General features: G+C 24.1%; 3 protein-coding genes across 8 annotated transcripts; 1 reads left to right on the top strand and 2 right to left on the bottom strand.

Moving 5' to 3' along the window:
* Positions 1 to 9,684: 9,684 nt before the first annotated feature.
* LOC129613974 (DNA-binding protein D-ETS-4) lies at positions 9,685 to 72,354 on the top strand. Of its 5 annotated transcripts, none has more exons than XM_055528329.1 (5): positions 9,685 to 9,724; positions 64,868 to 66,140; positions 67,930 to 68,090; positions 71,192 to 71,354; positions 71,451 to 72,353. In XM_055528329.1, the coding sequence occupies exons 1-5, from the start codon at positions 9,701 to 9,703 to the stop codon at positions 72,044 to 72,046; spliced, it is 2,217 nt and encodes a 738-aa protein (XP_055384304.1). In that variant the 5' UTR covers positions 9,685 to 9,700; the 3' UTR covers positions 72,047 to 72,353. The 5 variants fall into 5 exon arrangements, with proteins under 5 accessions (XP_055384304.1, XP_055384305.1, XP_055384307.1 ...); XM_055528330.1 differs by lacking the exon at positions 9,685 to 9,724 and adding an exon at positions 42,327 to 42,375 and having other exon boundaries at positions 71,451 to 72,354; XM_055528332.1 differs by lacking the exon at positions 9,685 to 9,724 and adding an exon at positions 62,200 to 62,298.
* A 5,746-nt stretch (positions 72,355 to 78,100) lies between these two features.
* On the bottom strand, positions 78,101 to 111,500 carry LOC129613930 (1-acylglycerol-3-phosphate O-acyltransferase Pnpla3). 2 transcript variants are annotated; one of them, XM_055528274.1, is made up of 8 exons: positions 110,641 to 111,500; positions 81,028 to 81,135; positions 79,787 to 80,469; positions 79,543 to 79,709; positions 79,370 to 79,478; positions 79,193 to 79,278; positions 78,843 to 79,096; positions 78,101 to 78,681 (listed from the first exon to the last, which is right to left on the bottom strand). In XM_055528274.1, the coding sequence occupies exons 1-8, from the start codon at positions 110,798 to 110,800 to the stop codon at positions 78,344 to 78,346; spliced, it is 1,905 nt and encodes a 634-aa protein (XP_055384249.1). In that variant the 5' UTR covers positions 110,801 to 111,500; the 3' UTR covers positions 78,101 to 78,343. The 2 variants fall into 2 exon arrangements, with proteins under 2 accessions (XP_055384249.1, XP_055384251.1); XM_055528276.1 differs by lacking the exon at positions 81,028 to 81,135 and having other exon boundaries at positions 78,103 to 78,681.
* A 1,566-nt stretch (positions 111,501 to 113,066) lies between these two features.
* Positions 113,067 to 117,837, bottom strand: LOC129613922 (tudor domain-containing protein 3). The gene is made up of 6 exons (XM_055528258.1): positions 117,708 to 117,837; positions 117,556 to 117,640; positions 116,871 to 117,470; positions 116,426 to 116,794; positions 114,522 to 116,366; positions 113,067 to 114,462 (listed from the first exon to the last, which is right to left on the bottom strand). The coding sequence occupies exons 1-6, from the start codon at positions 117,740 to 117,742 to the stop codon at positions 114,184 to 114,186; spliced, it is 3,213 nt and encodes a 1,070-aa protein (XP_055384233.1). The 5' UTR covers positions 117,743 to 117,837; the 3' UTR covers positions 113,067 to 114,183.
* Positions 117,838 to 120,907: the final 3,070 nt, after the last annotated feature.

The raw sequence follows: 120,907 nt of genomic DNA, 5'->3' as shown, positions 1-120,907 counted from the left end.
AGAAGGAATTTTAAAGAAATAATCATACTTTGTATTGCATTTGAGTCTTTGAACAACCAATATTTTTTGAATAGCTTTTAGATTCTCTACAAAAGGTTATAACTTTGAATAAAAATTTTAAAAATTTACAAAAACAAATTGTTAAACTATTAAATTTTTTTAATATAAAATTATTATAGCACTCTATGGCAAAAAATTGTTTGCTTCAATATCTACCATATTTAGAATTAAAGAAACTGAATCCCATTAATTAAAATTTTTGTTCTTACTTTATTATAAAATTTGTCTCATATTACAGAAATTACAATTTCGCTTTAATTTTTATAATTTTCGTTTATATTCTTGATCTCCTAAACATATGCAATTTATAGTTGCAAAAAATGTACCAGATAAATTCTTTTGTTATAAAATTACATTAACCTAAGACGCGAACCAATCGCGTAAATATAAACTTTTTTTTTAATTTTTTAACAATCTACAATAGTTTAAACATTTTGTATTTGAATTTGTGAACGTGTGATAAAAAGTTTTTATTTTTTATAGTGGCAGAATTCTCATTATGTTTTTTCCCATTTTAAAGAATCAGGTATATGAGACCTGTAGTCGTAACTTAATAAGTACCTGTGAAAAGTCTGTCATACGTTTTAATACCTCGAAATGTGAAAAAAATTGATTTTCAAAGGCATTTTGGGCAAAATGTATATACAGCTCTCCTTTTCAGTGGAAGGTCAAAGAGCGTATTATTGTGTTAGATAAATTGGCCCTGCAATTGATTGATCATATTAGGCTTAATAAGAGCTAATTAGAATTAAAATGAGCTTCTAAAGTTTTAAATTTCGATTTCATAATATAATATTCACATACATTTTATAAGATACTTTAAGCGAATTTTTTCATCCTTTACAAACACAGGGCATAGTGATTTAAAAAATTTTAATAAGCAAATTTTTAAAGCTTTATTTATTTGTCTTTATATTTTTTATGTTTTTTCCTTTCTTCATTACTATAAAATTATAAATTCTAAAAGGCAACATTTTTATTTTTATTTTAACTAGCTGGATAGCTAGTACAACTTGTTTTTATTTACATTTTCTTAAAGCTATCAAAGTATAATATGGTATTTTTGATGAGTCATTCAAAATTTTAAGTAACTATTTGTATGAGTAAAATACTAAAATTAAATTATTAATTTAGAATTTTGGCTATGTATTTCAGTATTTGGATTTATAAATTTTTTCAAGACCACATGCATGTAACCATTTTTTAGAGGAAATTCTCTGTGAGCGTTATACAGCAATACTAATTGTAATTAGAGTAATACATGAAATTTTGTGAGCAATTCAATAAGAATATGGTTGGAGTTCAGCTTAATTATTTTCGAAGTGGTTTTAAATTTAGATGATGTTAAAACTCATTCCATATTATTTTTAAAATAAAAAAATTTTCGCAAAACAAAAAGTGTAAAAAAAAAAAATTGTTATGAAAAAATATTCACCCTCAAACTAAGTTACGCACGTAAACTTTTGAGCTATTATAAACCTCACTCGTAGATATTATGAATCTGCAATGGCAACATTATTTTTCGGAGTGCTAAAATCGATATTTTATTACAGCTATCAAGTGTCAACATTACGAATTTCGGAATACAATTCCGCTATTTCGGAATTCACAATATGAAATTCGTAATTTCTCCGAATTTCAGTGCTAATCAGCAAATTTGAATGACTTTAATATACATATTCTTGTTTGAGCAGTATTAAGCTTCATATAAATGTGATCAATGCCCAATGTTTTATAATCTATAAAATCCATTTTAAAATTCTAGCATTTTAATTTTAATTTAATTTCATATATTTTCTTTCCAATCTTTATTTTTATTTTAATGTACAAATATTCACACCCATTATGTATATTTATCTACTATATTCTTGATTCGTTTTAAAATTTATAAATTAATTTGTAATTAATTTTGAAAGTACGTGTCAAATATCATAATTCAGTAATTTGTTATACTATCAAGTTATTCAAAATAAACAAAATCGAAAAAAAACCAAACAATTTTTAAAAACATTTTAACAAAAATAAAATAAAAATATTCGATATTAAGTGGTGTGAAGTTGTTCCCTGCACTAAAGAGAATGAATGAATTTTAACAAAATATACTTTGTATGCTTTTATTGTCGTTCTTTCTAATTTAAAATGCGACTTAAGGATCCGAAATATTGAGCTCATAATCTAAATATTGAGCTCGTGATCGAAATATTGAGCTAGTGTCCGAAATTTTAAAATATTTCGGTATAAATACACTTACTATTGATATGAAAGTATTGTGATTTATCATGAAATAGAATTAAAATCTAGAAGCATGGTGTAACAGAATTAAAATCTGGATAATTACTGAATTTCGAATTTATGTTCATATAAATTTAATAATTCCTGTTTATTAAAAGTTCCATATATGAAGGCGTTAAATACAGTATTTTCAAAAACATAATTCATATCATGTAAGAACGATTATTTTATGTAAAAAAAATTTCTGTTACTATCTGAGATTTTTAGAAAAGACAACGAAATTTTCAAGCTTCTCTGCAAAACTTAAATTCCTACAAACATCAAATTTAAGCTTTTTGCAGAAGATTGCTTTTGCTATTAACGTTACTAAAATTCTAAATTGAAATCACAAATGCAAACTACATTTTATGAAAAACACCTATAATGTTCACATAATCGTAATGAAAAGGTTAACAATACTTTCTATTTTATAAATAGAAGGGGTAAAATTGTCTCTATACTCCAATAAGAAAAAATGTAAGCTTAAATAACGTAATAAAAAGCTTTTTGCATGTTTCAAAAATTTCCAAAATAAAAAAAAATGAAAGCAATACAAAAACATAAAATATTTTTTTTTTTTAAATAAAACTAAAGAAAGAAAAAAAACAAAACGTTTTTATAAAGATCAATTAAAGCCCACAAACAAGTTTTTAGTCGACATGTTTATTAAATACGAATAAAGAGTATAGGACTGTATGTATGTATATGTATAGTGAGTTGAATATGCTTGCATATTCAAAATACGAGTAAATTGCCATGAGAGGAAATTCTTTTAATCGACACAATAAAACAGATTGATTTGGAAATTTTTTTGCTATCATTTCAAAATTTATTCATATAAGACTAAAGAAATTAAAGAAATTGTACTCACAAACTTAAGTTTTGTATATATTTAACATTAAATCAAGAATATATTGCATTTACAGCGAATTTTTTTTAGAAGAGGACTAATTTAGAAAGAAATGTTCCAAATACATTCATATGGAGTGTCGATGAAAAGGGAATGAATTGTTCTTTTCTTCGATAAAAAATTTGCAGAAATTGCTCAAAGGGCATGTCACAAAAATCTGAATTAAAGTATATAACCATCGAAAAACTATTATTAGATTCTATACAACTTCTGTTTGGTAAACCTTTCAGGAAATGATAATATTTCGTTTTATAAGTCGTTTCATAATTTTTCTGTAAGCTTTTTCGCAACCCGTCGCAAAAGTACTAGAAAAAGCAAGGTCACAAAAAAATATCAGGCAGAAGTCATCTAACTTAGTCATGTGGAATATAAATTTTTTTTTTGTATTTTCAAAATACAAAAAAAAAATTTATTAACTTATTTTGCACCAATTCAACTTGCTAATTGCTCACGACATCTTTGCTCAATAAAGCCTCATATTGCGTTCGAATAACAAAGTTAAACTTGTTCCCCCGTCCTTATAATCGTCGATTTAAAAATTATTTTAAAACTACGCTATCAGAAACTTTTGTATTTGCCTAAAATTTAAGGGTCCCCAACGCTCAAAAACTTGAGCGAAATTTTCATACGTTTTCATTCAAATATATTAAAATCACCTTGTATTTACAAATTTTTTCTTTTTGTTTTCATCAATATTTTTCTTACCTGACCATTGCTTATTAATTTTTTTTTTAATTATTACATTTTTTTTTGATTTTACTGATTAAAATAGCAAAAGAAAAAACAAACAAAAAACAAAAACAGAAAAAAGTGGCTACAACAAAACAAAAATAAATCTAAAGAAAAAAAAAACAAAAAAAAAAGTCGAATAATCATTTCAAAAGTTGCGCGAGCCGTTCGCATAACCAACTTTATTTTTGTTGTTTTTTTTGTTTTTTCTACCTTATTCAAATTATAAGCTACTTATAAAAACATTTATCGAAATTTTATTATCTTACAAGAATGTAGGTATGTTTCTATGTGTGCTGTGTACACAAAGATCTTTTATTTTGTTGTTACACTTTTAGTTTGCATAAGCGTAACAAATAAAGGACTTGGATATAACGCCTAGCTGAGATAGTGGGATTAAGGCTTTTGTAAAGCTTTTCAATAACTAGTTTTTTAAGGTTCCATACTACAGTAAGTAAGGTATTTTTAAAAGGCACTTGTGTATGTATTTGCGTTACAATTTTCTTGCTAAATTAAGTTCAATTTGAAAAATTTTTTGATTGAAGTGGAAATTTTTTGTTGGTTGACTTATATATATATATATATATATGTATATATATGAGTACATATACATATGTACTCAAAATAAATACGTGATAGCTTAAGATAAGGATTTTATACTTGAATTAAGATTTATACATGAATATGGATTTTAGATTTAACACACAGAATTTCCTTAGCAAATTTTTTGATGATAATACGAGTATAATTGGGATTATATTAGTTCACATTTCATAACTCTCGCCAAAGTTAAAAAAATGACCTTTTTGACAAAGTGAAAAAATTTGCATTCAATATACTTCAGCATTATTTTATGTAATCTGGTAACATTAGAAAAATGGAATTATAAAAAAGAAAGAAAAACAACTAATAATATTTGCAATATTTTTGGCCGAGCAAAGGGGGAGGAGTAGCTTTCAAAGTTTTCCAATATATTTAGTGATGGAACTTCGATTATATTTTTACAATGAAAAATGTGTTTTCTCTTTTCACATATTCACTTTTATTTTGTCGTATGGTTACGACAAAATTTACATGTTAATGATAACTAATTAGATGATCTATATAGAAATATAGAAATTTTAAATTTTTACAAGAATTAGATAAATTTTTTGGACTGGTATACCTCGAATACCTTGAATTTGTTTAGGGCTCAGCCAGACATGATTGTAAAATCGTTGCTCGAACACCTAGGCAACTACACTGTTACGTCAATTGAAATTTATTACGTTAACTAAAAATTGTAAAAAATTACAAACTCTTTAATTGCTTAATTGCATGCTATCATGCAGTTGCGCTTGAATATAAGGCTATGGAATACAAATAAGTAATTAAACAATTTCAAGATTAAAAATTAGATGTCTGCCTGAGTTTTAAACAAATTCAAGGTTTTTATTAGTTGAGTATCTTTTAAAAGTTACGCGCTGTTCTTTTTTTGAATGACTATTGCATTTTTTCAAAACGTTCCATCACTGTTTGTATTTCATTTTTTTCTGTAGATTTGTAAAAGAAAAATAATTTCTTACTAATTTTGATCGTATTTTCCTTTGTTTTTATTCGTATGATCGAAATTCATTTATTTCTTTTCTTCTTTTTTCATTTTTAGTGACTGGCACTGCTTTGTGTACAGTATTTGTTCGTAGTGTGTATATGTATATATAAAACTATAAAGAAACGAGAAAAAAAAATAGAGTTGACCTTGTCAACTCTGTGATACCCGTACGAATTTGTTATCGTATGTGCGAATAACTAATGTGCCATAAGTAACTATGGGGCAGACTATGACTTTAAGTTGCCGTATTACCATATTAATTTATGCAAAATTTCAGTACTATGTGTTATTCAAAATACTGGTTGTGCCAAACTACTATTGATGTTGTATGGCAGCTACCAGAAAGAGCCAAGAAATTTTAGCGAATTTTATCAAGCACATCGGCCCTACTAATATATTCACTTGTGTGAAATCTCAATATCACAGCTTTTATAGTTTCTGAGATATAGTCAAATAACTTTTGAAGTTGTATGGCAGGTACCAGAAGGAGCCAAGTAATTTCAACACCTTTTATGAGACACATTGGTCCTACTAATATTTTCGTTTGTGTGAAATGTCAATACCATAGCTTTAATAGTTTCTCAAATATAGTCAAATAACTTTTGAAGTTGTATGGCAGGTACCAGAAGGAGCCAAGTAATTTCAACGACTTTTACGAGACACATCGGCCCTACTAATATATTCACTTGTGTGAAATCTCAATATCACAGCTTTTATAGTTTCTGAGATATAGCCAAATAACTTTTGAAGTTGTATGGCAGGTACCAGAAGGAGCCAAGTAATTTCAACGACTTTTATGTGACATATTGGCCCTACTAATATATTCGTTTGTGTGAAATTTCAATACCATAACTTTAATAGTTTCTGAAATATAGCCAAATAATTTTGCAAGTTGTATGGCAGGTACCAGAAGGAGCCAAGTAAATTCAACGACTTTTATGTGAGACATTGGTCCTACTAATATATTCGTTTGTGTGAAATTTCAATACCATAACCTTTATAGTTTCTGAGATATAGCCAAATAAATTTTGAAGTTGTATGGCAACTACCCGAACCGGTACCCCGATCATGTCCAATTTAAATAGGGTTCTGGCACTTACTACAATAAATCATTTGTGAAAATTTGGTGAACTTAGCTCAATTAGTTTTTGAGTTATCGTTCGGACGGACGGACGGACGGACAGACAAAGCTAAATCAACTCAGAATTTGACGCTGATCAAAAACATACACTTGAGTCTATATCTAACACCGTTATTTCTTAGCGTTACAAACGGTAAGGCAAATTTAGTATACCCTTCGAACATACGTTCGTACGGGTATAAAAAAACTCTTTCGTTTATGCTTCTATTGGGCAAAAAAGAAAAAAACATAAAATTTTTATGTTAAAAATGCAATTTAAATGCTAGTTAAATTTATCTGGTGATAGCTAGATAATATGAATAGATAAAATATTTGTGAAACACGCTATCTTTATTTACCATTTCAGTTAAGGATAATAGTCTCTTATTAGTAGGCTAGGTGTGGTTAACGCAAAAGGTACGCTTAAGCCGTTTAGACCCGATTTATTCCTTTTCCCTCCATTGAACCAAACCGAGCTCTCCAGGAACCGGCAAAGTCCCCAAGTATTTACATTAAACAACTAAGTCTGCTTCCCACTGAAAGAAGTAAGACCCAACAAACCTTCGCCTGGAGCTCACCAGCGCTGGATATGAGAACAGCAGAAGAGTTCCCTTTTCGTCCCTCGTGCTTCATTCCGCAGCAACCCGTACTAAGATCATTTGCTCCTGGCATGTTCGCAAAACAGACAGTCGCTCGTATTAAAATCCTTATTGCCACGTCGTTTTTCTCTTTTTGAAGAGATGTCACATCGCTTTTGTGACTTAAATCTAGCTTTGGCCACAACATCCTTGTCAGGTTTCATGTCGTTCCATTTGCCAATCTGGGGTTTGCTCGCTCCACTGATGCGTTGGACAGTAGCAGCATGTGAGTTCCTAGAGACATGCCCAGATTCTCTTTATGAAGAAGAATACTACCAAGGGTTGTACAATGTCTCGCAGGCTTATCCGCCTTACAGTTTCCCAGAATTCCACTTTGTTCGGAGACTTAAACCAACTTTAATTCGAACTGACCCGTCATCTCGTTAAGAGACGAGATTTTTAAAGTTTTTATTGAAATTTTTAACTATTCCAATTATTAAAGGTAAAGCGCTTAATAACGTTCAATTTAAGTAACTATAGCTGACCAAATCATTATTTCACTAGAACATTTTATAGAGCCAATCATTGCTATAATATTAACCTTCATGGAAACATGACAATTATTTTTTTTTCCAATGGTAATTTTTCTATTTAACTACTGACGACGTACTGTCAAAGCATTTTTTTAATAAAATTTTATTAAGCATTTACCATTTAAATTTATTTGACATACTATTATTAAACTACATACATAATATTATATATGAACACATTTACAATAAATACAACAAAAATCTCTGCACAATTTTTAATAAAAATAAAACACTAAAAGAAGGAAAAATAAAAGAAAAAATGTTTTTGTTTTTTTTTTTTTTGTTTTATTTCTTTTACAGTTTGGAAGAGAAGAGATAGAGACTACATATACTTATTAATTATATTAAATTTTTTCACTCACACACACAAATCAACTGTGTAACACACCTTTACATTACTTCACTACTTACTACTTGTTTGTTTCTTGTAAAGTTTAAAATTAAATCTAAACAGGCTTGCTTGCTTACCAAAACTAAATAGTTAACCAACAAGAAAAAAAAATAAAAAAAAAAAATAAACAAGTATAACTGAATAGTAATCAAGACAAGAAAAAAATAAAATTAAAATGAAAAAAAAAATCAAAATACACAAACTAACCGACCAACCAAACAACAAAACTACCAAAGAAAACCAACCACGCCAAACTCAACAATCTCAACATTTTTGCGCGATTAATCTCGAGTAGAAAGCTGAAGTGATCGGACGAATAACGTTATTTATTAATATAGAAAATAATATACAACAAAAAATAAATAAACAAAAAAAAAAAAGAGATAGAAAAAAAATCTTTAAAAAGTGTGGAGACAAAACATAAAAAAAAATTGTTTTTTTGCACTTTTTGTTTTTTTTTTTTTTTGGTCGAAAACATAATTGTAATACAAAAAATACAAGTATTTTTTGAATAACAAAAAAAAAATAACAATAAAATAAAAAAAAAATCAACAAGTTTTCAAAAGAAAAAGAAACAAACTAACAAACGTACACTTTTTTAAATGCGAATTTTAAAATATATTTGACAAACATACTCACATAATTGTATTGTTATATGTAGAAAAGATATCTTGGGACCGTAATAAAATAAAAAAAAAAAAAAAACATTAAAAGTAATGATTTTGAAAAATTAATTTTTCGTTTTTAATTTCATAATAATTATTAAAAAAATATCCAAATAAAAAATATTTTTAATAAAAGAAAATTTTTTTATTAAAAAAAAAAAAACAACAACAAGAAAACGAAAGTTAAAAATATTTTTGCATTCGTATTTGTAAATAACTTGTAAATTTATAATTAATATTCAATATTTAAATTTTATAATATTTGTATGTGATGCGCAATAATCTAACTGTTATACATTATAATACATAAGTATATATAAATAATCATAAGTGTTATATTTATTTTGAAAGTATCAATATTCATATTTAATCATAAAATTTTGTATAAATTTAAAAATTATTGTAAAAAAAACAATTAATTTTTATTAAATTTTGAAAATAAGTGCTTCTAAAACAAAGTACCCCACATTTTGTATAATTTGTACACATTTCATAAACACTAGCTAAAAAATATTAAGTGAAATCAAATTAAAAAATATGTAGAAAAAAATATTTGATCAAAAAAAAAGTAATAATTAATTGAAAAGAAAATTTTGAAATAAATTTCCCAGTGAATTTAAATAATTTGAATTAAAAAAAATAATTTAATTAATTTGAGGGGAAAAGAAAAAACTAAAAAAACTAAACATTTCTAATAAAACAAAAAATAATTATTTTTTTATAATATTTTGCAATTTTGCAATCAATAAATTTATTTTAATTTTTTATAATAAATTTTTTAAAAGCAATATAATGGATTATTTTCCAAAAACAGAGGTAATTAGTAAATTTGTATAATTTATTTTTAAATTTTATTTTTTTTAGAACAATTTCAAAATAATTTTTTTGTCCGGCCGTCTGTCCGTATATCTGCCTTCTACTGTCTTGGAAAAACTTCTACACCCTTGAACATAGAGAGCTGAAATTTAATATATATGTATATAAATTGACCTTTACGAGAAATCTTCTGTAATGAATCTATAGAAGAAAATTTTTACTCATCTTCCCCCCTCTAAAAATTATAGTCCCACAAAACCCTAGAAATGATATTTTTTTATTATTTATTGTAACGAAATCACAAACATTTCTTAAATTTTAACGCAAAAAAGTAATTGTTAGCTTTTTCTATCGCGCCATAGATTTGTTGAATTTTAAAAAAGCAAAATGGTCATTAAAATTAACCGTTACCTAAAATACGTTTTTTCAAAATTTTTGATATCGTTCTCCTTTTAAACATCAGGTTGTAGAAATCCGAATTTTCATCAGCTTTTAGCGGTTAGTAGCACAATAATTAGTTCATTTCGTTAGAAGAAAATTTTTTTCCACCTCACCCCACGCACAAGCTCTTGAAATTTGCAAAAATTGAATTTTTGGCACCTTATATTTTCAGAACCGCAAAATTTTCAAAATTTTTATAAATGTACAAAGTTAACGGTAAATGTTGTGCGATCGAAAAATAACATTTTTTTCTTAAATCACATGTTTAACTGCTCAATTCAAACATTATGCTAACGCCTTTTTCAATATTTTTTTTGCTCATCCTAAATGTATGCAATAGTTCTATATATGTACTATAATTTTATAAAATATGTATTTGATAAATAAATGAAATTAATTTAGTAGCTATATCGCTTTTCGAAGCAGTATTTTCATTTGTTTGAGGTAAAATGTTTCTTGACCTATCACTTAAATATTTGAACCTTAATAATAGTACAGCGGTAAGTTTTAAATATTTAGGAAGCAACTATATTTTTATCAAATAATAATTATGTATTGTACGAGTATATATCGATTTTATTTCGGATGACGCAAGTTACTAATAAACGATTCTTCCGGGTCACTTAAGGTGCTCGAGTTTACAGGAGGGGAGGAGAGGACACAATAGATCCTTATACGTGGTCGCGGTGTATTATTACCCCGGTCGCGGTGCATTGTTACCCCGGCTCTACAAATCTTTCTAAAACTTTGTTAACATGTAAAACATGTGTATACTTATGTAAATATATTAGAAAAATAAACAAAGTTTTGACGCAATATTTATAAACACAAAGTAGGAATCAGTTGCCAACATAAAACTTTGTTCATTAGCAAAACCTATTTGAAAACGGCAAAAATAAAAAATTCTTCAGACACACTTCTGTTTTTCTAAACGCTAGATTATTTTAAATTCAAATCAATTACAGTGGAGAAAGCATTTGAATGAATCACGGTAGAACGCGAATTTCATATTTCTTGAAATAACGCGAATTCAAGTTATCTAGTTACTTTCATTGTCGAACTGAGCACACTTTGTGGTGCTAAAATAAGATTTCAGATCTGAATATGTGTTCTGTCACAAACATCAATAAGAAATAAAGTTGGGTCAAACCAATGGTTTGTATTGTAGCACTTTTCCCTTCAACAAGTGAAAATTTATGCAGTCTTTGAAATAAAGCAAAAATTAGTATAAACTGGGGTTAACATAATGCTCGATTTTAAGGGTTAGTTGTGTTAGTTAAGAAAAATAATTATATTTTTTAATGTCATTGAATTTACCGTTAGTTTTTTGCGTTTATAGATTTTTGAAAAAGCTTGCGGTTTTGGAAATATAAGGTGTCAAAAATTCAAATATTACAAATTTCAAGAGGCGATAACTTGAGAGGGGGTGGAGATGGATTTTCTTTTAACAAAATCAACTATTTGTTAATGTCTAAAAGCTCCTAAAATTTCAAGCTTCTACAGGCTGGGGTCTAGAAGAAAAACGAAATCAAAAATTTGGAAAAAAAGGACGGTAAATTTGAACGGCCATTTTTTTTTTCTAAAGTTTAACTATAGTATACCGCGCTAGGGGAAGCAAGCCACTGCCTTTCTGCGTTTGCAAAATTTCAGAAATGGTTATGGTTTCATTGCAACAAATAGTTAAAAAAGGCCATTCTTAGGGTTTTAGGGGGGTATAACTTCTAGAGGGGGGGAGATAGGTAAAAATTTTGTTCTACGGAAATAAGTTTCTAGTAAAGATCTATGTATGTATTAAATTTCAGCTTTCTATCTTCAAGTATGTAAAAGTTTTGTAAACAAAAAAAGTGTCCACGGACGGACAGAGTGAAACTAATACGCACTTTTTTTCAAAAAATTTTTGGAAAAGTGCTAAAAAAGGGATACGTAGATTTTTTCTCTAAAATGCAAGTTATTCATCTTCCTAGATGTAATATATTTTGGCGTAGTTATTTTGTAATATTTAACGTGCTTATTTTTACGGCATTGTTTAATATTTTCAGTTTTTTAATTCAAAGTGTTTGAGCAGTTATTACTTGAAAATAGAAATGGTCTGACACATATAATCGGTTTATAAGGCGCACATGAAGCGTACAAAATTCAAGGATTTTTATATTTTGAGATAAACAATTCAAGATCATTTCAAATCAACTTCAATGACATTAAATTAATTATTTATGTATAGGTATGCGTCACATTCGTGTCTTAATTTTGTTTCGAAATTTTCAAACATATTTGAATTTAGCGCTTTAGCGAATTTATATTATATTCGCGCTAGGGGCTTCTAGTACACAATACGTTTCGAAACAAATTTAATATAAAAATTGTTATTGTTTGTAAAATACTACATAAGTATGCATTTTTGCGAAAATTTGAAAATAATTTTTGGAAATTTCAAATTATTTTGCCTAAAAACAAATCTGCTAAAAATTATTGTTATACAATATCTACATACGAGTATATAATTGATGAAATATGCAAACCAACATCTCTAGAAACCATGATGATAATAAAAGCCTAGTAATATTAATTTAAACATTAATGTCCCTTTTCATGAAAAGTCACTTCGGAAGGCTTATTGCAAATTTTAAAAAAATATAACAAGCGAATAAAAAAAAAATTAAGAATAAGCAAACAACATCTTTTACGTATTTTGAATGTGTCAAAAATTTAATTACTGTCGAGTACCAATTAATTAAATATTTATTTGTTTTTTGTTTTTGTTGAATGAGAATGTTTTATATTTGTGATGATGAATTAATTCGAATTTTTATGAATTAAAAGAAAATTGGCCATATGAATATTAAAAGGCAATTTCTCTTTGTATTTAAAATAAAAAAAAGTGGCCATTGCAAAATATTGACTCTGGTATTTTACAGAAGGTTGTTAATAAGAAGTGTTGTTGCGTATTTAATTGTTTACAATTATTGCATATTTTAAAAAAGTGAGTATTCGCATATCTATTTCTTCATCTTATTTAAAAATAAAAATTTTACTATGTTCAAATATTAATTCAGTAAAGCCGTCATCTTAGATCTGTAAATATAGCGATCAACGTAAGCGATAACTAACAATTTAAAGTAACGTTGACCAATTTAAAAGTATATAAGGTAAAAATATTTCAATTTCAATTCAAAAACAAAACTCAACCGTTTTAATAAACATCTATAGAATTTGTTCTTAATAAAACCTTCAGATGAAGCTTAGTATTGTTTTAGGTTTAGCCCTTTGTTTTGGTAAAAATAAGAAATGGTATTTACGTTTAGTGGAAATTAATTAATTATTCTATGATTAACAGCATTTACAGTTGCAAGGCCTTGCGGTGAAGATTGCGCATGTATGCCAGTTCTTCCACCACCACCAGAATCAAGTTGTCATGAAAATTGTGACGATGGATGCTTAATAGGAAGTTGCTGCGAAACAAAAGAGAGTGGAGGCAGTAAAGGTGGAAGCGGCAGTGGAAGTCATGAAAGTGGAGGTAGTGGTGGTAGTGAACCACCACCACCGCCTCAATCGGGCAGTCACGAAAGCGGAGGTACCCATGAAAGTGAAGGTTGCGGTAGTAGTGAACCTCCTCCGCCACCACCTCAATCAGGCAGTGGAAGTCATGAAAGTGGGGGTAGTGGAACTGAAGGCAGTGGTAGTAGTGAACCACTACCACCACCACCTCAATCGGGCAGTCACGAAAGCGGAGGTACCCATGAAAGTGTCGGTTGCGTTAGTAGTGAACCTCCTCCGCCACCACCTCAATCAGGCAGCCATGAAAGTGGAAGTATCATAGTAAGCGGCAGTGGAAGTCACGAAAGTGGAGGCAGCGACAGTGGAGGTAGTGGTAGTAGTGAACCACCACCACCACCTCAATCGGGCAGTCACGAAAGCGGAGGTACCCATGAAAGTGGAGGCAGCGGCAGTGGAGGTAGTGGTGGTAGTGAACCACCACCACCGCCTCAATCGGGCAGTCACGAAAGCGGAGGTACCCATGAAAGTGTCGGTTGCGTTAGTAGTGAACCTCCTCCGCCACCACCTCAATCAGGCAGCCATGAAAGTGGAAGTATCATAGTAAGCGGCAGTGGAAGTCACGAAAGTGGAGGCAGCGACAGTGGAGGTAGTGGTAGTAGTGAACCACCACCACCACCTCAATCGGGCAGTCACGAAAGCGGAGGTACCCATGAAAGTGGAGGCAGCGGCAGTGGAGGTAGTGGTGGTAGTGAACCACCACCACCGCCTCAATCGGGCAGTCACGAAAGCGGAGGTACCCATGAAAGTGAAGGTTGCGGTAGTAGTGAACCTCCTCCGCCACCACCTCAATCAGGCAGTCATGAAAGTGGAGGCAGTGGCAGTGGAAGTCATGAAAGTGGAGGCAGCGGCAGTGGAGGTAGTGGTGGTAGTGAACCGCCACCACCGCCTCAATCGGGCAGTCACGAAAGCGGAGGTACCCATGAAAGTGGAGGCAGCGGCAGTGGAGGTAGTGGTGGTAGTGAACCACCACCACCGCCTCAATCGGGCAGTCACGAAAGCGGAGGTACCCATGAAAGTGAAGGTTGCGGTAGTAGTGAACCTCCTCCGCCACCACCTCAATCAGGCAGTCATGAAAGTGGAGGCAGTGGCAGTGGAAGTCATGAAAGTGGAGGCAGCGGCAGTGGAGGTAGTGGTGGTAGTGAACCACCACCACCGCCTCAATCGGGCAGTCACGAAAATGAAGGTACCCATGAAAGTGAAGGTTGCGGTAGTAGTGAACCTCCTCCGCCACCACCTCAATCAGGCAGTCATGAAAGTGGAGGCAGTGGCAGTGGAAGTCATGAAAGTGGAGGCAGCGGCAGTGGAGGTAGTGGTGGTAGTGAACCACCACCACCGCCTCAATCGGGCAGTCACGAAAGCGGAGGTACCCATGAAAGTGGAGGCAGCGGCAGTGGAGGTAGTGGTGGTAGTGAACCACCACCACCGCCTCAATCGGGCAGTCACGAAAGCGGAGGTACCCATGAAAGTGAAGGTTACGGTAGTAGTGAACCTCCTCCGCCACCACCTCAATCAGGCAGTCATGAAAGTGGAGGCATTGGCAGTGGAAGTCATGAAAGTGGAGGCAGCGGCAGTGGAGGTAGTGGTGGTAGTGAACCACCACCACCGCCTCAATCGGGCAGTCACGAAAGCGAAGGTACCCATGAAAGTGAAGGTTGCGGTAGTAGTGAACCTCCTCCGCCACCACCTCAATCAGGCAGTCATGAAAGTGGAGGCAGTGGCAGTGGAAGTCATGAAGGTGGAGGCAGCGGCAGTGGAGGTAGTGGTGGTAGTGAACCACCACCACCGCCTCAATCGGGCAGTCACGAAAGCGAAGGTACCCATGAAAGTGAAGGTTGCGGTAGTAGTGAACCTCCTCCGCCACCACCTCAATCAGGCAGTCATGAAAGTGGAGGCAGTGGCAGTGGAAGTCATGAAAGTGGAGGCAGCGGCAGTGGAGGTAGTGGTGGTAGTGAACCACCACCACCGCCTCAATCGGGCAGTCACGAAAGCGGAGGTACCCATGAAAGTGAAGGTTGCGGCAGTAGTGAACCTCCTCCACCACCACCTCAATCGGGCAGTCACGAAAGCGGAGTTACGCATGAAAGTGGAGGCAGCGGCAGTAGGAGTCATGAAAGTCTAGGTAGTGGAAGTATCATAGGAAGCGGCAGTGGAAGCCATGGAAGTATTTTAGGAAGCGGCAGTGGAAGTCACGAAAGTGCGGGCAGCGGAGGTAAAAGCGGTAGTGGAAGTCATGAAAGTGGAAGTAGTGGCAGTAGAGAACCTCCTCCTCCTACTTGTTACGAACCGCCTCCTCCTCCCCCGACATGCTGATGCTAAAGTAAGAAAGTGACTATATACGAAAAATGTTTTGACCACATTCAGTGAAAAACTAAGAAATAAACACTTATGTGAATAAATTCAGTTAATCAGTTATTTGTAATTTATTTACAGCGATATTACGCATTCTTTCTAAATTCAACAAAAATTCTATTTTGCTACGAAAGTAAAATTGTAAAAGTTTGAATGTAAGGTTTAAAGCGAATGTTATGTGAATTTAATAGTAAGTTAGAAGGTATAGTAAGTTAGACACCTTACATTTAGGTTTACACAAAACTAAAAACTAAAACATACAAGCAATGATGATCTTTGAAACAACAACAATGAACCAAGTTTATGCATAAATCTATGCATCTTATTTCGTTCCAAAAATTTTTAAGTTTTCTGCACGCACACCAGTTATGTACTTCATTTAATGGACCTTTTTTCAATATATTGCAAACTGTATACAACTAATTAAATATTTCTATTGCAAACTAAATATGTATTGTTCTTTATTATACAAAATATTATTATACAAAATCTTTGAGTTCTCTTTAGTTTGCTTAAAATTTTTAAAAAACTATAACTAAAATATCTTGGGTTCAGTTTTTCTTTTGCAGAATTCTAAAAACTATGAAATTGCACAAATTTCAATTTCTTTCACCAGTTTACAAGTCATTCTTAAAATAGTGTAAATAAAATTAAGAGCTAGCACAAGGTGTACGAGCTCTCATTAGAAAAAAAATAAATACAAGTAAAACAATAACACCCAATTGAATTTTTTTTTTGTCTAAATTTTGTGATTTTCAGTTTTTCATTTTCAAATTTTTGGTAAGCAGTTTGCTTGATTTCATGTAATAATCTTGATATACGTTGGCATATTTATTACCTCTTTGTCTTTCGGCCTTCATAGTCTGGGGAAAACATAAACATATAAAAATACTCTTCGACACTTGTTAATATGAAATTACAAAAAGAAAATGGCTAAAACATGAAATTCTGTGATTCATGACGCATATTAAATTAATTTTGGCTTTATAGATAAATTCTAAAATATGTTTTTTAATAATCTTAATAATTAACAAAAATTAGCTAAATTAATTTACTAAATACCGCACTGTAGTTTTTTCTATATTCTTTCCACAATTGATTTATTATCACTCAGCATAAGTTTAAAAAAGCTATTAAAGATGTGTTAAAAAATGTATTCGTTATCAGGTATTGCGCTTTGCTGTCAATTTTCATATTGGTCAAATAATTAAATTATACTTGTTTAAATAAAGACTTTTTTTTATTCTTCTTGTTTAATGAGTATGTTTTGTGTTTGTAATATAGAATTGACTAGACTTTTTATATAATGCAATAACCATAAACCATATGGATTCTACACACGACGAAAATTCCACTGGATTCTAAATAGCTATATGAAACTATTTTTGCGTATATTTTTAAAAATTGCCAATATTCTTAATAATTATGTTGCCGTTTTAATTAAAAATTGAAATTTTTTCAGATGTTCAAATATTAATTCTGTAAAATGTTATGTATATCTTAGATTTGCATAGGGTAATGAACATTAATGATTACCAACAATAATAATTAATGTTGATCAACTTGTAAGTATAAAAGGTAAAAATATTTCAATCTCAATTCAAAAACGATACTAAAGTAATTTAATAAGCATCCATATAGTTTGCTCTTAAAAATAAGTCTCTATATGAAACTAATTATTCTTTTGGGCTTAGCCCTTTGTTGTGGTAACTGTTATTAATGTTATTTGTGTTAACTAAAAAAATAAAAGTTTAATATATCTTTAATAGTACTGGTTGCTGGGGCACCGTACGGTATGCCCTGCGGAACGGACTGTCACTGTGAGCATCCGCCACCTACACCGCCGACAACCACTCCAGCACCAACACCAGAAGATTCCGATTCCGGAAGTCATGGGAAAGGCAGTAAAGGTAGTCACGAAGGCAGTCATGAAAGCGGGGGCAGTCATGGAAATGGTAGCAAAGGTAGCGGAAGTCATGAAGGTAGCCATAGCAAAGGCAAGAGTCATGAAAAGAGCGGTAGCAAAGAAAGTGGAAGTCACGAGAAAGGTGGAAGTAAAAGCCATGAAAAGGGCGGTAATCATGGAAGTGGAGGAAGTCATGAAAGTGGGGGCAGTCATGGAAATGATAGCAAAGGTAGCGGAAGTCATGAAAGCAGAGGTAGCAAAGGTAGTCACGAAGGTGGGCATAGTAAAGACAAAAGTCATGAGGGTGGCCATAGTGAGAGTCATGAAGGTGGCGGCAGTGGCAGTAGTGAACCCCCTTCCCCTCCGTCACCAGCACCACCACCACCACCGGGCAGTCATGAAAGCGGGAGCAGTCAAGAAGGAGGGGGAAGTCATGGAAGTGGCGGCAAAAGTAGTGGAAGTCACGAAGGTGGGCATAGCAAAAGTAAAAGTCATGAAAGTGGTGGCAGTCACGAAAGTAGCGGTAATCATGGAAGCGGTGGGAGTCATGAAGGCGGGGGCAGTCATGGAAGCGGGGGCAGTCATGAAGGAGGCGGCAGTAGCGAGCCCCCTCCACCTTCACCATCACCACCACCCCAATCCCATGAATGTGGGCATAGTCCACCACCTCCTCCTCCTTCTCCGCCTTCTCCTCCACCGCCACCTGGCAGTCATGAAAGCGGCAGCAGCCACGAAAGCGGAGGCAGTCATGGAAGTGGGGGCAGTCATGGAAGTGGGGGAAGCCATGGAAGTGGGGCCAGTCACGAAAGCAGTGGCACTCATGAAGGCGGAGGCAGTCATGAAAGTGGCGGCAAAAGTAGTGGAAGTCACGAAGGTGGGCATAGTAAAAGTAATAGTCATGAAAGTCACGGAAGTCATGAAAGCGGAGGTAGTCATGGAAGCGGTGGTAGTCATGAAAGCAAGGGTAGTCATGAAGGCGGAGGAAGCCATGGAAGTGGGGGCAGTCACGAAAGTGCCGGCAGTAGTGAACCACCTCCACCGCCTCCGCCACCACCACCACCGCCTCCACCGCCTCCGCCACCACCACCGCCTCCACCGCCTCCGCCACCACCACCGCCTCCGCCACCACCACCACCACCACCACCGCCACCACCACCACCACCACCACCACCACCGCCACCACCACCACCGCCTCCGCCACCACCACCACCACCACCGCCTCCACCACCACCGCCTCCGCCACCACCGCCTCCTCCACCACCGCCGCCCCAATCCGGAAGCCATGAATGTGGATATGGTCCACCACCACCACCACCTCCTCCTCCCCCTCCTCCTCCTTCTCCTCCACCACCACCACCTCCTCCAACAACATCAGGATCAGACAGTCATGAAACTGAAAGCCTAGGAAATAGCGATGAAAGCCATGGAAATGGCAGCAAAGATAGTCACAGTCATGAACATGGAGGAAGTAAAAGTAAGAGTCATGAGAAGAGCGGCAGTAAAGAAAGTGGAAGCCACGACAAAGGAGGCAGTAAAAGCAAAAGTCATGAAAAGAGCGGCAGCAAAGAAAGTGGAAGCCACGAGAAAGGAGGCAGCAAAAGTAAAAGCCATGAGAAAAGCGGCAGCAAAGAAAGTAGAAGCCACGAGAAAGGAGGCAGTAAAAGTAAGAGTCAGGAGAAAAGTAAAGGAAGTCATGAAAAAAGTGGAAGTAAAGAGAAGCCACCACCACATCAGCCTCCTCCACACCCACCTCCTCCTCCACACACTCCTCCACCGAAACCACCTTGTAGTAAATGAAGCGATAAAAATTATATGCAGAATTCTTTAGTATTTTTAATGAAAATTTGAGAAATAAACTTTTACATGGATGAATTTAATTTTTAAGGTTCTTGATTTTCGGAAAACGACTATCTACGCACTTTCAATACATCAATATTATTTTTACTTTACAGTTTATGAATGAACAAGAGTGTTAGAAAAAGTGAAATGTCTGTTGTATATATTAAGTTCAAATTTCTAGAAATATAAGTAAAATTCTAGATGATATTTCTTCTACATCTACCTCCAAAAACGTTAATATTTTTTTTTTTTGAAACACACTTTTTCTAATTTTGCTAACAAACAAGGGTAAAACATAAGATTTGGGAAGTCTCAGGTGTAAAAACAGTATTTTTCAAAATTTCAATAACACTAGAGCAATACCCGCATTTATCTGTTAAAACACTTAACATTAATTTACTTTCAATTTTGTTGCAATCAACAAAAATTTTTTTCGTTTTTTTAATAGCTTTCAAAATATTTTCCAAATGCATAGTTCTTTCATTACTTTTTTGCAATATTTGGCAACAAACTATGCACAAGTAGTACAAAATTTAAAGGACATAAAAATTGATTGTACTATGCAAGTAAATTTTGACTATGACGCACCTAAAAATAAATAGATTTCTATTATTTATGCTCCGTTCGATACGGCAGATAAATACATATATCTATTTTCTATATAGGTACATACGTACACTGTTAAAAATTTACTAATAACATTTTAACAATTGAAATAGTTTATTGTATTTTTGAGAGAAATGTACTTCTCCTTATCTCATTCGTGAAAACTTTTTCGAAAATTAATTGTTTGAGAGGTGCATTCAGGTGAAACTTAATTTCATCACAGTATTTTTAAATGCAGGGCTGTAAAAATATGTACAGTACAGAATAATAACATAATTTACTTTTACGATAATAACATAATTTTAGTGTGAAATTCTTATATACCAAAATTGTATGACTTTAATAGACTCTTGTTTTAAAAATTAACAACTTGAGCTATGTACTTTAGCTCACTTAGTATATTCCATGTATACGTGTTAGAATTTTTCAAAATTATCATGAAATTAACGTATGAAATTACGCATGTTGACGTAAGATATTATAAAAAATTGTGTTGAATTTACAATTAAATTTTTAATTGTGTAAGATAAATTTTTATTGTTCACAATTAGTTTTGATTTTTTTTTGTTTACTTTTGCAAACTAAGGCAAATGCACATGGAATAGACAAATGTACTTGTACATACCTTGTTCTTGTCTGATAAATTGTTCTATATTTTTTATTTAAGAAACGTAGAAAGTACAAAGATAAATTGATATAAAAAAAATTGAATTTTTCTTTTTTTGTGAGATTACTTGACTTTATTCGTTTTTCAATTTAAACAATTTAAATCATTTTAAAAATGTGTACGATCTTCAAATATTTTTTTTTTTTGTGATATTGTTCAAAATTTACTATTTCTTTTATAATATTTTTTATATGAAACATAGACAAGCAAAGTATTTGTTCGAAAATCAAATAATTTTACGCGAAATAAGAATCAAAGACGGCCGTTTGCTTCCGTAATTAGAAGAATTTTTTTCTGTACTCGAATTAACAATTTTTGAAAATTTTTCATGAAAAATTTTCGAATTTTAAAAGTTATAATAAAGTAGAGGTGATTTTTTCTTTACCCTAAAACCTATTTAAAAAAAATTTGCTGAAAATGCCAATGCATGTAATTTTTATTGAAATCGAATAGCCATTTCATGTTTTAAGTATGGTTCAATCAAAGGGTTCTAATCTTATGTCACTCTTACAATGTTTCGACTACAATATAACATTCAATATTGTATTACAAAGTTACATTTCATATTATAACAAATATGTCAAGTAAAATAAATTAATGCTGTCAAATCGAATAATTACGGTAATCAATTTTCAAGAGCTCAAAATGTCAAACAAAATTTCTCTCCGTATTTCTAATCAATAAACTGAGTCGAATTTAAATTGACAAATGCAACGAAATCACGCGTAAAGCGTTAATAATAAAAATACGAAAAACAAATTTGTAAAAATAAATCACCCTATTTTAATATTTTACAAATAATTAAAATAATAATATTAAAAAAAAAAAAATAAAACTCATAATAAAAACCGAAAACAATTCGAATGTTTTTGTTTTTCTCTTCTCTTCTAAAAAAACGATCAAGACATAAAGTCGGCATATTCTAAATCTATATTGATATTGTATGATGTAGAAACTAAAAAATAATTCAATATGAACATTTGCTTCTTATAATTTTATTTTCATAATAAGCTATATAATACATACATACATATATATATATATATATATATATATATATATATATATATATATATGTATGTCTACATTACTATATATTTTTTTTCTACCTCACTTGCACTATGTAGCCATCTTACCCTTTACCTTTCTTTTCTTTATTCATATTACTTCCACTATTTCTTCTTCTATATCTTAGCAATAAATCTTGTATAATATTAAATTCCTAGCTTTGGGGATGAAAAAGTGGGTCAAATTGTCTTAAAAGATAATTTTACTATTTACAATTCTTATATATACGAGTACATATGTATATGTTGTCTGCATATATAGAAGTCCCCCATAAAGTAATATTGTTTGTACTATTCTCTTGTTTTATTTTGATGCAAAATGATGTTGAAGATTTTCTTTTATATTGCAATGCAATAACAAAACAAGAATTGAAAATAGAAAAAAATTATTCGTATGTGCAATGTGCTTTTATTAATTACATACATATATACATACAGACATTTCTACCTATAAACATGTATAAAAATATTTTATAAAAAATTTTCAAGATTTCGCTTCTATATTGCAAAAACTTCTGTACTTGTATAATATGCACACTTTAAAAGATCTTGTATGAATTTCCACTAACTATAATATTATAAATAAGAAAAATAAGAAAAATAAGAAAAAATAGGAATGCCATAAATTTCCACTAATGAATTTTATTAGAAGAAAAGCCGTATATTTTTTTACAGCTGCTGCTGCAGAAAACAAGAACTGTAGCGCAAACTAAGAAGTGTTGTTTTTTTTAATTTTCTTTTAAAATCAATGATTAAAATAGGTAAAAGAAAAATATTTTCAGATTCATTTGAAAATATTTTTGTTTTTATCAATCGCATTCTATTGAAAATTGAATTGCATTTAATTTTTCTCTGAGTAAATATTTATAGGGAGAGAGAGAGAGAGAGAGAGAGAGGCAAAATAAAATATGTAATTCCTATAAAGAATTAAAATAGATTAAATTATTAAGTGAGGAAGACAGAAAAACAAAAAGATGAAATAATATTAATCATAGTCAACATTGCAATAATAACTGATATTTTTTATATATACACACATACATACATACATTCATTCAATATAAGTTATTTCTTCATAATATTTTTTTTTTGTATAATAAAAATTAAATGAATTGAAAAATTGTCATGTAATATTAGACATAATAAGGCTTTTGAAAGAAAGTTAAATTGTGTAAAAATTAAAAATAAAAAAAATTTTAATTTTAGTTATTATGTCTTTATTATATAAAATAAATAAATTGTGAAAATTATTAAGTATATTAATTAATTTTGTATTTTTTTATTATATACACATACGTAGTTATTAGAAATAGTTCATATCCTGGCAAGAAATAATTTAGTGTCAAAGAGTTAATTGACATTCTGACATATATTTATTTATTTTAATTCAACAATTTCAACTAAACTGGGGGAAGAAAAAGATTATTAGTTTGCGCGCACGCACTTTTCTCTTGGTTTGTCCTTACGTTTGAGATCAAAAGATTTTTCTGAAAAATTAACTTCTCTAAGCTAAAAATTCAGACCTAAGAATATCAGAATGTAACTTTTTTGAAAAAACTTAAATTGTTTCGAAACCGCAAATAATATTTATAGATTCTACAAACGCAGAAAAATAAGGATTTACTTGGATAAAATAACTTTTCATTAATTAAAATTCGGTCATACTCCGAAAATATATAGATTTTCAGAAGACCTTATTAAAAATTCAATTGACCGTTATAATAATTAAATTGATAATAATATTAATTCATGTCCGAAACATTTTCGGAAAAAATATCCGAATTTTGCTATTATGAATATGATTCGAAATTGATGTTCGGAAGGAGCTTTATTTCTCAAAAGGAATTCGAAAAAAAAAATTTTTAAATTTCTAAATTTTTGTATTTAAAATAGATTTTGCTCCGAAATTTCTCAGAGCAAAAGTGCTGTTCGGTTTGTTAAAAATTTGTTGTATATATTATGTATATATAAGTGTTGTAATATCAATTTAATTTTAATAAATATTAAAATTTGTAAGTTGTGAATGATGTTGTAAAATTAAAATTAGAATGTGACTGCAAATTAATATTAATGAAAATTTTCCAGAGTTTTTTATTGATGACAGAAGACTCTGTAATTCCCTTATTATTTTACAATTAAATCTTAAGTATTTGAAATATTTGAAAATTGAATCATTTTAGTTTAATTTCTCTCTCATTCTAAGTATATTAAATGTATATGAATGTGTAATTGTCAGGATAAACAGAAAATTTGAAAAACAGAAACAAAAATTTTAATGTCTTCTTATTATTACAATTTAAGATTTTTATCTATATGCATAAAAATTTTCACTCATCTTAAAACTTTCAATTCACCTCATTTCATGTGAATTATTAATAAAATAATCAATATATCAAATGTAAAAAATAATAGCAAGAACAAGAACAGAGAAAAAAAAAAGAAAATGTCTTAGTCTACAGGAGCATAAAAATTATAAACAAAAAAAAACGAGTTCTGTAGTAAGCGAAATGCGCATGCAAGACGAACAAACACAAGATTTTAGAACAACATTTTTCTTTGCATATATACACACATTAAAATTTATATATAACCACATAATATCGAATACATCATTTCAAAAATGTAAAAATTAATTTTTCTTTCTCCTAAACCAATGCCTGCCTTTATTTATAAAAAATAATTTTTTTTTTTTATAAATTAATCTTTTTATTTTTACATTTCTAGTTTTCTTCTGATCTTTTTTTTTTGTGTTTTTAAATGGTTCATTTAAAAAACATTCAAAAAAAAAATGGTAAAACAAGAAGAAGCACGGCACAGCACGGCATGTGTCTATCAGCCACCAAATAGTCATCGTCACCGTATTTGTTGCGATTAGATCCATAAAATACTTGTTTGTCTTATTAGAAAAACTAAAAGAACTAAGAAAAAAAAATATAATAATATTTACACTATAAAACTGGAAAATGAATTTTTCTTAAAAAGAAAATTGAGAAAAAAAGGAAAAATAACAATTTTCAATTTTTATTTGGAAAGAATTTTCTGGGTCAGAAGCACATTTGGTTTTGAACTCTTTATAATATAGTATAAAAGAAGAAAAATTGTATTTATATGTATGTATGTGCATTAATGATGTTTGTTCATAATATAAACATTATAGAATATGAGTGAATGTATATTTAGATAAGAAGAATACAAGAGAAAAACAAAAAAAACAACAGAGGAGCAAAAGAATTTATTAAAGAGAAAATTATATTATTTTTTTTTCTTGTTGTTATTGTTATTGTTTTCTCTTATTTTTCCAGTCTTTTCAAGGGCAAACAGTGAAATTACACATGAGATAAAAAAAAAAAACAAAAAAAAAAAAAAACAAAAATTAAACCCGACTTTTAGTTTGCAACCATATAACAATATTCTATATACTGTTATACTAATATATTCTATACTGTTATATACTAGATAAGGCAGTAAAATAATGTGTTAAAATAATTAAGGTCTATTTTTCTCAAAAATTTATTATTTTTTTTATTTTTCTCTAAGTCATTTTATTTATTTAACCATTTAGTCAAATATTTTGAAGGTTTTTTTTTTTTTTTGTAAATTGAAACTATTTTTTTCATTTCAATACTCATAGCTTTTAATTTAAGGGTATTTGACACTTGAAAACTTGTAATATTTTAAGTGTCTCAAACTGTCATCTAAATCACACCAACAGTTTACATTCATTACTGTACTAAACAACTCCCAATTATTACTTTAGAATATTTTGTAGTGTTATATTTTTTTTTGTAAACGCTGAATGTAAAACACGTTGAACGGCAACGGCGGATGATTTCCGTTGTTACCACAGAACAAAGGGGGGAATCGTCATCAACTGTTTAGTAATTTGCATATAATATCAGAAAGACTTGAAAATAGATGATGTCGAACTAAATCCAGCGGTAAAATTGGATTTTAAGGTTTTTTTTTACCGCCGTCGGTTGAATTCGCAGCACTAATTTTGTTTCATTCTGGGCAGTTCCATTTATAAGCGAGGATTCTATATGAATTTTAATATTTCCGAACAAAAAATCGCTCTTGTTCTGTTTTTGAAAAATGTGAAAATATGCAGTGAGTAAATAGCAAGTCATTATTATTAAAATCCATTCTATATATGAGTACAAATTCTATAACATAATGAAAATAGAATTGCCGTTGTTTTAAAAAATTTTTTACACTAAAGTTCAATATAATTTTTCATTTTACTGTTTAAGAATTGGTAATAGATTTTAAAGCTTTTATACAATTATTATCCAATCGAATAATCTGCTTTCATGGTATTCGTTCTCTCTTCGTAATTAAGTTTAACTATAATATAAATTTTTCTTTCGTATACGAATTTCCTTATGCAGTCGCTTGTAACGGTCACTGTTCTTAGGTATTCCTTTGATAGACAATTAATTATAATTGTCTGGTAACATTCATTTGATTTTTTTTATATGTTATATTTCTACATTTTATTTCAAGTTGAGTTGACAATTTAAAAAGAAAGGAAAAAAAAATTTTCGTAGAAGACAAATAAATTAATTTTGAAATGGATGAAATGATTTAATGTCCTTACGCTATGCAATCAGTGCAAGTGCGTTAAATAACGTGATTAAAATTCTTTTTTCGTTATGTTGCGATTAAAATCTTCTTGCATTAAATTTGTAATTTATATTTGTATGTATATGTATGTAAATATCATAATAATTTAAATATAAAAAAAATAGTATTATAAAAGGAATAAATAAATCTTCTTAATCTTGTTTTTGTTTTTTTGAAAATGTTCTTGATTGATTAATTGAGGAAATCTTTAATTTTATGTCAAAAAAAAAACGAATTTATTAGTTAGGAACAAGAATTTCATGATTCTTACTTTGATATTATTATTCTAGAATTTCTTTGGAATTTTTTATAAAATTTCTGAACTTTTCTGAATTTTTCATGGAATTTTGAATATACGACAGATTGTTATATTGAATTAGTTATTCCCTTATAGCTTCTTAATAACGTATGACAAATGTTATCTAAAACGTTTCACTTGAAATCTTAATTTTTATTATTCACAATATTCTTTACAATATTATTAAAAAATTGTGGATTTTTAAACGAACATTTGACAACTCGAAATCATCATCGTATGCCTTCTATTGTACGGTTATGAAAGTAATCAAATTAAGCTTCATTACACGTGCCAAATTTATTATGTGCCATATATCGTAAATTATTTATCAATATAAATAAAATAATATCATAAATATCAATAAGAATACGTTTATTACACAAAATATGAGTAAGAAGATATTCTTAACTTAAAGTTCAGAATATTTACGTTCATGTCAAAAATTTGTCACGAAGTTTTGCTAACAATATTCATTTTTTATACAATATGAACAGTTGTAGAGGTTACAAAATTTGCAAAATTTGTTAAAAATTTATTTTTTATTAGTATTTCGTTTTCTGATTCATTTTTATTATTGAATATAACAGTTTATTAAACTATTAAAATGCCTTTTTAATTTTTTCAATTCCATTATAATATCAATTATACTCAGTTCAATGTACAATATGAATTGAAAGCCGCCCATAATGCATTTTCACATACAAACATACATACGTAATTTAAAAATTTTCAGAATAAATGATATGCTAAATATTCAATTTTATTAAACCTAACCTTATTTTTTTTTTGTTTTCTTTTGAATTAAAAAATTGCATTGCTAAAAAACAAAAAACGCAAAAAATGAAACCCTTTTAGAATAAATAACACAGAAAAAAAGGTAAACCTTAAAAGAATATTTAATTGAATGGCCTGAAAGAGAAAAAGAAAAATAATATGTGCAAATTACGGTATTATTATTCCTATAATTTGAAATATGTCATATATTTGACAATTCATTTATAATGTTATTAAATCGTTAAAAATGAGCACTGGATATAGCGACTCCTGTATTGTGATGTTGTAATAAAATTTGAAATAATTTTAAATTTATATTTGCAGTAATAATACGAAACAGAAAAGATATTCGTACCAACCAAACAAAATTGGTTATTTTGAAAGATTTTAAAACGAGTTTATAATTAAAACATTCTTGAATTCGTAACTTATTAATAGAACTGTCATTAAAATTGCAAATAAAATTGGGAAAAAAATTCAATTAAAATTTTAATTATTTCGTACAAGATCTCAGAGTTCACAGAGTAAAGTACGCTATTCTTTTTTTCTGCATAAATTTCATAAAATTTTTTCATAAAACAAAAACCAAAAAAAAAATTTCTTTATTTATACACTTTGAATTTCTAAGTGCATTTTTTTGAGAGTGTAAGAGAATTTCGTTTTATACTTATACAAAAAATATACTAAAACTAAAAAAGAGTTACCATGTTATCGATAAGCTGGTGCTACTTGTCTTTACTGAGAAGAAAAAAGGAATAAATTGAAAGAGAAAAATAAATAAAGTGCGTTTTAATGTTGCCGTATGTTTTCGTTTTTTTTCTGTTTAATTGTTTTTTCGTTGTTGTGCTTATTACATAGACCGAGTGAGTGCAAAATTCATTTCGAATTATGGTAAAAAACTAAATTCCATTCACGTAAAGAAATTTTTTATTCGTTTATTTCGTTTTTTTTTCCTCATATTTGTTTTTTTTTTATAATTATTTTAAAACGCGTACAGTGACGCGAACCATTTTTTTTTTTCAAAAGTTTTTCATGTTTTTTTTTTAATAAATAATTCTATTTCAAATTTTATTTTGCGTTATTTTACTTTTCTGATTTTCTTTTTTTTTGCCAGTGTTATCCATTTGAAATTTAAAATAGCTTTTGATTTAGATTTTAAACAACACAATGTAAAAACAAATAATAATAAAAAAAATTTAAAGAAAAGAAAAACTGGTACCGCACCTCAATTTGTACGCACATATGTTGTGTGTATTTATTTTAAAAACAAAAAAAAAGTGACAGAAGATGTTAGAAAATATATTGAAAAACATTAATTTTACTAAATATGTATATTAGATTGCGGTTTGATCGTCTTTCATTAATTCAAAAAATTTTTTAGTGTTTAGAAATAATTTCTATTATTTTAACAATGGGTGTATATATCAAAATACAGACCTAACGTCAACTTATAGTTAATTCGGAACAGTTCGAAATTCGGAACTGACTAATCCGAATTCGGATTAACTCGGAACAATTCGAAATTCGAATACAAATTATTTAATTATTCGGAGATAATTCCGAATGCAAATTATTCGGAAATAAGTCCGAAAAAGAACATCTTTTTTCTTAATTACATCTAAGTATGTAAACTTTGTTGAAATTTGCAAGGTAAAAAAATATTTTTTAATAATTAAATTACTTTCTTTAAATTTTAATCTCATATTGACAAAACCATATTTGGAGATTTCAAATATAATTCCGAAAAATGGACTGAATTCAACTGAGCCAGCTATTCTTGAAACTACAGAATTTTGTGTATACAGAACATAAATTTATGATACAAAAATTCAAACAGCATTTATTTCTTAGGCAATTCAATTGAACAATTCTAATTTAACTTTGAACAATATACAATAAAAAAAAATGAACACACAAACATATTTTCATACCAAATACAAAGTAAGTAAAACATTTCTTAAGATTTCTTCTTTCTTCATTCTAATAAAATATTTTTTTTATTTTAATGTGCAACACAATAATCAAGTCAAAACAATCAACAAACCAATCACATAAAACAATTTTCAATTAAAGAAAACAAAAAATAAATAAATAATTTTTAAGTTTTTATGTTTTATGACAATTAAATAAAAAGTAGCTGCAACTAGAAAAGAAAAATATAATTAAAAATTAACTTCGAAGTTGAAGAGTTTTAGTACTCAAAACATTTGAAAGGTGCGCGAGATTTCTAAGTCAATTTTAGATTAATAGGACATTCTATTTTCTGTTTTTCTGTGTTTTTATTATTTTTAGTAATACAACATTCTTTATAAGAGTCTTATGATTTTTTTTTTTTCATTTAAGTTTTGTCATTTTGAATTCCTTCTAAGATACTAGATCAAATTCAACACAACTTTTCTTTTCTTATATATATTACCTATATACATTATGTTCATATTATAACATACTATATATAACAACAATAAGAAAATATATAAATTTTTGCAGAAGATGCTAAATCAGCAATATAAATAAAAATGTTAGATTGATGTGCTAATATTAATAATAATAAAATTTTATACGAGTTTTTAAAAGAATGCCATTTATGAAATTGAATTAAATTAAAAAACAATTGGAAAGTTTGTAATACTTTTATGATTTAATCTACATTTATTATTTATTTTCTATTTTTTATATAAGTATATATATATATATATATATTTTATATAACAATGATAATTGAATTTAATTGAAATTCTAAATTAAGTAAAATAGTGAGAACGACAAAATGCATATACATAAGTATATGTTATTAAACTAAGATAAAAGAAAATAAGACTAAATAAATATTTAAAATTTTTAAGGTAAAAGTTAAAGTTTTTATTTATTATTATTATAGATTAATTATACTTTAGAATTATAATTAAAATTACATTAATATAAGCATGTATAATATAACTTAATTGAAAAGAAGAAAAAAATTCTTAAAAATGTATCTTCTTCAGTTTCCTCTTTACGGCGATAGGTGGTGTTCTTTTAGTATTTTTCATGTTATAAAATTTGACATTTCACATGTAATTCATTATAGTTTAGCAATGTGACATTGTCATTTATTTTTCAAAAAATTTGAATCCAAACGACGCTTTCATTTTATGAATTTTTAGAAATTAGTTTCATATTTTGAACTTACAAATTTTTCGCCAAAATCATCTAGAGTCAATTGCAGTTTTGAAAAATATAATTAAACTTTTTGTTAGTAATTATTCTACTGAAAATTGCGAAAATGTAGTCGAGGACATAAAGTTGTTCACTAAACATAAAATTACATACTTATGGTAAAAAAGTGGATATCCAATTAAATGGTTGTTTACAAATCAATTAGTTGATTCAATTAAAATTAAATGCAAATTTACAAATTTTCTATGTTTTTCTTTAAATTTAAAAACTGTGTACTTAAAAAATCACTTCCTACATACTTATATATCTAATGAACCATTATAACTACTCTTTTTAAATATTAGTATGAATTTACTTTTACAGTATGATAGCGGCACTAACATAAATGCGGAATTTTTAAAAAATAAATAGTTGGATGAAAAAATATTTTTAACGTAATATTTTTGTCCGTTCTAGATTTTGGTCTGTTTACATTGAATTTTGTTCATTTGATTAGTAATTTTTAAAAGAACGTTTTGAACAGAAATTTTTTGAAAATATTAGCCCTTATTGTCAAAAATAAATTCATATGATTTCATAAAGAAAATATATCTATAAAATTAATTGAATGAAAATTTGAAAATTTTGACAACTTTTTATAAAAATTTTGTTTTCTTAACTATTAGTGTGAACCAAGATCTACCAAAAATTGACTCCACAGTGTCAACTCTAGCAAGAATTGAAATAAGAAAAAGTAAACAATTTTTTTTGTATATTAAAATATATAAAAGATTTAAGCAGGAAACTTTAAAATTATTTTGTATTAAGTAAGCATTTAAAACAATATTCATTAATTTATTTATTTAAATTAAATTTATTGTGATAAAAAATGCAAATAGAAATCAAGATATTAAAAAAGAAGTTTAGCAATTCTCATTAACCAGTCGATATTAAAAACTTAATTTCTTAAAAATGCAAATTATAAATTGTTATAAAATAAATATTTCAATAGAAATGTAAAAATTATTGAATAAAATATTAAAGAATTGAAGAAAAAATTTACAATAAAATTTTGAAACATAATTAAAGTACTTTGTTTTATAAACAGAATGAAATGTCAAATAATAGTTCAAATGAGAGTTAAATTTCATTCCATAATCGTCTTGTCAAAAATGCGTATATTAATGGGACAAAATGTTTATCAACAACTAAGATTATTACAGAAAATATTTTTTTAATAAATAAGTAATTTCGAAATTTCTATATTTTCAGTTCAGTTAATATTCATTGTCGAGCAAGACAATCCATGTAAAGTTTAAACAAATGTCAGTTTTATGGCAATTGAATGACATTTTGCTTTCTCATCTACAAAATTCACAACTTACATTAAATAAATTAAAAATTCATAACCAAAATTTGATACTACAATATAAAATCTGATTAATTTAATAATTTGATTTTAATATATAATACAATAGGTTTAATTAAAATAATACCAAATTTACGGTCACACTTTAATTGTCACTTTATTTTTCAACATTTTTAAGGTTGACATAATAATATTGAGTACTTAATTAATTCAATTTACTCGTATTTCATTCAAATTAGGTAAAATGAAATCATATTTGCATTGGTCCATTACCTATACAAGTTCGTATAGCATACATTGTATTTGTTGAATTAAATTATAATAATATAAAAAAGTATGAATTCATTTCTACCTAAATTTTATTATTCTAATTTTAAAATAATTTAAAATTTATTTTATTTAGTTTTATTTTCGTTTTTTTTTTTGCAATTAAAATGTTTTGCTGTACCTATAATATTAAAATTTTATTTTTAATTGATGACAGGTTTATTAACTAAAACATTATTTTATATATGTACGAGTATAACACATATCTATATATTATATGCTATAATATAAGTGTATAACACTTTTGTTATATAGCATTTTAAAATTTCAACAAAATTTTAATTTTTTAGCTAATGTGCAAAGTAATTCTTAATTAACTCAACAAAAAGTAAAAAGAATTTTTAATGCAGAAAAAAAAAAATAGAAAATTTTTTTAAAAATAAATATTCAAAATGTGTATAACAATAATGTAGACGCTCACAAATACTTATACATACAAATGATATCTTTATTAATTGAAAAATGATTCAAATTTTAAAAATACAATAGAAATTTAAATTTTTTCTTTTTATATTTTATGTCTGCTTTTTTTTTTTTGATTAATTTAAAATTTTCTTACTTTAAGTAGTAGACATTATGTAACAAAAAAAAAAAATTTTTTTACTTGCTAACTTTTGGATTCATTTCAAAAATTTGAAAATTTATTTATTTTTCTTGTAGGACAAAAAAATAAAAAAACAAAATGAAGAAAAAATTCAATTTTATTTTATCAGAAAACGAATTGGAATGAAATTAATTTTAAGAATTAAATTTTTAAATTTTCAATTTATTTTTTTTCTTTGCCTAGGGCCACTTGTTTTCTAGACTTTGTATAATATTTTTATTTTAATTTTAGAAAGTAAAATTAAAATATGTTTTTGCCTTGCTTAAGTATTTTTTCTATTTAGAAGAAAAACAAAAAATTATTTAAGTAGAGCATTACTTAATTTTATTTATTTGCTTTTTTTTTCGAAATAATAATTTTATCAATATTATTTTTAAATAATATTATGACAACATCATTTTTAAAACAAATTTCAAATAATATAAGAGATTTGCTTATAAATTTAAAAATCGTATTTAGTGCATCCCAAATTAAATTTATAATTTATTACAAAAAAAATTTAATTGAAAAAAAAAAAAAATTCGTATTTGGCTCTGATCAAAATTAAATTTAATCATTATTTTAAAAACGGCAGCACTTTTATTATATAGCTTACATAATATTTAAAAATATTAAAATCAATGAAGTTTGAATTTTGCTCTTTTTGCGTGCTTGCTTATAATGGTATTGTACTCTTTCCAATTTTGACATATTTTTATCATGAGTAGCTGAACTGCGTGAAGTTGACATTTTACAGATCAGAATTTACATGATAAAATTCCAATTTTGTATTTTTTCATTCAATTTTATTTTACATTTATTTTTTATTCTATTTTATTTTACATTGCAAAATTTTTTAAATATTTTATTCAAAAGAATTTATTAAATATTTCGAGAAAAGAAAATTTTTTTTTTTTAAACTATTTAATTTGATCTAGTATTTTGGTCAACGTGTAAACATGCATAAATATTGTATTGGCTCATTTGCAAATTAATTTTATTGATTTTTTAAAATTTATTTATTCGTTTGAATTTTAAAATTTTATAATTTTTAATTTTTTGAAAAAAAAAAAATACAAAAAATTATAAAATTTAAAATAATTTTTTATTTTGGTGTTTCCACTATACATGCGAATATAATACGATATAAGATTTTTGTTCTCAGATAATTTTCGAGGTGATTCAACTGATTTTAAATTAAGTGATTGCAATCTTAAAAATAAAAATTTTTATTTAACAATATTTTCATAACAAGTTCTAATAATTTGACCAAATGTTTTTAATTTCTTTCTATTGATTTGATTTTTTTTTTATTTTAGATTTTTATCACTTGATAGATATAATTAAATTAACAACTTACTAATTTTGATTTATTTTATTGAAAAAAAAAAAATGTTTTTCTGTTTTGAAAGAAAAGAAATCACAACTATTATAGTTTCTATCTTGGAAACAAAGAATGTTTATTGTTTTTGAAAACAATAAGTTTTAAGTATAAGACAATGAATCTTTATAGTAACAAAATCTCTAACACAAAAAATTGTTGTTATTAGCGTAAATTACAGTAATAAATTTAGCTTATTTTGGACTCTTATAAATAAAAATTGAAAATTATTGAGAATTTGATTTCAAAAGTCTTCTTAATCATCGAATCACAATACTATAGGAAATTATTTTAAGAATTTGATATTTATATTCCAAAATCAATATCTGATCTAATTTACATAACATATGGTGTTCTTTGTGCTCCCATATATTAATAATAATTTATTGTAATTTATGGTATTGCAATTCATTATGTGATCAGTCGTTGAAGTTAATAAACCTATTGTATAATATTTGAACAATAATATTTAATCGCACAGTAATGTACATTCACAATTTAAAAATTAAAATTTATGATATAATTAAAGCCGACGGAAATTGCTGTTTTCCCAAAATTTTATAATTTTGTGGTTTTAATACTTTTGTCTCTATATTGTGAATAATAGCTTATAAAATTTTAGCGTGTGTATGCTTCTACTATAACCTAATATGATTGTAAAAAAAAATATTATTAATTAATTATCATTTCTTTATTAATTTAAATTATATACTAAATTCATTGTTAATTATAAATCATAATATATACTAATTCTTTCCGATATAGATTCTAATTCTTTGTGATTTTTGGGTTTCAAAAATTTTAAGCTGCAAGCCGTTTTGTTGTTGAAGGAGATGAAAATATAATAAATTAATTAACAGTTTTTTTTGTGTATTAATTGCTAATTTTCTTGTTTTGAGGAATTTTATTGTAAAAACTTATTTAATATGTATGAGTAATTCGACGCGTTGTAGCGATATATTTTTGGCAAACTTCTAATTTTTTAATAAATTTTTTTTTTTTGTTAATTTTAAATACGGAAGGTGGAATCCTTAAAGCAACATTGTGAATGTGATCGATGTAAACTTTTGACGTCTGTCATATAAAAGAGGAAATGTGATAAGCACTCTGTTGTAACATCATAAATTTTTGTTTATAAAAAATATCATTCAAAAAACTGAAAAGAAGTTAAATATGTCAGAAAAGCTCAATATTTTTAATTTTATAATTACAAGAATGTGACTAGAAATGTCGTATCAAACGGGAAAAAATAAAATATCATAAAATTTTTGAATATTTTGTTCGAATAATTTTATGGTCATATTTCATATAAAATGCGTGTGACCATTAAGACTATGTTTACACATAATGTGCCTCAATTAAAATTAATTTTCAAAATCTGGTAATTCTAATTATCCTATCTTTTATAAGAATAAAATAACTAAAACTGTTATTAAATGTTAAGTTTTTATAATTTTCTGTAGCTCTAAATAAAAATATAAGAAAAACAAAAAAAAAAATACTTTCACATTGGTATACGGTCGAAAACTGCAATTGAAAAATTTCAACATTTTTTTAATTTTATATTCATTTATATACTAGTCACACATTACGTATATGGGTATATGCATATGTAATAGTGTAATAGAGTATGTCTTTGCATACTTGAATATTATTACTTGGTATAATAGCAGCTATATCTATTTTCTTGCTATAAAAAATGAAAAATTTTAATATTTTCAAAATTTGTATGGTGTGGTAAGTGGTGACTGACTCGAATTTAACTCTACATATACATCTATTGAAAAGAAAGAGAGAAAAAAAATATTTAATCAGTTTTGTACAAAACTATATAGACTGCGCTTTTTATTTTTTTGTCTATCTCTCTTTTTCTCTCATTTTCTTTTCAATTTGGATCAGGTGAAGAATTCAAAATTAATTTTCATATTAAAGAAATTTTAGTTTCAATTTCACAAAAAATTGAAATTCTTCACTTTTTAGTTCAAAATATAATATGTGCGAAGAAAAATGTGTTATACATATACATACATATACCTAGTTAAAAGAGAATTTCTATTTACAATAATGTTAATGTTGGAAAAATTGTATGCAAATTGCATGTAAATTTTTTATTTTGTATTGCGTGTTTGCAATATTAAGGTAATTATGAAAAAATATGTTTAGGTATACATTTTAAATTAAAAACTAATTATACAGATTATTGTTTTTAAGAGCTTGTTCTATATATTAAATATGCAATTAAATTAGAGCGTCAACTATTGTGAATATCTCTTTACATAATGTGTGGTTTCTTTAATTTTAATACTTTGTCATCGGAGAAATCGTTCTGAAGTTGGACTGCAAATGCAGTTGATGTCGACTACCCGTGACTTCAAAATTACGGCAGTGTTAAAACCGCGTTTAAATTGCATTAAAACTTTTTGTACTGCATTTTTGAAGTCACGCTAAGTTTATATTTTAAGGGCTGAATAAGTTTCAAATTTTCGATTTATATATGTCAAATTTCCGATTACGGACAACGAATTAAGAGAATAAACATTTCTACTGTCATTTTCGAAAAACACACTCATTATAGAATTTTTTACAATTGAAAATTTTAGGTTAGAATTGCAAAATTTGTTATACAATCATATTAAAATCGTATTAAAGGAATTTTTTATTGTGAATGAACCAAAATAGCCAAATTTTTTGACAACAACAATGAAATATTCTGCTAATTCATTGTAATTATAAAAATAGCAATTAAATTGAAAAAAAATATATATATGTATATTTTAAATATATACATACACACATATACATTAATTAATTAAATAAATTTGAATAAAAATTTAAATAAAAAAATTTGAGTTTTTTTTTTTTTATTGAAAAAAATTCCTTTTTTTTTATAATTTGTTAATAAATTACTTGTTTTTATTCTTTTACATTTTATTTTTAATAAAAAAAAAAATAATAAAAAAACAAGTTTTCGATTAAAAAATTTTTTCCATTTTTTTTTTTAATTTAAATTTTATTAATTTTAATATTGAAAGCTGAACAAAAAAAAATGAAACCAAAAAAAAAAGAGAGAATCGTAATCATAAATTGAAAAGAAATTGAAAGAGAGCAGTAACATGAAGCGAACAATATAACATGAGAAAAGAAAAATATGAGAAAAAAAAAAAGAGATGCCATTTTTGTTTTTTTTTTTTTACTCATTACACATAAATTTACCACCATTTAATGAAATAACAAAAATTCGTCCTCAAGGTCGTTAGTAGAAAACGGTGATTTTTTTTTTAATTTTTTTTTCGGACTAATATACACATATTGTGTATTTAGATATACATATGTACATACACATATTATGTATGTGATGCATAAGTACATTTGTACCGTATATTCATTGTTGATTTTTGTTTTGAACTTTTTGTTATATGCCTGCTTTTATAAATTTTTAACTCATATACACATTTACTCTTTTTCACTTCAATGGAAAATTTCTTTTATACTCTTTTGATTTTTTTTTAATTCAGTGGTTAGTTTTTTGTGTTATTATTTTCTCTTGTATAACTTTGAGGTGAACTTGTGGTTTTAATTTGACTTTGTTGTGGATTTTTGTAAAAATTTTTTGATTTCTTAATTGTATATACAGATGTAGGGTAGATATATATATATGATGTACATTCTTAGTTGTTATTATTGGAAATATAAGATAAGAGAAAAAAACAAAATTAATATTAAAAAAAAATAAAATTTCATAATAAAAAAAAATCAAATAAAAAAATCAAGAGTTTTTTTTTTTCTTGGGATTTTGGTTTCTTATACTATACTAACAAAACCATGACATTTTATGTGTTAAGTGTAAATTACAAAATTTGACTCATTTGGAATTTTCAAAAAAAAAAAAAATTTACAAATTTTTTCTTTCAAATGGAAAATTTAAAATAGAATTTTAAATTGAATTGTTGTTGTAATATCACAATACACATACGCACATACAATATACATTTTACGTTATGTTTGAACATCGGAAATGAGTCAACATTTTATTTTGTAAAAAATTTTCAATGAAAATAAAAATAAATTTGTAATGAATAGCTTCTGCTATTAATCAATATGCTTAAAAAATATTTAGATTTAAAAAAATTAAAAATTCGGAAATCATTCCGAATCGGAAGGTCTTTTTAAATGCAATGGATTGTAGATATTTACTTGTATAATATGAATTAATCTTATAAATACAACATGAATCAGTAGAATGGTATTGCATTTTAAATATTTTTTTTTTATTATTAATTTTAATTTGAACTACAATATCTTTAATAATTGTTATACAATTGTAAAATTTGTCAAGATTATTTAAAAAGTCAAATTTTTATATTTCATTATTCTGGAATGAACAGGTAGCCTTATAGAAGCTAATCTCTAGATCGAATGGTGTTTATAAGTCTAAGACGCCAACGTTTTTCCTAATGCGTCTACAGTAAGCAACCAGGCATCTTCCACTACGAAATTTTCCTGTACTTACAAATCTTAAGACACCATTTAGTGTTACATCATAGACTAGATTTTGGGATGCGTTTTGTTTAGCTACTGGTTTCCTACTTCTAAATATTTAATCCAATTTGGCCTGTTTTTCTCTTCAAGAATATACCAAAGAAGTTTAAAAGTGCGTTCTTTCAAAAATCCTAAAAATAAAATAGTTTTTATTAAAATTCAAGCATAGACGTATACATATATAAAAAAACCAAAGGAAATAGATCTCCTATAAAGATAAAATCATGTCATTTAAAGAATAAAAATTCAATTGAACTTTAATTTTTTTTTTACAAAAGAATTTGCTGAATAACAAGCATTAAAATATTTAAATTATATTGAAAGAACCTACTATTTTAAGTACACAGTTTCCGCCTTAGTAACTCTTCTTAATTGTGGCCGTGTATAACAACAAAAATAAATATTTCAAAATTATTGAGTGAATTACAAATATATTTCAAACATGATAAAACAATAATTAATTAATGTCAGACATTTATAATTTAAAAATAGAAAAATAATCCATTTCTTCCGGAATTGTAACAATAAAAATTTTTCCATTTGATTTAAATTTTTTTTTTTTGATTTCAATTCAAATGAAGTCTAAAAATATAAATAATTTTTTTTTGTAAATGAAAAAATAAAAAAAAAAGTGTCATAATCCTTATGGCCTTAAGCGATGATCTCCAAAAATTTATTAAATAAAAAATATTGTTTACGTCAATATTATTTGACGTATATAGATAATTGATTTAAATTATCAATTCAAATTTATCTGACATAAGTTTATCATCTTATTGTCATGTAATTTTTGAGAAGAGAAAAAGTCAATATAAAATATTGAATAACATTAAAATTAAAACAATCATGTACAAATAAGGATTTGACGTTTTTTTTTTGTATTTTTTTGCTAAAGTAGATCACAAATGAAATAAATTTTAAAATATGGAAAAATTTAATAATTTTTCTCTTACAATTGTTGTGGTTTCCATGTTATTTTTATAGTTTGAGAAACAATTTTAAAAAATGAGTAGTTCAAATTGCAAAATCATTTAAAAATTGATTATGAATATTTTAAAATTGTGATGGAGAATAAATATTAGGGTATCATGATTGGCAATAAATTGAATTTCCAGGAAAATCCATGTGAACAGAAAGATTTCTAAGAAATTGAATTTTTTATGGAGAATAAGAAATAAATTATCGATTGGTTCAGTTATTAGTATATTCAAAACAATGTTGAAACCCCTTTTCAAATTATAAATTTCGATTACATTCTAAAGTTAGCTACATTTATTTTGAAATTTTCGTTGAACAGATCTATAGTTATATGGACAAAAATAATAATTACATAATCATACATAAATTCGCCTGTTATTATGCAATTTTTTCATTTTTTAAATTCATTACAAATTTGCAATTCAATTACACTATTGATTAAGACAATGTTCAATCTTCACGATTTATTTTTCATTACGAAATTGAGTTCATTTTGATCGTGATTGATCACACTATATTGATCGATTATATCGAATGTTAATGGATTTAATATCGCAGTATTCAATTAAGTTTTGAAATATAATTAAAATAACATTAAAATATTTTCTTGTTCTCATTGACATGACGATTTTAATCTAATTTTTGACGATTAAAATTTATGACTTAAATTAAGAAAAATATAATTTATGCATACATGCACAAATCAATAAAATATATTAAAATTTTCTATACATATATATTTTATTATATTAATAAATTTTCTTAACTTGTAATATATTGTGAATTTATTAATTGTAGACTGAGTATTTCAATATAAAAATATTTGCATTCATTAATTAACATTATCTGTAAAAATTATATTAGAGTACGATCGATTAGTATATAGAGTGTGATCGATTAAAAAGAACAAGTAACAGGAATATGTACTTTTCCTCTTAATTTTAAAAATAAATAAAATTCACGAGAATAATGACAATGACGTATTTGATCTATCAATTAATTTATCACAAATCAATTCAGAATTTTCGAATATTTTATCTAGTGATGACGAAATAATGTAATTAAATATTGATTTATATCGTAATGATTAAATAACCTTCATGTTTGCTTCTTTATCCTGTTTTTCTACAAAAATCTTTAATGATATATATATTCACAAATCAATACGCTCAGTAATAAGTTAGTATGTAATTATGCATTAAAATTGCAACTTTTCCGCTAAAAACCTTATAATTATTCATATTGTGGTTTTTATCATAATTAACAATAATTGTACTAAATAAATGAAAATAATGCAGAATTAAGCTATAAAATTAAGTTGCGATTAACATTATATAGTTTAAAATACTTATAGAAATAACGATAACCAGCAAAAATATAACAGTTGAATAAGAATAAACTTTAATATTTAATTTAAAGAAAAAACTATGGGAGGCTAGTCATCAGCTTAATGAACAATCTAAAAAGTTAATTCTAAAGAGTCAAGAGGAAGGTCCCAATTTTCCCAAGTAGAAAAAGGAAGAGTTAGATATGCAAAAAACTAAACTGTTCTTTCAAAATTTCCAAATTGATTTTATATTAGAAAAATTTTGAAATTTTAAAAAGAAAAAATTAAAAAAAAAGAATTAAATTTAATTCAAAATTTGAGAGAATAAGAGAGAAAAAAAAATAATAATTTTGAATAAATTCTCTCGTTTTAGAACAGTAAATAATAGAGCGCGCCATTTTTTTTTTGCCATTTTAAAAACATAACTTTGCAGAATTAGGCAACAGACAGCAAAAAAATATTAACTACAAGAGAAATGTCAATAAATTTTTTTATATTAAAGAAACAGAAAAAAAAAAATAAACTATTTTTTATACTCATTTATTTTTGCATAAAATTCAAATTCGCTCATTTTTTTTTGGAAACAAACAAATCTATATTCTTTTTGTCAGCATATTACTGTCAAAATTGTGTCTCTTATGTATGGATGTGTATGTTTTGCACATATTTTTTAATATTGAATAATTTTTTTGTTAATATTATCTTGTTTCGTTTCGTTTTTTTTAATTAATGCAATTAAAAATCATAAAAATCATTAAAAAACCATAAGATATTTCATGTTTTTTTTAATTTAAATTTTATAATTATTTTATTTTTTTATTTTATTTCTAGGTAAGAACACAGGACAATTAATTAATCGTAAAACAATAAAAATGATAAAAAAAATCGTAAGTTTTTAACTTTAATTTTTTTTAACAAGTTATATAACAATATAAACACAAATGTATAAGTGTATATACATATAATATGAATATATAATAATAATTTTTTATAAGAAATTAAGTGAGCAGTTACCGCAAATTTTTGTAACCCTTAACAATATTTTGTATAATAAAAAATATTGTAAATTGTTAAAAAAAAATAATTATATTACATATTCTTCCTTAAATATTAAATAACGTGTTTATAATAATAGGTAATTGTACATTTTTACACAGATTAAATAATTTTATAACATACTATTTGTAAAATTAATTTATTATTACATTATATAAATTATTAACGAACACTTAATATATATTTTTTTTGATTAAAATATTTAATATTTTTATTACATAAACAATTTAATTTGCAGTATGTTCCAGAATTTCAAGTTCTACTTAATTACATACTTTGTTTCATTTATGTTATTAACATTCTCTTACCTATACATACTTTATTTATATTCATATACATAGTCATATATGTGTATATGTATACGTGTGTATGAGCATATTTAACTTATATATAAACAATAATGCAGTTAAGTTCGAATTAATCTATCAATTTTCTAGAATGAAGCTGTACACTGAATAGATAAACACATAAGATTATTATGTTTGGCTTACAATTACTATTTTCTATAAATAATAAATAATTTCAGCAAGAAGAATACTTCTTGGTTTCGAAAATTTTAGGAATATATAATATTTAAAATACAATTCAGCTTATGAGTTATAATTGCTGAATTATGTAATAGTACAGTTTTAATGAAATTTTGATATTATAATGCATATACAATTCAGCTTGTGAGTGATAATTGCTGAATAGTGTAATAATAAAGTATTAATGCAACTTTGATGTTATAATTCAGATATCATTCACCTTATGAGTTTTATTTGCTGAATTGTGTAATAATATAGTATTAATGCAGTTTTGATATTATAATAAACATACAATTCAGCTTATGAGTGATAATTGCTGAATTATGTAATAATACGGTATTAATGCAACTTTGATATTGTAATGCACATACAATTCAGCCTATGAGTGATAATTGCTGAATCAAATAAAAGTAAATTTCATTTCAAAAAAAAAAAAAAAACAAAAATTAAGCCCGTATATTGATTGAAGGGACCCATGTGATAGCTATATAATTATAGCATTCATCGCATTATATTTAAAAAATTAAAATTTATTAAAATATTTAAAATTAACAATTTTTTTTCCTTTTAACAATGAAAAATTTTCAAGTTATGTTTTATTGCTTCGAATTTTTTCAACATTTAGAACAAAAATTTATCAAGGTTTTCAAGTTTAAATGCTTTAAAAATAATTAAAAAAAAAGAGCAAGAAAAAGATAAAAAAAAATTTTTTCATATCAAGTTTTAATTTAAATCAAAAAACAAAAAAAAAATATATAAAAAATCCAATATTTTGCCAATGGCGGCTTTAAACAGAAATCTTGAGTAGCATTTAAACATATAAGATTGCGTTTGCGTTTTAAAAAATTATGTTGATTCCTTTGTTTCATATATGCTACACAACATTATATTGGCGCGGGTATTATTTAGGTAGAGCTTAAAATATACTATTTTTCATATTCATAAACTTATACTCTTGCTACCTATTATATACAGTAGGTATATAAGTATATCAGACATTTAAGCTTTTTAAATCTTGATAACCAGCTTATATTGTAACAAGTAAAATAGGTACTTATTATGTATATATCAGTAAATCAATGAAATTTCAATGTATATCACAATTAGTTTTATATATAAGAGTAATTTTGTTCTGGTTTTAGAACAATTCAAGCTTAATGATTTAGTTTATCTTATATAATAATGTTGTAGTATAGAGGGCAGATAAAAATCATATAAAGCGGTAAATATACGCGCTCAAAACTTATTAATTGTTATACTTACTTGGCGTACATTGTACAACATACGAGTATGCTTGTGGATTGAAAATTCTATTATTTCACGTTCATTTTTTTTTATATTTTGTTAAAGTTATTTACAATTAAATCAAGGTTTTCAAGTTTTTTTTTCTCTTATAGTTTTTCATGTTTTTTTTTTTTATTTTTACAATTTTTCTTGATTATTTTCTTGTTTTATTGCTTTTTCTTATTATTTAGTCGCTTTTAAGTTTAGATTTGACAAGAAAGACAACAATAACTAAAACATTTAATTTTTTAAACAAAGAAATCAACTCACGATTCTTCTTAAATTATTAAGATATCGTAATAATGAAAATATTAAATATTTTTAAAGAACGAAAAAAATAAATGAGGAAAACTTAAAAAGCAAAAAAAAAAGAAAAATAAAATTGAGGTGTGATAATTTTTGCCCGTTTTGCCAATAAAAATTAAATAAAATTTATTATATTTTTTTTTTTTATATTATGGCAACATTTTTTTAACTTTTAATTTAATTTTCGTTTTTTTATTTTATTCTAGTAGAATTTATTAATCGTTTTTTAACACAATAAATTTTATTTATTTATTAATTTTTGTTTTTGTTTGTTTCTTTTAATATTTTGCTCAATTATTGACAGTTGAATATAACGTATAATACAAATTTTGTATAACAGTTTGTGTATATGCAAGTATACGTTATTTACATTTATGTAAATTAATGGCATTTAAAAATTTTTAATTCTTCTATTGTAATTGTTGAAATTTATGAATTTTTTATTTAAATGAAAAAAATGTTTTTTTTTTTAATTTTAAAATTTAATACTCTAATACTTTATCTCTGGAGTTTTGAAAGTCATTATGCAAATGACAAGTAGAACGAAAATTATTATAATTTTTAAATTTTTATAATTCTTTTGATTTTGTATAGTAATACAAGAAAACAGTTTTATATAAAAGAATTTCCGAAAATATTTTACAGTTAAATTTTAAAGTAGAAGTATAACAAATCTTTGTATATAACTTAAAATATTGTAATACAAAAATTTCGTAATATATGGTATATCTTCCAATGTCAAAGAAATTTTTATGCTAAATAAATATGTTTGTTCCACAAAGATTATACTTATAGTTTAGCTCCAGATTTAGCTCCAGGCATTGCTATACTGTACTGCGTTACACAATTACTACAATTTTATAAAATATCATAATACTACAATTTTGAAGTTGACGGTATATGCTATTTTTGCGATGTCATAGGTCATGTTTATGCTTTTTCGAAAAATTAAAATTTCGATATTTCAAATAAAAAAAAAATGGAAATATTTCGGATTACATTGTAAAAATTAAAATTTTTTTTGTTTTCTTATACTAACTGTAAATTTTCACAGCTAGTAAATTTTCTTACTAAGTGTCATTTCATTAAAAAATATAATTATTTATTTTAACTTACCAATTTAATCGTTGAATTCAAACATTACATTAAAACTATTTTTTGATTCCCCTAAAAATATGCAATTTTTTTTTAAATTTTCGTAATTAGTTTTATTTTGACAGCTATTGTAATTATATTTAATAAAAAAAAGTAGATAATAATTCTTAGGGGTTTTCGTTTGTCCATACTTCGTTAAAAGTTCTATATTTGAACTCCAATCGCTATAAAACCACGGCATGAAAGGGTATATAAAAATTTTAGCTTCTAATGGTTACAGTCTTCAAATAATGAAACTTCTAAATAATGAGTCGTTTGAACATGACATTTTCATTATTATAAAAATTAAAATTCCGAAATCTTAAAATTATTAAATTATAAAAAAAAACATCTAATGCGGCAGTGAAAAAAATCAAACTAGATTTTTGCGCTACGTTTCTGACACTTCTTTATTAGAGAATGAATTTCCGAACGCACTTTGTGTTTGAGAGGTGATACGTGAGCGAGGCTTTTTTCTATTATCATATTTTGAAATTTAACGAAAGTAATTTCCGAATGATCTATGTTTTCAATGTGTATAGCGTACAATTCGCGAACATGACTTAACGAAAAAAAACCCTTGATTTTTAAAGAACAATTTTTAAATTTCTTATTATGTTTGCTCAAATAAAAAGTGCTATACATTGAATCAATACATTCATCTGGGAATTTTATTAAATTTAATAATTTTCAATAATTGATTAATTTTTTTTTTGTAATCTTATTACGAGCACGTGTCTACAATAGGCTCATAATTAGTTACACGTGTAAATGATTAAGTTTCTTTAAATTTAATAATTTTAAAATCAAATTGATATTTTCGGCTTAAAATAAATGCAAGTCATTCCAAAAAAAAAAATTTTTTTACATTTAAATTCACAGTATTCACAATATTCAATACAAAAATATGCCATGGCGATGGCAACAAGAAAAAAAAATTTTGTTAAAAATTTTTTTAAACAGGAATGAAATTCAATGAAAATTTATTTTTGTGGTAAAAAAAATTTTCATAAAAATTAAATTTTAATAATAAAATTAATAAATAAACAAAATGATTCAATCTGAGCCATTCTGAATTTTGTCTGAAATATGATTTTGTTTTTTTTTCTCTGATTTTATCAAGTTCATTCGTACCAAATATCATTGTAAGCTTTAATCAAGCTATCCGGTGTACCATTTCAAAATTTTTACGTCATACATAATTATCATTTATATTTATATGTCTTCCATCTTGTATATTTAATTTTTAATCCAAAAGACATTGTTTGGCTATGTTGTTATGTAATAAAATTTGGTTGTTTTAGTAAACCATGAAAGAAATTGCTGATTTCTTAGAAAAAATTTCTTAAATTTTATTGAATGATTTTTATAATTTTATTATTAATTTTCTTTAAATCAAAAATATTCTATTAATAACATATAAAATAAAATGTCATTATTTATTACGCTATTAAATATGCTTGTATGTATGTATATGCATATATATCTATATTTAATTATTAAAAATAAAACAGAAAAAAAAATTAAATCAATTCCTAGAAATTAATTAAAATCTAAAAAATTTAAAAACTTGAAAATTACAGCAGCCAAGAAATTGTATCAAGTTCAGATCAATTATATATGAAAGTGAATTGACTCATATAGGAAGTTAAATTTTGCCGAAACATTTGAAATCTTGCTTAAATATGACATTTTTCAATAATATATTAAATATGTACATGTACTTGAATTGTGTGGTGAGTTTTGTCAATTTTTCAGAAGAAAATTGATTAGTTGTGTTTAGTCTTTTGTTTTTTTGGGAAGCGGAAGTTTTTTTGCTCAAAATTTTGATTGCGTACAATATTTTAATTAAAACTTCAAAAATTTTAATTAGAATTGTATAACAACATAGTTGTTATACACATATGATGAATATGAAAAGTGATTAGCAAATCAAAAAATTCCAAATTGTTTTCTTTAAAAAAAAAAATTCTTCATTTTACTCGAATACCAAAATTATATTAAGTAATAAATAATTGTTGCCTATTTTTAGGATCAGAAAAACAAATAGCACAAAATTAAATTTTTTTGAATTTTGCAATGCGATTACTTTCAAACAGAAGAACGCGAAGAAAATTAATTTTCCGACAAAATTCGCAGACGACGGTCAACAGATTGAAAAAAATAACCTTATTTTTTCAAATTTTATTGGAAATGTGCTGATAAAAATTTAAAAAATTAAATTGCACTTTAAAATAAGGCTTGAAATTAAATAATTAATGCTTGCTAATTGCATTTGGAATTATTAAAAATTCGGGTTCTGTTATAAAACATTATTCATTAAAATGTGATTGCACATACATTAAATACGATTTGTTCAATCGTAAGGTTTATTATTACTCTAAGGTATTAATAGACCTTACAATTAAACAAAACCATCTGCATTTTAGTTCTAAATTTGAACACTTAAATTAAGTCAACTGCACCTTTTTTGTATTTTAGAAAGAGGTTTAAAATTTAAAATTAGATATTTTTCATGTTAAATTTTTATGAAATTTCAAAGTAGTATAACAATTGATAGCAAGTTAATTTTGAAATGCCTTAATAATGTATAACACATTTCGCTCTTCTATAATTTCTATTCTCTTCTTACAATCTACTTATTTCAATTCACAGTTCACAATTTCAATTACAAAAAATTCAATTCAAAATCATAACTCACGTGCATCAAATTGCTCACACGTTATTTTTTATATTAACAATTTTATTTACTGTCCTATAAACACGTAAATAAAATTTGATTAAATGTAAAATAAAAAATTTAATTATACCAACGGAAATTATATTGTTATACAGATCATATATTAGAAAATTTATTTCCCGTATAATTAATGTATATAACGATATTTACTAAAATAAAATTTTTTGATCTATTAATAAACTTGGAATTTCCAATATTTTGTTTGCTTCCTTGGAAAATAATACCTCACAACAATTACGACATTAAAATCATAGTTTTTTTTTTTACTCTGCAAAACTTTATATACACGCATGCACATATTTTGTAATTAATGACTCAGTTGCATCTCAATTATAGAGCCAAACTAGGTATAAGTAAGTAAAATTGAATTTGACATGCAATTTTTTCTCTCTAAATATTTTTTTATTTTGTTAGTACTGAATTAAGTGACTCAGATTATAATGTAGGTTTATGATGTAAATATGGAAAATTTTATTTAATATAACAAAATAAATAGGTGGATTTTTTTTCCACAAAATTAATTTTTTATATTATTATACACATATACATACATATATTATATTTTTGATTTAAAATTGACTTGAATTATTTGATGCTACTGTTTTGAATACAATCACTGTATAATAATTATATGCATATGAAAGTATGTTTGAATATAAGCATGTATAACAATAAATTTTGTAGGGGTGCACAACTTTTTGTTAATTTTCAATTATGAAGGTTATTTTTTGTTTTTTTTTTTTTATTTTTGTTTTTCATTTACATTAAGATGAAGTCATATATGCAACATCTCTCCACATTTCATATTATAACAATAAAAGTTTTAAATTAAAAAATTAATGTTTTAGAAAAAGTGAAATGAGAAAAAAAAAATTTTCTTAATTTTAATTGTTTATATTAATAATTATATATAAATTAACATACAATAGACTTTTAATATTTTCTGAGAAATTCTATACAAAGTATGTATATTCTTATAAAATTTGAATTATTAAAATTTTCCGTGATATTCCAATGATTTTCTGATACATAGAGATGTGAGGTACATATAATATAAATTCAGTTGTATAATAGAATATTATGATATTATTAATAGAAAAATCGGTTTGTATAACAGTTTTACTATTTACCTTTTTTAATGATTTTCTATTTGATTTCTTATAACTATTGCGCTACATTATTCTATATCCGAAGGGGAAAATTTGAATTTTTCTAAAATATTAAGTATTATAATATCATGTATCCAGCTCTCTATTAATTCTTTATGTTTCGTTTGAAGCTCCAATCAAATACTATTAAAATTCCTGTCCAGCTTTCACATAATCACATCCATTACTGAACAAAAGTTGGTAAATTTCTTGTTCTCTAACCTATGATATGCAATGCTATATTTGCACTCACTAATGACTCACCTTGTATATTAAGGTTAGAAACGAAGTCGGGCGTCGCAGTCAAATAAACTTTTTTTTATAAAATATCAAATTATAAAAGTAAAAATCTTTAGAATTATTTTTCTATGTGCCCACATCTCTATTAGAATTAAATAAATTGTGCGTTAAATATACTTATAATTGCCAACTTTTTATATAAATAAAAATTTCAGGTGTTTAAAGTGTTATACAAATTAAATTAAATGTGTAGGCATAAAGTACCACGTCCCACCTGTTAAGATTTCTTTGAAATTTTTTTTTTTGTTGAAATATTAGAAATCATAATTTAATTATTTTTTTGTAATTTTACAATAAAAAAATATTTTTTTTAATAATAAAAAAAAATTATTTTTCTAGTATTCGCGTATATTTCTTAATAAATTTTTAAATATTAAAATTATTTGTTTATTTTGAAAGATTATTATTAGAAAATTAAGTTTATTTTATAATTTTTATAGTTTAGAACATATATACGAGCATTCAAAGAAAAGAACAAGGAAATTCTTGTTGTTTAGTCTACAAAACTAGACTAATTTAAATATGCGAAATAATACAGAAAGATTTATGTGACATCACACATATGACGCGTTCAAGTTTTAGCCATTATCAGATAATCTGTAAATTTTAACGTAAATTAAGAATTTAACTGCTGTAAAATATTATAATAAAATTTTTCATTTCATATTAGAATCATTATTATTCAATAAAAATATCATCTTCTTTTAAACATTTTCATTATTAACATAAAATCAAACAAAACTAATACATTCAGCCATCTTGATCGACCATCTCAACCAAACGCACGTCATAAAGGAAATATTCATTCAAAATAATAATTTTACATTTACAATTTATGAATTAAATAGAAATTTTTTAATAATATTGTTCTATTTTTAATTCATTAATAAATATTTAATAGTTATTTAATAAATTTTCGTCATTGCTTGCATCATTTATCAATAAAGAAATCAATGACATCTTTAACAGAATTTTTATTAAAAACGTAAATGCATAATTATCAATTATAATTAAAAAAAAAAATTATAATTATTTATTTACAACCTGACTATCTGACGTTTTATTCACATATATATTCATACATACATAAGTTAATGGAACACGTTTCATCTGTGATTTTATACCACAATTATAAAGGCACTCTCTATTATAATAGAAATTAAATGTACACTCTAATTTTTATTTAATATGACAATAATTGTCATGTTTTATTGTACACACATATATATAAAAAATTTTAAATATTACCTTTTAATCACATCATATATTAATTAAATTGTTCAAACGCCATAACAACTGCACATTTTCAAATCTAGATTCATGTAATAACAATAGAAAATTGGAATTGAAAAAATTACCAATTATTTAATATTAAATAATAAATTGAGCTTAGACTGTAATGATTTTAATCTGGAAAAACCCAAATAAAATCACAAATCTAAAATAAGAATTAATTTTAATTTCAAAATAAAAACAAAAAGAAAAAAAAATTACATTTGATGTGAACAGCATTATAGTCAATATTGTTATACACAATATTTTTTTTTTGTTGAACTGACATCAGCGAATTTTAATAAATTTAATGAAATGAAACGAAAAATTCAAATAAACCAAGAAAATTATAGAAATGATTGCTAGATTGAAAATTTATTGTTCAATTTCAAGTTTAAAAAAAATTCAAAAAAAAATTTACAATTGTAAAACTGTCAAAGATTTGTCAATTAGTTGCTCTGAGAACATGCTATTTGACGTCTCTCAATTATTTTCTTTTGGGAACTAAGTCAAATATTTTATTTATATTGACAATTAAGCAATGTTAACATAGCTAACATTTGGAAAGAGAACAGCGGAAAAATCACAAATTCTTACCGCTTTCCTTATCTATCAAAATTTGTATGATTAAACCGTTTTACTATATATCTTATGTGTCAAAATTTTAATATGTGTCAAAGTTGTAATCACTGTTTATCGATTTTACCTGTCGAAATTGAAAAATTTTATTGAAATACAATACCTTCCTAATTGATAATAACACAATCACCACTAAAAAGGAACCTAATTACAATTCTATTTATAATTGAATATCATTAATTTTATGGAATTTGTTTGTAAATATTACCTTCAGCCTTCTCTTCCTCTCCTCATTCTTAACTCTATTTTTGTTTTTTAACAGAAGAGAACAACACCTACTACAGAATTAAAAAACTCTTAAAGTTAATCTTTTTTGAATTAGATATGGCGATTGACGTCAAAATTATAAAGTATAGAAACGAAAAAAAAAATTCATTCATATTTTTCGCCCTCATTGACTTCGCTATGGTTTTTTTTTTACTTATTTCTCATTGTAATTTATTTTTAATATTATTTAATTTTCTTCGACTCGATGATTTTTGATTTTAGAATTTGTAATTCAAATCAGATATTCCAGGTAAAACTGTGATTATTATTGAATATAACACTTATATGAATGTATATGAATATATGAATGTAAGAATTATTGAGTATGTGTGTACATATGTGTCTTTTAAAAGACATCAAAATAACAATAAAAAGCTCTATTTTTTTCTTCTTTATTTAATTGTACTTTTAAAAGTACTTAAAAATTCCAAATTTATTACGTTTTTTTAAATTGATGATGAGTTCATATTCATTGGCATCGCATTTTATTCAAGACAAGCAAAAAACGTTCATTTTAAAGAAGTTGAAGAAATAACAGAAAAAACAGAGACGATGTCAATTATAATCAAAAAGTTGAATCATCAAAGAGAAAAAAAAGTTTTGGTCATTTTCAAGGACTTTTCATAACACCACAACATAATTTTGAGTGAGAAAACACGTAAGAAGAACAAAAAAAAATTGGTTTTTCAATGTAGCAAACAGAGTGAAATGAAAGTGAAACATGTTTACTTTCAAAAAAATTATGAATGGTAAGCTAGATCACTTAATATAGAATTCACTCACAATTCATGGACTTTGTCACTAGTTTACGAAAATGACATTTATTAAAAAATTTCAAATTCCATTGTTAATTTACCTTGAATTCCTTTATTGAATTTATATTTGTTATGCTTTCGAAATGCAACATTTAATATTAAAGTAGATAACTTTGCCTAATTGGGTCTGTTCACTTGCTTCCCCAAATAAATTCTCCTACCAACTCATAAAGTAAAGCTCATAAAAAATTTTTTAATTCTCTCGTTTTCTCATATTTACTCGTAATAAAAAAGTTGTGAATGTTTTACTGTAAATATAATTTTAGCTGACAGTTTAATTGACAGATGTTTGATTTGCGCTAAGATTTTATTTGTCATTATTTACTTCATATTATAATTTGAATTTTTTTTTACAACTCTCACTTCATGGATGTTTTTTGGGCGAAACCAACATAATCTTTATAGTTTTTCATAATTGTTTTAATTCGCGGCCAGGTCTATCTTTCTAGTAAATTTTATTAATATACAAAAATTTTTGACACAAAACCTTTATTTTCTCAAGTACCAGAATCAAACTTAATGTATTTTTGTTACAACAATCATACTTATGTTTTGTAATAGAAATTAATGCATATTTATATAATAATTTTAAAATAATAATTTAAATAAGATTTTGAATTATTTTCCAATATGTACACATATAATTATACACTATGTGTAATATATTCATCGAGAATCTATTAAAACTATTAAAATATCAAAATCTGATGATCTCATCAAATATGGACTTGTAATACTGTATTTGTGTGTATGAGTATAAATTGTTTATCTATATAGACAAAATGTATAATTGAAAATATTTTATATCCATACATACAAATACATCATAATTATTCACATTCATATTCAATCTGTACACAAGTACGTTACAAGTACATCATATTATGTCAAACTCAATTCTCATACAATATGTACTTTTAGTTATACAAACTTGGTATGATTGATTTAAAGTTTTATTCATCAAATTAATCAAGTTTTCAGTTTAAAGTGTTATATTTAGACATTTTATATACAAATGTAGGCATCAAGAATATAGTGTTTTTTATTTCAATATTAAGATCTCACTTAATCTGTCTCTAAATTACTTTTCTAATAACAAGAATTACCGACAATTTAATGAATTCATATTTATTTACTATAATAATTAAAGCTTTAAGGGAATTTTTTTAATTTTTTTTAGTTTTCTATTTAAGAGCGCTTCTCTCAATTGCATCATCATCGCGTTTATTCTTTCTATATATTTAATTATTTACAGAATTCCGAAACGTAATAAATAAAAAATTCACATTTTTTATTTGATTTTTTTTTTTGTAATAAAGAAAGAGATGCCTACATACATATACGTTATATATAAAAACATATTTTTTTTTCGTTTTGTTTATTTTTCATCCAGATTTACCTGTCAATTGCGTATATTGTACTGAATTTTGTTATCTCCTAAAATTCTGTCTGACATCATAAGTCTAACTATAACGTAAATTTTCTTATTTCTTATACTTAAATACTGAAATGTTGTTAAAATTTGATGATGGAGGCGCAATTTTCGTTTTGTTTTTTGTTGTGTAAATTTATTTCTCTTTTTTTTTTTTTGACAAGTAATTGTCATCTCTTAGGATTATTATTTTGGTTGTTTATCGTACTTGTTTGCGTTCTTCCTTTGTATTTGTGCTGTTTTTTTTTTTAATTTTACAAATTATACAATAAAAAAACCAAAAATCAATTGTAAATAAGAAAAAAGTTTTTCTTCAGTAAATAATAAACAACAAAACAAAAAAAAACATAATTAAGTGAAGTGTTTCGTCCAGCAATCTAAAGCACGTGCCGAAACTCATCCATTCATTGTTTTTTTAAAAAAGAAATTTACAAAATAAAAAAGATCATGAGCACCAATAACGAAAAGATAATAAAATTATTTTAAAAAAACGAAAGCAATTTTAAATTTTTAAAATGTTGCTTAAACGATCAATCGATCGATGATAAAATACAATTATGATTCACGTTCATTTCATTGTTATTGACATTCACTTTTATTTTAATATTTTATTAAACTCTTTTGTTTACATGCGTAATGATTTTTTAATGAATTAAAAAATACAAAAAAAAAGAAAACCAAATGAACAATAATAATAATGAGAAAATATGAATGAAAAAGTAAATATAAAATTTAATCAATTAAAACATTACAAAGAGGGAGTTAAGATGCCGCCAAAAACATTTAATACACTTACGCTTATTATTTTAAATCAATATGAATTTAAGTACATATATATTATATTCATATACATTAACAATTAATAAATAATGTAAATACTTACGTAACATATAAATAAACTTGTTGAAATCGAAAGAGTTTCGCAATATTTAAATTTTTTGATTTCAATTGTTTAACAGTTCACGCTTTGATTTTATGCTGCTACATTTATTTTCCTGAACGCATTTATACACGCTTAAAAAATCCAAGGTATTTGTAGATTTTGTTGACATTACAGCTCGGCTCACCATTGCAGTATCTTTACTCTATATAAACTAATCTGAGTATCTTATCGGGACCAATTTCTCGTACCGCCTCTGTTACTGATACGAAGCCATCTACAGACCCCCTTCTCTTGTAATTCCAAATTCTGCATTTTAGTGCATTAAACTCTCCCTCTCTTTCCAACAGAATTTTAGCATCCACAACTGGGTTCAATGGTGCAAATATCAGTAGTACAACTCAATTGTCAGCGTCAGGCAGGTTCTCGTCTAAGATTCCTTTCTATGATATTTTGTGTGGACCGCAGCGCCATAATTTATAAGTATATTACCATTATGGTATACACAACATTTATCTAAAACTTTATGTGAAATGTTATCAAAGCTCCTCAATATTTATAAATCTACCTGCCGCAACTTAACTTTATTCTAAAGCACCTTAATCGCCGTTGATTTTCCTGATATGCATCTTAGTCTCAAATAAGTGCTTTTCCCACCAAGACTGTCTTCTTATTGAAATAGTCATTTATCTTTGTCATTATCTTCAGTAGAAACGACGTTAAACCGATCGGCCTGAATGACTTTGAAAGACATTTTCGTTCTATATTATAAAAGTACTTAATAAGAAATGGCAAAAGTTGCTTAATTCCCGCTGCAAGAGTTCTTTAATCCAATCCACTTCCGGCGCCTTAAATTGTTGAAAAGTTTTAATTGTTCCTTTTCTCAGTACATATTAATGCTGTTTTTTTCCAGTCTTTACGATTTGGCCTTCTGTATTTCAACAACTCTGTATATTAAAAATGTAGCATCAGATACCAGTAATATTTTTGGTAAATAATGACTTGCGATCTCCACAATAAATGAATATTTTACAAATTATCATTATTACCACAATTTTATTATTATTTATTTGTAAATATTCTTATACATCCTATTAAAATAAATTAAAAATTAAAATAATTTTTATTTAAATTAGATGCGATCTAAAACAATAAATTAATTTAAAACATAAACCCACAAAAAAAAGCAAAACAAAAAAGTAATTTTTGTATTTCCCACCGGATTTCAAAAATTTCAACATTCTTTTTGTTTGTTCTGTTTTTTCTATTTCAATTAAAATATCCAGGATGTTTTACTCTTCTATATTTGTTCTCATTAACGAAATTCTATTGTTTTTAATCCTGAATTAAATGAAATTCAAATATTTAATTATATAATATACAAAATACACAAATTGAATTTTAATTTTATTTAATAAAAGCATCAAGTATACAATTCAATATTGTGAATAAATATGCAGATTACTTTCTACATAGGTATGTATGTATAAACAAATTTATATTCCTATATTTGTAAGCTTTTGTTATTTAATTAAATAAACTTTTTATATATGTATGATGAAATAATAAAATTATTTTCAAAAATTCCCAAAAAATAATAATGTAAATATTAAGTACTGTAAATAACTGAGTTTAAAAAAATATTCTCATTTAATTTTATTGTGAATGTACACATACCAAATAAAATATTAGAATCTAAATGTTATTATGGCAAAAATGATTCACAATGACTTAAATTGGAATTATATGGTAGTATGCATATATGAAGAAATAAAGTGAATCAAGGTCGAAATTTTTAAAAATAATATTATTAAACTGCATTTGCATTTGAATTCGTCATTTATTCACAATATAATTGCATTAAAAGATTAAAATTATGGTATATGACGTAAAGGTTAATAACCTTTATAATTATGGGTTTTTCTCATTTTTTTTTTTTTTGAATTATAAATAACGAAAGACCGATAAGTCACAATTATTCTTGATTTTGAATTAATAATCTAACTAATGTATAAACAAAAATAATTATGTATGTAGATAATTAAAAAATAATTTGGAAAATATTACAGAACAATCATTTAGCTTAATTTAAGAGTAAACAAATTTTCAAATTAAAGTGAATATTTCATGACGTTTAGTAGATTTTTTTAGTAGATTTTTTAAAATTAATAGGTTTTGCATCTTCACATTTCTCTATCTCTTAAACCAATTGATAATATTGAATTTGTAATATTTCTGAATATTTTCAGCATGCTTTTCTATGCTAAAATTCAAAAATTTTAATTTTAATGACATTGTCATAATACTTAATTCACATTTGTTATAAATTTTTAATAATTTTGAAAAATTTAAGTAAGTATAATAAGAGCAATAATTTCATAGATTTTCACCACAATTAATAATATAATTCACCAAATTATATGTATTTTTAAATTTATAAATTAAAAAATACATATATGGATTATGAATATCTTTTCGAATATTACATAATAAATTGGCGATATTCGAAAAAAACATACAAACAATAATTGCATTCCTTATAATTTTTTCTCTATATAAAACTAAAAATATAATAATGTTGTATTTTTTCTCTCTCCAATTTTCAATTGATTGATTACTGATTTTACCAAATAAATTTTTATAATATTTTTTTTTTTTTCTATATTTAATATTTTATTATTGAACTAAGTTTATTGAATTTAAAATATAATTTATTATTAAATCTAACAAATCCAAATGTATAATATTATACGATTTTAGTATTTTTCTCAGAAATAATTTCTTCATACATACATACATACATATAAAAAAGAAAACAATAATTTTTTGTTTGCACCATAGGAGACTTTTTTCTTAGTTTTCTATTTAAATTTTTTTTTCAAATAAATAATATGATTATACACTGGTTTACATATTTGTGCAAATCCAAATAGGAATATTCATCATCATAACATTTAGCTTAAAATCTTATATAAATATATAATATATACCTACATATATACATATATAATAATAACAAAAAATGTATGCTCAAATGAAACACACAAAACACAAAAACAATATTAGGTATATGTAAAATATTTTCGCATAGAAATTTACGAAAAAAAAAGTAAAATAAAAAAATAAATGAAAAAAATTTACAGGTGGTAAAATTGTGTACAATGTATATATATATATATATATATATATATATACCTTCATATGTGTATACTATTTTTTTCCTAAAATATTTGCTTAAGTTGGAAGAATAAAAAAATAAAATTTCAATCTCTTTTGAATCGAACAAATAACAAATTTTGTTTTTTATTACTTTTTTTTGTTGTTCTTATTATTTCTTCATTTTTACCAATGATCGCCATTAAAAAAGCTTGTCGATGACGTCAATGATTGTCAATATTGAGAATAGCTCAATAATAAAAAAAAAAAAAAAACAGAAGAAGAAAAATAATATAACAAATTCAAAAACTGATCACATCATAATTTTTTTTTTTTCAAAATCTTCATTTTCTAAGTATTTATCTATAAAAATGTGTATATATAGGTATGTAATGATAGTCATAATAAAATTTCTTTAACCATAATTGAAATTTTTATTTTAACATTGTTTTAATATACTTAGTTATTATAATAAATTTTACTTTTTAAAAATTATTATTAAAAATTATTGAAAAGAGAAAAAACTAAATTTTTTAAGGAACTTTTATTGGATGTATTGTGAATAATAAAACAAAAATGAAATAAAGCTGCACATAAAGATATTACTTTAGAGCTCAGGTAGACAGACAATTTGTATGTGAATTTAGGGCTGACACAGTCAATATGCAATTTATAGTTTTTGCAATCATTTCTTGATATTAAAATTGTTACGTTTTTGAATTGATAATAACTAAAATATTGCTTTGATTGCAATCGATTGCGTTAATTGAATTTGTAATCAATTTGTAAAAAAAAAAAATTACAAACTGTTTGATATTTTAGTTGTATGCGATAATAGAGTTTAGTTGTATGAGATCATACATGTAATTAAACAGTTGCAAAACAAAAAAATTGCATGTCCGCCAAAACCCTTAATATTTTCAATAATCAATTGAATTGCGACTAAAAAATATTCAATTTTGCCAAAAATTCAATTGCAATTGAATTTGTACAATTATCAATCAATAATTAAAAATTGCATACATCTGGGGACAAATTTTAATAAATTATTTAACATTGTTGCAATTGCCAGGATTTTGAATATAATTATATTTTTTAATTAATATATAGTATAGGTATTTATTGTATAACAATTATACATTTTTATTTAATATACACAATATAAGATGTAAAATACGAGTATAATTATTTCTTATAATTATAAAGAAAATGGTGACAACTTTTGGATATTTAAATATTATAATATAAAATGTGTGAAACTATAATTAATAGCCATAAAATTGTTTTATTTAATCGAATATTTGAACATTTAATTCAACCTAAAATTATATTTAAATTATTTTGAGTATGTGATAAAAATATTGTAATAAAAAAGTTATTGAGCAAATTTATAATTACTAATCAAACCGTTTACAAATAAAAAAAACAAGTTTTTCTTTTTAAACTATATACGGTCATTGAAATAGTGCGTTAATTATATTAATTAAATTAATAAAAAAAAAAGCAGAACAAAAAACAATTAATTTAAATTTTTGTTTTACATAGCTACTTTAATAGTATTTTAAAATGAATGATTAACGCACTAAATATAATTGCATATTTCTAGGTAACACTTTTTTAATAACTATAATTATTCATTAGATAATTTGTATTACTAACCAATAAAATTAAGAAAAGTGATTACATTTCATTTAAATTACTAGGATGTATAATTGAAATAATTTGTTATACGTTTTATTATTCATACAAAAATGCCTATATATACAAAAATAAACTTAAATATTATCAGATACTTAAAATAATTATAATGCGAATTTATTTAAAATTATTGGTCATTTTATATTTAGTCCAAACTGTATTTTAATATGCAAATTAATATATTTAATGGAAAAACATGAAGGAAAACATGTGCATATGAAAGAATAATTTCGAATTCTATAAAAAACACTTAATTTATAATTGTATACATTTACAATAAAATATAAAAAAACAATACGGTAAAATTTTGCATTTAATAATTTATTGGAAAGAAATATAAATATTAATTTCTGTATAACACTTATTAAATAAATTTTTCATAAAAAATGCATTTTAAACAATATTTATTTTCTCATATTGTTAAGTGTAGTGCAAAAGTTCCGAAAAAAATTTGTATAACAGTTTCAATAATATTGTTTCTGTTAGGCTATTTTGTCAAAAATTTTTTTGATTATTTAATTTAGAAAACAATGTAAGGGAATTTATTACATCAAAATCTATTAAAATTCTGTTCTGTAACTTTTGCAAAATAATTGGATCTAATAAAGAAATTCTTATAACATGACCCAAATTTCTAATATTTTAAATGTGTTATATTACATTATGTAGTATTGGTTCGTTTTCGAAAAAGTATGTAGCTATTCTCATATAAGTTTTAATAAGTCTCAAAACAGAAACTGTACTCATTATAATCTTCACTTTTAAACAGACAAACAAAAATAAAATATCCGAAAAATTCCAATTTACATATAGATTTAAAAATTATCTATACATTAAAAGTAAAAAAACAAAATTATAATCGGCATTTGATTTCTTAAAGAATAAAATCTAAAAAAAAAATTTTTGACTTAATTTCAAAATAAAATCAAGTTAAAAAAATTTTTACGATATTTTCTTTTTTTCTTATTTTAATATTGCCGGTGTTTTAAGGTATTAATAAATTGATTAAACAAAAAAAAAAAATAGCAAGAATTCTCGTCTCTATAGAATTAAAAATTTTAAAAATTATCTAACGTCATATCTGCCGCGATCTTCTAAAAAATTTTAAATACCAAATAAGAAAATAGAAAAAGAAAAATAACATTAAACAAAAACAGTACAAAAATTCCAACATTTGAAATTTACCAAACAATCACATACCACCTATGTGTTGAGTTGAGAAGGAGAAGAGGGGAATTTTTAAAAGCTTTTTTTTTCTTCATCTATTATTTATACACATATAGAGTTGTTAAATACATTATTTTTTTTTTCAACAAAAGTTAAATATCATTGGAAAAAAAAAATGTGAAAATGAAAAATAACAAAATCTATAAACAAGCTTTCAGATTTGATCATTCCATTAGTTGTTAAGGTTCTGATTAGAAGGTCTTTTTCGAAAGCGCTTTCGCATCAACTCGTTTTATTTTTATTTATTTAAAAAAAAATTTATTTTTGTTGCAAAAAAAAAAATTACAAATTAAATATTCTATATTTTAAATATATTAAAAAAATATTCTAATTTATTTATTTATTATACAAAAATATTTCGAAATTATAATAAAAAAAAAATTGTTTTAATTAATTTATTATTTAATAAAAAAAAAAAAGAAAAACAAATGATATAAAAAAATTTTTGTGAAAAAAACATATAAAAGAAGTTCATCGACAAAACCAGAGGAATTTTTACTGTGTAAAAAAAAAAACAAAATAAAAAAAGCAAATAAATTATATGGAAAAAAAATTCATATATGTTATTTTTTGATAATGAATATAACAGTTTTCTACTAAAAACATCAGCAATTTTTATATTAATTACTATAAGTAATTATTAAAAAGTGACTATAAACACATATTGTGCAAAAATAAACTGTTATACATCGAAAAAAAAACTGTTATACACCGAAAAAAAAACTGTTATACAGTGAAAATTTTTCAAATTTAAAAAGAACCTAATTGAAAAATTCAAATTTCTAAGAAAAATAGAAAAAAAATCTGTTATATTTTTTGGATTAATCCTGTATAATACAATCAAATTTCGATTAAAAATCGATATACCTTTTTTGGATACTAATTTCGAATTAGAATTCTTCAAAGAAAAATAAACTTATATATAAAAAGTGGGTATGTTATTTTGTAAGTTCACATAACACTAAAAAACACACAAACATATTACACATGTCAAGAAACTTAAAAACAGTTTCTTTTTTGTCTAGTTTAATAATGGTTATGCCTAAAGTTAGAATTTTAATCTTTTATACTTAAAAAAAAAAAATGTTTTTTTTTTTGTCCATTCTATATCTATTAAATTTCATTTCTTTTTTTTTTATAGTCTCATTTATATTTTAATCATTAATATTGATTTAAAATATATGTAGGTAGCTATATACGTTTTTTGTATGAAGATTTACAAAAATTTCGCAGAATTTTTTTTTAGTCTGAACTAAATGAAAGTTATATATTTGGACATTTTTTTTTTCTGTGTTCTGATTTCTGTCTTAGTTCTTTCTTTAATATTAATATTCTAAATTTTGTGATTTTTTAAGGTTATCGGAATATTGTTGACCTTTTATTATAAAGAGAGGAATTTATAATAATTTTAAACAAATTTTTTTTCTTGATGTGATTTCTTCTATATACATAATATGTTACTACTTTAAATAGGGCTACAAAATCGTTGTCGAGGAATTTTTCTTGGTTTTTAATTGATTTTTTTTTTGCTGCTGCAGCAGATTGGAGTTGAATTTGAAATGTAAAAAAAAAAATATTGGTTGAGGTCGGATTTGAAAAGAACTTTCTTTTTATCGAATAGAATGTTTGTTATTTTTTCTGGGCTACAAAAATTTTTTAATATATATTGCATATTAATGCTTTGTTTTCATAATCACAAAAATTTATATTCAAAATACATAATTTGAATCTTTTAAAATTGTGTTTAGGAAGTATTTAATAAAAAAGATTCTATAGATATGGCAAATGAATTCTATAAAGATTTTCAATAACATTTCTATCAGATTCTTACCAAGCTATATGCAATTACTTTAACATGTTCAAGTCGTTGTATCATAAAACGACTTACATATTTAATTTTTACTTTAACATTTCATATACAAATATATACAAAGAATATTTTGTATAGAATATTATTGAAAAATATATATAAACATATTACATATTATTATTTACAAATATTCTCAATTCAAATGATATAAATCGATATTAGTATAGCGTGTTATAAAATCTAATTTCTAGATATGACAATGCAATTTTGACATTCGAAAGCCGTAAAATGTCAAATTAACGTATTCTCGATTCTCATTGAATTTTCAAATTGAAATTTGATCAACTACATTTTGTTTGTGTAGAAAGAGAAGTATATCGATTGATATAACTGCTGGAAAATATTTGTGATTCCATCATAAATTTAAAATCTTCGTACTATAAGTATATAAATTTTGCATTTAATGTGCAATAACCTAAAATGTATTTGAATTATCAACAATATAAATTTTAGGTTAGTTTTATACAAAACAAAAATATTACAAAATAAAAAAAATAATCTTGTATTTCACTTGTTCCTTTATCAAAATGCTTATACTAAATTCCTAAAATTTTTCAATAATGAAATTTTTGTCGCACCTTTAAATTCTTTCACCTTTTTGTTTTAAATTTCTTAATAAATAAAATATTCTTAAATATGGGCATTTTTGTTTTGCAATTGTATAAAAGACATAGAACATTGTAAGAACATTGTTTTTATATGCAGATACAAAATATATGTGGTAGCGAAAAAGACACCCCCACATAATTAATTTGCATATATATAGACTCTAACAATTAATTACATAGACATGACGATCATTAGGAAAAAAAAATTTCTAAATTTATTCAATTTATTTTTTTTCTTTTTAAAATATTACATTGCATCGTACATATTATATTTTGTCGTCAATGTTAAATAAGAATATTAAATAAGTATTTGTTAAAATACACGAGATACAAATTCTATATATACATACACATTATATATATATATATATATACTTAAATTAATGATTACAAAAGTTCCTAAATATAGATTTAATCACCGCGTAATCAATAAGCTTTTGTAGTAGCATTAAACTACAATTGAATTGTAAAAGGAAATAACTTTATTAATTAGTTATAGAAAATGTATTGTTTTTTTTTTTTCTTCTAATAATTTTAATTTTTAATATAATGAATTACAAATTATGAAAATTAGATTTTATAAACTATAATAATTTCAAATTGATTTTAACAATTATGCATACAAACGCAATAGGTGCACATAAGTTAAGAGAACTTTAAAACTATATAAAGAAAGTATTTCTTATCTGTATAAAATTGAATAGATTAATCGGGTATTGGTTCCGTCTTTTAATAATTTTTAATTAGATCAACTTAATTATTGTGAATTTTTTAATTCTATGTATTGAAATTCTAGAACTTTTTTCTTTTATTCTATATCTTGAAACTGGTTGAATAATACAAGAAATTTCTTTGTGTAAATTAAATAAGTTGGAAATCAAACAATAATTTCTGATTAAAACAAACAATTAAATACTCAACAATATTTAAATTTATTTAAATTTTTAACAAAAATTTATTTAAGTTTTTCTATCGCTACCAATTCTAAATTTTGTTTCCTTATTTTTTTCTTAATTTTAGATGTCACAATTAATGTCGGGAACAACATCTGAAACATTAACAAATTATACACCAGATTTATATTCTACATATGCTGATTCATTTGATTTATCATTATTATCAGCAAATGATAGAGACACATTATCAATATTAACAGGTTCAACAGTATCAGAAACAATTAAGAATCAATCACCGATACCATCACCAATTGATCCAATATCAACAGGTGATGATACACTTGATTTTATTCCAAAAACAATTTTCAATAATAATAATGATCAGTTAATGACCCTTCACAACAACAACAGTAATAATAATAATAATAATAATACAAATCAAAGCAGCAACAATATAAATTCAACATTATCATCAGACAATTTGACACCATCAACAATAATTAAAACAGAAAAATTATGGAATTGTGATACAACAATTCAATTACAAAATAATAAAAATTCATCAACAATTATTGATAATAATAATTATAATATAAATTCTCCAATATCAAATTCTACAACACTACAACAATTTGGACAAGATAATCAAAATTGTAATACATCAGTTGCTGCTGCATCATTACTTTTTCAACAATTACAAAAACAATATCAATTTTATCCATCACCATTACCGAGTCCACCACAATACGAATTCTGTAATTTAAATAGTGTATCATCATCTATTAATTATAGTTTATATAGTCCAGCATCATCAACATTATCACCATCACCTTGTCCATCATTGGATCAACAACAAATCAATACAAATAATATAAATTTTGGTGGTTCAACAAATTCTTTAAATAATCCAATACAAAATTTTATACCACAAGTAAAACAAGAATATTTAATATTACCACCATCACCACCAGAATCTAATGGTTCACCATCACCATCATTAAATCAAGAAATTAAAAGTGAACCTGGTGATAATGAAATTGAAACAAATTTAATTGAAATAAATATTTTGTTAGAGAAAACTTTACAAAATTTAGAAGAGGAAAATCAAAAAAATCAAAAAAAAGAAGAACAAAAATTACAAAATAATCAGATAAATCAAATCCAACAACAACAACAAAATATTATATCATCGGCTCCAGCACAAGATCATCAATTGTTAAGAGAATATCTTCAGGATACATCATTCCAAAAGAAACACAATCTGAAACCGTTGGCACTGGAGTCGTTGATTGGTGGCTTAGGGGTTCGTGGTGATATTGAACCAGTTATCTCATTAGCATTAGAACATGCTAAACGTGATGCACAAGCTACATGTGCTCAATTACAGATATCACCTGGTAAGTTAAACTAAAAATTTAAATTATACTTTTAATAACACTATCAGAATTTCGAATATAAAAAATTATCTTTTGTTATAACATATAATTTACAAATTACGTCATAATATTGAAAATTTATGAAACGTGATTTTCACTTTTCACTAAAATAAATAATACACACATATACATATATGTAATCATAAATCACTTAATTAAACAAATAAATCAAATATCATGTTAAAAAATAATTTTCAATTCTTATGTCAATTTAACATATTATTATGTATGTATAAATTATACAAATATGGCGGGAATAATGAAAATATTTTTTGAAAATATCATAAGATTCTAATCAAATATTCTAATATCTTTGATATTATTTACAATTTAGATTTTATTTCGTCACGTATTTCTATCTTAATTGAACATTAAAAGTAAATAGTTTTAACTGGTTTCAGAATTACTTTGGATTTCATGATTTTTTTACATACATACATAATATGTATAAGTATGTATATGAGCAAGCATATACTATATTATATACATTAATTATGTATTAAGTTCAATTGTTACTTTTGTCTCTAATGAGCTTTTCCATTTTTTCTTAAATAAATTATTCTTAATTATCTCTACAGCTAGCTCGCACCAAGTCAAATCTTTAATTTCATTTTCCATAACATTTGTATACTCTTTTTTATTTTCTATTGTTGATTAATGTTTATACATGAATATTGTGAATTAGCAAAATAATATTTTCATATAGTTTACAATTCGATGTACATACAAAATATTGAAAGTTTTTTAAAAGTAAATAAAATTTATATTGATAATTCTTTAAATAAATAAACAGCAAATTATAATAGAATTTTCTACGTGAACATGATTTTGCAAAAAAAAAAATTTTTTCCTATTTTAAAATTTGCTTTAAATAAACTTTTATTATACAATATTTACAAATAAAGTTTTTTCTAGAATCAGAAAGCATAAGTTTCCAAGTCAATACTTATACGAGAATGTTTAAAATAAAATGTAATATTTCTTGTGAGAGATTTGAGAGATTTTAACTTTAATATGTCAACACTGCTAATTAAAAACTTACTGTAATCGTAACAAAAAATGTTCATATGGAAAATAGTATTGAAAAACGTCAAAATGTCATTAAAAATTGAGAAATCAAAAATTCATATTGAAAACTTCAAAATTTGATTAAGCTTTAAATTTAATTTTTACTATTTGAATTCAAAGTTTATTTTATATTTATTAATTTATTAATTTTTATAAGACATTTTTGCTTAGACCGAGTATTCAGAACTGTACCACAATTACAAATTTCATTAATCGTAAGAAATTATCATCACTTTCTAAGTTCAAACGATTCTAAGTAGAAATGATCGGCGGCGGGTAATAAAAAATTAATAAAATATTAAATATATGAGAGATTATGAAAAGATACTGAAAATAATTTTAATAAGTGTTAATTTATTAGTTTAATGAATTGCTAATATAGAATTTAATTTAAAACTTGCAAATTATAATCAAGCCCGTACTTACGAGTATATATTAATTTGACAATAACAATTTATATCGCATACATGAAATTATCACATTCTTTATAGTTGTATAACACTTACCCATATTGCTGCAAAACTATATAACAATTCAAAAAACATCATTTATACCGCATACATGAAATTATCACATTCTTTATAGTTGTATAACACTTACCCATATTGCTGCAAAACTGTATAACAATTCAAAAAACATCATGTTCTAATTAAATAATTTTTTTTTTTTTTTTAATATACAGATCCGCAACAATGGACCACAACTCAAGTACACGCATGGCTTCGATCCACCATTGAACAATTTAAATTACAACAAATCAATGAATTGGAATTAAAATTTCCCGAAGATGGAATTAATTTATTATGTTTAACTGAAGAAGAATTTATAAGACGTGTACCTGAGGTAAATTTTATACAAAAAAAAAAAAATTATTTATTATAAAAATTATAAATTGTTATTTAATTGCATAAAATTTAAAATATAATTAATTTTAATTGAAATAAATGTACATTGTATATAAGACCTAATTTCAATCTAAATCAAAATAGAAAATATTTTCTTTACATATTAAAAAACAGAAAAAAACAGAAAAAAACACAAAATCAAATTGTGCTCTAAATAAAGACATAAAAAGTTCGAAATAAAGTCAATCACTTTGGAATTTAAATGAAAAAAAAAAAAATTTGTAATAATATTAAAACTTTATTTTTTATTATGCCAAAATCTACATTAATAGTATGTAACGATGTACACACTGATTTATAATTTAATGAAAACAAAAAACAAAACAAAAAAAAATCAAAAAAGTAATCAAAAGAAAGTACGAGTGTAGTTACAATTACGACAAAGAGAGTACATATAAGAAAAAAAGAGAAAAAAAAAACCTCTGAAATGAAAATTACTGTACTGGCGGTGGCACAGTAAAAAAAAATATTTTTTTATTATTTATTTCTTAATTACCACAAAATCTTAATTGTATTGTAATTATTATGAGAAAAAAAAATTAAACAAGATGAAAAGAAAATTTAATATTTTTCAATGCACTTTTAATACACACTCGTTTTATATTTGCTTTGAGCACTCGTTGCATACGTGCAACAAAAAAAATTTTTGCTTTTTTTTTTGCAAATGCAGTAAAAATAACCATTTAACACTATGACTCAGTTGCACCTCGCAAACAACAATAATAAAAATAATAAGAAATGCGTTCCATACAATAATTATGTTATTGGAGCCTTTATATATGTATGTACAACATAATAAAAAAAAAATATTTTTTGTGTTAAAATATGGAAACAACAACAAGAATTCATTCAACTTCAATTTAAATTAAATTTTTTTTTTTTTTGTGAAAATGAAAAGTTCATTTTCGTTTCGTTTGCTTTCGTTTCAAATCCAATTTATCTACATACATATATATGTGTGTGTGTATGCAATTATTTTGTTATATTTTTGCTAAAAAAATTAATGTTAATTTGATATGGAAAATTTATAGTTTACCTTGCCATATTATAAAAATCTTAAATTCAACCTTGATTATAAAAAGTAAATGAAAGGAGAAAGAAAAATATATATATGTACATATATGTATGTATGTATGTATATAAAGCAGCAACAATACTGCATATCTGAAATTTGAAAAATTAAAATCGCTGAAAAATTTACATGTAAAATAATTTATAATACAGTAGAATACACGAAAAACATAGCCATTATGTAAATAATTTGAAGATTTATTTATTTATTTAAGAAAATGTGATTGGGAAATTTGTTTACGTTCCCCTTAAAACATCCATTTTATCAACAATTTTTACATGAAATTTACGGGAAATCGAAACTTTTTCGCTCATATTCAACAATTTTTACCTGTTTTATAATGTCATTTGCAAAATTACATGTCAAAAAGCAGTAAATGTCATACAATTATTTCTTGATTAATTAAAAATTTAATTTTAATAATTCTCATTCTCTCTTATTACGTCATACAGATATTATATCATATTACGTCATATAAATAATTTTTGTTTAGGCACAGTGTTAATAACTTAACATTTATTAAAAGCAAAAACCTTGAAATTATTCTCAACTTCCCTCTTTAATCTCTTTTACAATATTCATTAAATCGAGATTTTAATGTAGGTATATATAGACAATTATTTTATATTTTTGATTTTGTCGACCAACAAGCTAAATACAATCTAAAAACTAACCAACTTTCATACTACAATATCTCAATTTTAATAACCTCCCTTACCGTTTACACTTTTAATTTATTTTGAATTTTTTTTTTAACTCGGTTTATGTGCGTTCAGTGCACTAAATTGGATGAAAATGTAAGCAAAACAAAAATCCAAAATAAAATCTCTTTTTTTTTTTGTGTTATTATTGTTGTTGTTATTATTTTTCTCATTATGGCCAAAGTCGTTTTTTTAATGCTCCATCAAAAGTGACTGCTTTTAATACGCGCCAAAGTTCACTTTCACCTTTTTACTTATAAGTGAATATGCATACATATGTATGTATGTACATATATGCAAGTAAGTAAGTAAGTAAAGAAGAAAAATTTTTTGTTTTTTTTTTGTTTTTGATTTTTTATTACGGAGAGAAATTAATTTTTATTCGTTCGATTTTATGAGTGTGTTACGATGAACAAATATTAAAAAATATTTAAATAATGTATACAAGTAGTATAAGTAGGTATATATGTATATAAATATGTAAAAAAAATTTTTATTCATGAATAAAAATTACATATTTTCAATTGAAATTCGGATCCTCTCACCTTTCCGTTGTAAAACCACAATTTTTATATATACGTACATAACCTACCTACTTATGTATACGCGTAAGTGTGTATTTAAATATTTATCTGTAAATATAGGCTCATTAAATAATTATAGAATATGTTTTCAATCTGTGACTCTGTGATATTGCACATACATACATGCTTCAGTTATCACTGCTTTATATGTGTAGTGTACACACATGTATATGAGTGTTACCATCGAAAACAAAATCGTTATTGATTTTCTTGTTTTGGAATTTTGTTATTACGAAAAATTTTTATTATTATTTTTGTTGTTTGTTTTTTTTTTTTTTTGGTTTTTGTAATTTTTGCAAATGGAAAATTAAAATTACTTTTTGCCATATTTTTAAAATTTAGATGATGGTATGTAAATTGGGTAAAATTGTAAAAAAAAACATTCATTGCAGATTTAAATTTATATTTTTTATATTTTGCAATAAATCGTAAAAATTTTAGCTAATCTTAAAGAAAACAGGGTAATATGGGAGTAGTAAATTTAAATTTGAAAACAATATTCTGAACAGGCATCGTAACTTCTAATATTTAGTTTCAAAATCCTATAATTTCTCCAAATTTTTCATAATATTATGCAATTTATAGCAATTATATAAATTAAATTATTTAAAATACTAAAAACTCAGGCTTGCTTAAGTAGTTTTTAAAAAAATTCATTTTAATTTTTATTTCTTGTTTAAAGTCTGGAGCAACAATACATGCTCAATTGGAAATATGGAAATTGGCTTGCTGTGACAATTTTCTAAATGATATATTTCCAGCTGGTCCATCAACAAGCAGTAATTTGAATAACAATAATAATGATACATGGCCAACAAAAGAATGTGACATGGACTTTACTGATGGTAAGAAATTTTAATAATATATTATAAATATAAATTAAATTTATTTTGAAAATAAATATTTATGCATAAACATTTCTATATATTCTCATTTTTCAGATGAAGATGATGATATGGATCATCAACAATCAATCACTACATTAGATTCATTAAATTCAAATGAAAATGGTCAACGTACATTAATAACAAATTTATCAACATCAACTGATTATAATACATTGGGAAATCTATCACAAACAACAGTAACACAATCAAATAATAATATAACAAATGCAGGAAATGTTACAATTACACAGGCATCAACAACAACAACAACATCATCAACAGCAACAACAACAACAACAAATGCTACTACAGTTTCAACAAATTCATCAACAAATAATACACCAACAACACCAAAAACACCACGTACCGGTGGCTCTCATATACATTTATGGCAATTTTTAAAAGAATTACTTGCATCACCACAAGTTCATGGTACAGCAATACGTTGGTTAGATCGTAATAAAGGTGTTTTTAAAATTGAAGATTCTGTACGTGTTGCTAAATTATGGGGACGTCGTAAAAATCGTCCAGCTATGAATTATGATAAATTATCACGTTCAATACGACAATATTATAAAAAAGGTATAATGAAAAAAACAGAACGTTCACAACGTTTAGTTTATCAGTTTTGTCCACCATATAGTGGATAAGAACACCCAAAAACAAATATAAATTTTAATACTTAAATGACAAAATAATTATTTAATTTAAATTTTAATATTAATTAATTTTTTTTTTTTTAAATATCTATTAAGTGTCAAAAAAAAAAAAATTCTATATTCCTTTGTAACTTATTTATTTTTTTCTAAAAGATAATCTCAAATTTTGTGAATGTGTGAGTGTGTCAAAATTTTCTAACATTTTCATATATTTTTTTTTTTTTTTGTGATGTTTCCCAAATGTGTCATAAAATGTCCCAAATAAGTTTAGATTTAAAATAATATTAAAAAAAAAAAAATTGCGCGCGCTACTATAAAATTTATATAAAATGTACTACAAAATTAACATATATTTTTATATACATATATTTTATATACATATAAAAATATAAATAGGTATATATACATATATTTAAAAATGTTAATTTTTATATAAAAAATTGTCAAAAATATAATTTTCTTATAATAATAAGAATGACAATAATTAAATTCGCTCTTAGGAAATTTTTAAGTTTTCAAAACATTAAAAAAAAAATTTCCCAAAAGATTGTGAATCAAAAAAAAAAAAAAAAGAGAATTAAATTCAAAAATTAATATTTGACAACATCAAAAATATTAAACAAATCAGAGAGCATCATATAATTTAATAAAAAAAAAAAAAAACAAGAAATATTTGCAAAATATTAATTTTCAGTTAGAAAATAATATTTAAGCAAATTTATTTAAAAATAAAAAATTTCAAATTAATTTGGTTTTCTAATTTTATTAAATCGAAAACAAAAAAAGAATACAAAAAATTTCCTCGACGAAGGTAATTTCGGAGGTATTTTTTTTTTCTTTCATTTTTGTTTTCAAATTAAAAATTATTCAAAAAATAAAATTATGACAAACGTAAAATTATTTAAAAATATAAAAAAGAACAAAAAAAAAAAATGATGCGAAAAAAGAAAATTATTTTTACTTATTTTTTTTTTTTAATTATTTTAATTTATAATTTTTAATTTTTCATTTATAATTTTTGTTTTTTTTTTTTATTTTTTTTTAAATTTTTATTTTAAAACATTTTTTTTGATTTACCAAAACCAATACTTTTCTTTTTCTTTTTGTCTATGGTTTTAAAAATGTTGTAACACCAAAATAGAATGGTAATGAGACTTTTTATAATTGAACAAATTTTTAAAATAATTTTGAAAAAAAAAGGCAAGAAATGCATGATCGGATGATTTTTTTAAAAAAATTTTATTCATTAAATTGGCTCCCATTCTTAACGTTATTCATTTTTAAAACAAATAAATAAAATCAATTAATTAATTAATAAAAAAAATTAAAAGAAAAGTATGGTACGGTAATTTTGGTCCCATATATCTATGATATATTTATTATGGTAAGTTCTATGAACACAAAACAATTGTTTATGATAAGAGAAAAAGAAAAAAATTAAATTTTTTTTTTTTTTTACGAAAAATGATATTTAAAATCAACGAATAAAAGAAAAAAAAAATAATAACAAAATAAAAGAAAATAATATAAAATTTATAAAATATTTTAAAATCAATGATTTTTTTTTAAACGTTTTCAAAAATAATTAAAAAATTATTGATTTTAAAAAAAAAATTCTAACAACATATATATTGGTTTGCAAACCCTTTTCGAAAAATTTTATGAATTCATATTAAATAATACAAAAAACAAAAAAACATTTATAAAATTTATTATTAATTAATTTTATTTTATATATTTATTTAATATTTTATATAAATTATAAATTAAAATTTATATAACAATTAAACTGAATTTAAAAATATATGAAATAAAAAATAATTAAAAATAAATTTTTGAATTTTGTATATAAACAAAAATAAAATACAAAATTTTATTTAAATAAGCACTTAAATACTTAATAAATATTAAAATATTTAATTTTAATACATTATACATTTAATTATTTTAATAAAGATCAATAGTTTTTGTTTTTTTTTAAATTATTTTAAAATAGACTCTCTTAAAAGAATTTTTTTTTATTTATAAAAAAAAGAAACTAACATCAAAACTAAAAATTTGAGCTCAAAATAACAACAAATTAAAATATAAATAATGTAATTACAAAAATTAGATAAAAATGAAAAAAAAAATTCTTTTAAAAGACTCTAATTTTTAATAAAACATTGTTAAATTATTTTTTATTTTTTTTTTTTTAATTTAAATACCATAAAATATAAATAAATAATTTAATTTAATTTTTTTGTCAATTTTTTTTATTAATATAAACTGGTGTTGGATTTTTTTTTTTTAAATATTTATATTTTAATTCAAAAACAATTAAATTGTTAATTATTATACAAAAAAAAAATATATATATATATATACTTTATATGGTTTCTTATTATTAAAAAAAATATCAATTAAGAAAAGATTATAAAAAATTAACTTTTTTTAAAATTGATTATTTTATGTGATTTAAGTGCCTTATGTAAGTTTATTTTTAGAAAAAAAAAATAATAATAAAATAAATAAGTTTAATTAAAAATCAATAATAAATATTTAATTTTTAAAATTAAAAAATTTAAAAAAAAACGAAAGATTTGTAATAAAATATTATATAAAATAATTTGTAAATATTTTTAAAAATATTTTTTCCGAGTAAATAAAATTTATTAATTTAAATTTGTAAGTGAATAATTTTTAAAATAAAAGGCAGAGTAACTGCCGACAAAAAAAAAAAACAAATTGCTATTATTTATTTCTATAAATTTATTTAATTTAAAAATTAAAAATAATGCCTTTCATATAATATAGATGTTATTGAAATTTTTTGTCTTATGTGATGTACTGTAACATTATAATTCTAAAAAAAACTCTTATTAATAACCTTATTTGATATCTCGATGATATCAAAATGAATTTTTCTCTTAAAATTGCAAGACTACTTACACATTGGTATGACGTATTGGGATAACGTATTTAATGCATTATCATTGTATCAATTATAAAGAGAATAACCAGTCTTATCATGAATTGCGTTCGTAACTCTGAAATTCGGAAAATTACGAATAACATAATATGATAAATTACGAATTACTAAAATTGTGCTCCGAAATATTTGTAATGAAGTAATCATTACCAAATTAATTTGTAATGAAGTAATCATTAATAGTAAAAATTACACTCAAAAGTCTACAAAAGAAATAATCAATCGTTACAAGCAATTTATGGAGAATAGACGTATTAAACTGAACATTTTAAAATTATTCTTAAGCTCTTTTTCAACTGCACTTAACTAAAGTACATTTTTTATCGCCATTTAATTTAAACTCATTTTAAAAATAAAAGAAAATATGTAGCTGAAACATAAGATTGAACCTTTTTAAAAATGAAACCTGCCTAATTTTGAAAAATTTAAATATAATTAAAAAAGGTAATGCATGTTATTTCGAAAATGTTGAAATGAGAATGAGAATACATGAAAATCTTCTGTGTACTTTGTCATGAACGTTTTAGATACTAATTAGAATTAAATTATAGAATTTAATTTATTGTGATTTAAGCTATTACACACCTACCTATGAAATATGAGAATTATTAAAATTTTTTAAACGATTACTAACAAGTAAGAATTAAAACATAAAATAAATTATTATTAAAATTACTGTAAGAAATTAAAATACTAAGTTGAGGATCGTTGATGCTGCAGAATTCTTAAGCTCGATATTGAATTAACCAAAATCCCATTTAATATTATGAAAAATAGATTCTTTTTAAAGTCAGCTAAAAAATAAATCAAACTAAATTCGAATTTTGATTTTAGAATTTTTTTTATTATTTAAATTAAAAATGTATATAATTTATTTTTATAATTATTTTCTAATCTAATATGTACCTTTACTAAAAATTTATTTACACAATAAAATAAATTTTAATTCTATCTGAACAAAACATTTTCTTAAATATGAATTAAAATTTATTTTTTGATTGATTTTTATTTTAATTATTGAATTTGTCGTATGAATTGCATAAAATAATATGAAATTACGATTTTCGTATAATATTCAAATTATTTTTTCTATCAATAAAGCGTAATTCGTTTGTAATATGAAAATTCTATATTTTATTAATAATGATGATTTCTTTTTTTTTGAATTCAATAATAAACAACAATATTATTTATTATTTATTTGTGACATTATTCATTAAAATTTCATTGAAATTAAAGCGCAATGATAATTTTATATATAAATATGGTATATAAATATTAAATTTATATTATATAAAAAAAAACATCAATTTAATATCGTACAAACATTTTTAATAAACATAATAAGTAACACAAACAAAAATAAAAAAATTATTTATACCAATAAATATTTGAAAATGCAAAAATTTCAATTAGTAAAAGCGAAAAAATAAAAATTAAAATCTAATTTAAAATTTAAAATTCTATATCCAATTTTTTAAACTTAATATAAGTATTTGAAATAAAATTGAATTTTAAATAAAATTTTTCAAATATTTTTAATATCTTTTTTTTTTTTTCGTTTAATTAAAATTCAGAATTTTGAATTGTACACATTTTATTTTTTTCTAAAAAATTTACTCTAACAACATTTTATAAATTAATATTTTATAAATTTTATTTTAATGCTTAAATTCTTGCATTTACATAATATTTATTCTTAAAACAATATTAATTTAAATAAATATCATGTTAATAAAAAATTATTGAAATATCTGCTTTGTTCATTTTGAGAATATTTTTTTTTAACTGGTTACAATACCATAACATTTTTTTTTATTATTTGGATATAAACACTGTATATATTAATAAAAATATTATCAAAACAATATTAATAATAACAAATGTTAACGCAAAACTGATAACTAAAATTTAAATTTTGCCAAAACACAGCCATTTATTAAATTTTCTATATTTTATTTTATATACTAATATAATTTTTGTTATTATTTTCAATAGAAGGTTTCTCATTTTTAATGTGAATTTAGTTCACTATAAAATTTTAGTGATTTTAAACTAATTTAGAAATTGTTGGTTAATCATATGTCTATAATCTATATGAATTTCCTTCGTTTTATATTATGCATATATATATATTTGAAAAATAATTTATTTTAAATATTTTTCATATTTCTTTTTTTTTTAATTTATTTTTAATTACTTTGGACAGATCATGTAACATTTAATAATAACACATATTCAATAATAAAATAATTTAAAATTAAAATGGTAATTAACGAGTATTATGGCAGTTTCTACACAAAGTAATTAAAATTAAATATGATTATTTAATCTTTTTACATAAATTTCAACTTAATTTTATTTAACTGAAAAAAATATGTATATAAATAATTTATATATAAAACTAATATAATATTAATAAAATATTACCGATTCAAATAATATTAAAAAAGAATATTTTAATTTAAAAATATTAAAAGAATATTAGATTAAGTTTAAAAATTGAAATATTTTAATAAAATGTACTACTAATATTTAGCTTTGTAGGTACAAATAATTATTAAGATTTTGTGCAAACTGGTAATTAAGTTTAAAAAATAGCCTAAGTACATTCTATTTATAATGTGAAACAAATACATTTTGGAACAAATTAAACAATTAATGTTAAAGTATAAAAACAAAAAAAAAAAAAAAAAAATATACACCTATTAAAAATGATTTGAATGGAATGAAAAATTTAATAGGAATAACAAAAATAGATTTTTTTCTTGATTTAAAAATATATAATTAAATAGAAGCTAAATTTCAAGTACTAAATAATATTGAAAATTTTAAAATTTCAAATTATTTTTCTTTTATTTACAATAAGTTTTATTTACATACATTGAAGTCTTAAATATTTTTTTTTTCAATTTATTTTTCTATACATAATATCTTTCTTCTCAATCTAAAATATATAAATCAAATATTTAATTGAATTTAAATTCAATTATTCTTACATAATTTTAATAAAATATAACATTAAATTCTTATACAATAAATTAAGACTTTTAAAATATTTGGTAACGTTTTACTTTTTTGTTTTTTTTTTTCAATAAATTCAAATGGTTTTCTATTTCTTTTCATACAAAACTTATTTGTTTTCTGCATAAACAAAAAATTAAATTTTATTGTAAATGAATTAGAAAAATTTTTCTACTTATTAAATAATATTTTTTTTTCTTCGTTTCTCATATAAAAAATACTAAGGAATTTTACTACAATTTACATAATTTTATTTTATTTTATATATTTTATGAGTTTGCGTTGACATTTATTTAATTATTGGTCTTTATATTTTGTGATTGTTGATAATTATAATTTGTTGTTTCTGGTATTTGCATAAACATACCATTTCTTGTATTCTCTTTAACATGATGATCAGCTTCTGATTCACTATAGTCACTACCAAATTCAGTATCTGAATTACTACCACTAAATAATTCAACTGGTGATCTACTATAATTTTTTAAGCTATCATTGTCCATTATTATATCCTCCATAGTATTGTTATTATTGTTAATATTATTAGTATTATTATTGTTATTATTATGATGTTCATATATGAAATGATGATTATAATAGTGGTCATTAGGATTCGTGATAAATACACCATCTAAAATATATAAAAGAAAAATAAATAGTTATAAATAAATTATTTAATTTTATTCAGCCTTTCAAAACTTAAATTAAAAACAATATTAAAAATAGAAGGCATTTTTTTAAATTAAAATTTGAAAATTAAAATCCCTAACAGTTTATGTAACAATAACTTACCAGCTTCTGCGCCATTCCAATCACATTCAATTAAATAATTTTGATGCGCTTGCATATTAACATTCACGGTATCATTGACAACATCATCAATAATAGTCAAATCAGCTGGAATATTACCCTCGGTTAAATCAAATATTTCGTTTACAGTTACTTTATTATGATCATTTGTATAATAATAAGCATAAACAGCATCTTGATGTGTTGAAACTTTTAATAGTTCATCATAAGTGTCATTGTCGTTATTTAAAATGCCGCTTTAAAGAAAAATATAAAATTTTAATTAAACACAATCGTTAAAAAAAAAAACAAAAATTTTCAAATAACTTTCATTTTGCAAAATTAAAACTTACAATTCATCATAAACAATAGAATCACATCTGTTTCTATGATATAATCCACCCATTGTATCAAATTCTGGCATATCTATTAACCCCATCTAAAATGAAAAACATTATTAAGAAAAATTAGAATTTTATAAAAACAAAAATAATCTTATACTCAAGATATTTTGAGCAACGTTAACTTACTTTTATTTTATTAATTAATTTTGTGTTAAGAACATCACCAAATTGAGATAAAATCAGTTCGATTAAATATCGTAATTGATTTGAAATTTTTGGTGCAGCAGAAGATAATCTAAAAATAATGCAATAATTTTGTTAATATTTAAATATTTTTCAATTAAAATTATTAATTTTACTTTGAAATTGTAAGTAAAAATATTTCAACTGGAAGAGTAGCTGGCAAAGAAATAATTTTTACACCACGATTCTTAAATAACCAATTAACAAGTCCTTTGTTTGCTTGATCAATATAAGATTGTATCACATCTAAAACAGTCTCTGGCATATTGGCTCTTAAAGCGTCCTGATCAAAAAAACAAAGAGAAAATTTCAATATAAAAAAATAATAAAACTTGATAAACAAAAAAATAACAAACAAACCTTTCTATGCTTTTTACATTCTCTGCATTCTGGATCAAAATCCTGAGTATCATTAATGCCTTCTGAAACAACAAATGTTGATTGTACAGCAACACAACGACGGCAACTTATCAAATTGTTTCGATGTAAAAATTGTAATGCATCATCGAATCCTTGCTGACAAAATTTCGATAAATATTCTGGACGTGGTGGAAATAGAATACGAACAAATCTATGAATATTTTGTGTTGAAATTTCAATTGATGTATTAGCCCAATTTAAATGAAATAATTGTGAGCTTTGATCTCTTGGACAGATATCACTTTCACCACAAAATGGACTAACTGTTATTGTATTTTCATCTAATATTGGTAAATTATCAGAAAAAGCACCATCCATATACCGGACCCCATGAAAACGTGGTGGAAGAATACCAGAAAAACCAGGTATAAAACATGCACATAATAATGCTTGTAAAAGATCTTCTCGACTATTGAATTGTGATACAATGACATTTTTACCATCATATACACGAGTCAATGAAATATGAAGGCGGCCGCTAACACGTTTATGTGCATCATCAGGTAAATGTTTTTGTAATCCTTCAAATAAACATGTTTGAATATTAAATGATGGACTAAATGGTCCTAATGAATGTTTTCTAGCTTCATTGACAACACGAAAAAAATCTGATGTCATTTCACCTGAAAATTTAAAAAATAAAAGATATCAAATAAAATTTCGAAAATAAAATATTTTAATAAAAAAAAATTGTAGGAAAAACTAAAAAATTGTTAAAATTCAATTTAAAACTAAAATGCCTAAAATGGTGTCATTAACTGTCAATTTTACATTAACCGTTATAATTTTTTCTATACTTGTTTTTTACAAACAAAAATTGGAACCTACCCAAAAATTCTTCAAATTTTCGTTACAAGTTACAATAGGAAATTTGCAGGGAATTTAGTACATGAAATGAGAAAATTTTAAACTACCTCCCAAATGTGTACAGACAATTTGTTTTAGTGCAAAAAGAAAATATAAAACAAAAAAAAATTTTAGTACAAATTTAAAAATTTTAAAATACAAAAAAAAAAACAATAATCCAAAACCAAGAATACAAAATTTAAATTGCATTCGGTAATGTGTGCATTTACTAAGTACAGAATAGTCTTAAAGTTGCATGGCGTACACTACTACCGAATGCAATTACCCAGGAAAGTTTTAAAATTTTTTTTTTACAATTAATATACCAAAATTACCTAATAAGTTTGGACGTTTTTCTTTTTGCATCATACTTAATCGTTTTAGTTGACAAATATTTAGGCAAGGATCTTTATTGTAAACTAATTTACTTAGATTTTGTTTTGCTATAAGTTTATGCATGTAAATACAAAAATTTTTATGAAATTCAATTATAAATTCTTACAAAAAATAAATCGAATAAATTTAACGTAAAAAAAATGTATGTAAGTCAGTAACAATTTTGAAATTTATTTGTAAATAATTCTGGAACCATTTTAAAAGAATCAATTATAAATTGAAAAATGGTTTGTAATTTTGTAAAATAAAATAAATTTTTGATATTTTTTCCAAAATGATTCACGGTATGCAGTAAGATAAAAATATTTTTAAATTTAGCACAATTTAGAACACATAATATTATTATTATCCTAAATATATGCAATATTTATATAATTTAGATTTTGCATGAATCATCCCAAAAATATGCAATAATACAATATTAATTTACCTGTCAAGTAAATAAGAATGTATATATTAAAAAGCTATTATGTACCTATGTATATATAAAAAGAATGCAAAAAAAAAATTACGATATTAAAGAAAAAACTTGTAAAATTAAGCAAAATTACAAAAAGTAAAATTTAATTACATAAGTATACAATACATATGTACATATTGTATGAATATTCATAAGTATGTATGTATATAAAATGTAAAAAATTGAATGCACTAAAATAATTTATGTATATATGCAAGATTATTATTATACATGTAATATTCTAAATCATTTTTTTTTTAAGAAAAGACTTATTATTATGCTTCCGATCTAAGGCACTCTAAGGCCAGTCTAAGATAATATTTTTTTTTTTTACCTCTGAATTTAAATTTTACCGCTCAACTTTAAAATATGTGTATGCTAATTTGTTTAGTTTAAAACAAGATTGTTAATTAACTATATACATAATTAAAAAACCCATAGGCACAATTAAATAATAATAACAAATCATACTAAAGCAAAAAAATTCTCTACTTGCTTTATGATTCACTACCCTTGATGAGGTTTGTTTGTGATTGTAAAAAATATAATGTCAATCTAAGGGTGACAATCTAAGGCTAAGGTAATGTCAATCTGACAAAAAGGCAAATATAAGGTAAAACTGACAAATATAAGGTATTAATTTGGCATATAAGGTAAAAAATTTCAAAATTGTTAAGCAGAGTTGTAAAGAGTTCAATGTCATCAATTTTTTAATAATATTGTTCTCTAATACAAAAATTACCGTATTTAATTATATTAAATTTTTAATATTATTAAAATAAACACACTAAATAATTTTTTTTTCTAACTTTTTATATTTATTATCCTTTGTATTAATATTTTCCTAACATGCATATACATACATATGTACATTATTATGTAAACATTTCAATGTAACAAAATTAAATTAATAAAAAAATTCTATTTAAAACACGTCATTTTCAAAATAACCTATTAACTTTCAATATGACTGACCAAGAAATAGAAAATATGGCATGACATATATTTTTTATTATTATTATTTTTCTTTTAAATAATAATTAATATTCACACTCCATTTCTTATCAACAAAAATTTCTAATACAAAAATAAAATTCATAAATTATTAGAATAATTATAGAAAAAAAAAATGAAAAGGAAAACGAATTTTTATTAAATCGAAAACTATACAAACAAAATTGAGTCCTTGAGATCAAATCAAATAAAAAAACAAAAATTAAATAAGTAGTAAGTAAAATTCACAAAATGCGTAATTTTTCTAAGGTTTCATAATAATTTTTATCATTTTTTCTAATAAAATACAAAAGATTATCTCAATAGGGGGTAATATTTTTTACTCATTACATACTCATTAAAAAATTTTATTATTTAATAAAAAATTATTTAAAATTGCTATTACTCGTGTACAATATATTATTTAGGTGTTATTAAAAAAAACCCTCTAAACCCCGTTTATATCTCCAGAATACAGGTTAATTAAAAGAAACTATAATAATTATAATTTTTTTTTTATTAGTTTATTATACTAGTTTAAGAGGGAAGAGAAGCGTTCTGAACGGGAAATGTTTAAGAATAATGCGCGCATTTTAAATTTTTTTCTACTCATATTCGTTATACATAATTGAACTTTAAAAACGTCACTAAATTTTTCGGAATTAGCAAGAACAATTTAAAGTTTAGAAGGTTTATGTAACAATTTTAATTTAAGATTATTTTGTGATAACAAAAATAATGTTATACATATGTACGTTTTTAAAAAAAAAAAAAATTTATGACCTTGAAAGATAAACTTTAAATTTTGATAAGAAGCTGGATAGTTCCACTTTTAGCATTTTAATGATTTTGATACGAGTAGTTTTATTTTTATGTTTTTTAAACTAAGTTTATTGATACCTAATAGGAGGTCTTTTCACAATGTTTTATAACGAAATTTAAGTGTGTATATGAATTGAAAAAAAAAGTGTTATACTCTTATCAATGCTCTTGAAATTTTTTTTATTTTATAATTTTGGTTTGTGTTTGTTTATTGGGTATTTAATATAAAATTTTTTGTATTGTTTAAAAGATTTTGAGTAAAAAAATAGTTTATATAATAAGAAAAATAAAATTTATGATCAATTGAAAATTTTATTATTGCAAAATTTTTTACATATACAACGTCATAGGAAGGTGATAAATTATAAAATTATTTAAATTTAATGCGTTCAATTTGCTTTTTATTGTACATAGCATAAAATTATTCGTAAATCGTACGCTAATAAAATTATAATTAAATAAAAAATTGAAATTGAAAATTTTATAGATTAAAATTAAAAGGTTTATTAACTATTTTGCGGATTAAGAACAAATACAATTATTTTAGTTATTAAATTATCAAAAATTTAAAGAATTATAAAGTATTATGCAAAATTTTAAGTATTTAATTAAAAAAAAGAATTTATTTCGCATGCCATATGCTTAATTTTTAAATCTTTTAAGGATTATAATTGATCTACATAATTAATTTCAATTGATAAGATATTTAATATAATAAAATATAGTTAATAGAATTTGATAAAATTTATTCGGAATAGTATACAAGAATAATTGAATTTTTATAGAAAAATTATTGAATATAAAATTTTTGAATGATTTGACACAATTACATATGATTAAGATTTAATACCCGACCTGAACGCAGTGGTTATTGCATTGGCCCTTTAACAGAAGGGTCTAGGGTTCCAAGCCCACTCAATCACTATAAAAATTATATTCAATATTATATAACTTTATACACATTGCATTAAACATATTATACATATTAACCAATTGCTATATTTCAATAATATCCAACAATTAAAAATACCAGCAAAATAAATAATAAATATCAATAATCTTAAATATTTAATATAAAACTACGATAGGCTCATCACCAACCTAATATTACTAAAATGACGTAAGAAAGTGGTGTTCATGGTTACCTATAATATTGTGAACCAGCCCTATGCTCCGCTCCTCCCAGGAGCGAAATAGGAATAAAAAAAAGATTTGATTATAAAAAATGTTTAAGAAAAATTTTGATTATGATCAATTTAATAAAATGATCTATACCTCTTATTTTAAAAATATCATAATTTATTTAGAGCCTTATCGTGTATTTTGTTATTTTACTCGTCAATTGAGAAGAAAGTGTGTTACTATCATACATATGTACATGTATTTGTATATTATTGTAATTTTCGAACGAGAAAAATTATTCCGTATTGCGAGTCTCGTTTTTTCTAAAATCTATACTTATACAAAATTTATTCACTACTTTGTTTTTGATAATGAGACAAAAAATCCAAAAATCCAATTGAACCAAATGAGCAATCTTATTGGAAAAATTATATATCCATTAGAAGAACGTGGAAAATCTGATTTGAAAGTGAATAAAAAGTGAAATGAAAAAGCGATTGGGCTGTTAATAAAACTGAAACTAATTTAGTAGTGTAATACAAAAGTACAATTTTTAAAGTCATCCAATTAGTGTGATAACTTTATCTAATAAAAGCACATTAATTATGAATTTTAACAAAGGGTAGCGACACTTGTCAAAAAAAATGAATTGCCAACATGACATTGTAATGCACAAAAATACTAAATTTTTTAAACTTTTACAAAATTAGTATTTTTAAAATACGTACTTTTAAAAATACTAATTTTGTAAAAGTAAAATTTTACAATGTGAAATGCCGCCTCCGCACTTGTCATCATAAGGAATTTTTTGAATTACAAACTGGACACGTGTAGATATTGCGTTACAAAAACTAAACTTACATGATTCTATTCCACTAAAGCTATTTTAAAATTTAAATTTTTTATTGCATTACAATTCTTCTCGCATTTCTAGCGAATGCAAGTGTGCCACACCACAAGTTTAATTTTGAGTGTACAATAAAAAAGCAATATTTTTTATATAAGCACATTTTTGTAATCTTATAAAATAAAGAAAATGCTTTTAAAAATTAAATTATTTTTAGTTAAAAAAAAATCTGTTTAATTAAAAAATGCATTTTTCTGTTTTGTTATCTTAAGTAAACAATTAAAATTATAAACAAATAGGTATGCAAAGTGTATTCAAAAACAAAAATTATTTCTGTAATTAAGAAATTTTGTTAAAATTTTTAAATAAATAAATAAGCAGTACGCATTTCCGTTAGTAAATGTAAAACTTTAAAGTAAACATAACTTACAAATTTAAAAGAAACTTAAAAAATTTGTGATTGCATACTTTTTCACTCTTAATCTTTTGGTTTTTTTTCTCAACATATTTGTAAATAATTTAATTACAAATTACAATAAGAGCCCATACAAACGTCTTGTTTACATTTTAACATTATAAAGAATAAAAACTGTATTGAACACATACATACATACATATGCGAGTACAGTCGAACATGCTTATACGAACACCTTTATGGATAAAATTTTTAGTGTATATGTCAATTTCGTACTGGAGATGGCAACATGTGCATCGAAGCAATGTGTTATAATATTGAATATTCCGTAATTTACATTTTCTCAATGTTTACGCTATATGGCTCACCAAAGTCTTTTTTTTTTCAATCGATTAATTCTCAAAAAATTTTGTGCCCATAAGTTAAAACTTTTGTGCACATAAGCGATAATCTCTGTGTTTACAATCAAAACAAAAATTTGTATTTAACACTTTATCGAACCGTAGCCTATTTATCGGCTTTTCGATTGCCAGCGCTTATTGACCGGTAGCCTATCAATGGGCTTTTGGTTATCGACGGTTTTGGTCAGTGGGTTGCTCTTTTTATAACATTTTATAGCAAAAGGAATAAGCACAACACAACGCATAGTAAAAATTTAGCCCGTTCTGGGAGCAAATTCGGGCGCGACTTAGCCGGTACTTACTGAGTGGCAGCCTTAACCACAACTGGTCGATAAAGTGTTAAGTACATAAGTAAGTATATGCCAAAAGTTCTTTATGCAAAAACGTCAAAACTATCTGAAATTTTTATATAAATTTTATGATATTAAGCAAGTGTTGCAAAGATTATGAACAAAAATTTTGCTTAGGACCATACGCACGTATGCGTATTACAATTAATCGTGTTCAACTGTACGTAATATTTATATGTATATGTATGTATGTAGAATTTTTTAAGATATTTTACTTTTAAAATAATTATTTAAAAAATTTACGACAAGTTGTTTATTTATTTGAATTTTTTTTTGTTTTTTATTCTAAATTGTTGTAATGTGTGCATTAAAACACTGCCAGCCTCCATACAATAAAGTAAATAATTTTTAATTTTTTTCTTTTTAGTACCTGTGTTTTAATTTTATAAAAACTAATTAAAATGTTCAAATATAAAGGCAAATGCCATGTAAAATGTGGTCATTAACCTGCGCATGAACTTATGTAAAATAAGAAAAACTATTAAAAACAAATGGAATGGAAAAAAAAAACAAAAAGTTTAAAAGTCATTAACATTGCCTTTTTACCGTGACAATATTGTCATTGTCATTACAACATAAAACAGATTTTGAGCAAAAGTTCTTGTACTTGTACACTTATACATACATATGTATATGTATGTTCATAATGTATATTTACTACTATTGCAAAATGAGATGCACAAACTCCCAAACAATGAGTTTTTTCTAAAAATTTCAAAACAAAAAAGAAAATCCAATTTGAATTTGGTAATGTTCTAATTGAACTCAATAAAATTGAACTGCAAATGCAAGTCAAAAACCAATTCCATACATAGTAGCTATGAAACTTAACATGATTCTTATGGAAACCAGTTTAAGTAATTCAATGGAAGAATATGTTCCAATTAGTTTTTGTTACCTTTAGTTTTATTCAAAAAATTCAAATTTCAAAAATAATTTGTAGGTAACACCTGAAGCACTTTAACACAATCAAAGAATTACTTATGACAATAAAACAAAGAACGCTTTCATATAAGTACAGTATGGTACAATGGCCAATTTTACATTCATAAGGGTATTATGATTCATGATCTAAATCAGTTGATTTAATCCAGAAGTAATAAAAAACTCTACATAAATTGTTGCACCAAATAATTTCAACGTAAATTCAAGAAAATTCTTTTCCTTAATCATAATTTCCCATTTCCTCGTACTTTCATCTACATTTAATATGTACATACATACAAACATATGTATATAAATACAAAACAAAACAGAATTTCATCTCAAACAGAATTCAATTACAAAGGAATACAAAAAAATCACCGTTAATAAAAACGTAAGAGTAGCACAAACCATTGACCTATTAATATCATCATGTTTTCATGAATAAATTTGTATGTACAAAAGAAGGAACAAGAATTTTTTTAACCTTTTATCATCACCATTTTTGTATTCATTTTTTCCCTTCCGTTTTAATATAATTTCGTATTAAGAGAAAAACAACTGTTAAACAATGTTGTCTGCTGTAGCACAATCGAATAACTTTCCGAGAAATAATATTCTAAAACAGAAACTCAAACAACAAACAGATGTTTCTTTTCATTCTTTTCATGAAGTTCAGTGGTGACTCTTCTTTTCGTTTTTTTTTTTTGCTTTATTATATTTAGATCACACGATATCACGCGATTTTTTCTCTACATACAACATACTTGCATATGTATGTACATATGTAGTATGTATGGATTACGTAAAATAACCCGCATACGTTAATTTAATTCTTAACACACAAAATGCCAATGAAAAAGATAACTAACAAAAGTCAGAACAATAAAATTCTGAAACATTGTTTATTCTTTTAAGGTGTGAAAAAGGGTGATTCAGTTAATGGAAAAACAAACACAAAAAAAAAACAAAAACCCGGAAAATTGGGAATTTGTTTTTATTGCACTCATATTTATGTATACAAAAAAAAACTGAAATCATATAGTAAAAAATATAGTAGATTATAGATTGCAGAATGGGACGTCTATTGTAAGATCTATTGTGGCCGTTACCATAAGCGTCAAATGTCCCGCCTTGGGCACCCCTTCGATACCGACACTTCTGATGAATCCGAGCAACTTTTCCGGGAAGATATGTCACAACAGCATACCTACCAGCCAGGGTCCGAGCACACTCTGCCTTCTCTTATGGATCAACACTCCACACTTATTGAGAAGGTGCATCGGATACTCCTCTCCTTATTTACAGTACCTGCAAGGCCCGTCAGTCTCTTGGCACAGCTTGCTTAAGTGTTTTCTAAACCTGCAGTGCTCCGTCAGCCTCTAAATCTGCTATCTGTGAAAATTCTGATTGCCTTAAAAAAATTTATATTGTGAAATTTGACTACCAAGTTGTCTATTATTGAAAAAATAACAGATGTTCCTTCCTGAATCAAATCAAGTTAATATTAACTCAAATTTGAACACAGGAATAGAATTTGAACACACTTTCGGTTAGTTATTAGTATAATAATCTGTTAAATTTTTCGTAATTTGGATTTTCAAACATAACAGGTGTGAAACCAACAAGTAAACTATATTTTCTACAAATTGTTAATACTGTAATTATTTGTGTAGTTTATGACACACTCTGTTTTATTTCAGTTTATGATATTTTCTATCATAATCTGAAAGGGAAACAATCAGAGTGGAACATAATATAATATTTTGGTTTTGCTGGTATTATCAAAACAATGTTATGTTTGGTAACGTACTGACACCCTTGTAACTTTTATAAAATATGTACAACATTGTTTGAGAAACTTAAACACACCTCAAAATTTATAATCAGTAGAAAAGATATTACAATATGAATGAATAAATGCATAATACCTATGTATAAGAAAATACTAATGTAGCTAATGAATGCACCTGAATTTTAAGAAAACAAAAATAACTATAAGCGTTTGTAAGAGAAAAAAAAAGGACGTTTCAAAGGAAAAAAATTTTCCAATATTCAAGTAAACGTCCAGTAACTTTCTTTTTTTTTTTTTTGTATGTGTCTTAAAATAAATTATTAAACGAGTTTTCTTACAAGTTTTTATGTTATAAAATTATGAACGAAAACAAATTTCAAATTAAATTGCCTTTAAAAAAAAAAGCGGCATAAATATTGTACAATTATAATTTTGCCTTAAAAGGAAGCCAATAACTTTACTTTCAATGAATTAAAAAGTAATAAGTACGGTTTGTATAAAAGATTTCTTTCGGTTTATTAAGAAAGAAGCCTACATTCAATACAAAAATCTTAAACAGACTCTAATTGTAGGTTTTAACTTAGTTTATAAATTACGAACCCTTCCTTAAAATTAAATTTCATGGTGAAAATGATAAACCCTAAAAAATATACAATTTTAGGTGGATAATATCCGGTTTTTCTGATCCAAACTTTAAAATGCAATTACTTATATTTTTAATTTTTTACAAGTAAATAAATTTCACCATAATTTCAATGAACTTCAAGAATTGGGCATTAATGGACCCAATAATTTTAAATCATAGATAATTAAATATAAATTTTGGGTCATCACTCATTTACCTAAAATATTTTTAATTATTTTTTTCTACAATTAATTAAATTATATTTAATTATTTATTTTTTATATATTTTATTGAATTTGCAGTATGAAACAAATTTTATATGCTTATGTTCAATAATGCTAAAAATAACTCAAAATAAAATATTGAAAGGAGAAGAAGAACCCGTGAAAAAACCCCTAGATCATTACATACACAGCCCGACATAAATACCAACAAATTTTTTGCACTTAAATACAAACATACAAATGTAGAATTTTATGAAAAATAAACATACATATGTATGTATTTTATTATTTATAAAAATTGGCAAATATTTACCAAAAAAAAAATATTTTTATTTCTTAAATACAAAAATATTTACTATAGTTCTTAAACATCTACTTACATACATACATACATACATACATATGTATGTGTTGTATATAAGTATATATTTACATTCTGTTATCAAAATAATGTATTTAAATTTGCGGTTTAGTGTTGAATTGAAAATATTAACAAAAATATTTCCGGATAATGTAGCAATGTTGCCAGACTTCTTGTAAAAATTAGTCAAAATTTTAACATTTTTAGAAATAAAATCAAAAATTTTCTCTGATATCGGAATTGTAATAGTACTGTATTAATGCAGAATTTAGATTATAAATTCCAACTGCTGAATATTTTGTATTGATACGGTATTATAACAATTACGATGTCAGGATTTCTGCTTTTAAATAGTGTCTTATATTATTATTCAATATTCATAAATATTTTACTACTCTATTCGCACTACACTAGGTGGGAGGAGAAAATGGATTATGCATACTTACATTACTCTTAATGTAATTGATTACGTCATTTATTGTGAATATCGTAAAAAGAACATTTTCAATCATTACGTTCATTTTTTATTCGCTAATCTAATTTAAGAGCATTAACATACTATTAAATTTACGAGTATTTATCAAATTGTACTTGAATTAATTGAATGTGGTTTGAATTATTTTAATATAAAAATGATATTATGTTGAATTAGTACATATGTATATACATATAATGTATGTACTTAGATAAAGGCATAGACATTAATTTCAAAACAAGGTTTTCTATTTTTTTAAAATTTCAATATAAAGTGACAAAATAAAATTTGATATGATGATGAATGATCAAAACAAGAAATTTAAACTTAAATTATACGAATACAATTTATACATATACGTACATACATATATAATATAAGTAAGTATAATAATCAAAAATTGGGATTGTATGAGTCAGCATTTATAGTATAAGAAAAAATTAATTTTATTATTTTAAATCATTATGTACATATGTATGTACATATAAAATTAATGAAATGTGACGACCAAAAATGTTATTTCAGACACGGGGGCCTTTGTCTATTTAAAGTTGACCTAACATCAAAAATACAATTTTAATTACTGAATTAATCGTATTGACGCAAAATTTACTCTTATTCTATTCCCTATAATTCAAAAACACTAAATTTTTTGCGACTTCTAATAATTCACAATAACTAAGCGAAAATTCAAATTTGCTGATCTCTGCAACTTTTGCTTTCTTTCTTTTTCTAATATTTCATGCATGACATTTTCGTTTTCGTTGATTTCAAAATGTCAATGTACTAGTTAAATTAAATCTTTCATGTTTTCTTCTATTTATTAAAATTTGTTTAAAATAATAATTTTTTTACAATTTTTCAGGTAAAAAAGAACAATTGTATGTATGAATGTATGTAAATAGTAACACGTTTCGGTGTAACAAGTATTGATAAAAACGTACGGTGTATTTATAGATCATTTATTTACTTACATATGTACATATTTATGTATTATTTTTTTTCTCATTCAAACATAAGACCTTATCAATATATTTTTCAATATGAGAGAATGAATAAAAAGAAAATAAAAAGATCATACGATATATGACCTGACTATGGAATGTTGTGTGACATTTACGTATACGTACATACATACATACATAAATCGCAACGTGTTTGTAATAAATGCATTTTTATCCCAGACAAAAATATTGTAAAACACTTGCAACTATTATACTAGAAATTTTTATATTTTTGTTACACATACACATATGTACCTATAATAAGCAATATACATATGTAGATGAAAGTATGTATATAAATGGGCTTATGTATTGTAGTAATCTGTCATACAACATAAGAAAATGTAGATTTAATTTATGAAGAAAAAATTTAATTGAATTTTTTATTAAAAACAAATTTAAAATTGGAATGTTTTTCTACATACATATGTATATGCCTTAAGTACTTATTTTTGATTTATTTTATAATTTATTTTGTTTTTCAATAAAATCTAGAATATGCTTTAACGTCAAAATTGCGTAATAATTTTCTGACGGTATAATATTTTACAGTAAACAAAATAAGTATGTATGTACGTATGAATATTCATATATAATATGTTCATACTTATGTACATACGTACGTATATGTACATATGTATGTACATGCTAAAAATAATTTATTGTGAATTCCTACTCAATTTAATTGTTTTTACCCACAGAGACGTCAGAAAAAAATAAACTCTCCGCCATCGTTATACTTATCTGCCAAAACAAATTATTCATTTCACAAATTAAATTTCGGAGATGCTATTAAACTGTTCAAAATACAAATTGTTTGGATAAAACATGACGTGTGGTTCTTAATAAAATTTTCAACTCGGTTAAGTTTAAGACTTTATTATTATAGCCCTCTTAAAATAATTTTTGTCTTGTTTTCAGTTCAATTTCCATCTAAAACTAAAAATTTGTTTAAACACATTCGTCTCAGATTTATTTTATATTAGCAAAATTCCAAATTTTTAAATATTTTTTCACTATAATTTTTTAACACCATGTCTTATATAAATGTACATATGTATGTATACCTCTGGGTGTACATGAGCAATATGTCGAAATTTAAACATACAAACAGAAGTACTAGTGGCTGCCTCAAATTTAGATACAATACGATAGTTGAATATAAAAAAAATTTTCGCATAAATCTTTTCTGAAATTTTTTTTTTTTCTAAAATTTCAATAGGCACATACAGTTTTTTCTCTCTAGCTGTCTAAAAACTTGAAATGTAAAAAAAAACAACTACAATTTATGTAAAATAATCACTAACACATACTTATTTAATTATTAAGAAAAGTGTATCTTCTACATTTATGTGTGAATGTATATAGCTACATATATTTGTATATAAGACGAGCCCCCTTTTACTTAGATAAAAAAAACAAACAAGTAAATAACAGACAATATTCAATATATCTACATACTTACATTCATACATAATTTTCGTCGTATCGTTTTCATAATTATCTACTAATGGACTTATGGATTTCAAACAATCATATAGATACGTTGTTATGTATGCATATTCATACATACATATGTATGTATATTTGTAGTTGTTAAGATAAAATCATATAGAAATCTAACGCAACGAGCGCTAAGGAGACAAAATTAAATGCTTGTTGAGTTTAAAATAACTTATACTTATACCTATATGCACATACAAGCATACACCTACTTAAAATTTTACAATAAACGTTACAGAAAAAGTTGTTTAGTGAGGTTATTTATGCTTTTATTACAACTTAGGTATAGTATGTGCACATAATATAAACATACAAGCAAATATATGTACATACCTACATATTTTGTATCTTAATTTAGAAAAATAAACAACTATTATAAAGAGCATTGCTATAAACCGCTTTTTGATATTTAAACAAAAATAACTCGTGTGGTTGCAACATGTGAATGCTTATGACATATTTTTACTTACAAAAAATTAAAATATTAAATTTTATTGGGTAAAAAAATTTGATATAGAACACCACATCAACGATCGCATTACATTATTTCTAATATTAAATCTAATAAATTTATTTTAGTTGAAAAGAATAACCGGCGGTCAAATAAGTTTTAAAAACGAGCGGCATAACCTCAACTTGTAAATCGATAATTGTTCGATTTGTGTTGATAATTTATAAAATGAGCTCTAATTTTTTACAAATATGTATGTTACTAATATAAGCATTCCATTTGAAATTCTTGGTGCTCTCTATAAAAAAAAAAACAGGGAAATGCTAGATAAAACATTTGCATTAAACGAAATTTAGTTAAAATTATAAAATGCATATGTACCTCAATATTTGCGTACTATTTGTAGAAAACACAAGCCTTACTCAAGCTCACAAATGAATCGTTTAAATAAATGCAAATGTTACAATAAAACAATACCGCCCAAACTGTATTCAATACCTCGAATCAAAAAAAGGAAGCTTTTTAAGCAATAAACTTAAATAATATTAAGTACACATATAATATATGCACATGTACTATAGTTATAGGTACATATAAAATATATACAACTATTGGTACTCATAAATATTTTTGCGACACAATAACTATTTTGTATTATTCATCATTAAGAATAACTTCCAGAAATTTGAGTTTTTAATAGAGGACAAAGCGGGAAAACGATGATATCATATTATTATGTTATGTTTACTTAATTCATATAAATTCAATTTATAAATAAATAAAATTATATTATATACGTACATATATATGTATGTATCCATGTATTTGTGTAGAACAAAGCATAGAAAAATAAAATTGATGCGTATTTAAAAAAAAAATAAAAAAAACAATAATATTATTAAGAGATATATTCAAAATATAAGCATGTTGTGCGGTTATTCACACAAACGCAACACAGAATATTATTTTATATAGTAAATTGCTCTAAATAATATTGAAATAATATGGAAATTATATATACATACATATGTACATAAAAACAAATAAAACAAATTTAATAGTTAATATAAGTAAAAAAATTATCAATAGTAAATTTTATTTAAATATTAAAAAAACCAAAATTACGACTACTTATGACTAATTTGAAATTCAAATAATAATTATTTCCCGAAAATATTTGTTGCCCTAATACTAAGGGCAATAATTAGCCCTAACATTATAATCGCAAGTAATGTGAAAAAAGTAATGAAAAACCAAAATTAAAAATTAATTTTGTTCACATTTTTTGAGAATCTACTGTAATTAAATTTTAATAAACCTCTTCTTACTTATTTTACTTATCCATAATTCTTGTAGCAGAAAAAATTCCAAAAAAAAAACCAATAGAAAACAAGTTTTCTACAATAAGTATTGTAAATATTCCAATAGGAATTCTTAACTACTTTTTTTAGAAAATTCTATAATTAATTGTGTATATACAAAAATAGCGAAAAGATAAAGGTAATATTTAAAAAACAAGATGTTCCTGTTATCAGAAAAAAGCATTTAAAATTAAGTAATTTTACACAATTACAATATTTTCAATGCAATTACAATTTCAATGCAAATTTATTTTAGATGGGATCAAGACGATGATTTGTTCTGCATATTTAAAGACTGTTTACTTCAAATGCACCAACTTATTCTATGAACTTATAACGTACTTAACTTATATGTACTTGTTGTACATATGTACATATATGTATGTATGTAGGTATATTCATATGTATTTAATCATGTAGTACTTTTTATAATTTAGTACTTATTTTCACATAATACAACTTAATTAAATTTTACTACTCATCACAAAATTTTATTTTATATTTAATTGATTTTTAATTACATGCATTAAAACTGTAAGTTAATGTATTTAAGTATGTATGTATCTACACATACAGAAACTATTTTGTCTGTTTTACATAAAAACAATGTACATACTTTAAATATAGAGTAAGACCACGAATTTACATAATATCTCTTATGATAGCGTTAAAATTTTCAATTCCTTAAAAATGTTGTATACAAGGTGGTTCATTTTTAAGAATGTGCTCGGATAGCGATTTGTTGAAGTTTTTTAAGAAAAAATTGTACAGCCGGGGCCCGCAGGAGGAATGGAACTCGGTGTTCTAGGAATAATTTTTGTCGTAATACAAGTAAAGGTTTGAGCCTCTATTATAATCGATTTTTTATAGGAGTCGAAATTTTTTTTGCAAAAATATTCACTTTACCTGACAAACGACTCATGTGACATGAAAGTTATATATGACAAAGTTATAGAGGAAGATGTACCGCATCGAAGCAAAAATGGGGGGCATTTTTAAGATAATTAAGGTGTTTTGTTAAAGATGCGTAATATTTTAATAAGATATCGATGATTATGTTTAATATAAGTAGATTTTCTTATTTTAGAAATTTTGCACTAACACCGATTTATGTATTTAAATAGTTCAATTTCGTCTTTAAAAATTTAGATCTATTTCAATAATAATTTAATCTTAAAAATTATAATTAAAAAATAAAAATATTTTTCTTAATAAGTAATAATAATGCTTAACTATAAGAATTTTAAAAACAAAAATATTATTTTGCAAAATAATTAATATTAAACGAAATTTATAATAAAAAAATATTACAACATTATAGAATATTAAGTAATTATAAATAAAAATATCTATTACAAATTGACTATTATATAATTTGCGTTTATTAAAATAAAAAATACGGAAATAATAAACTTTGTTTATCACATTTATGACGCTATTTTCTTAAGCACTTATTCAACTACTTGCCAATAGTAAAAGTTTTCTGTTATTAAATTCTGTTTGTACAATGTATGCGCTATAAGTTCTAATGCATAATAATAAAAATTGTTATATTGTATTGCATGTCTTATAATATTTTCCATATAGACATTAGTATGTAAGTATACTCGTACGTATGTAAAATGTACAAAACACTTGACTTACTTAAGTTCTAAATAACAACAGATTTGTAAAATGAAAACAAAACTATAAAAATTTTGTTTACAAAAAAAAAATAATAACATTATTCTTAAATGATGACGCGTTGAATTACAGGTGAATAATAAAAAAAAAAAAATAGAAAAAAAAAATAAATATTTTAATAGAAACATAGAAGTTTTTTTAAGTACTTGGGGCTTTTAAAAATATTATAGAAAATACGAGTAACACCGCTAATAAAATTTTGTTTTTCATTTTAAATGTTTTGTTATCAAATGTAATTGCAAGTAAATAAGAATTATGTAGATGAAAATAAAATAATAAACGTTGTTACAAAGGTAAATAAAAATAAAAATTGCAAAATAAATATGTAAGTATTGCGATTTTGTTCTACTTTTCTTGAGGTTTTTTTTCTGTTATTTCACTCTTTTTATTTTTCAGGTGTTTTTTCATATTTTACTTTGAAATCATAATTTAATCTGTATTGAAAAACGATAACATGTAAGTGACCTTAAACTTGAATTTATCGATCAGAAAATCTTTTCTTTTCTATAGATATTAATGTAGGTATATGTATATGTTCATGTACATATATAAATTATATTAAATTAATAATGTAATCAATATAATTAAATTTTATAGATAAAAAATTAGTAATTGTTTTATAATTTGTTAATTACTGCTAAAGATTAAAATTAAGTTGGTAAAACTTTGTTCAAAAAAAATTTATTACTTTATTTATTAATAAATTAAGATTGAATTTAAAGCCGATAGCGGCTTACATACATAACGTACATTCTATGAATGCATGTGTAAACTATGACTTATGAGTAATGCAATTTTCCAAATTTATTTCAAAATTGATATTTTAATTGAATTGAAATTAAAAACAAAAATTGAATTTTTTAAAATATATTTCACAATTACAGTTTTAAAGCAATAATTTTTTTAATAAGAACCATATAACAAAATTTGTACTTATAATTTTTATTGAAAATTAGTTCAAAATAACTGTGAACAAATAACTGTAATTTTATAATGAAATTTTCATTGTATTCTTTTATTTTTTCGTATTACAAAAAAAAAATTACAAATGGAAAACTTAATATATGTAGGTATGTACATATAGTTCCAGTTTTTAAGACACCGGTATAATTTCCCGTATAGAAGAGTTTCCGTTATACATATACTTATAATCAATGGAAAAAAACAATTCACAGTTTCTAAACTACACTGTAAACGAAACTTTACAAAACTCTACAATTAACACAGAATTTTTTTGCATACACATTCTAAACAAACTAGTTTTTGATTTTGTCAACTAAAATAAAATCAACATTATACATGCATACATATATGTACGTAGGTATACATTCAAATAACTAAAAAAATTGGACAGAATATATCAAATTTTCAAATATTTCAAATTGGCTCTTATACAATTGGTATGTTTTTTTTTTATAATAGTACTAATAATAACTGTTTGAAACTCGCTAACATACAAATAAAAGAGAGTGTTAATTTGAATATGATTGTCTATATTATGATATAACAACAAAGTACATACATACAAGTACATACGAGTACAACAAAAAGTCAATTTTTTTTTCAGAGCGTTTATGAATTTCTAAACTAGAAAAATAGTACTTGTATACTATCAATTTGAATAAAATCCCAGATGTCAAAAAATTTTCCGATATATCAAATTTCTTCGAATAGAATCTAAATATTTTCTAATTTATCATTGAATATTTTCTAATGAATTATCAAGAATTTTAGGAACAATATTACTTAACAACTTAAACCCAATAAGAGGCGTTTAGATTAAAATTAAATGAAAAAAAAATTTGAAAATCTGATATTTCTGAATTCTAAACTGTCTAATTCATAAAACCTTCACTATGTCCAATATATACATACATATGTAACATATTTCAAAAAATTTAATAAAAACAATTTGAACTCACGTGTTAAAACAATCTTATAACCTAATAACTTTTTAAACAATTTATAAAATTATAGTTATTTTGAATAAAATATTGAAAAAAAATGCAAGTTAATTTAAAAATTGAAAGTGTTTACATAATTATATATTAATAATATTATTAATAATATAAAAATAAATTAATTTTAATTGTATATACGTACAAATATAAACGAATTAGATCTAATATAAGATTTTCATTATTTCTTTATTCGTACATTAAATTCCTTATAATATATTGAATGAAAATATTCGCGAAATAAAAAAAAAAAAAATAAAAACATTTATAAATTCAATAAATCAAAAAAATATTATCAGTAAAATAATTAAAATAGAAAAAAAACAAAATACATTTTACTATAACAAGATTAAAATGTATGAAAAAAAAATTATTAATATTATTTTCGAAATAAAATAATCATAATCATTAAAACTATAATAATAATTATTAACCCTGGATTGCATTAATTTACGTCAAACATTATTGTTATATATTAAAAAAACAAAAAAAAAAAAATTTATGGGTTAGATAGACATAGAAAATGTGTCAGAAATTATTGAAACAAAAAACACACGCTCTGTGCCGTACATACTTAAGTATTATGTGCTGACTATTTAATTAAAAATAAATTAAATATTTTAATAATTAAAAATAGAATCAAAAATAGAATCATCAGATTTCACATTGATGTTGTACAATGTTTTGTAAAAATTACTATTTATAACTAAATTTTTATATTTTAATAATCAAAAATATCAGAAATTGCCGGATTATTATAACTACTTTTTTCTTAACAAATTTTAATTTAAAATAATTATTACATTAATAATGACAATAATCAATCAATTTTTTTATTAAGGAAATATAAAAAAAAAAAAAGAATTTCTTTTTTGAAAACGTCAGCAAATTCTTTAATTTCTTTGTTCTTATCAAAAATTTTATAAGCAAAATAAGTTAAAAAGAAAATCTTTTGTTCAACAATAAGATTAGTATAATATTCTTACATTATCAAATTAATCATTATTATTAAAAAAGAAAAAATTAAATGATTAAAATAATCGAAAAATTGTACTTAATTATATTTTGATATTATTTACAAATAATATAATAATAAGAATGATTTAATTTTAAATCGGAAAATCAAAATATTGATCGAATTTTGTATAAAATTATATTTCTATTTTGTAAATTACGAATACTTACTAAAAATATTTTAGGAATTTAAGATGGGAAAAATTCAGTGAGATTTATAAAATTTAAAAATTATTTATAATAATTGACAAGCCAAGCCTCACAACAATTTGGCCATTTGAAAATTTCTTTAAAACAATAATAATTTGGTACCGAAATGTATTTTGTACATAAAAATATTATTATTTATGTCTTGCTTTTTTAATAATTGGTTTGATATACTTAATAATAAATAATTTTTTATCATTTTATAGACTTTTCATTACTTTTCGAATCTGTTTATTTCTTCAAACTAATTTTTTATTGAATTTCAATTTTCTCTTTAATATCTAATTTATTATAGAACAGTCGCGAAACTAAAAATCTACAGGGAAAAATTGTAATGTCTATAGCAGAACTATTCACAATTTGTATAAGTGTTCGGGAAAGCAAATTAAAGGTCGCCATTTAATTTCTATTAAAATTCTCATAAGAAAGCAATAAAAGATGTAAAAAAAAAATACTCTTATTATTTTTATATGTTTTATTTTACAATCCTATACTCACGTAAATAAAATATGCCTAGTCACCTACTATTAAAAAAATACTTACTAAGTAAAAAATATACTGAACCACTTATACTTATAAATTACTTAAAACAAAGCAGTCCATTTAAGTTTATAGTTCTGCTAAAATTCTGCACCAAAAATTTGCAACAAAATAATTAATACTTTTTTTGTGGCTGTTGTATGTTTACATATTTTTATTTCGGAAATGTTTGCTTTGTTTAAATTGTCATTTTTCTAGTTTTGACATTTGTTTCCAATCCACGTGTTTTATTGGCAGAATGACTTTTTTTTAATCTATTGCAGCGTAACTCTAAGTATATAAGGTTTGAGTCAGTAAGGGCGGTAAACAAGAAGTCAACCATATAAAGTATAAGAATAAATAAAAGAAAAATTCAATTATAAATTTTCTCTAACCAAGAAAAATATTCTATTCATAATTTTAGAAAAAATCTGATGTCAAAAGTAACAAAGCTAAAAAAATAAAATAGCAAAGAAAAAAAAAAATTACAATGACAAAAATATTTCTATATAGAAGGATCAAAGTTCAAAAAAAAATCTTTTTTTTTCTATTTTATTTATTTCACAGATTCAAACATACAAGAAGAAAAATATATATGTATGTATATTTATATACATACATATGTACATTTTGCCAACACAATTACTTTTAGATAAGATTTAATAAATTATAATAAAATTATAGCTACTCATACATGTTCACATACATATATGTACGTTATTTATTCGTTTCAAATCAGTAAGTAAGTAGCGAAAATTCTAAATAGTCTAATAAGTCTTAAAAAATAAAAATATTATAAAAAATTGACTCATACTATTTCGCTAATAAAGGAATAAACGTGTATAGGCATGAAGCTTTAAAATAAAGAATTATTTAAAACAATAGTGTATAAAAATTTTGTATTTACTACACTATACATTCATTCGCATATATAAGTACATATACCTAGTATGGAAAGCTTTCTTTCTTATTTGAACTTTGGAACTGGATATGAATCAAAATATATAAAAATATTAACTAATTACCCCTTAATTTCCTTATCAATTATAGAATACAAAGCAAGTAATATAAGTTTAATAACTAATTTCATTATTATGAGTAACAAAAAAAATAAAGGGTAAAGTTCAATATAATTAAAATATACATAACTGTTATATTATTACATTGTAATTAATTCCCCTTGCCAACTGTTAAATAATCGAATAAGTTCATATTTAGTTTTAACTTACAACGATAATTACTTGCTATACATACTATCAGTATTGTGTAAATAAATCCCTTTTAAATTACTTAGTAGTTAAATGGTTATTATAGATTCAAAAAATATTATCCAAGAAAATTCTAAAACGTATGGGGCGAAGTTGTTCGAATAAAACTTTTACTTAAAGACTTAAAAATTCTAATCGAAGATGAGTTTATAGAATAATAATATAGTTTTAAACCCAATCATACAGATTTTTGATTTTTAAGAAATAATTCGGAACAATTTTTTTGGGTAGCGCTTTTTTCACTTCAATTAGATCACATAGAAGTTTTTCGAACAGAAACAATGTTTGCAATATTAAGAGATTACTCAAATAATATAGATAAATTAAGCATAAAAATTTAATGTAACTTTTCATTCATTCAAATCTGACCTCAATTGGCACATAAATAACTGTTATATAAAGTAATTATTATGCCTATTCACAATAAATAACACTAATGCAAGTACACTTTACCACTAATCTAAAAAACGTAATCACTAAAAACGTAATCGTAATTCGTAATTACTTATTCAAAAAATATGTAGAAGCGAACATCAATAAGTATAAGTATAAGCAATTAAATAGACTTTGTAACATATGTACATTTTATACTTAAATGTAAAAAGAAAAACAAATGAATAACAAAGAAAAACAAAGATTTTCGGAATTCTTTGTATATTAGAGAAGAACCCTGAAAGTATTCTAATTTATGAAAATGTTAAAAGAGAAAAATTAAGATAAGTTTTTATATTGTTGTACATACTCGTATGTAGGTAAGAGTCAAAATAATAATTTCAAAATTCAATTCATATATAAGTACGTATGTAAAATTTGAATACATAATGCTAAATGACAAATAACCAAAAGCGGAAACTAAAAAAAAATTTTTTTTTTTGATTTTGTGTAGGAGCCGAAAATTAAGCTAACTATGTACATACATATATTTACCTATAAAAATTCTTTTCATTACTCAATCACAAAGATTGAATATCAAAAACATATAGAGAAAATAATTTAGTTCTGCATTGTTTGTGAAAAAATACGCAAAATGCTTAAGTATATGAAATTATTTCCATGAGATGCAAAAATATACTTGATTCAGCCCTGTTAGATCCCAAATGCTACGATTTTAAGAATCACCTAATTTACACAACAATAATTTGATAATATTATGTAACTGATTAAAAATTTATAATTCATGTCAAAAAAAAATCAAAATCATGCTAGTCTAGAGATCAATTAACTTACTCGCTATTAATTTAAGTATATATATATACATACATATATAAATTATACTGTTATACAAATTGAATCAAAAATTTTTGAAAACTTTTAGTATTCTTTAATTTTATCAAAACTAATTTTGAAAACCTTGAAAGATTTTTTGTTTATTTGTTTTTGAAAACGGAGGCTTGTCATAAATTTTAGACATTTTATTTACATTTATTTAAAATTAACTTTACATGAACGGAATACCAAATCAAAAGGTCTTCCAATTTAGAAAAAAAATTTTGAGTATGTGTGTGTGAATATTCATTTTAATTTTACATACATATGTACCTATTTTGACCAGCTATATTAGTATTTACTCATAATTTAAGAATATGTGAACAAACATAAACATTAATATAAAATGTATACTTATATATACATACATACGTAAATAATTTAATAGAAAATATTTTTTTTATGTACCAATGTATGCAGTACGTCCACGCATAAACTCACGTTAATTTTAAAAAAAATTTCAAGTTCATTATCATAGATTTTTGTTTTTTTTTTGTATTTTTTATTATTTCAGATATTTATTTAAGAATATTAAGTAATAAATTATTTTTGAATAATTTAAGGAATTTATTAAATTTTGCAATTGAAAAATAAAACCGTCCCCAATTTATGTTAGACACCCATTAGTCAACATCAGTTTAAATTTGTAAATTAATTTGAACTTACTTAATTAAAAATTTAATTAAGTTCTCTGTATTGGAGAAATTTTATTAGATTCACTGTTTCTTTTCTTTTATTCAAGTTTTATGAATTTACAGAATTTCCAACTTAATCACCAAAAAGTGGTATCCATTTTTTATTTCCTTTAAATATATTCACGTAATGTAGGTCAACGAAAACATAATTTTGTTTTTTTACAAATGCAGTACAGATGCCCGTGATGCCCGTGTCATGTGATTAAATCACAAAAGAAAATACCAGAAATAATAAAAATGTCAGGATACTTGGTTAGTTTTTTGTTTAATGTTTTTATTTTTTCTCTTTCTTTCCAGCATAAAAATATTTTTAACCACAAAATGCGTTTGGTATAAAAGCGTGTTTCACAAGCTAAAAATAATTTAAGTATTACAAAAAGAAAACAAATTGTTCAATTATTCGAGAATGAATTAAAGCCGCTGTAAAAAACCAAAAAAAAAAAAAAAATTAAAAGTTTTCATATTCAATTCAACCTGGAATTCAATTAGATCCTTAGACCGAAACCACATCAGTCAAATATCAATTTTTAAATTTGAATTTTTAAAATATTTACATATTGCATTTTCAAATTCAAAGCTCAACAATTATTAAATAGAGGTATGTAAACAGAAGAAGTAAAAATCGAGAATGTGGGAACCGAAACAGAATAGTGGTTCCCCTACAAATTTATGTTTCACTTTCTTTAATATTTTAAATAAAAAAAAAAAACTTGCTATAATTCGAAAAAAAAACGCTCTATTGGTGCTCACGCTCTATTCATGACCAATTCAAATCAGCACAATTTAAAGTTTTTGCTTAATTAGTATCCTTACATCTTATACAATGTCTTACATATTCTCTAGAATTAAAAAAAAAATTAAAATATTTCTTCATTTTAAGTGATTCCTCATTTCTCTTTTGGGATTAACGAACTTAATTTAGATATGATTAAATAGTTTTCCTTTTTTTTATTTTTTAAATATTTTAAATGGAAAAAAAGAAAAAAGCAAATATCTCCCAGAAATATTGACCTTCCAATACTTATTTAAAAAAAAAAAACAAAAAAAATTACACTCTGTTAATACACAAATTTAAATCAATAAAATTTAAAAAAAGAAGGCAACACAGATAATTTTTATCAAATTAAATTTTAATAAATACTTACTTAAGTAAATAATGTTATAATTCAAATAGTTTTAGATCAGGTCATTGAAATGTTCATTTAAATTTTTGTATTAACTAAGTATGTGTATTTAAAAACGAATACTAATATTAAATTAAAATTAACAATAGTATAATAAATCTAACTAAAATTATTATAACTAAATCTAAGTATTTGTACAAGCGCAAAACCCTGATCTAATTTATTCATTTTATATTTTTATACTTATTCTTAATCAATGGGAAAATAAATTTTCATATAATACATAATTATTAATTTTTGATATTTAAACATTAAATATTAGCTTATTTAAGTACAGTAAAATATTTCTTATATGAACGCGTCCTAATTAATTTTGATTTTTAATTAAATTTAAAATTATCAATCATATTCTGTTAGTACTCACTCATACGCATCACTTGACGTCTGATATGTTGTTATTTAAGTTATCTCTTATAATTTTTCTGTATAAAAAATAGTTTTCGAATTTCGAAATTCACAATTCTATACAGAAGAACAAAATTCTGTTCAGTAAGTAATATCAAAGACATTACTTAAAAATGTTTTTAAAATCTTTGGTAATATTCAATTATCTTCAAGTGAATCGACTAACAGAATATGGGTGAACGACTAATAAATGATAATGTTAAGTACTATAATTGTCTTACTAAATTCTTTTGAAAAAATCCAAACTCAGTGTAACTCCAACTTCTAGTTTTAAATTTTTTTAATCCACATGTTAATAGTATTAAATTTTGATTCAAAAATTTCAATTTTAAAAATTATTTTTTTTTCTGAAATTTTAAGAAAAATAAATTCGACTGTTAAAAAAATATTTTATATTATAAATAGAACATAAATTTTCATTTTTATTTACAACTTATTTATTTTTTTGTATATGTAATTATATTTGCACAAAAATAAGTACTTTATATTTTAATATTAAATATTATCATTAAAAAAAAATGCCCCCTAGTTCATTTGTGAACACTAATTCTCTTTTATTATTTTTTTGCTTATTTACTTTTAATATGTCTTCCCTTTTATTTATTCTTATAATAAGTAAATAATATTTAAAGAAATACAAATAATAAGAAATTTCAAAATTGAGTTCATTTTAATATATTCATATATACATAAATATGTACATATGTATATACTTATATTAAAAATATATTTATTTATTATTGATAATTGAAGGATTCAATTATTGTGATTAATGCGTATATATGTACATATGTACATCTTATATTTTAAATATAACAAAAAATATGATTAATTTTTATTAATAAATATTTAAAAATATAAGAAAAACTATTTAGGCTTAAAATATTAAATTATTGGAGGCAGACCATCTAATTTCATCATAATAAAATAAGCAAACTTAATATTCAAGGAAGTATAAACTATGAGATTTGTAAATATTAATTTTTTAAAAATTAAAAAATTTAAAGAATAACAAAATTAAAATGATAATTTTAATATAATTAAGTGTTTGTACTTAGCTTTTGATTATCTCAAGGAACTAAATAAATATAAAATAGGTACTGATTTTCTAATTATATTGTAGACTGATGTGAAATAAAAGGTATACATACTTATGTATATAACAAATACTTATTTACTTATTGTGTAAATATGTCAATTAAATTTAAATTTATTTAATTTTAACTCTTTGATAACTCTCTTTTTTATTTCAATATTTTCTTAACAAACATCATAAATATCATACGAATTCTCACAACACGCACTCATATACATGCATATTTACTTTTATAGTTATTTGATTATATTTTACTAATTATTAGTAAAATAAATTAATAATTAGTGTTACATTGTGTAAAAATCGGCCTATTATAATTTATAAGCGTACTTATTATCGGGGAAAAAACTGATTTAATGAATTCTAAACAAAATAAATTTTAATTACAAATACAAGTTGACCTAATTTAAAATCTTAAGGACTTACTTAAAATTTTCCCATATCCAAAATTATTAAGGCTCTATTTTATGAGTCATGAAGATTTTATTTAAAAACAATTGAAATTTATACTGAAAAATTACAATTTCAGGTAATTTCGACATATTTTAAGTTGAGTTATTCTACAAAGCTATTATTAATCTAGTCTATCTAAAAAATCTAGTTTAAATAGAACACTTCTTATTTTTTACATCTTTTCTCGTACCTTCTTTTTACATACTTATAGGTACCAATTGCAATTCCGTATACAATACTTTACTTTAAATTTAAGTACCTACTTAATTAAATATTCAATAAAAATTTTTAAAATGCCATCAAAAATAATATCATAATTATCACAACTAACAAAACAAATAGGTACATACTTAATGCAAATTATCACGGCTCACAGGTTATTAACGTCAACAAAATGAAAACAAAATTTTTTACATAATTTAAAACAAAAAGTAAGTAAGTAAATATTTTTTAAAATACATACACGAATAAAAATCAAATGCAAAACAAAAAAAAAACTTCATAATTAAAAATTGCTGATCCACCGAAATTCCAAAAATTAAATATCTACAAACAAACTATGTAATAATATTATTCATTTTATGAAAGCAAGTTAAACTGCTCATCGACCATTTATTTTATTGATCTCTTTTCTGTTACGTTTTTGTTTTGTTTACTCTAAACTTTTGTTTTTTGTTGTCTCTAAACTTTTTTCGGCATTTTGACATTGACACTGAACTTGCAATTTTTAACAAAAACAAATTACCTGGTTGATTTTATCTGATTTTACGTTAAAATATTTTAAAAATTCATTAACAAAAAAATAAAAATTTAAAAAAAAAAATTAATATAATAATGAAATTTTTATGCTAATTTAAGTAACATATAGAAAAGTGATAATAAAATTCAGAAAGAAAAAATAAAATTTTCGAAATTATGATAGTAAATTTTGATCTAGGCATTTGTGTACAAACACATATAGGTACATATATGTAAGTTTAAATGTAACCAAGTAGTAGTTGGAATAAAAAAATATGATTTAAGTTGCTTCATTTCACTTTTCAGTCAAGTTTTTTTAATCACTTTTAAATATAAATTCAATTAAATTTTCTTATTTAACCATAGATTATTTAACCATAGACTGAATTTGTTCGGTAACTTAAATAGGATAATTGGTTTTATATTAAATATCGGAAATATATAGAAGATAAGTATATTCAAAATAACAAGTAAGTATTAAAATTATATTCAAGAAATTAAAATTGTTACAAAGCTCATAACAATCTACTTATCGATTTATTCACATATAAATTTTACAAGACCTTTTGCAATTCCTTCTTATGTACATTGTGTAAGTGTTATCTCTAAAATCAATTAATTTTTTAATTACATATGTGCAAAGAAAATAATAATTGTATTTTAAGTAAGCACTTGAATGCATAATTTAAATTCATTTAATCTTTACTTAAAATCCTCTTTAAATATTTTGACAAAAAATTGTGCCAAAAATTTATTAAAATAATTTTCAGCCTCCCACTGGAATAATAATATTACGCCATAAAAAACATTTTTAATCTAGTTTACTTCAAAATTTTTAAATTATATATTTACTTATATAAATATTACGATTTTCTGACCTACAGGTTGTTCATTCATCTGCACAGAACTACATATATAAACAATTCGTATGAAATATTTCTGAATTAAATATTAAGATAAGAAATCTATTTATATTTATTAAATATTTTGTGATGTGTAAAAATATTTATAAATTTTTCATAAGTTGAAATTAAATATTACACTTCAAATTATTATACAATATAAGTATAATTATTTATATTACCTTATATACCTATGTATATATGTATGCGTACATATTTGCCGGGCAGTTAGAACTTTGAAAATTTTATAAATTTAAGTAATTAAGTAAATATTTTTATACTCGTATGACAGGTTGACAAACTTTTTCAATAGAACTTTGGAATCTAAAATTTTTGTTTTATTTTTCATATAAATATTAAAAGAAATAAGAATATAAAAATGTTGATAAGTTATAATTTTTGAAATATTCTTTAATACTTATAATTATATAAAATTTATATTTTTTTTATAAATATACTTAAATAAGTAGTAAGAATGTCACTTCATTTTTTTTTTGAATTTGATTTATTTAGATTAATGTTAAGAAAAATGATTTTACTTATTTTTAATGGATTTTATGACCTCTTGTATTTTATTTTATTATTTACTAATTATTTAATAAATTGCGTTTTAATTTAAGAATTTCATAATGATTTCAAGAATACTACTTATTTAAAATTTTTAATTTTACATTTAAAGCATATAAACTAGTCTAGCACTAAGCTTAATTTATAATATTCAATAGTTCATTCATGTTTTAAGAAATAATAATTTATTTTGCAGTAAGCAGCAATAATTACTAATAATTTATTTGAATAGCAATTAAGTATAATAAAAAGGGTTCTACATATGCTCCCAAAATTTAAAAGAAAAAACTTCTAATCAAGTAATTATATGGGTAAGTAATACATGTAGATATATTATGTACTTCTTCAAATAATTTTCTAATTTTTAATATTATTCCTACACAATTCCATAATTTCATTAATCATAGATTTAAAATTATTCGATAATAATAATAATAAATAAATTTATATATGTACGTTACCTAATCGTACATGCATTTATTTCATGACAATAAGAAATGATTTCATATTCACAAAATTAATTTCAGTAAAGTCTTAATTACTTAAATAAGTAACTAAGTAAGTATATACTTATAACTTTATAAAATATTCTAGAATCATAAAGATAATAAGAAATTATTCACCAATTTTTTACTGGGTTCATTAAAAGTATATGAACAATTTGTAATATAAGCACTTACGTTAAAAATAATAATAAATTTAGGATATGGGTTTAATATAATTAACAAAAAGCAAACTAGCAGGCATCCTAAATATAACTACATACCTACCTACTTCTCTATACCGAAAAAACTGAGAATTCTAATTATTATTATCTAAATGTACTTTATCTACAAAGTAAAAAACCTATACCTATATTTTTTTTTAAATACTTAAATATTTTTTTATGTAACACAAGTTTTACACTTGCAAAAACTAATTTTTTTTTTTCGATCATTAAGTGTAACAAAGAATCGTATGATTTCTTAACAATTTCAATTTTAACGATAGTGAAAGTAGTAAAAACAAACTTACGTTTATTTTTTCTGTTTTGATTAAACGAATGCAAGCAATTTCATGTGAATTTAGTTTTTCTTCTATTTTTTTTTAATTAATATCATAGATTAAATAAGTAATTCACAATAAAAATACAGGTAATAAAACTTTAAATGTTACTAAGCAAGTGTTTTTTGGATTTTATAAAACAGATGTTATGTAGGTACATAGGTAGTACTTTTTTACTATTTAAGTTAAAAACCACAGAAACGGTTCCTTCTAATTTTTATAGAATGTAGTGTCTATTATACTTTGTTTATAATTGAATATGTACTACATTATCAAAAATTTAAGCTACCTATATTAAGTAGGTTACCTTTATATTTAAAATAAAGTACCTGTATATATTTTTAATAAGGTGACCTACCCAAGTTATTTCTAATTTAAAATATTAATATTATTTGAATTAATTAACAAAATAAAACTTACCTAATGGTAAATCACATAATAAACAACATGCTGCCAATGCTCCAGCTGATGCACCACCAATTTTTTCAAGTAAAAGATGTGGTGCATACTTTTTAAAACAGACTGCTACACCAACATGATAAATTCCTAGAAAACCACAACCAGCAAATGATAAATTCATTCTGAAATTTTTTAGTTTGATTTTCTGTTTGTAAAAAGAATTATAGGTGGTTACCTAACTGTAATTTAGTTCAATTTTTCACAATTTATTAAAAGCAATTCTTTTGCACTTTTTTTATATTTTGGGCTACGTAAACAACTACAATTTTCAATAATTATTTTATTACAAAATATATTAATGAATTTGAAATTTAATTCAAAGAATCACTAGTTAATTAAATAGGAAAACAACACTAATTTTCGCGTTCAAAAATTTATTTTCGCATAAGTGTAAATTTTCTAATTTTTATTTTTTGTATTTCGCTTCAATACCTAACATATAATTTTATGTATATGTATATATGTGTATATGTATCTATATTATGTTTACTTTTATATTTTATGTGTGTATGCTATAAATAAATATCCAGATGTTTAAGAACGTATTTTATGATTTTTTTCTTGTTTTTTCGATTTTTTAATTTATTCTTATTCTTTCCCGTAAATTCTCATAATTTTCGCATATAATTTCGCACTTTATTTTTTTTTTAATATTGATAAAACCTTTTTTCTATGAATAAAGAATATTTTTTCAAAATATGTATATAAATTATCGAATATATTCAAATATTTTAATTTTTATTCCCTTATTTCAACTTTTTGACGCTTTCAACTCAACTATTCTTTATGAAATGAACAAAATACGTTGAGTTTGTTGTGTTTTTAAACATTTACTGACTACTGATTATTATTATTATTGTTGATGAGGGAGAGAGAATGAACTTCAAAATTGTTTCGAATATTTTTGTTTAATTTTTGTGCTCTTAAAGATTGTGAATAAAAATTCACAATTGTTTATTTTATCGTGTGTTCAGTGATTAGACTGGCTTTCAAATTGTTGACGTTTACTGATTTTCAACCAAAAATATATATGTATTATAGTGCGTTCGTTTATTTCTTATTTTCATATTGCATATTTAAAATAAACAAAATGTTTTTGCAGATCTGGAAGAGGACTTTTTGAATTAAAAATGGTCTGTAATTCTATAGTTATGTAAGTTAATGTAAAAACTAACCAAAGTTACCGCTTTGTCACAACAATTACAGATAATTTTCTTTTTAACACAGAATAACAGCAGAACGTCAAAATCATTTTAATATTTTGCATATAATATCACACATATATGGAAAAAAAATTATATCAAAAATTCGCCAACGATAAAATAAAATTTTTAGTTATTTTACCACTGGTAATTTCACTTCATTCTGATCAGTCCCGTTAATATATGTACAAATGTGTATTTTATGTCAATTTTGACATTTAAACTAATGGTAATTTTGATAGCATATAAGATGTATATGATAATATGAACCCATTTGTATGATAACAATTATTATTCATATTTTGGCAATTATTCTCTTTATTTTTTATACTAAAAGTCATGAAAGTTTAATCAATGAAAATAAATACTAAATCCGTAAGTAAAATTTAACTTCTTAAATTATGATTCCTTTACGCGTAACTGATGAATCTGTAAAATATGGTGATATGGCTATATTTCAGAAATTTTTTTTAAATAATCAAAGCAAAACAAAATGCTAACAACAGAGATTTTCATACTTCCATGAATGACATTCATCCCATTTGTATGCCCTATTCGACGAACATATCTCAAAATGATTCTTATTTATTGGATTCGATATTAATAGAACAAAACAAAAAAAAAATACAAAAGAAATGTAATTTCTAATCAATAACTCTTAATAAAATTAAAAAAAGTAAAAATTTTTAAATAATTAAATACATAGATTATATTTTTAAATTTTCAAAAAAAATTTCATGATTACAAATTTTTAAGAACAAAAAAAATAAAAAAAATACATTCATATTTCTTGTTAAAAATTAATTGACAAAATTAACAAAAAATAAATAAAAATACTAATAAAAATTTTTTAAGATAGAAATACAATAATAAGAAAAATATATTGAATCTAAAAGGAGCATCGCAAAAATAAAAATTTATGTAAAATAAAAAATTTGTAAAAATTTTACACTTTTTTTAATGAAATTTACAAAAAAAAAAGCAAAACAAAGCAAAAAGTAAAAAAAAATATATTAAAAAACACATGTGAAAATATTTTTTAAATAACAATTATAAAGTCAATAATATTTTCAACAAAATCTAAAATAAAATATTTATCCTGGCTTAAAATTTTTATCATAATTGATTTTTATTGTATATTAAATTATATTTATTGTGTATATTTGAATTTATTTTTATTACCATTAAACATTTTTAAGGACATGAATTGTTTTTTTTTTTCAAGTTTTTTTTTTTTAATGATTATTGATTTTATTAATATATATATTTGAATATATTCAAAATTATTTGCAAAATTTGACAAAAATGGGCCTAGAAAAATATTTATTTTTTTTTTAATTTTTTTTTTCTTTTGTATTTTCAATTTAAAAAAAGAAATCTTATTTTAATTAAATAACATTTTAATCCTTTTTTTTTTTTTGTTATTTTATCAAATTTTTAAAGTTTGTTAATAATCATTATTTTATTGAGAGGGTCTTACTCTTAAAAGATATTGTATATTTGATTAACATGAAAAAATTTCATAACAATTCTTCCAAAGAAACTGATATTTTTTAAATAATTTTTTTTTTCTCAAATAATAAAGACTATTCCAGCGATAAAATTGCATTTAATTTTCTTTATTAAGTCTTGTTTTTTATCAGTGACTTTAAAAATTCCCTTTAAAAGATGTACATGCTATGTAAACTGAAAACTATATTTATGAATGTTGCGTCAATATATACTGTGTTTTAATATTTCATGATAATTTTGCTTTTTTTTTTCTGTAATACTTATTGGAATAAATACTAGTGCTGCAAAAGAAATTTTTTGTTTTTGAGAAAGAAATAATAGAATGCAAGAAGCTCGTTATAAAAATTTTTGCTTTTAAGAAGAAATAAAATCCAATTTATTCTGTATAATTCTGTCTAACGAAATTTAAATTTTTCGTTCAATATAATATGTTAGCCAATTAAAAGATTTTTATACAAATTTTAATACCGTTATATATATATAAGAAACAAAAATAAAAAAATTTTTAGTTTTTCAACTTAATTTTTCTTTCCAAAGAATGTTTTTAAAACTTTATAGCGAAAGAAAATAAAATAAAAAACAAACTTCTTGCTTGAAAATATTCAAAATCTCTATACTATTTTAAGTGTAACAATTACTTTTTATCTTTGTTCTGTTTTTTTTTTTTTTTTTTTTTTTTTTTTGTTTTATGTTGTGTTTACTATTTACTACTCCTTTTTACTTTTCATTTTTCTCATAATAAAATTTAAATATTCTCAGTTTATCTTTAATTTTTAATTCTTTTTTGAGATTATCCATCACGTTTTGGTGGTGGTACATACATTTGCCGATCACTTCGATATCGATTTGGCAATCCACGTGAAGCTGCACTTAATTGAACAGCTCCAGGAGGTGGTTGTTGTTGTGGTATTGCAACACCAACAGCTGTTGTTCCAAAGTTAATGGCACGAATCTGGGCATCAGAAATAGGCAAGCAATCTGTTTTTAAAACTTCTTCATGATTTCCATAGCCTAAATAAAAAACTACACAAGTTTTGTCAGAGATTCCAGTTATTTCAGCTTCGTAATACTTAAAAATAAAAAAAAATAATAAATTTATAAAAGAAAAAATGCCAAATTTTATCATACTCTTCCGTCATCCCAATATTTTGCTATACAACGATCACCAATTTTCCAATTCCAGCTTTCACAATGATTCATGTTATATGGGGCTCCCGGATTTTGTTGAGGCGGACCTTGCAATGATGCTGCTATTCCAGCAGCAACTGATGTATGAGTATGAGCAACTTGTGGTCCAATCGTTGCTAATTGTGGAGGAGGTGCGATACTTGTTGGTTGCATTACAAATGCAGGACCTGGAGCAGCGAATGAATGTTGATTAATGGTCGGAGGTGGGGGATGACCGATTTGCATTGTTTGATATGCTGCAGCTGGATGAGGAGTGGTTGACTGAGGAGCTGCTGTGGGTGTTACTGAAGGATGTGGATGAGGCGGCTGAGGTGGAGCTAAAGCTGTAGTTGGCGTTAATGCAGTTGGGATTCCTTGACTTTTTAGCAATGTCATGGCAAAGTCATTAGTCTCTTTATTTTGGAAGCCCATTATTTTATTGGGATCATAAGCAAAGCCATTTGGAATTTGGGTGAATGCGCTGGTTTGTAAGGAATGCTGCGCTGAATGAACCTGTGGTGGTGGTTGGAAATGTGGATGTTGCTGTTGTTGACTTGATTGAACAGTGTGTTGTGAGATTTGCGGTTGATTTGGTGGTGGTCCTTGATGTGATACAACCGTCATTATTTGTGGTTGATGTTGCGATGCCATATGTTGTTGTGGTTGCTGTTGATAAGTCATATTTTGGTTACGATGAGAGCCCGCGTTTTGATTATGACGAGGTTTTTGACTATGCTGCTGTTGCTGTTGTTGTTGCTGTTGTGATGGTTGTTGTTGTTGGTGTTGAGGCGGCTGATCTATTTTCAATTTTGAAGTGTCTTCAATTATTTTATTTACTTTTGCTTCTGAATTTTGATTTGACTGTTGTTGTTGATGATAAGATTGTTGTCTGTTGTCTGAATAATTTCTTGCATTGTTGGGGCCTTGACTTTGCGATTGGTTTTGTTGATAAGCATTTGTTGTGTTATCTTTTTGAGAATATCGTGATGAAGAGATTTGGGAATGGTTATTTTTATTCTGATAACTTCCACTAGCACCACTGTTTCGTGTATTGTCGTAACCATTACGATATGATTGATTATCATTTCTGGAATTTCTGTTATTATCATAGTTGCTTCCACTGTTATTTTGATGTTGATGATACTGAAAATGACTAGTACTGGATGTTTGATAATTGTTACGCTCATTACCTCCACTTCTGTTATCCCTTTCATTACCTTGTTGCGATTTCGTATTTCGTTGATTATACGTGTTGTTTCTTTGATCTCTACTGTTATAATAACGTTCAGAGTTTTGGTCATCATATTGACGATCATTCCCAGAATTTCCACCGCTACGCCCTTGATAGGAGTTTTGATAGTTTCGATTTGAACCAGCATTATTTGAAGATCCAGATCTCTCAGTCGATTCTCTGTTATTTCGATTTCTGGGTCTCTCATTATCCTGAGAATAATTCCGATTAGCCTGAAAACTTGATGACAAATTATTTTCGAACTTTTGTCCTAATGAATTTCTGTTGGATTGACTATTTGGAATGTGGTGCTGATTTTGTTGGCTATTTTGATTTCTGCTTTCAGTATACGATGATTGTTGTTGCTGAGAGTTACTATTATTACTACTGTTGTTATAATGTGATGGCCTTGAATTTGATGAGCTATATGAATCAGATGGCCTTGAAATACGTTCAGTTCGAGATTCATGTCTTGATGATTGTTGAGAATGTTGCTGATTTGATGAAGATGAACCACCAAAGTGTTGTTGACTTTGTGAAGTGCTTATTGAAGATTTTTCTGTTTCATTTGAATTCTGAAAAAACAAAAGAAATATATAAAGGATTATGGGTGTCTTCAGTTATTTTAGCTCACAGAAGGCAGTTTGTCTGTTAAGAAATCAAAAAGAGAGACATTCCCAGCCGGTTTTGTAGGCACCACATCATCTTTCCCACCTTTTTTGTTAGAAAAGTTGTCACGAGCATTGCTATTTGGGCCACGTTTACTACTATTTAAACTACTTCGGTCATTGATTGTTACACCGCTTTTAGACTTATCGTAACCGCTACTTTTGGAGTCATCTTTATTCTTTGATTCCTCTCGACGTTTTAAATTAAACAAAGCTCTCTCTAAATTATTCCGCGTTGCTCGTAAAGCGTTTTTAGCTTCCTCTTCTGAATACCCTTTTTCTAAAATTTTTTTGACATTATGATCTACTATAGGTTGGTTTCCACCGCCAAAAACCTGTTTGAGTAAAATATTTTTAAATTAAATATTTCTATGTTAAACAAAGTCTTATAATATGCCGTGTAATAGAAACCTTTTTTGAGCCAGCTTTTGCTGCTTCAGCTATAGCTTCTTTTCTCATTGCAACGAATTCATTATTTTCCTTGCCTTCTTTTTCATTTGCAGCTGCAAGACTTTTAAAGTTTTTGTCATTTCCAGCATTTACATTTTGTTGTTGAATTCGCTGCCCAAATGGGGTCCATGGAGGTGGACCTGATGAGCCACCATTCATTACTCTGCCGCCTTTAGCATATTTCAATAATGTTCTACTCATTTCCCATTTTTCAAGCAAATGAGCAACACGTCCTCCTAAAACTTGCACATCATTGGATTTTAGCATTAACATACCCTGCATCAATGGAATTTTTTCACATTTTAAATAAATTTTTGTTCCAGGTGGTGTATTGAAACTTAAAGCTGATATATATTCAATTTCTAAAGCTTGAACTTGATTGACGCCATCAGTTAACTCTAGCTGGAACAATCTTGGAGCATAATTGTTTTCTTCATCTGCTTTCGGCGCAGCTATATTACGGATTTTTGATATTTGTAGCACAATGCGACCTGATATAGCCTCATCTTTTCTGGATAGATCAGTTGGTAAGGCACCTCCTGCTATTTCTCGAAAATCCATCTAAAAATTCAAATTATGATTAGTTTTATAGTTTTATATCAAAAACGTTTATAAAATTAGTAAATTATTTTAAACTGTAACATACATCCATGGCGGCTTGAATAATTTTCCTTGTGTCAGATTTATCAACATCTTCCGGTAATTTTTTTATACCGTCATCTAATAGGTACCTAATTAAATTTTCAAAAATGCAATTTAATATTTTTTTCACAATATACATAATCAAAATATACTTACCAGCCCTGGTCTTTTAATTTTGCTATAATTTCCATTTTGTATTTTTTTGTAAAAATATTTTTTTTTTTCGCCCAAAAAGAAGAACTGGAGGCGAGACAAAAGTGTCAAAATTTTTAAATGTCATAAAAACTAATCTTGGCAGATATCTGATTGACGTTTAAGAAGAATCTTTCCCTAGTGTCGAATAGCAGTTTTAAAAAATTTAAAAATCCAACATGTAATATAAAAATTTCATGTTGAAAAAATATTAAGGTGAGTTTACATTAGCAAAATTTCAAGAGCGAATTGGAATATTTAATACATTATCTGGAAAATCTAATTTAAAATATTTGGACAATTTCTTTCTTTTAAGTCCAACGTTCTTCTTAAACGTTATTAAAATCTAACGTACATATTTCTAACGTTAAGTTAACCGTTAAGTTAACTTGCTTTGAATAGAACTACCTCATCAGATTATGTTCTTATAATCTTTTATTGTATTTTGTTTTCAAGAAGTATGATTTCCTTCAAAATATTAAGCATATATATTTAAAAAAGCTTGTAAGAACAATTTGTAGGCATGGATTCGTTAATTACAATATGTAAATATGTTACCATAAACTTCGTGAATATATATGTTTGTATTGTATATGATTAATTAAATTATCTGCAAACTTGGAGTGATTGACCTTATTTAAACAAATTGTAAATGAAAAATTTGGTTGGATATGTTAACAGTGTATGCATATACATTTTATATGAGACTTTTCTTATAGCTGTCACTAATAAGTATAAATTAGATGTACATATAGTTTATTCATAATGAATCTTACTTAATTTTAACTTATCAACTAAACTTATTACTTAATTTTAACTTACATACCAAGCTATTTGAATTATTTAAATTACTTTTAATTGTATGAATTTGGACAATTCATTAAAATTTAGCCGGTTTACTTTAAATTTAAATTCAATATGTTATACAAAAACAACGTTAATGAATATACATGCATATATGTGCAAATATAATGTAAGTATTTTATGTTATATAAAATTCATTATTGTTATACAAGTTTTTTTTTTCGGATGTTTCAAGACAGGTTTGCTCTTCCTTTAAATTTTTTTTATTATTATTTAAATTTGGATTCCATAAAATAATAAAATAGTTTAGATAACTATTTTGAAATGAAATCAAACCTTATTTAGTCATTGAAAGTAAAAGATGTTCCGTTGGTGAGAATAAAAAAGAAAAGTAAAACAAAAAGGAGAAAAAGAAAAATACATAAAAATTTCAATAAAAACCTTATTATTTTTTAAAAGAATTTACTAAAAATTTAAATAATGTTTAATGACTCGAAAAATGCATTGGATTCGTTCCATAAATTTGAAGAGCCTCGAATCGTTGAAGCAATCATACAATCTGTTATCGCAGTTATTGGTATTTTAGGAAATGCTACAAATTTATTTGTTTTAACAAGGTAGGTATATTGAAATAAGAAATGCTCCAATAATTTAACTTAATTTCAGAATTTATTTTTTTTTTTAATTTTCAGAAATAAAATTAATATAACTGCAATATATTTGAATGCTATATCAATTGTTGATATATTAAGATTGTCGTCCTCAATCGCAAAAGTATTAGAATATTTTCAATGGATACATTTAGATCACGATATTTATTGGAGATATCGACCCATATTAACATTGGTTAATTTTTCAGCACGTAAGTTTTAATTTCAAAAAAGTTGTTCTATTTTTTAGTTTTTGTCTGCAGGAGTTTAGCTAACAATAAAACTTTTGGAAAATAGTTTTACCAATTCGTGCCGTTACTGTAAAGTTTGACTCTTTCTTATTCGTTGAATGAGGACTTGCAATTTGTGCTAAATTTCAATTAAAAGAATTTTTTTATATTTAGCTTAAAATCAAAATAATTATAAAATGATTATAGAAATGAAATGATTATAAATTAATAATTTCCATTAATTATACATTTTCAGAAGCAGCATCCTTATACATTATTGTAAGTTTTTCTATAAATCGTTATATTGCAATAAGGGATATTAATAGGACACATTTTTTAAGTACAAAACGAGCCAACATATGCATAATAGTCGGTAATTTGCTTACCTGAGTAGTCAATATTAAAAAATTAATTTATATTTATTTTATAAAAATTTATAGGAATAGTAGTTCTCACATTTTTATCAAGGATTTATATTTCCATGAGACATGTTATCAATGATTCTGTTTATTATGACGAATTTACACATAAGCTTTGCAAATTTAATAATACAGAAAATGAGACTGATACATTAGAAATGTCAAACATGATAAATTTTGATAACTCAAGTAAAAGTGAAGACATGAACGAAAATACAACAATTAATAATTATTTAGTTGACTTTACAAACAAATCTTCAATCAATAGTATTCCTTTGAATTTATCAGATTATAGCATAAACCATTGCAAGAAGGTAAATTATTTAATTTTAGCTTTTCCTCTTCTTTCTAATAATTATTTGACTATATTTAAGATAATTTTTTATCGGGCTGAATTTAAGGACTTTCGAAATCGTCCACCAACATGGCATAGAATGACAATTGTAGTAGTTTTTGGTATAATACCAATTCTGCTTTTAATTATATTTAATATAAAAATAATTTTAATTCTAAGAGAAAGTAATAAAAGGAGAGCAACTTTAACAAATGCAGTAGTTTTACAGCAGAAAGTGGTAAGAATAAAATGCTTGCTGGTTAATTGAACTCAAAAGTATATATGAAATCAATTGATTAAATTTAACTTATTAAATTTATTTTACAAAACGAACATTCTATTAATTTACATTATAATTATTCTTGGTTTTTTAGGATTCAACAAAACATAAAGCTCCACTAATCACTAAAGAAAATCGAACAATTTTGCATTTAATTTTAATTAAAACTGTTATATCACTGTTACGTTTTCCATATCTAGTATATATGTTATTTTTAGATTATCTTAGGCATATTAAAAATGCTATAAAAATATGTGAATATATAGCAGAATATTCTTTGGATATAAATTCTGTTCTTAATTTTTTCCTATTTTGCATTTTACCAGAGAGTAATCGCAAACAATTGTTTGAAACCCTATCGAAATGTTGCTGTAAAACACAAGAAGAATTAAAGAATACACAAAAAAAGAAAATTGTAACAAGAGAAATTAATGGACAATGTAATAC

The sequence above is a fragment of the Condylostylus longicornis genome, unplaced genomic scaffold, assembly GCF_029603195.1.
Source record: "Condylostylus longicornis isolate FDR11 unplaced genomic scaffold, ASM2960319v2 ptg000098l, whole genome shotgun sequence".
Classification (NCBI taxonomy): domain Eukaryota; kingdom Metazoa; phylum Arthropoda; class Insecta; order Diptera; family Dolichopodidae; genus Condylostylus; species Condylostylus longicornis.
The sequence above is the reverse complement of the archived record's forward strand: the minus strand, read 5'-3'. Positions and strand labels throughout refer to the sequence as shown.

Bases quoted from the DNA above. Each gene is read 5' to 3' on its own strand.
- LOC129613974 (XM_055528329.1), top strand. From the start codon at position 9,701: ATGGATTATTTTCCAAAAACAGAG. The intron at 9,725-64,867 runs GTAATTAGTAAA...TCTTAATTTTAG, and splicing joins ATTATTTTCCAAAAACAGAG to ATGTCACAATTAATGTCGGG. The intron at 68,091-71,191 runs GTAAATTTTATA...TCTTGTTTAAAG, and splicing joins TTATAAGACGTGTACCTGAG to TCTGGAGCAACAATACATGC.
- LOC129613930 (XM_055528274.1), bottom strand. From the start codon at position 110,800: ATGAATTTATCATTTGCTGGTTGTGGTTTTCTAGGAATTTATCATGTT. The intron at 80,470-81,027 runs GTAATTTTGGTA...TTAAATTTTCAG, and splicing joins AAAACGTCCAAACTTATTAG to GTGAAATGACATCAGATTTT. The intron at 78,682-78,842 runs GTAAGTTATTGT...TATATATTTTAG, and splicing joins TTGGAATGGCGCAGAAGCTG to ATGGTGTATTTATCACGAAT.
- LOC129613922 (XM_055528258.1), bottom strand. From the start codon at position 117,742: ATGGAAATTATAGCAAAATTAAAAGACCAGGGCTG. The intron at 117,471-117,555 runs GTATGTTACAGT...TTGAATTTTTAG, and splicing joins TTATTCAAGCCGCCATGGAT to ATGGATTTTCGAGAAATAGC. The intron at 116,367-116,425 runs GTGAGCTAAAAT...TTGTTTTTTCAG, and splicing joins TAACAGACAAACTGCCTTCT to AATTCAAATGAAACAGAAAA.